Source organism: Choloepus didactylus, chromosome 27 (genome assembly GCF_015220235.1).
Source record: "Choloepus didactylus isolate mChoDid1 chromosome 27, mChoDid1.pri, whole genome shotgun sequence".
Taxonomy (NCBI): Eukaryota; Metazoa; Chordata; class Mammalia; order Pilosa; family Megalonychidae; genus Choloepus; species Choloepus didactylus.
This window is the reverse complement of record NC_051333.1, coordinates 4,880,953-5,002,848: the sequence shown is the minus strand read 5'-3', so window position 1 is coordinate 5,002,848 and position 121,896 is coordinate 4,880,953. Positions and strand designations below refer to the sequence as shown.

The window sequence follows — 121,896 nt, the reverse complement described above, 5'->3', positions numbered from 1 at the left end:
AGGATGTAGTGTGTGTATATGGGTATGTGTTGTTGTGTAGAGAGTTGTTTCAGAGCTCCCATTATGATTAATCTATAACGCCTGAAATTGAAAAATCAAAATCTTCAATAAAAGCATGTTACCTAGAATATAAAAACAAATCAGAGTGAAAACATTGCACGATTGATATCTAAACTGCTTGTATACGTTTTATAACATTGAGTATTAAAATTTTAGAAGAAAATAAGGACACCTAGCCAATTCACTAAGCGAACTGGAAAAAAAATCTACATGGAGATACTTCTTTCTCTCATAAAGTTGGCAGAAATGAAAGGATTTGATAACATTGAAGCCAGTTGTGTTGGCTAGCATGTTTGGGAAAATGTGAACTCATGAATTGTTGATGGGGAAGTAAAACCATGAGACTCAGTATGGAGAAAATCTAGCACTATCAGCTTTACAAATGCACTCATTTTTGACCCAGCCATTCCACTTGTGGCATATTTATACAATAGCAAACTAGTACTCAAAATAGTAACAAAATACTGATACATGGTACAATATGAATGAACTTCAAAATCATTACTATAAATTAAAGAAGTCAGATGCAAAAAGACCACACACTGTGTTATTAAGTTAACACTAAATGTTCAAAAAAGGCAACTTTATAGAGCCAAAAAGTATATCAGCAGTTGCTGGGGATTGGGATGGAGTGGAGATTGAGTACAAATCTTCTAAAGTTGGATTGTGGTGATTGCACAGCCCAACAAAGTTAATATCTTTGAACATCTTACAATTGGTAAAGTTTATGGTATTCAAATTAAACCTCAATTAAGATGTTTTTAAAAATGACTTGCTCTTCTACAGGACACACTGATAATTACAAAAAAAAAACAAAAGCATGTTTTCTAGAAATAAATTTAATCAGAAAGGTCTGGGACATAAAGGAAAAAACTAACAAATCTTGGAGAGGGGGTGGAAGAACTTCAGTAATCAGGGAATCAGAATATGTTATAGATATAGAAATAGAATTGAATATTTTATATATTTCAATTGTTCTAATCAATTCTCATCTAATACGACTCCATTCACCATTCCACTGGTTCAGCCACCTATTTTGTTACTACCAATAAAAATTTTTATAAACATTTTATAATATAGAAGTATTTGTGATGAGAAATTAAGTGATGAAATCAAATATTTACCCAAATTATCCCAACTGTAAAAAAAAATGAAGCACGAACAGATACAAAAATGAGATGCTGGGAATCAGAATTCTAGGGTAATAGAAATATTGTCTTCTTGCGTCAGAATGAATCTGAAAGGAACTACTCATGAGAAAGACAGGTTAAAGTTGGAGGTAGAGAGAAATACATCTCTAATAGTAAATTTATTACTACATTGTTCTGAAATTTGTGGACAATAACGAGAGTGATGATGTAGGAAGCCAAAAGTGTTTTAAATAGATTTCCTGAAGATGGACTTGAACGTGATGGAGTGAAATGCATTTGGATCTGCTGGTCGACTGTAGCTTTAATTACAATTTATCAACAGCCAGGAATCGAATCTATACACATATATTCCCCAGGGTCCTGGGCCTCCAAAGCTCCAGCCTCCTCATGCCTCTCCACCACAGACCCGTATGGGACTCTCCAGATACTGACTCTATATTAAATCTGCAACTTGAAGCATAACCCCATTTGACTAACCCTGCTCCCCAACCCAGGCTTCTCTATCACTGAGCCCCACACTAAATTGCAAACCTGGACGACAAACGGTGTTTACTGATAGACACTTTCCCACCATGAGCCACACAGACTCTCCTGACAGTAGGACTCTCGGTTGTTAACCTCTTCAGACCTTGCTCACTGGCTGCCGCAGGCCCTATCACTAAAGCCCGGATTCTCCAGTGACTGGACCAAAAGAGAACCCCGGGGCGCGCGCTCCACCTTCGCTAACCTCCACAGGTTCCTCATTTGGGTCCAGGCCCAGAACTCGACCCATATGATCCTCGGTCTCTCACATGGTAACCACCAAAGGCTAAACCGGCCACTTCTGATTTTTCCAGGTTCCCAGGCCGCAGCCCCGTCCTTGCCATACCTAGGGGCTCTGAAGGGTGGGGCCGGCTGGGCGTTTCCGGAAGTCCAGGCGCTGACCCTGGACCTCTGTGACGTCAGCGTGGCCACGCCCATTTCCGCGTTCCCCCCACGGGGCGTGTCTAAGGGCTTCTAGGGCTCAGCGCCCGCGAGGAGAAATCTTAATTTCAGGTCACCTCACTCTGCGCTTACTGCGGAAATTATAAGCAGTGCTGTAAAACAAATTTAAGCAGGATGAACAAAAGAATAAGATAACGGTGCGCCACTATCTGAGTCATTAGGAAGGAGCATTACGGACGCAGCCATCTTAGAGGAAATCCAGTTTTCATTCAGCTGAGAATAGAAGGTCTTGGGAGTTTAGAGCGGAACTGGAGCACATCTGGGGTGTCTCTGGCCGGGATGCCTTTGGAAGACCAGCAAGGTGAGCCGCAAGGCCAGATGGTACAGGCGGCGGCCACAGAGTGCACAAAAGCAGTGGACATTTCAAGTCATATTCAGGGGATGGAGAGGAGAATGGGTAAGGCCGACCTAGGTGAGAAAAATGGTCTGAGGCCATTTTATGAAGACCAATGCCCACGTACACCCTGGTTACCTCCTCTAAGGACGGTAAAAGGGATGAGGCATCCATCGTATACAAATGTTTCCCTGAAATACCTGAAGATTAAAATGGAACATGTGACACTGTTCAATAACTTTAAAATGCAGTTATAACTTAGCATAATTGCTAACTATGAAAATAAACAGCATATTTAATAAATGTTAGTTTTAGTTTTTAGGAAGCCAAGGGGAAGGTTAATAGTAAAGAATATAAATTGGCATTGCCTTTTAAGAGACAATCTGGAATTGTCTAACCAATTAAAAATTTTCATTTATCTGTGATGCCAACCTCTGAAGGCTGCGTTCAGCAGCTGTTCCTCAGGGCTCAGAGAAGACTGGACAGTCCATTCTGGGACCTTGACTGATGCCTTGAGAGAGTAAGACCCGTAACTGCTGCAGCAGGATGTACAGGTTCACAGGAGGGCACCTGAAGCCTGGCTTGGAGAAGAATCTATTTCATATTCTTTGCTGGAGAGCTTCTGTTTTGAATCCATCCAGTTACAGGCCATCACTTTGCATGTTTTATTCACCAGTGTATCCTCAGTGACTACAACAGTGCCTGGTGCAATAATAGTTACTTTGAAAAAATTTGATGCAATGAATTAGCCAGTAACCCAGGGTTTGTTCAATTCTGATACAGCCACTGGGTGGCAGTTTTCCACTCCCTGCCACCCCACTCCCCAAGCAGGACTCACTGTTTTGAAGTTGTATGTATCTTTATTATATCAAAGGAAAGAATTCTGGATAGAGAGAGGACAAAAATCTCACTCCCAGGAGAGAGAAAGGAATGATGAAGTTAAGTCACACATCTCAATTCAGCATGTAACAGAGGAGCAAGGATTTTTGAAATAGTGGCAACTCTCAGAGGTAATAGACCTATGGACAAATATAAGGGTTCTCTAAGACAGCCAAAGGTCTCTTACCTTCACCCATTTCCCATAATGTCCTCCATTTTTAGAGAGTGATGTCATTTTATTTTGGCTTATTTTGGGGATCCTCTCACTTCTCTGATCTCCTTTCACATTTTGACAGATACAAGTGTCTATTCAGGATTTTTATAAAATGTTTTTTGGGCAATGCTGATCCTTAGAATTTCTTTTCAATGGTTCCTCCCCTTAAGTGAAAAAAAAAAGTTTTCATTAGCCTTACTACATCATTCTTTCCCCTGCATTTATCTTCCAAATTCCATGTGTATTTTTTTCTTTTTTTGCTATCTGCTGAGAAACTAACAATTATATATAAACTAAGAAATTTATAATTATTTGGAGAGACAAGAACATGAACATTTTTTTAAATAAAATTTATACCCTGGATTAGAGGAACAACATTAAGAGAAGTCTTTTTCTCCTCCAATATGTCCCACGAACAAGAAATTATCGTAAGAAATGTTTAGGATTTTCCAACTCCACCCCTGTTCTAAACACAAATACATTGCTCCTTATACTGTATCCCTTTCAACTACTATGGGTGTATACATCCTCTGCCTACATCTGCTGGATGTAAAAATGCTATATAGCATATATGCCAACTAACAAAATGATAGCTCAAAGAGAGCAAGAGACTTTGGGTTTGTTCATCAGGGTCATCAGCTACAGTTCCTAGAACAATACCATGTAAAGGACATAGTTGATAATGTTTTCAGTGTAGTAGTACCAACGATGAAACAAAACACAGAGTTAGCACAGGAACTACCTTCTAGGGTAAGGATGCACCTGGCAGATTATTCACAAGTTTTGAACTTTGTTCCCCTGGGTGTTATTAATAAATTTAGTTTAAAAAAATCAAAACATTTTTACATGATCATATTAAATATATTCAGTTTCCTTTGGAAAAATTTCAGTAGTCTGAAATGACAATGAAATAAGCTTCAGAGCCAAAAAAAAATGCATGAGCTAACTGTATAACGATTCTGAGTGGGCAATGAAGACTGTTACATGCAAAAAAAGGGAGGGAAAGCATTTCATGTTGTAACTTTAACTAGTAATGCACAACACAGACTACCACCTTTGACTTATGCAATCACTGACAGAGCAATTAAGAGTTTAATTCCATGTATACTGGTCTACAATGCACATCATGTGTATTCCATGTATGATGAAATTAGACTTGTGGCAGTTATCTCTAAACCATTCATGATTTTCATAGGCCTTCATGAAGTCTCTGATACTTTGCTGATGTTCCAGAGTAAATGCATTTATAGAGTTTTATTTTTGTATGCTTTCCTCTGACAATTGATAAGGCAAAATAAATCACTGAAAACTCTGCCACACTCACTGCCTTCCAACAGATTCTCTCTTGTGTGAACATTCTGACACCAACTGAGGTCTTCTTTCTCGACAAGGGCTTTTCCATGGTTATTATATTTCTACCACTATGAGCTCACGGATGATCTACAATGATCACTCACTGATGATGGGGTATATCTTCCTACAAAAGGGTTTCCCAGTCTCTATATTCATACTAATTCTCTCAGTATACATTTCTCAGCTATATAATGAGCTAGGTTTTTCTCGAGGCTCTTCAACCTTCAGTGTATCACAGTTTATTCCAGTGTGTTTTTTGTGACATAGGATGTGATGTAATTGATCACTGAAGGCACTACCGCATTCACGGCACTCACAAGGTTTCTCTTCTGTGCAAACTGATTTATCAACTGAGGGTGCACATCTGGCAGCAGGCTGTTGTTTAACAGCTATGTTCCTGCCTACTAGAAGCCCCCTGATGTTTAATGAAGCCTGAATATCCACAGAAGGCATTTGCACAGTTGCTGTATTAACAGAGATTTTCTCCTGTGTGAAATCACTTGTATGTGATGAGCTGTGACTCTTTGAGAACGGAGTTTCCAACTTGGCTGAACCCACTTGTTTCTCTCTTGCATGCAACATTCCCTTATGATAAACAAGACATGACAAGTGGGAGAAAGCTTTCCCACAGTCAGAGCATCCATAGGGTCTCTCTCCTGTATGAGTTCTCCGATGTCTATTGAGACATGACTTATCTCTAAAAGCTTTCCCACAGTCACTGCATATATAGGGTTTCTCCCCTGTGTGAATTCTCTGATGATTAATAAGACCCGATTTATGTGAACAGGATTTTCCACATTCAGTACATACAAAGGGGGCTTTTCCTGTGTGAAATCTCTGATGGGATATGAGGCATGTCTTCTGGCTGAAGGCTTTCCCACATTCATTGCATACATAAGGTTTCTCTCCAGTATGAGTTCGTTGATGTATAAGGAGATTACCCTTCTGGATGAAGCCTTTTCCACATTCATCGCATATGTAAGGTTTCTCTCCAGTATGTGTTCGCTGATGTACAATGAGATTGCCCTTCTGGATGAAGCCTTTTCCACAATCATTACATATATAGGATTTCTCTCCTGTATGAGTTTTCTGATGTGCATTGAGCTGTGATTTCCAGCGGAATGCTTTGTCACACTCAGTGCATTCATAAGGTTTCTCTCCTGTATGAGTTCTCTGATGTTCAATGAGCCTGGACTTTCTTGAGAATGCTTTCTCACATATACTGCACCCATGAGGCTTCTCTCCAGTGTGAACTCTCTGATGATTAGTGAGCCGAGACTTCTTGACGAAGCCTTTTCCACATTCATCACATACATAGGGTTTCTCTCCTGTATGAATTTTCTGATGAATAATTAACCGTGATTTCTTGGGGAAGACTTTGTGACATTCAGTGCATTCATAACGTTTCTCTCCTACATGAGTTTTCTGATGTTCAGTAAGCCTAGACTTTCTGGAGAATGCTTTCCCACATATACTGCATCCATGAGGTTTCTCTCCTGTGTGAACTCTCTGATGATCAATCAGGCGAGACTTCTTGGTGAAGGCTTTCCCACACTGAATGCATACGTGGGGCTTATCTATTTTGAGAGGTTTTTGATGCTTAATGAATTGGGACTTTGTGTGCACAGGTTTTCCATGTTCAGGGAATTTAATTTTAGTATGAAATTGTTCATGCATGGCATGGAGAAAAGATTCCCCATCTCCATTAACCTCAGCATGGTTCTTTAATTCATAGCTTCTGTACTGGTCAACTAAACTTAAATTTGATTTCAGCACTTTCCCATAAAAGTTGAATATATCATGATTTTGTTGTGAAGAAAAATTCTTTTTGCTCCGATGAACATTTCTAAATGCATTATATTCAGGGCACTGTTCCATTCTCCTCAGACATTTTTGGTTTGGTGAGTGCCCCTGTTGATGATCGACAACTTTCTTGATTTCTAGGAAAGAAGAGAACAATGACTCCTTCCACGAGCATGGTACAGAATAAAACTACAACAGCTTTGTGTGGGCTGGCTCTTTAGTGATGACCCTATGACCTCAGTTTAAAGAAACTCCAAGTAGATAAATTGCTTAACAAGAGTAAAACACAACAATATAAATAAAACCAAAGGTAAAAACAGTATATTTGCAAGATATCCATTTGGATGCTTTCTAAATATGACTTTTTAAAACATGCTGAGACATGTATTTTACTTTATAAAACATGCCAAATAAAATCAAGTCACTGTTAGCACTGGACTACAGAAATTGGAGGGAAACTTGTTTCAAAATGATGAGGGACACATTCAAACATCCACAAATCCTTATGAAATTATGACTTTGTACCAAGCATTGTGCTGGTGATGGAGAAATATACACGTATTCCTTATTTTCACTTAACAGATATTCTAGTTAGGGAAAATCAAATACACAAGGAAGCAGTTAAACAAGGAAGGCAGATGTGGTGATGAATGCACAACTATATGATGATACTGTGAACAACTGATTGTACACTTTGGATGATTGTATGGTATATGACTACATCTCCATAAAATTGCAAGGAAAAAAAAATAAGGCAGGTGCAGATTGTGAAAAGTAGTTTGAGGGAGCAATGGAGAGAGAAGTGAGGAAATCAGGATATATTTTAGTGAAAGACAAGACAAGGCTCATTTATGATTTCAATGTGGGGGAATTAATAAAAGTGAGAAATCAAGGATGACTCAATTATTTGGCTTGAGCCACTGGATAGGTGGATACTGCCTTTTAATGAGATGTAAAATATTACTGAGGTTCAGAAGGAGGGAGAATTCAGGGGTGCATTTGAAACATATCCATGTTGAGATACTTAGATACTTAAGATATCTGAGTATAGACATGAAGAATCCAGTCAGATATATAAATACTGAGAAAGATAGATTGATAGAAGACATGGGCATGGGATCAAGTTTATAGTCACTGCAACATTTAGAGTTTGGGTTTGGAAAAGGCCAATGAGGAGCACCAAACATTGGCTATACTGACCAGGAAATAAGCAGACACAGGATTAAGAACTATTATCCTAAAGAGGTAAGTCAGAATGTTGTAAACTCAGCATTTGAGTTCGTATATAACTGATTTTTGGGTAGTCATGTTGTTCCTCTAATCTGTTGTCCTTCTTCATTTTGTATACCACATTCAAACCAAATATCCCAAAGCATCAATCTCTTATTTAGAGGAAAAAAACAGCAGTCAAAACGCCACCATTTTTATTGCTGTGACACAGTCTCCTATAACCACATAGAAAAGGAAAAGCAGAGATCCCTAGGGAGTATGGACCACATCGTCTTCTCCAGAAGCAGGTGGGCTGCTCTACTGGCTAGAGAACTGTCACCTTTCTCAGTCACATTCTATACTTGTACACATGTCATATTAAATTGTTCCCATTTTGACTTCTCTGATGTAATGATCCCCAAGCAACGTTTTGCCACTAGCAACAACGCCTTCCAAAATTCTACATAAATGCCTCAATTGCCATATGTTAAGGGGTCCTAAAGGACTACATTCGTCGCCCTGGACCATGACTCTTGGCAGTGTTGTCTCTCATTTTTCTTAGATGTACTGGATGTACTTGACTACTGCTACACTGCTGCCACCCAGGTGAACAGTAAGACTACATACAGCTAGAATAATATAAAACAAACTTCAACCCTACTATTCTACCTCAATCACTAGCACGTAACATCCACAATAGTTAGCCTGGAAATGAAAAGTAACATACCTGTGATTACCCCATTTACCTAAGTTCACACTCCACCAGGTCCCCCACAAATACCTCCTAACACTGGCTTTTACATGGCTGGCTTCAGGCCAGTCTTCTGACAGTTCCCCATACGGCCTTGCACATTTCCAATTTCACAGCTTCATCCTGTATTCTTCATCATCTTCTTTATTCAAATCCTAGCTATGCCTCTTTCATATCATGCTATCATTCTTTGTTCTCTCTATATCACTATCAACTGCTTCTCCTAAATTTCTAAAATAGTCTTTGTCTTTACTGCCTGTTTTGACAGATAACTTCACACAGCCTTAAATTGTAGCAAAAAAATGCCTCTTGTTCAAAATTTGATTACATGCAGATTTACCCTATATTTGCTACTAAAATTTTCACTCCTGAAAGGTATTCCTTTGTCATTAAATTCTATCTTCTAGCATATATCAGATATGTGTTCACCAACTACAGTCAAGGGCATAAATATGGCATTATATATAGAGTAGCCCAGGTCGCCAGCCCAAATCTAACAAAAACAGACTCTCAAAGGAGGTGGCCTTGGTATATGCCTTACAAAAGCATGCATTTAACAAATACTCATCATTCTGACCTCTACTTGTCCAACATACTTCTTTTCTTTTTCTTTACTTATGCTCTAGAAAATCTCCAGTCCACATTTTGATCTCCAGGCCTAAGCTCTCTCATCTCGTCTGTATCCAATCACAGCAGTGAGTGCCACTTGAATGCAAACAAGCACTTCTAAATTAAAATGTCCCAAACAGAACTCCAGATTTCCCAACCCACATCCCCTCTTCCACATATCTCAGTATCAGTGAACCCCAGTCCCCCCACCCCAGACCCATGCTGACTTTACCAGCATCATCTATTTGTATTTTTCACTCACAGCCTTCATTTACTTCAAAGCCAAATTCCCTCTACACTCCCTGACAAATATATTTTAAAAACTGACAAACATTCAACTCCTCTACTTGAGTTGAAGCCAATCATTCTGACTTGCAGGAAAGCAAGAGCCTCTGTTTGGATTTCCAGCTTGAAGACCTGCCTATTTCTTTCTGTGTTATACAAAGTAACCAAAGTGATCACTTGAAACACAAATTGTATCATGTCACTCTTTATTCAAAACTGCCTAATGTTTCTCATCTAAACAGAAAAAAATTTAGGTCCTTGAAATCCCTCGAAAGGTACCATGTGACCTGCCTACTCCAAACTCAAGCTACTACCATATTGACCTTATCTTCATTCACTTTCCCTCTTGCTCACTTTGCTCTATCCACACAGGCTTCCCTGAAGTCCCTCAAAACAATGTTCTTGCCTTTTTGAACCTGCTATTTTGTCTACTTGGAATACAACTCACCTACTCAAAGGCACTGTATCAAAGAGACATTCCCATTCCTAAAAGACCAGCCCCAGCCTCCTCACATGCTCTTTATTCTGTTGTTTTATTGTTCTTCCCAATACTTTTCACAAGACAGTGTTTATTATTACTTTTTATCATTTCATGCCTTCTCCTTTTAGAATGTAAACCCTAAGAAGAGGAGAGCTTGGTATTTATTGTTGTTCATTGCTGTCAGCCACCAGGATTTAATAGGTAATCAAGAGATATTTAAGGCAAGCCATGAATCAAAAGATTCACATTAATCACATCAGGGTGATTAATTTAAATGTAGTTGACCTTGAGTTTAGGAAAAGGAAAGGAAGCTCTGCATAAGCAAGATGATATTATAATGTGGAGGTCCTTGGCAAAAGAGGAAGTTCCACCTTACATGACAGGTAATGCAGTTAACTGGGACTTAATGTCATCAGACTATGAGAAGGAAAAGGGAAGCTTTAAGGGAATAAATCCAGCAGTACCATTTAAGACAAAGTAAAAGAATGATCAGAATTAACAATTATTCAAAGGAATTAAAGCAAAGCAGGCAATGAACTGGTTTGGGCTGGTTACCAAAGATGAGAAATTCTAGAAAATCAACAGCTAAAAAGACTTTAAATAAGAGAGCAGAGAAGGTACAGAAGTTTCAAGGTAACTCTGCCATGGCCAGGACATATGACGTACAAGACTAGAAGGGGACTTACTTTTTAAGAAAGACGGAGAACAGGAATTTTCTCAAAGGGAAGATGATTCTACTTATTCACACAAGAAACGGGCACTCATTGGGGAGTGGTTATGGGGATGAGTAAATTATATGCTAGGACTATGTTAGTTACATAGTATTAAAGGAGATGTCAACTTGAGAGTCTCCTCAGAGAACAAAAGCTTAACTTCATTAGAATGAAGGAAATGTTGAAGCAATATGAGGACAGAGCAAAAAAATGGGAAACAGAACCTTTAGATAAGCTCAGGGTGGGGAAAAAGAGAAGCTAAGGAAGCAGATAAATGCAGAGCAACAAACCAGGTTACTATTGGGGCACAACACTGAAGGTGGGGTTGAACCTTAGGAAGGGAAATTGCCATTACTCAGTGAGGCAGGAAAATGTTTGCAAACATCTCTCTTTGGAGGGAAGCCTGGAGGGTGGAATTTCATAGCAAGGAAGGTAGAAGAACAAGGTGTGATACCTGATGAGGGAAGCAGAATGGTAAGGTTTGAGAATCCTAGGAAGAAGAAACCTGGGGGAAAAAAATCAAGACATAGATGAAATAAACAAAGATCAAATCCAAGAAGAGGTAAAGGGGCATATTTTCCTCTGAAAAAAGAAAAAGAGCTCTGTTTATGCATTCTCAGATTCTCTCCCAGCTGCGAGACGTTTTATAATGACTAAAATATGACTTCCTTGGTCACCTACCTTGCTGCTTCTCACTTACTCACCTGGACATGCTTGACTGTGGATTTCTTCTGTTGTCCATGGTTCTCCTTGTTCCAACCTGGAGAAGGCATCTGGTTTGCTGGCTTGATACCCTGTTCATGGGAAATGACAAAAACTTAGGCTTATCAAAGTGGGCTGTGGTCTGTCAACATGGGAGAAAGTTATATTTTAGAAACTATGCAATTTGCAGGTCTGCAATGTAAAGGCCTTTCCTCTTAGGAGAGGGGACATTATACTCTCTTACCTGGGGCCAGAGCGGGAACAGAGAATCTAATGCAGAGCACCAAAGACATTCCAAAGCTTTCAGAAGTTGAGAAAGGAAAGGCCTCTGAGCACCCTCAGAGTGACACAGGAGAGCGGTCCTTACCCAGTGACAGCAGGTTGCTATAGTTCTCCAACATCACATCCCGGTACAGGTCTTTCTGAGCAGGGCCCAGCAGCTGCCACTCCTCCCAGGTGAACTGCACAGCCACATCCTCCAACGTCAGCAATTCCTGTAATAACAAAGGTCTGGTTAATGGGAAGTGTTTCTCTGTTACTGATAAGAAAGCAATGTGAAATTCTGCACATTTTCACTATATAGGCTATAGCTATATACCTAGGTGTTTGTTTTTTTTTTAATGCATTGTAATAGATGCAAAATCCCTCAAAAATATTCTGTAATTCTGTAGTTACCCATTCATTCAACAAATCAGAAGATTCAATAATAAGTAGTCATTAAATCCTCTTGTTAAGAAAGAAACACTTAACAATATACGTACATGCATATGTAAATCTATATATGTATTTTTATATTTTGAGCACCTATTTGCCAGGCACTGAACATATTAAGTGCTACAAGATGAATAAAACATATTCCTATATTCACCATGAATCTTCACGGCCAATATCAGAATAAACTGTGAAGATATTCCAGATAGTGTAATTACAAGATGTTGCATATTAAATAAGTATACTTTATATGTTAAGCAAATAAAGAATATTTCTAAACCATGCCTAGAAACAAGAGACTATTAAAGATTATTAGTCGGGCCAAGAAAAAACAGAATCTCTCAAATATATGCATGCATATCAATTTTATTATTTAGCTTTACATTGTAAAGCAGGTTAACAATATATCATACACACTGAAATGATAACTAGTGAATTATAAGATGGATCTGAAGAAATTATACAAAATGCAGCACAAGGACAAACATGGAATTTATAAAGAAGCAATTAATAAATATTGGAGCTAGAGTGAGGCCTAACATTTACATACTGTTTCTGACAGAGAAAAAAGGGTAATGGAATGGCACTATCCAAATATATAAGGGCTGAGACATATGCACTTGTAAATATATATATAATAGACAGAGACACAGATGCACACACAGGTACAGTGACAGGAAGTCCACACTAGCAACCATTTGTTAAAGCTGCTAGGGGTTAGAAAAGAAGTGTATGAAGGGTGAGTTCTGGGAAACATGGTGGAGCAGGGAGCTCCAGGACTCTGTCCTCCCAACAATACAACTATTAAACAGACAGGACTGTCTGAAACAACTGTTGTGAAACCCTAGAGATCAGGATAACATTGTATAGCATCCAGGGAAGAGCAGGAAGAACAGACAGGTAAAGAACTATAAATTGCTTTCTCTGCAGGGCAACCACTGGCACCCATCCTCCACCCTTGCAGCAGGCTGCCACAAGGTCTGGTCCCTGGCTGGTTGCTGGTGACAGAAAAGGGACATAGAACAGAGATGGTCACTGTTGATCACTGACTGTGGTTTTTTTTTTTGTTGTTGTTTTTTGTTTTCTCATTTTTATTGAGATTGTTCAGATACCATAAAATTATCCAAAGATCCAAAGAGTACAATCACTTGCCCCTGGGTACCCTCATACAGCTGTGCATCCATCACACTTAATTTTTGTTCAATTTTTAGAAACTTTTCATTACTCCAGACAAAAAATAAAGTGAAAGATGAAAAAAAAAAAAAAAGAAAAGGAAACTCTAATCCTCCCCTATCCTTAACCTACCCCCCTCAATTGTTGACTCGTAGTATTGATATAGTACATTTGTTACTGTTTATGAAAAAATGTTGAAATACTACTAACTGTAGTATATAGTTTGCAATAGGTATATAGTTCTTCCCTATATGCCCCTCTGTTATTAACTTCTAATTGTATTGTCATACATTTGTTCTGGTTCATGGAAGCGATTTCTAGTATTTGTACAGTTGATCATGGACATTGCCCACCATAGGATTCAGTTTTATACATTCCCGTCTTTTGACCTCCAACTTTCCTTCTGGTGACATATATGACTCTGAGCTTCCCCTTTCCACCTCATTCACACACCATTCGGCACTGTTAGCTATTCTCCCATCTTGCTACCAACACCCCTATTCATTTCCAAACATTTAAGTTCATCCTAATTGAACATTCTGCTCATACTAAGCAACCACTCCCCATTCTTAAGCCCCATCCTATATCTTGGTACCTTATATTTCATGTCTATGAGTTTACATATTATAATTAATTCCTATCAGTGAGACCCTGCAATAATTGTCCTTATGTGTCTGGCTTATTTCACTCAGTATATTGTCCTAGAGGTTTTGTCATCAACCCATTTTTTTTTTTAATATGGTTTTGTTCACTCACCATACATTCCATCCCAAGTAAATAATCAATGGTTCTCTGCATGGTCATACATTTATGTGTTCACCACCTTCACCACTATCTACATAAGGGCATCTACATTTCTTCCACAAGGCAGGAGGGAGAGTCAAAGAAGGCAGAGAGGCAAAAGAAAGAGGAAAAAAAAAAATGACAGCTAGGAAGCAGCAAAAGGAAAAATAACCTTAAATCAAAGTAGAATAAAGAATCAGACAATACCACCAATGTCAAGTGTCTAACATGCCTCCCCTATCCCCCCCTCTTATCTGCATTCACCTTGGTATATCACCTTTGTTACATTAAAGGAAGCATAATACAATGATTCTATTAGTTACAGTCTCTAGTTTATGCTGATTGCATCCCTCCCCCAATGCCTCCCCATTTTTAACACCTTGCAAGGTTGACATTTGCTTGCTCTCCCTCGTAAAAGAACATATTTGTACATTTTATCACAATTGTTGAACACTCTAGATTTCACCAAGTTACACAGTCCCAGTCTTTATCTTTCCTCCTTTCTTGTGGTGTCTCACATGCTCCCCACCTTCCTCTCTCAACCGTATTCATAGTTACCTTTGTTCAGTGTACTTACATTGTTGTGCTACCATCTCCTAAAATTGTGTTCCAAACCATGCACCCCTGTCTTCTATCACCCTGTAGTGCTCCCTTTAGTATTTCCTGTAGGGCAGGTGTCGTGTTCACAAAGTCTCTCATTGTCTGTTTGTCAGAAAATATTTTGAGCTCTCCCTCATATTTGAAGGACAGCTTTGCTGGATACAGGATTCTTGGTTGGTGGTTTTTCTCTTTCAGTATCTTAAATATATCACACCACTTCCTTCTTGCCTCCATGGTTTCTGCTGAGAGATCGGCACATAGTCTTATTAAGCTTCCTTTGTATGTAATGGATCGTGTTTCTCTTGCTGCTCTCAGGATTCTCTCTTTGTTTTGACATTTGATAATCTGATTATTAAGTGTCTTGGCGTAGGCCTATTCATATCTCTTCTGTTTGGAGTATGCTGCGTTTCTTGGATCTGTAATTTTATGTCTTTCATAAGAGATGAGAAATTTTCATTAATTATTTCCTCTATTATTGCTTCTGCCCCCTTTCCCTTCTCCTCTCCTTCTGGGACACCAATGATACGTACATTATTGTACTTTGTGCCATCCTTGAGTTCCCGGAGACGTTGCTCATATTTTTTCATTCTTTTCTCCATCTGCTCCTTTGCGTGTAGGCTTTCAGGTGTTTTGCTCTCCAGTTCCTGAGTGTTTTCTTCTGCCTCTTGAGATCTGCTGTTATATGTTTCCATTGTGTCTTTCATCTCTTGTGTTGTGCCTTTCATTTCCATAGATTCTACTAGTAGGTTTTTTGAACTTTTGATTTCTGCCGTATACATGTCCAGTGCTTCCTTTACAGCCTCTATCTCTTTTGCAATATCTTCTCTAAACTTTTTGATTTGATTTAGCATTAGTTGTTTAAATTCCTGTATCTCAGTTGAAGTGTACGTTTGTTCCTTTGACTGGGCCATAACTTTGTTTTTCTTAGTGTAGGTTGTAATTTTCTGTTGTCTAGGCATGGTTTCCTTGGTTATCCAAATCAGGTTTTCCCAGACCAGAACAGGCTCAGGTCCCAGAGGGAAGAAATATTCAGTATCTGGTTTCCCTGTGGGTGTGTCTTAGAAAATTGCTCCACCCTGTGATGCCTCAGGTCACTGTGCTTTTCTGCCCAGCAGGTGACGCCTGTTAGCCTATAATTCTTGACTGGTGTGAGGAGATATGGCCCTGTTCCCCCAGGCTCTGGGGTCTGGTTCTGAATGGAGAGGGCCCCACCCCTTTCCTCCTGGAGAAGACAGACCCCTCAGGTGGAGGTCATTAGCATTTCAATGGTCTCGCTCTCTGCTTGTGCTGTCTCCACCCTTCCCGGAGTCACAGCCCTGGAAACTGAATATGACTGGGGCTTTCTCCACTGAGCTGAAAAAGAAACAGATAGTCCCCTTCAGACTCAGTCCAAGGCGACCCTCCAGCTCTCCAAGGTCAGTCGTCACCCAAAGCCTCTCTGTTTTTTGGGGATGCGTACCTGTAGTGAGCAGTTCACACTCGCTGCTTAAAACCCCAGTTGGAGCTCAGCTGAGCTATATTCACTTGCTGGGAGAGAGCTTCTCTCTGGCACCACAAGGCTTTGCAGCTCGGGCTGTGGGGGAGGGGGTCTCACGACTTGGATCCGCAGGTTTTACTTACAGATTTTATGCTGTGTTCTCAGGCATTTCTCCCAATTAAGGTTGGTGTATGATGAGCGGATGGTCTCGTTTGTTCCCCCGCAGTTATTCTGGATTATTTACTAGTTGTTTCTGGTTTTTGTAGTTGTTCCAGGGGGACTACTTAGCTTCCACTCCTCTCTATGCCGCCATCTTGCCCCGCCCGACTGTGGTTTTTGATTAGCAAGTTTAGATCGTTGGGTCCTGGCTCTGAGGGCAGTAGTTTCAACCTGGCCCAGACAAAGGCAGCAGCCCCCACTGTTTCAACCCCGATGGAGCCGGTGGAGATTAAAGGCGCAGCACTTTCACAGGGCTGTGGGGAACAGTTAGTTGAAGGGTTGCATTTGCTGAGCAGGCCAGGAAAGCTCACCTTTGGGGAGCCACCAGAAAAGATTTTGGCAAATTTCCTGATCCATACTCCAGGGCACATCAGAGCCAGTTTGTGCCCCTTTCATGGAACCCTGGCTCTGAATTGGCTGGGAAAGACTGACTTGGGAAAGTGCTCTCCAGGGTGACCCTTCTTCCAGAATGTGCCCTCCAGGCAAAAGCATTCTGATACAACAAAAAGAATATAAAACACTATAGAAGCAAATACTCTGGGACAAAGGTCTGCTGGCTTCAAATACCTGGGGGAGGGAGGTCATCTCCAGGGAAGCAGAGGGGACAACCAAACTCCTGTAAACAGGGAAACTGCAAAACAACTAAAAAGCAAAATCCCAGGACATGACAGAAAGCCCAGAAAGATAGGGAAAACCCTGTACACAGTATTTGTCTTGGCAGATCATCTTTACCAGGGGTCTGGAGCTCAAGAAAATCTGTCTTAACACCAGATGGTTACAAAACCAAGAAACAGACATCCCAGGGAGTAATTCCCAGAATTAACTTTTTAAAATAGTAAAATGTACAGTGTGTAACAAAAGAGTTCAGGACAGAGAAAGATGAAATGATGGCCCATTCAATGGAAGAGGATAAGATACAGAAAACACCAACAAAGAAGATTAGAATGTGGACATACTGAACAAAGCCTTTCAAAAAATGATCTTAAAAATTCTCAAGGAGATGAAGGGAAGTACAGAGAAAGAACTAAAGGATATCAGGAAAACAATGAATGAACAATATGAGAAACTTACTACAGAGATAGAAATTTTAAAAAATAACCAAAGAGAAATACTGGAATAACCACAATAACCTAAATGAAAATTGCCCAGAGGTGTTCCAAGAGCAGACTGGAGCTAACAGAAGAAAGAATCAGTGATGTTGAAGACAAGACACCTGAAGTGAGTCAGGCTGAGTAGCAGAAAGTAAAACAAAATATTAAAAGTGAAAATAGCCTAAGACAACTACAAGACACCATCAAGCACACCAACATACACATTATGGGGGTCTCAGAAGGAGAAGAAAGAGAGAAAGGGGCAGAAGGAACAGTCAAAGAAATAATGAGAATTTCCCAAAGTTAGCAAAAGTTGTGAACAGGCATAGCCAAGAACCTCAGAGAACACCAAACAGGATAAACATAAAGAAAAATATGGATAAGAAGAGAGTTCTGGAAGCTGCAAGAGAAAAGCAACATGTTATATATAAGGGAGTGTCAATTAGATTAATTTCTGATTTTTCATTAAAAAACCATAGAAGCAAGAACACAAATGCTTAACGTGTTGAAGGAAAACAACTGCCAGCCAAGAATTTTATATCCAGTGGGACTCTCCTTCAAAAATGAGGGAGTCATGAAGACATTCTCAGATAAACAAAAACTGAAGGAGTTCATCTCCACTAGACCTGCCCTACAAGCAATGCTAAAGGAAGTTCTTCAGACTGAAAGGAAAGGACACTAGACAGTGGTTCGAAGCAGCATAAAGAAATAAAGGTAAAGGCAACTATTTGGGTAAATGCCAGTATTAACTGTATTCTATTGTTTGGTACATAACTCCACGTCCTACTTCACACAGGTGCTAAAATGCAAATGCACAGTAAGTAAGGATAAATCTATGTTTTAGGACATACAATGTACAAAGATATAAGTGGTAAAAGTACAAAAAAGAGGGGGGGACAGAGCATATAGAAAAAGTATATGTGCATGCTATTGAAGTTAAGTTGGTATCAAACCAAATATGATTGTTATTATATTTATGATGTTAAATTTTAACCCCAAGGTATCCACAAGGAAAAGAGATGAAAAATATATCCTGATAGAAAGGAGAAGGCACTTAATATGATACAATACAAAAAAGCAAATAAATATAAAAGTAGGCTTTTACTAAGGTGAGAGAGAGAAAAGATATAAGATTTACAAAGTCTAAACAGAAAAATGGCAGAAGAAAGCCTGGTATTATCAATAGTAACTTTAAATGTAATTGGATTAAACTCTCCAGTCAAATGGCAGAGATTGGCAGAATGGATTTTAAAAAGCAATGCCCAACTGTATGCTGTCTGTAACACTCACCTTAAAGTAAAAGGCACAAATATGTTAAGGGTGAAAGGATGGAATAAAATATACCATGAAAATAGTAACCAAAAGAGAGCTGGGGTGGCTATAATAGTAACAGGTAAAATAGACTTTAAGTCAAAAACAGTTACAAAGAACAAAGATTGTCATTATATACTGATAAAAGGGATGATTCAACAGGAAGAAGTAATAATTATAAATATATATGCACCTAACAGCAGAGTCCCAAAGTATATGAAGCAAATACTGATAGATTTGAAGGAAAGAATTCATGATTCTACAGTAATAGTAGGAGATTTTAACACATCACTTACAATAATGGATAGAATAGTCAGAAAATCAATAAGAACCACAGGATTTGAATGATACACTAAACCAAGTAGACTTAACAGACACAATGAAAATAGAATACATTCTTCTCAAGTGCGCATGAGTCATTCTCTAGCAGAGACCATATGTTGGGTCACCAAACAAGTCTCAATAAATTCAAAAGTACTGAAATCATACAATGTATGTTATCTGACCACAATGGAATGAATCTAGAAATCAATAATAGAGGGAGAAATAGAAAATAAACAACCAACGGGTTAAAGAGGAAATCAGGAAATATCTTGAGGCAAATGAAAATGCAACTTACCAAAACTTATAGGATGCAGTGAAGGCAGTGTTGAAAGGGAAACTTATAGCTCCAAACACTTACATTAAAAAAGAAGACAGACTTAGAATCAGTGACCTAACCTCAAAACTGGAAGAACTAGAAGAAGAGCAAATTAAACTCACAGTAAGCAGAAGGAGGAAAGAACAAAGATCAGAGCAGAGATAAATGAAATAGAAAACAAACAAACAAAAAAACAATAGAGAACCAGCAAAACCAAAAGTTGACTTATTGAAAAGATCAATAAAATTGACAAACTTTTAGCTATGCTAATAAAGAAAAAATGACAGAGTATACAAATAACAAAAATCAGCAATAAAAATGGGGACACTACCACTGACCCTGCTGGAATAAAAAGGACTATAAGAAGATATTATAAACAACTGTATGCCAATAAATTAGATAACCTAGATGAAATGGACAAATTCTTAGAAACACACAGACTATCTACATTGACTGAAACAGAAATGGAAGACTTCAACAAGCCAATTACTAGTAAAGAAAGTGAACTGGTAATCAAAAACCTCCCCAAAAAGAAAAGCCCAGGACCAGATGGCTTCATAGGGAATACTACCAAACATTCCAAGACTTAGCTTCAATTCTGAACAAACTCTTCCAAAAAATTGAAGAGCAAGGAACACTCCCTAACTCATTCTACAAGGCTGTTCCGGTTTGCTAATGCTGCCAGAATGCAAAACACCAGAAATGGATTGGCTTTTATAAAAGGGGGTTTATTTGGTTACACAGTTACAGTCTTAAGGACATAAAGTGTCCAAAATAAGTCATCAACAAATGGGTACCTTCACTGGAGGATGTCCAATGGTGTCGGGAAAACCTCTGTTAGTTGGGAAGGCACATGGCTGGTGTCTGCTCCAGAGTTCTGGTTTCAAAATGGCTTTCTCCCAGGACATTCCTCCCTAGGCTGCAGTTCCTCAAAAATGTCACTCTCAGTTGCTCTTTGGGCATTTTTCCTCTCTTAGCTTCTCTGGAGCAAAAATCTGTTTTCAACGGCCATCTTCAAACTGTCTCCCATCTGCAGCTCCTCTCTCAGCTCCTGTGCGTTCTTCAAAGTGTCCCTCTTGGCTGTAGCAAGCTCGCTTCTTCTGTCTGGGCTTATACAGTGCTCTAGTAAACTAATCAAGGCCCACGCTGAATGGGCGGGGCCACACCTCAATGGAAATTATCCAATCAGAGTTATCACTCACAGTTGGGTGGGGCAAATCTCCATGGAAACAACCTAATCTGAACGTTCCAACTTAATCAACACTAATATGTCTGCCCCCACAAGACTGCATCAAAGAGCATGGCTTCTTCTGAGGGACATAATATATACAAACCAGTAAAAAGGTCAACATCACCCTAATACCAAAGCCAGATAAAAATACCACAAGAAAACTACAGACCAATATCACTTATGAATATAGTTGCAAAAATCCTAAAAAACAAAACAAAACAAAACAAAACTAGGAAACCAAATCCAACAACATATTAAAAGAATTATACACCAAGATCAAGTGGGGTTTATCCCTGGTAAGCAAGGTTGACTCAACAGAAGAAAATCAATGAATGCAACACACCACATTAACAGAATGAAGGAAAAAAAAAAACAATACATGACAATCTCAGTTGAAGCAGAAAAGATGTTCGATAAAATACAGCACACCTTCTTGTGAAAAACAGAATACTAGGAACAGAAGGAAACTTCCTCAACATGATAAAGGGCACATATGAAAAGCCCACAGCTAATACCCTACTTAATGGTGAAAGACTGAAAGCTTTTCTTCTAAGATCAGGAATAAGACAAAGATGCCCACCATCACCATTGTTATTCAACATTGTACTCGAAGTTTTTGCCAGAGCAATTAAGCAAGAGAAAGAAATAAAAAGCATCCAAAATGGAAAGGAAGAAGTAAAACTTTCCCTATTTGCAGAAGATATGATACGACATATAAAAGCCTGAAAAATCCACAATAAAGCTCCTAGAGCTAATAAATTAATTCAGCAAAGTTGTGGGGTACAAGACCAACACCCAAAAAATGAGTAGTGTATATACACAGGCAATGAACAATCAGAAGAAATCAAGAAAAAATTCTACCAACAATAGCAACTAAAAGAATCAAATATCTAGGAATAAATCTAACCAAGGATGTAAAGGACTTCTACACATAAAACTACAAAACATTACTAAAAGTAATCAGAGAAGACCTAAATGAATGGAAGGACATTCTGTGTTCACGGACTGCATAACTAAGTATCATTAAGATGTCACTATTCACCCAGGGAAGTGAATCTCCCTGGCAACGTGGAATATGACTCCCGGCGAGGAATGTAGACCCGGCATCGTGGGATGGAGAACATCTTCTTGACCAAAAGGGGGATGTGAAAGGAAATGAAATAAGCTTCAGTGGCAGAGAGATTCCAAAACGAGCCGAGAGATCACTCTGGTGGGCACTCTTACGCACACTTTAGACAACCTTTTTTAGGTTCTAAAGAATTGGGGTAGCTGGTGGTGGATACCTGAAACTATTAAACTACAACCCAGAACCCATGAATCTCGAAGACAGTTGTATAAAAATGTAGCTTATAAGGGGTGACAGTGGGATTGGGAATGCCATAAGGACCAAACTCCACTTTGTCTAGTTTATGGATGGATGTGTAGAAAAGTAGGGGAAGCAAACAAACAGACAAAGGTACCTAGTGTTCTTTTTTACTTCAATTGCTCTTTTTCACTCTAATTATTATTCTTGTTATTTTTGTGTGTATGCTAATGAAGGTGTCAGGGATTGATTTAGGTGATGAATGTACAACTATGTAATGGTACGGTAAACAATCGAAAGTACAATTCGTTTTGTATGACTGCGTGGTATGTGAATATATCTCAATAAAATGATGATTTAAAAAAAAAAAAAAAAAAAAAAGAATAGGTAGAAGGAAAGAACTGAAATGGTGGCACTGTAACCCACAGCATCCTTTGGAATTTGCTCTATAGCTACTTGTTAAATTGTAATTTGAAAGTTATATCTTTGTGTATATATACGTTCTATTTCACAACAAGGAAATGATTGAAACTATGGTACTACAACTCATAACAACTTTGGAAATTTCCTATGTATCTACTTGTTAAGGCATACCTTGAAACTCTGAAAGATATCACCTTTTTGTACACTTGTTATATTTCCTAATAAGGAAATAACTGAAACTGTGGAATTGTAACCTATAATATTTTTTGAAATTTACTAACTACTTGTTAAATTTCACTCCGAAAGCTATTGCCTTTATGTATATATGCTGTATTCAACAATAAAACATGATTACAAAAAAAAAAAAAAAAAAAAAAAAAGATGTCACTATTACCCAAAGCAATTTATAGATCCATTGCAATCCCAATCAACCAACCTTCTTCGCAGAAATGGAAAAGCCAATCATCAAATTTATATGGAAGGGCAAAGGGCCCCAAATAGCTAAAGCCACCTTGAAAAAGAAGAATGAAGCTGGAGGATTCAGACTTCCCCAAGTTAAAACTTATACAAAGCCACAGTAATAAAAACAGCATGGTGTTGGCACAAGGACAGACCAATGGAATTGAATTGAGAGCTCAGTAATCAACCCTCACATTTATGGCCAGCTGATTTTTTGACAAGGTAACACAAGACCACTCAATTGGCAAAGAATAGTTTCTTCAACTAATGGTGCTGGGAAAACTGGACATTCATTTGAAAACAAAAAAGGGGCAGTCTCTTAGCCTCACACCATTTACAAAAATCAACTCAAAATGGATCAAAGACATTAATATAAGAACTACAAATATCAAACTCTAGAAGAAAACATAGGGAAGCATCTTCAGGATCTTGTGTTAGGCAATGTTTTCTTAGATTTTACACCCAAAGCACAAGCAACAAAAGAAAAAAATAGATGAATGGGACCTCATCAACATTAAAAACGTTTGTTTCTCAAAAGCCTCTATCATGAAAGTAACAAGATAACCAATACAATGGGAGAAAATATTCAAAAACCACATATTGAATAAAGGATTAATATCCAGAATACATAAAGAAATTCTTCAATTTAACAACAAAAAGACCAAGAGCCAATTAAAAAGTGGGCAAAAGACTTGGAGACATCTCTCCAAAGAAGATATATAAATGGCCAGAAAGCACATGAAAAAATGCTCCTCAACATCATTAGCCATCAGGCAAATGAAAATCAAAGCCAAGAGATACCATTTCAAACCAATTAGAATGGCTGCTATTTAAAAAATGGAAAATCAAAAGTGTTGGAGAGGATGTGGAGAAACAGGAACACTCATTCTTGCTGGGGACAATGTAAAATGGTGCAGCCGCTCTGGAAGATAGTCTGGCAGTTCCTAAGAAAGCTAAGTAGGGAACTACCATATGACCCAGCAATCCCACTACTAGTATATACCCAGAAGAACTGAAAGCAGGGACTTGAACAGATATTTGCATACAGATGTTCATAGAGGCATTATTCCCAATTGCCAAAAGATGGAAGCAATCCAAGTGTCCATCAACCGATTAATGGATAAATAAAATGTGGTATATACATACAATGGAATATTACTCAGCCATAAAAAGGAATGAAGTCCTGATATGTGACAACATGGATAAACCTTGGAGACATCATGTTGAGTGAAATAAACCTGACACAAAATGACAAATATTGTATGATCTCACTGATTTGAAACAATCAGAATGGACAAACTCAGAGTCAGAATGTAGAATACAGGTTACTAGGCGACTGGGTGGGGAGAGCAAATGGGGAGATAAGGCTTAAAATGTATAGGGTTGTTATTTGGAACAATGGAAATGTTTTGGTAATGGATGGTGGTGATGGTAGCACAACATTGTGAACACAATTAACAGTATTGAAATATATAACTGAATATGAGTAAAAGGGGAAATGTTAAATTGTATATAAATGTTATAAAAATCCATGGAACTATACTACACAAACAGTGAGGCCTAAGTTAAACCATGGACTTTAATAGTTCAGTTAAAAAAATGTTCTATCATCAATTGTAACAATGGTTCCACACCAATGCTGGGTTTTCGTAGTGGGATGGTGTACCAGTTTGTATGCATTGTGTCCCCCAGAAAAAGCCATTTCTTTAAAGCAATCTTGTGGGGGAGATGTATTAGCATTGATTAAGTTGGAAATTTTGGATTAGGTTTTTTCCATGGAGTTGTGATCTGCCCAACTGTAGATGATAGCTTTCATTAGATAATTTCCATGGAGGTATGGCCCCACCCATTCAGCATTGGCCTTGATTAGTTTACTAGAGCACTGTATAAGCTCAGACAGAATGAGCGAGCTTGCTACAGCCAAGAAGGACACTTTGAAGAACACACAGGAGCTGAGAAAGGAACATCCTGGGAGAAAGCCATTTTGAAACCAGAACTCTGGAACAGACACCAGCCACATGCCTTCCAGCTAACAAGGGTTTTCTGGACGCCATCGGCCATCCTCCAAAGAAGGTACCCTGTTGCCTTGGACACTTTATGGCCTTAAGACTGTAACTGTGCAACCAAATAAACCCCCTTTATGAAAGCCAGTCCATTTCTGGTATTTTGCAAAAGGCAGCATTAGCAAACCAGAACAGATGATATATGGAAATCCTGTATTTTACGCACAATTGTTCTGTAAACCCACAACTTCTTTAATTAAAAAAAAAAGTGAAGGATCTTACTTTTTTTGCTATGTGTCCTTTGCAATCATTGGGAAGTTTTCTTGTTTGTTTGTTTGTTTGTTTGTTTTTACCTTTAAAGTGTATCTACTTTGAGCCTAGAGAAGGAGTGCATATTATCTTAGAGGGGGGAATTCTAAAGCAAACTCTTTGGACCCAAACAACCCAAACCCTCGTCAGAAAACAGTACTTTCAACACCCTACTGCCAAGTCTGTATTCAAATGTCAGTTCAGCCACCAGTTGACAGAGAACCTTTGAAAGTCACGCAATCCTTCCATTTCCCCAGGCTATTTAGGTTTCATTTTATTCCTAGATTGACCTTGACCATTACAGGGCTGGGTCCATGGGTCACCTTGCTGTGGTCCCTTGAAGAACTGTTTGCTTGGTCTATTCTCACAGGGACTCAGAGAAACCCTAGAAGAAAGAGCTGTAGCAAATCTGCTTTTGCATTTATGAGAAGGCTGCAGTTAAGGACAGTGCTCACCATCAAAGAAATTCCTGAGACCTAAGTGTCATGAAATATTGACAACCCTGAGGAAATGGTCTGCTTTCTCCTCCCAGTCAGTGCACAGCATGTGACTTATCGTGTTTCGCTGACTGTCATGGCTGTCAGAGGGAGGAGATGCACGATGCCATCCAATGAACCCTCGGGATGCTCTAGTCACACATTATGTTCCAACACTGGTCATTTTGTGTGAATGCTATGAGGAATATATTCCTGATCCTATTTTGGCTGATTTTGAAGTTAAAGTCTAAGTTTACTTCTCCACAAATCTTGCTTCACCAATTTATACTTTTCCATTTGATTCCATTGACTTTTAAAGTCCTCCTCAATCACAAAATGAAAGAAAGAACAAAATAAGCCAAAGATTACCTGGTCCTTGATCATTTTCTTGTGTTATCAGGAAATGGCCAGTAGCTAGGATGCTGAATCGTTAGTCTCTTCTGGATACATCCTATATTTCTGGCTACATATCTCAGTCTCTGGTCAAGGTCACGTCTCCATCATTTCTCCCAGAAATGACGATATCGAGGTCCTGGAACCATCTCCTACTTCCCTTGAGTATCCAACTCCTGGAAACATAAGCTCCTGTGGGCTGAAGAATAAATTTGCTTTGAGTGATATATTCCCTCTGGGCCCAGAAGCTGTCTCTGCTACTGTGCACTCACCTCAAGCCAAGACTACCTCTAACGGTCCTGTTATTTGGGGCCCCAGAAGCTTTTACATCCTGGGACAATAAAACATAAGATTCTTGAGTGTGTGGGCAATCTGCCTTTCTTCTGTGAAATAGAAGTGGAATGACTGCAAAAGGGAGGCAGGAGAGGAGATCTATCCAGCACAGCACGAAATACCAGTACCCGGGGAATTCTCGGACAGATGAGTTTTTGGAACTCATACAGAAAGTGAAGATCTGGACATTTATTCCTTCAAAATCATGTATGCCCAGGTACCTGTTCAAAAATCTATGTTCACCTACTGTGTAGATGCACTTCAGTTGGAAATGTACAAAGCAAAGCAGAGGCATTATCTCATTTAATTTGTTATTATACTGTGTGTGCCAGTTTGCATATATTATGTCCCCCAGAAAAAGCCATATGCTTTAATGTAATCTTGTAGGGGCAGATGTATTAGTGTTGATTAAGTTGGAACCTTTGGATTAGGCTGTTTCTGTGAAGATGTGACCTACCCAACTGTAGGTGGTAACTCTGATTAGATAATTTCCATGGAGGTGTGGCCCTGCCCATTCAGCATGGCCCTTGATTAGTTTACTAGAGCCCTGTATAAGAGCTCAGACAGAAGGAGCTTGCTGCAGCTGAGAGACACATTTTGAAGAAGGCCGTTGGAAGCTGACACTGACATTTTGGAGAACGTCGTTTTGACGCAACCTGGGAGCAAGCAGACACCAGCCACGTGTCTTCCCGGCTAACAGAGGTTTCTGGACACCATCAGCCATCCTTCAGTGAAGGCACCCTGTTGTTAATGCCTTACCTTGGATGCTTTGTGGCCTTAAGATTGTAACTTTGTAACCAAATAAACCCCCTTTATAAAAGCCAATCCATTTCTGGTGATTTGCAAAACGGCAGCATTAGCAAACTGGAACACTGTGTGAGGTATAAATCATTATTTCCAGATCCAACATTAATCAAAGGCTGGGGATTAAGGATTTTGTCCAGGAAGAAACATGATCCAACACAGCTAGAATATGAACCCAGGTCTGCCTGTTTCCAAGAACACGACCTTAGCCACTGGTGTATTTCCTTGGCCACATGCCTGCATAATATGACTTCTCTCTCTTTGCTACTACCTTGAAGAATTTAATTCCCACAGCATCACATGGAGGATGGCCTGGTAGTCACACACATAATCTGAAAAGCTGGAGTAAGTAAGCTTGATTGGTGACTGCAACTACCTTCTCCTACAAAGATAAATGCAAAAGCTATCTGCTACAACCCTTGTTTCAAAACAGTGCTTCAGAGACCAGCAGGCCCAGAAGCTTTTTAGAGGCTGTTCCAGTTTGCTAATGCTGCCATTATGCAAAATACTAGAAATGGTTTGGCGTTTATAAAGGGGGTTTATTTGGCTACACATTTATAGTTCTAAGTGTCCAAACTAAGGCATCAACAGTGATACCTTCACTGAAGAATGGCCGATGGCATCTACAACACCTCTCTCGGTTGGGAAGGCACGTGGCTGGCAACTGCTGGTCCTCTGCTCCTGGATTGTGTTTCAAAATGGCTTTCCCCAAAATGTCTCTGGACTTTTGCCTGAGCTCCTCTTTCTCGGCTCCTATGCGTCATTGCTTCTTTGTCCCAGGGTGCTTCTCTCTGAGTGTCTGGGAGTTCTCTCTTAGCTTCTCCGGGGCAAACTCTGAACTTCATCTCTCAGCTTAGCATCTCCAAACATCCTTCTGTCCACATCTCCAAGTGTCAACAAGCGTCTCTCCAAAACGTCCCTCTCAGCTTCTCTGAGCTCCTTCTGTTTGTGAGCTCTTTTAAAAGACTCCAGTGATTAAATTAAGACCCACCTTGAATGGACGGAGTACCTATCTCCATGGAAATAATGTTAATCAAACGTTTTGCCCACAACTGATTGAGTCACATCTCCATGGAAACAATCAAAAGATTCCAACCTAATCAACACTAATATGTCTGCCCCAACAAGACTGCACTAAAGAATATAGTTTTTTCTGGGGGACATAATATATACAAACTGGCACAGAGGCAGATTCTGTAGCTCGGGTAAAAGACTCACGTCATGAGGGCATGAACTTGGTGTAGTAGTCTTGAGTTTTTCTTCCACCTTACAAGGGCACAGTCATTGTGACATGCTCCTTGTGGCTCTCCTGCATGCTCCAAACCCACAGGGTCCCACACTTACTCCACCTCTGACCCATGACTGCATATGCTTCCTCCCTCTTCAATCCCAGAAACACTTCTGTTGAGGCAGGAGACCCTTCAAACTTGTTTTCTTGAAATGCCACTGAGGGAAAGGTGCCCAGACCAAATACTGTAATAGCCATGGGCAGGAGGCAGTAAAGGCAAGGCCCCAGAGGCATTCCAAGTGTACCCCTTCAAATGTCAAGGCTTCATATCCCAGCCCCGTAGTCAGGAACAGCTGGAGTTTCTACCTCATTTTTTGCCCTTAGGAACTTTCAGGACATTTTAATCATTCTTGTTGCCTTTAGAGGCTGGATTCTTTCATTGGAGGGGGACTGCTCTTCCAAAAGATATATGTATGTATAGGAAGCCACAAGGAAAATTTCCATGAATTCTAAAATGCCATTACCAAACAGACCACGTTTGCTAATCACCATTATGTGCAAGAAACAACCAAGGGAAGTCCATGGAAAATTATGAAAACAGAAGTAAAAATCTATACTTCTGGAAATAAAAACCATTTATATAATTCATAACCAAAAAAGAAAACAAAAATGGAAGTTTCAAATCATTTAGATCTAGAAGGTATTAAAAGCACAATATTTCAAACCCCTGAGATGCAGCAAGGTAGAAATCAAATTTCTAATAAATAAGTATTTATTACGGAAAAAATAAGACTAAAAATAAATGTCATCATTCCCCTAAAAAGTATTGAAAAGCATTTGGCGTTGGCCCTGGTTACATGCTTTTAATTGGGTTTTTGGCCTTCCTATGAGTTGTACGAACTCCTTATTTCTGGATATAATTCCTTTACCTGGTACATACTTTGTCAATATTCTCTCTTGGTATATGGCTTATCTTTTCAATATCCCAGTGGTATCTTCTGAAGAGCAGACGCTAAATTTCGGTGAATCCAATATATCATTTTTTTTTTCATTTGAGGATCATGCTTTTTTTGTTGTGTCTATATAAAATCTTTGCTTAACCCAAGCTCAAAAATTTTTTTTTCCCCATGTTCTCTTCAAAGTTTTGTAATTTTAGGGGTTACATTTAGGGGTCTGAGTCAATTTTTCTATATGGTGGATAGTAAGTTCCTTTTTTTTTCACATTTGGATAGTCACTGTTCCAACATCATATGTTGAAAAGACAATCCTTTCTCCACTGAACTGCCTTTGTCAAAAATGAGCTTCTATAGCTGGTGGCTCCATTTCTGAGTCTCTATCTTCTCCCACTGATTTATGTATCTATCTTGCCACCAATTCCACCCCGTAATTACCATAACTTTAGATAAGCCTTAAAATGGTAGTGTCACCCCCCCAAATTTGTTGTTCTTTATCAAAGCTGTTTGGGCTATCTGAGGACCTTTGCTTCTCATACAGTTAACACTGTATTCAATGGTGAAAGACTAAAAGCTTCCCCCCTGGGGTCAAGAATAAGACAAGGATGCCTGCTTTCACCACTGCTATGCAACACTGTACCAGAAGTTCTAGCCAGAGCAATTAGGCACGAAAAAGAATAAAAGGCAACCAAATTGGAAAGGAAGAAGTAAAACTATCCCTATTTGTAGATTCAGCAGCCCTATATAAAGAAAAATCCCAAAGAATCCTCAAGAAAGCTACTAGAGCTAATAAATGGATTCAGCAAGTTGCAGGGTACAAGAGCAATACAAAAATACATCAGTTGTGTTTCTATACACTAGCAATGAATAATCTGAAGAGCAAACCAAGGAAATAATTCCATTTATAATAGCATCTAAAAGAATAAAATATCTAGGAATAAATTTAACCAAAGAAGTGAAGAACTTATACACGGAAAACTACAAGACACTGATGAAAGAAATTAAAAACCTAAATACATGAGTTCAAGGATTGAAAGATTTAAATCGCTAAGATGGCAGTATTACTCAAAGCAATCTACAGATTCAACACAATTCATATCAAAATTCCAGCAGTCTTTTGTATAAAAATAGGAAATCAAATCCTCAGATTCATATGGAATTTAAAGGGGTCCTGAATAGCCAAAACAATTTTGATAAAGACCAAAATTGGAGAATTCACATTCCCTGATAATCAAAACTTATTACAAATCAAAACAGATGGTACTGGCACAAGAACAGACATATATACCAACGGAATAGTATTGAGAATCCAGAAATAAACCCACATGTCTATGGCCAATTGATTTTTCACAAGGGAGTCAAGTAGTAAATGAAATGGGGAAAGACGGGGCTGGAAAAACTGATCTTCCATGTGCAAAAGATTAAATTGGATCTCTACTTCAAACCAAATACAAAAATTAACTCAGCATGGATCAACAACTTAAATATAAGAACAAAAACCATAAAACTTTTAGAAGATAACACAGGGGCAAATCTTCATGACTTTGGATTTGACAAGGAATTCTTAGATATAAGACAAAAAAAGAAGCCACAGAAGAAATACAGATAAAGGGGAGTTCAAAATTAAAAAACTTTTGTGCATCAAAGGACGTCATCAAGAAAGTGAAATGACAACCTACAGAAAGGGAGGAAATAGTTGCAAATCATATCTGAAGAGTTTAATATACACAATATATAATGAACTCCCACAACTCAACAACAGAATGGCAAACAACCCAATTAAAAAATAAGCAAAAGACTTGAATAGACATTTCTCCTAAGAAGACATACAAATGGCCAATAAGCACAAGAAGAGATGCTCAATGTCATTAGCCATCAGAGAAATGTAAATCAAAACCATGAGATACCACTTCACACCCACAAGGATGGCTATTATAAAGAAAACAGAAGATAAGTTTTAGAGAAGATGCAGAAAAATTGGAACCCTTGTGTATTGTTAGGGGAAATGTAAAATGGTACAGCTGCTGTGGAAAGAGGTTTGGAAGTTCCTCAAAAAGTTAAATACAGAATTACCAAATGTCCCAGAAATTCCGCTTTTAGATAATTTCAAGAGAAATGAAAACAGATGTCCATGCAAAAATTTGTATAGAAATGTTTATAGCAGCATTCATTATTCATAATAGCCAAAAGGTGGAGACAACCCAAATGTCCATCAATGGATGAATAAACATAAGGTGGTCTATCTATACAATGAACATTATTCAGCCATAACAAGGAAAGAAGTATTGTTATATGCTACAACACAGATGAACCTCAAGAACATATTAAGTAAAATAAGCCAGTCACCAAAAAAAAAAAATTTGTAGTAATTATCCATAGAGACAAAGTGGATTAAAGGCTGCTTAGGGCTGAAGGGATACAAACAACTTCTGTTACTTCCAACACCACTTACAATACAATTCTGATTCCGACTACCTGGAGTTAGGTCAGATTCCATAGATTAAGGGCATAATCCTTAATAAGACTGCCCTCAGACCCCAGCTCCAAGTTCAAGGATTCCCAGGCCACCAGCAAGTCTCACCAACTGGCTACAAATCTGGGGTTCCCATCATAACCTCAGGTTCAGTAATTCAGTGGAACAACTCAGAGAACTCAGGAAAAAGCTATACTTATGATTTTATTACAGTGAAAGGCACAAATAAGAAGATACCTACAGGGTTAAACTTCCGTTTCCTCTCCTGGAGTCAGAAAGCAACTAGTAACGCATAAATGTGCCAGGAGAGTGATGCAAATGAGTTTATTGATGTTTGTAACTTATCTTGAAATTAATTAAAAAAATTTTTAAATGGATTAATGATGGGTAGAGGAGTAATACGTGGATAGATATGTAATAAAGGAAATACAATGAAATATTAATGATAAGACTGAGGTGGTGGGTATACAGGTTTTCAACTGTAACATTCTTTAAACTTGACTACATTTGATAATTGGGGGTGGGAAAATCCCGATAACAAGAGTTCAGTGAGATAACCAGAAACAAAATAAATATTTTTAAAGTAATTGCTCTTTCTTGTAACTGTCAATTAGATGAACAGAACAAATATGTCAAAAGTAAAAAGATAACATTTATAATTGCAAAAAAATTAAAATCAAGGCGGGAATGAAGGATAGGGAATCAGATCCCTGGGTAAATGCATTATCATAACCTGTTCTTAAAAACAATAACTGAATTTTTTTAGTATTTAAATTCTAATTAAATGTATTATATATTTAATGTAATTCCAGTCATAATGCCACACATTTGCCTCTTGGTATATGTGGGGAACCAAGCTTTAGACCATGTCCGGGGCGGTGGCCTGGAACGCTGGGTCACAAGCCTGCATGGAACGCCATTGTAGGCACGCCCTTAAAGATGTGTGTCTTGTGACTATGACAGCAGCGTTAACCACTGACCCCAGATTGTTCCTTCTTATCCGCAGCAGGATGTAAAGATTAATATCTGAGAGACCCTGAATGCTTTTGATCACGTAGCATAGTTTAGCTTTGTGTAACAAATGAATAAATAAATGGAGCACAGGTGCATCAGCACCCACTTGGCACACGATGCAGTGGGTCCCCTGCTCCCTTAAATCTTAACTTTGTGTCTGTGTCTCATTTCAGCGTCGCCCTGTCAGCAACAACTGGCACCCAACGTTGGCCATCGCAAGAGGCACGAATTACTGTTGTGGGCCTAGGCTCCCCTCAAGGGCTTATGCAGAGTGTTCACATCTTACCTTGCCTTGGCCCTGAGGGACAGAAGGCCACCCTGCAACCTTATGTGGCTGCTCTTCCTCTTAGTCTTTGGGGCAGAGACCTACTTGAACAATGGGGTGCTACTGTGCATATCCCTCCTCCTAGTGAGGTGTACAGTATTCAGAGCCACAACATGATGGCAAATATGGGGTATGTCCCTGGCCATGGGCTTGGTGCATGTTTGCAAGGTGCCCTTTCACCCATACAAGTCTCACCAAAATGTGATAGATTTGGTTTAGGATATAAACCTTTTTAGTGGCAGCCACTGTTCATTTGCCTCCCCAACCTGTCCCATTAAGATGAACTACAACAAAACCAGTACCGGTAGAGCAGTGGCCGCTTACAAAAGAAAAATTAGAGGTTTTGCATGAGTTAGTTCAAGAACAATTGTTCTTGCAGCATATTGAAGAGTCTTTTAGTCCTTGGAATTCTCCTGTGTTCCCAATAAAGAAAAAATCTGGGAAACGGAGAATGTTAACTGACCTAAGAGGTGTTAATGCTGTTATTCAGCCTATGGGACCTTTACAACCTGGGCTCCCAAATCCTAGCATGATTCCTGAAAACTGGGCCTTAGTGGTCACTGATATTAAAGACTGTTTCTTTTCCATCCCCTTAGCCAACCAAGACAAAGAAAAGTTTGCATTTACTATTTTGTCACTTAACAACAAAGCTCCTTCAAAGTGATATCAGTGGAAAGACTTACCACAGGGGATGCTAAATAGCTCCACAATATGTCAGTACTATGTGGACCGTGCCTTACAGCTGGTCTATTCAAAATTTCCTAAAGCCTACATCATCCATTATATAGATGATATTTTGTGCTCTGCACCTCAGGAGACTGAAGTAGATGCTTTGTTTTATGCTGTTCAAAAAGCTTTATAGGATGTAGGATTGCATATTGCTGCTGACAAGATGCAACGCACTTTACCAGTACAGTATTTGGGCTCCACTATTGACAGACTTACAATTCGACCCCAAAAAGTACAACTCTGCAGAGATGCTGTTACCACCTTAAATGATTTACAAAAACTACTAGGGGATATAAATTGGCTTCGCCCCAAAGTAGGCATAGCTAACTATGAGCTCTCCAACCTATTTTCTCTCCTTTGTGGGGAGTCTAAATTAAACAGCCCTAGATCTTTAACTTCAGCTGCAGAGAAGGAATTACAATTAGTAGAAGCTAAAGGTCAAGAAGCTCAGATATCCCGTGTTGATCCCACTCAACCTTTGTCTCTCCTTATCTTTTCTACTCCAAAATCCCCCACAGGTTTGCTTTTGCAAAATGAAAAACTTATAGAATGGCTATTTTTGCCTAATTCTTCAGTAAAATCCATATCCCCTTATTTAGATCTTCCAGCCACCTTGGTTGCTCAAGCAAGGAAAAGAGCAAAGCAACTTAATGGTTTTGACCTCTGCCTCATTGTGCTCCCAGTAACAGCTAAAGAACTCTCAGTCATTTTGCAACAACATCCAGCTTGGCAAATTGCTCTAGCTGACTATGTTGGCCAGCTGGATAATCATTATCCAAAAAATGACCTTTTCCAATTTATTTGGCATACACAATGGATACTGCCAAAATATACTTCTTGTGAACCTTTGATTAATGCTCCCATTGTGTTCACAGATGGATCATCTAAAGGTCGAGCTGCCTATACTGGCCCTAAGTCCAAAGTTTTAAATCTTCCTCATTTCTCTGCCCAGCAAGGTGAACTGGCTGCAGTAATAGCTGTTTTAACAGATTTTCCTGAAGCCGTTAATATTTTGTCTAATTCTGCCTATGTTGTTCACGTAACTAGTAAAATCGAAACGGCAACTATTAAGCAACAGTTGCCTCCTTGTTTATTTAACCTTTTTCTTGAGCTACAATCAGTTGTGCGTGCTCGTATCACTCCCTTTTACATCACCCATATTCGTTCTCATACCAATCTTCCAGGCCCTCTAGCAGCTGGCAATGCTGCTGCAGATAAATTATTGCTACCTGTTATTTCAGAAGCTTCTCACTTTCACTCACTTACTCATCTTAATGTACAGGGACTACTGTCTCGATTTCCCCTTACTAAAGCACAAGCTAAAGATATTGTTTCTTCCTGTCCAAATTGTCAACTTCTCACTGCTCCTCCATTACAGAAGCCTGGTGTCAACCCTCGCGGTTTAGCCCCTAATGATTTATGGCAAATGGATGTCACTCATATTCCCTCCTTTGGCCACTTAGCCGCTGTTCACGTCAGCATTGATACATACTCTGGCTTTCTTTGGGCCACTGCACAAACAGGTGAAACATTTCGTCATGTTCGAGCTCACCTCTTTGCCTGTTTTGCCTCTATGAGCTTGCCCCGTGCTTTAAGAACTGATAATGGCCCAGCCTATCTATCTGCAAAGTTTGCTAGTTTTACTACAACTTGGGGCATCCGTCATACTACTGGTATTCCTTATAATCCTCAAGGACAGGCATTGTTGAAGGTGCCAATAGTACATTAAAAACTATGTTGCAAAAACAAAAAGGGGAAGATGATGGAACTCCCCATGAGAGATTATCAAAAGCCTTATTTACTTTAAATTTTTAAAATTTTTATGAAAAACTGGGCAGCACTGCTGCAGAACGGCATTTCCCGACTGAAAAAACTCCAAACCATCACTCTCAGAAAGCACCTCCCATATGGTGGAAGGATGTGTTAACCAATGAATGGACAATGGGAAAATTACTAACATGGGGACAAGGTTATGCTTGTGTTTCCCCAGGTGATGGACGAACTCCAATTTGGATACCAGCCCGACGACTGAAGCCGTACCATGGAGCCAACAAGAAAAAGAAAATTCCTGTGGGACGTCGAGCCACCGGTGATGCAGTTCCAGGGTCTGACACTGAAGACAACAGTGATCGGGCCGACACCCCGAACTAGGGAAGCCCGACACCCAACTTGGGGACAGATAAAAAAGCTGTGTCAGGATGCTGAAAAACAAGTTCAGCAAGCTCAGCTGCCTATGACAGGTCCTAACCTGACGGCGGCAATGTTGGCTTTAATTGCTATTGCTGTGAGTATATCTCCGGCATATGCTCATTCTGGAAATTATACCTATTGGGCTTACATTCCTAATCCTCCGTTGCTACAGCCTGTGGAATGGGATCATCCCTCTCCCACTGTATATTTTAGCAACGGTACTTGGCTGCCTCCTCCAATTGATGAAAGACTTCCTCAGTTTCCTGAGGAGGAAGGAAAAAACTATTCTCAATCATTAGCTTTTACACATTTACCTTTGTGTGTGGGACAGGGTGAAGGATGCCTGGCCCCGACTTGGCAAGCATGGTTATCAGTCATACCGAAGCGAGAGAATATCTCCAAAGCATCCCTGTTCCTACTATCTGGCTATAGTTTTGCCTACAATGAAAATATTACTATTCAGGAACATGCTCCCCAACACCCTATTTGTTACATACCAAAACACTGGTCACCAGAAATGCAAAGGGTACATTGGGATAATTGTAGAGCAGTTAGTGGAGTGTTAGTGCAGAATGGTTCCTATGGAATTGAAACTGACCGGTCCCCTAAGGGATATACAGTTCAGAATTGCACTAATGCAAAGTGCTCTGATTACAAGAGACTAAAATGGGAAGTTCATAATTATAATCATTCTTATAGTATTCAAACCCCGGCAAGATATCCTATTATTTGGCACGGCGTTGGCTGGTCCCCACCCAAACCTACTTTAAATAATTCCTATGTTCAAGATATACTTTGGAGGCTCCCCATTAGTTTGCATAACATTTCCAGATGGAATGGGAATTATACAATTAAGATTAATTATACTCTCAATTTTACAAAAATAGATACTTTTGGAATACAAGCCTGTGTTAGAGATCCTTATGTCTTTTGGGTAGGAAATCTCACTATTAATATTATTACTAAGGAAATCAATTGTATGGAGAATAGAAGTTGTTCACTTTATACTTGCTTGAATAACACCATAGACTCTAAAAATATTACTATTGTAATTCTCAGATGACGCAAAGGCCTGTGGCTCCCTGTTTCACAGCACAGACCTTGGGAATCGTCACCTGATATGCATGTTACTACAAATTTTAGAAAAAGTATATAAAAGAACAAAGAGATTTCTTGGACTGTTAATAGCGTTTCTAACTGGCATAATAGCTATTGCAACCACAGCCGCTGTTGCAGGAACAGCACTACATGAGTCTATTCAAACTACAGCATTTGTTCAAAAATGGCATAGAAATGAGAGTAAAGCATGGGGGAACAGTTACAAATTGACAAAGAAGTTAATGCTCATCTCGTGGATCTAGAGAATGCTGTTCTCCTTGTAGGGGAGGAAGTTGAGAACTTAAGATACCGGTTTAAGTTACAGTGTGATTGGAATACATCAACATTTTGTGTCAGTTCCCATAAATATAACGACACCCTTTTTACATGGGATAGAGTCAAGAGACATTTACTCGGACATCATGGTAATCTTACCATGGATATTTTAAAATTGCAAGAAACAGTAGATAATATCCAAAATGCTAATCTTAATGTTCTATCAGAATCAGAGACAATGCAAGGTATTGCCAATGGCTTTGAAAAATTAAATCCTATAGTGTGGGTTAAATCCCTTGGTGGTGGGTTCCTGGGCAGTATTCTCCTAATTTTGTTAATCATCTTATGTCTTTGTTTAGTCCTCAGATGCACAAGAAAAACCCTCTCAGATCTAAAGCAGAAAGAAGCTGCTTGGTCCATCCTGTCTGCATTGAAGAAACAAAAAGGGGGACATGTGGGGAACCAAGCTTTTCATGTCACTTAGACCATGTCTGGGGTGGTGACCTGGAACGCTGGGTCACAAGCCTACATGGAACGCCATTGTAGGCACGCCCTGTAAAGATGTGTGTCTTGTGACTATGACAGCAGCGTTAACCATTGACCCCAGATTGTTCCTTCTTATCCGCAGCAGGATGTAAAGATTAATATCTGAGAGACCCTGAATGCCTTTGATCACGTAGCGTAGTTTAGCTTTGTGTAACAAATGAATAAATAACTGGAGCACAGGTGCATCAGCACCCACTTGGCACACGATGCAGTGGGTCCCCTGCTCCCTTAAATTTTAACTTTGTGTCTGTGTCTCATTTCAGCATCGCCCTGTAAGCAACAGGTATACTACTGCAAAAGTTAAAAAAAACAATTTTTAGACAAAAACTTGTAACATAGAAATGTCTGAGATATGGAAATAAACAATTAGGTAAATTATACCAATGTTTCATAAGCTTATATGAATTATGAAATCCAGGCATAGAAAAACAAAGGCTAAAGTTGAAACATAGTAGTATCTTAAAATTATCACTGGGGAAGATAAATCAGGGTGACAGATATTATTTTACTTGTGTCAGAATGAACCTTTCAGTTCACACACATTTCAAGCTCTTAAAATGTGTGTGTTTCCTTACATCCATACTACAGGAAACTTGCAGGAAGAAGGACAAAATCCTCATCTTTAACAGAAAGTTTACTACTTTAGACGTGCATAATCCTTGATCTCTTCCCAACTTTCATATCTATCGGACAAGAAGGAAGAGTAGATACGAGAACTCAAAGGGAGATTTGCAAAGTAGTCCTTGAGGAGGGATTTGGACTTAAGAGAACTGAGGACTGTAACGTTCACCTGCAGGCAAAATTGAGCCTGAACCCACCCACCTACTACGGTCCTGGGCTTCCCCAAACACTGATCACACTTCTGCCAGAATTATTCCCGAAACCTGGCCCAGACCCTTGCTTACACTAACCATATTCCTGGTTCCTCTCCAATAGAGCAGCATAGGAAATCCTGAAACCCAACAAGACACAATTTTCATTTGACAAACATTACCCCCAAACCAGTTCTCAATTACTGAGCCCTACAGAAAGAGTGAGTGACCTTTAAAGTCCCCAACCCTGATCCTAGGATTCAGTCGTCGATCTCCACAGACCTTTAATCAATGACTACCAGAATCCCCCATGACAGACCCCACACAACAGACGCCTCCGTCACGGACTCCCACTTGCTCTTCCCACAAACCCCACGGCTCCACCCTATACGGACACACACAGACCGCCCCTTAGCCCATTCCACCGACAGACCCATAAACTGACCTGATTTTCTCGTGACCCCTCTGCGACCACCCTGAAACTACACTTCCGTGAATTCTGCCACTGCCAGCCCCCGCCCCCACCCCGCCCGGCTTCCGTACCGGCCTACGGCGGCCGGTGAGGGCCAGAGACGTATTTAAACAGCTGCGACAACTCCATTTCCGGCTCTCCCTTAGTAACATGTCCGCGCCCACCTCCCTTGGCTTCCCGGGGGCGGCCATCTTTCAATTCTTGACGTACGAAAGGGAAAGTGGCCAGGTCTGCCGTAATAGCCAAGGATGGCCCAGAACGGTGAAAATCCCCCGAAACCACCCCGTTTCTTGGCCCCTTAACCTATGCAAGGGTCGCTGACGACGTCGCGCAACTTGCATAGATTTTCAGACTCCATCGGCAACGTCCACCTCGGAGGGGTTCGAGAGGAGCAAGATGGTCGCGCCCTTTTCCCATTTTGTAGAAGGAAAGATTTGGAATCGCCTCGTGGGCGGGGTCGACTTAGAAGTTGGGGTGTCCTGGCACAAACAAATGCTTTTCCAGGGGACGGAAATGGCGACCCGTCAGGCCTATGAGCGAATACCCCGAGAACGCTTCTTGCAGAATATGCATGCAGGAGAAAGGTTTTGAGGGCAGAAAAGGTTTAGAGAAGGTGTGACAGTTGATAGCGGTGACGCCATTAAAGAGAAGACAAAAACAGTGAGAAGAGTCACGAGCCAATGGGAAGAGAAAATCCGTTAATTGAGGCAGGACTTTCTTGACGCCCGCGATGGGGCTTTGGCCTCTATCAGAAGTGGCACCGATATCAAGAGCTGGGCTTTCCGAGCACCAAGAGCCAGAAATTCTGGAACGAATCAATAGGAAAACTCCAGGGAGAATTAAAAGTTGTGCAAGAAAGAAAAAGTAATCATAAGTATGATACAAAGTGGCAAGAAAATCGTTTTGCAGCCTCTTTCACAATAAATCTATAGACAATGCCTAAAACTGAAAAATCCATTATTATCAATATATGCATGTTATTTAAATATAAAACAGTTAAAAAAAAAAACTTCGCAAAACTATTTGACTCCTAAGCTTAAGAGGATTGCAAAATAAAACCGAGAACGCTATGCCACAGCAATTCCAAACTAGATATTTCCTCGAGAGTAACGAAAACTTGAGTCCTCTCAAAGATTTGTACAAGAATGTTCATAGCACTTTTATTCATAACAGCTGAAACAAAGAATTCAGGTATCCATCACTCGATGAATGTATAAACAAACTGTGGTAGGCTCATACGATGGGACACTGCTCAGCAACAGAAAAAAAATTACAGATACATGCAACAACATAAGTAAATTTCAAAAACATTACCCTGAGGAAATGAAACCAGAGACAAGAGTACATAATATATGATTGCATTTATATGTAATTTTATAACGGACAAAACTAATGTACAGTGAAAAAATATTAGGACTGGCATAAGAGGGAGACATTTGGAGGCAGTGATTGTCATAATTGTATGCATAATATTTTGTTCTGTCATAAAGCAAGAGAAGTCTGAAGCAAATGTGGTATAATGTTAATGTTAGCTAAATCTGAGTCGTGATTCCTTTATGCCTGCTATATTTTTCCATATATTTGAAATACTTCTCAGTTAAAATATATTAACAAAAGCAAAAACAAATGTAACAAAGTCAAAAATAAGACTGGGACACAGATTATCATTGTTGCAGTTCAAATTGTTCTGAATGTTGTAGCAATTAACTTAGAAACAATTAACAGTAAAAATATCCACGATATGTAAAGAGATCCTAAAATGATTAAGAAAAAGATAATCAACCGAAAACAGAAAAAAAAAAAAAATGAAGAATTTAGGTACTTTATAATATAAGAAATAAAACTAAAGATTTTTTTCACTCTTAAAATGGTCAAAAATTAAAAGATAGATGAGTTTGTGAGGAAAGCAGCTTTCTAATAAACTTAGTCTAAGTCTTATTTTTTTTTTCATATGCCCACCACCATATGCTTTTGAGGTATTAAGTGAGATAATGCAAGTATCACGCTTGGCATAGTTCTCTGTTCAAGAAAAAAAATGCATCCACTTAATAAACATTACCTACTAGTTTTACTTTGGCATTCTTGGGGGTAAAGAGTAAAGTGTATTCATTAATAGAACATTTTTGTACAACAATTGGAAACTACCCAGTTTAAAGGTTTCATTCTTTTAAATTTACCATTCCAATTCTAAAAATGTATTTATTAGAAATTATTTTTGTGAAAACTTTTGATTTGAGATCAGCCTCCCCAGAAATTTCTACCAACGCTTTCCAACCGCATGCTACCCCTTACCCGCTCCTCTCCGCCCCTACCATTAGCTAGTTCCCCACTCTGGCCCAGTCCTTTCATCTTTCAATTGGTGTCATTCAACCTCCACCAATAATCCCCGCCGGTGTTCTTTTCCCTCACCTGGCTTTTCTGCCTCTCTCAGAAGCATTCCCACTCCCTAAAGGAGGCGTCTTTGCTGTACGGAAATGTTCACGTTCTTCAAGATGGCCCTGCTCACTGCATTGACTTACGGCTTCGTCCGTACAAGTACAGAGCGGAGGCGGCCATCTTGAACTCGGTGCTTCCTGCAAGGAGGAGAGTGCGCACGCCGTCGGCGGAGACGCGCAGCGCATGCGCATCGCCCTTTGCAACCCTTGGGGAGGCGGCTAAGCGACCCCTAGCTCTGGAAATGGGGCTGGGCGGTGATTCTGCAAGATGGCGGCTCCCTCATAAATCCGCTGAAAGGGACCGCTGTCATCTTTTCAGAGTCCCTTTGTCTGAAAGGCCAAAAACCGAATAGAATCTAGGTCTCTGAAAGGACGCCCGGGTGCTGGTCCGCAGCTTGAAGGCCAGATGTTAAGCTTGCCAAGTGAGATTGGGCAGCCCGGTGTGTGAATCTGGAGCGAAAGTGATGGACCAAGGTCCTTTCACCTCAACTGATGCGTTAAGACTCTTTAAACGGATCTCAGTTTCGCACTCCGGGAGTGGAATCAGGTTGAACTGGATTTGTGGAGGTTTATGGTTTGTGGTTGAAGAGGGTTGTGGAGTGTCCGTGAGAGGAGCAAGCTCTTGGGGGTGGGGTTGCGGTGGGGGTGCGGATTCCGTGATTGATGGAGAGGGACTGTCGGGAATAGAGGGGGCCTGGGGATGGTCAGGGATTGGGGTGCGCTGCAGAAAGAGGTTAGTGCTTAGGGCGCCCTTGGAGAGGAGGTCAGTGTCGATGTGGTCTTGAAATCATGGGATCAATGATTGACGTGATGTAGGATCAGTGATTGGGATATTCTTGAGGGAATAGTTCGGTGATTACGGTGCCCCTGGGGGAAGGTCACTGATAACGAAAGTGCATGGCAGGAGGTCGGTGATTGGGGTGCGCTTGAGGGAGACCAGAAATTAGGATGCCTTTGGATATATGTCAATTCCTGAGAAAATCTGGGAAAGATCTTCGCCGGATGGCCTTAGAGGGATGTCAGTGATTAGGGTAGCTTGGAAATGGTCAGTGATTGGACATCCTTGGAAAGAGGTCAGTGATTGGGGCATCTTTGGGGGTGAGGACAGTGATTGGGGCATCGTTTGGGAGATCAGTGATTGTGGTGTTTTGGGGGGGAGGTCAGTGATTCAGGTGTCCTTAGGAGAAAGTCAGTGATTGGAGTAACCTTGGGAAAAGGTCACAGATTAAGGCTTCCTGGGGGGAGGTAAGGGCGGGGTAAGTGATTAGAGGTAAGTCAGTGATTGGGACATCCTTGGGGGGGAGTCAGGGATGGAGTTGTCCTTGAGGTTGGTCAGTGATTGGGGTGTCCTTGAGGAAACATCAATGATTGGAGCTCCTTGGGGCTGGGACAGTGATTGAAAAGTCATTTGGGAGGTCAGAGATTTCTGCATACTTGGAGATGATCAGGGAATGGAGTAGGCATTGGTGGAAGGTCAGTTTTCCAACGAAGAGTAGCCCTAAGACCGAAGAACACACCAGGCACAGAAGTGGACATGGGTTGAACTGGGACTTAATGCAGGAGATGATGGTCTTATGTGCAGCTGACTGTGGAAAGTGAACTGTGCAGAAGGAGGGAGAGGAGTGCTAAGGTGGGGCTTATAAAGGTTTGTGACACTGGAGTTTCTCACAGATTTGGTTACTAACAGTGATTAGGGAAAGGAAGTTTTAATGCTTTCCCCTTGGCGGGGAGGGGCCTGCTGCCTGGTCATGTAGACGGCTGCGTGTGTCTCATTAACGGAGGAGGAGCGGGGCTCTGGGCCCTGGGTCCTCACAGTCAGTACTTGAAGCAGGCTTCATTGTTGTCTTTGAGGTTCTCCAGGGGTCACTGAGAGGCATGAGGTTCTGGATGTTTGGGTCTGAATAAGCCATTGATGGTTTACCTGTGCAACTCTATATTAGTTTGAACTGGGGTGGCCGTGTGTCCCACATTTTGGATATATGGGGGCAGGCATTGGTTCTCAAGAGGCATATGTGGGCTGGAGCTTGGGAGGTCTTTGGGTTGTTTACAGTATTGGGTTTTTAAGGACCATTCCTGGGTAAAGGGGACTGACTTCTTGTAGGTTACATTCTTGCCTCCTTCAAAACCTGTTTTATAACCTCCTCTGAGTCACTGCCTCCTCTCACTGACCCTACAAAAATGGAAGTATTCTGAAATGATCAAGGTTTAAATAAATCCAAAGTAAAAAGCCTATTATGAAAAACATAGTTTCTTACCCTCAGGTCCCCATATTTACAGCATTTTTCTCTTGGATCTTTCCTTTTAGTTCCTTAGATCCTGCTGACCAAAGATAAACATTGTTAGAATATTGGTATATTTCCTCTTTCTATGATTGATTTTATTACAAAGGTGTGATAACATGGCATAAGTAGTTGCATAATTTGCTTTCTTTTCATTTAACCTTATTTGTTGCAATTGGTCCAGTATAACCAACTTTGGTATAAAGCCTTGTTAGTGTCTACATATTATTCTATACTTGGACATCTTTGGGATGTTGACTGAATCACATTAAATCTTTACAATAATTTAGAAAGGTTTGTCATGTTAAAATATTCATATAGGCTGGGCATTGCTTGTTAAACTCATTGCTAGGTTGTATATATTTTTGTTGGTATTGCAAATGATTTCTCTTTCTGTATGAACTTTTTATTTTTTTATTTTCTGGTATGTACAAAAGCAGCTGTCTGAAACATTTTCTCTTTTGTTTCTTTACTGAATTCTTATCATTACTAAAGTGTTTTAGTTGATTTTCTTAGGTTTCTAGCCCTTGCAAGGTCTCTGGATTTGGGCAGAACTGTTTTACCTGGATTGTGCCAGATACTAATTGTGTAAAGTCGAGGAACTTTCTCGACCTCTCTGAAACTCTTTCCTCATTTGTTTAAAAAAAATCAGTCCATACAGTTAAAGTACTTGACACATAGTAGGTACCCAAGACATGCTATCAAGCAGTATTTCAGTATTCCTACTTAATTCTCTGTTTTTTTTGCTTTAAAATATTTTTCATTTGACTTTTTTTTTTCTTACCTTTCCCTTTGTAACTGTCTTTCTCTGAATGTAGCTTTAATTGTAGGTACAATTTTGGCAAAATCCCATGATGGGGATGGCTTTTTTGTTTGTATTTCTTTGTTATAAAATAATTATATGTTTATTGTAATAATATAATATATACTACTTTATTTCTTTAAACTGTCATATTAACCTACCACCAAATAAATTACTGTCAACTTTTAGACATTTATATGTACATATAGATTATGCACACACACAGAGCACCATACTGCTTTTTTTAAACTTAGTATTATGGACATCTTTTTTTTTTTCATAATCAGTTTTCCTGTTTTTCTGATTGTCTCAAAGCCGTATTGAGGGATGTAAACATATTTGAGAACTTTTGTCCTGGGATAAGTGTTATTTTGTTATTCTGGAGTATTTTTCTTCATCTTACTAACGCTTTGGCCCTGAGTTTTATTTTGTTTGTTATCTATATTATCACAATAGTTTTCTTATGTTAATAGTTGCTTGGTTTATACTTTGATACACTTTTTAATGTCTTTTTGTTTTTTATGTTTATCTTTTGAAAGCTACATATAGCTAGATTTTGGTTTTGGTTTTGAATTTGATACTCTGTCTTTAAATAGGCAAGCTATAAATCCTTTTATATTTATGGTTATTTTATGTAAATTTTGACTTGTTTCTGTCTCATCTTTTCTGATTTCCACAGTTTTTCTCTGCTTTTTTCCCCTCTTTCCTTGCCATCTGTTGAATTAGTAAAGTTTTTTGTGTTCCCGTTGATTTCCTTTTTTTTTTTACTATTTGTAATAACATTTTTGGTCATTCTACTATTCCATTATTTTTTTTTCTTTTTAATTTTTATTAGGCTTGTTCATATACCATACAATTATCCGAAGATCCAAAGTGTACAATCAGTTGCCCCTGGTACCCTCATACAGCTGTGCATCCATCACCACACTTAATTTTTGTTCAATTTTTAGAACCTTTTCATTACTCCAGACAAGAAATAAAGTGAGAAATGAAAAAGGAAAAAGAAAAAGAAAAGGAAACTCGAATCCTCCCATATCCCTAACCAACCCCCCTCAATTGTTGACTCGTAGTGTTGGTATAGTACATTTATTGCTGTTTATGAAAGAATGTTGAAATACTACTAACTGTAGTATATAGTTTGCAATAAGTATATATTTCTTCCCTATATGCCCCTCTATTATTAACTTCTAGTTGTATTGTCATACATTTGTTCTGGTTCATGAAAGAGTTTTCTAATATTTGTACAGTTCATCATGGACATTGCCCACCGTAGGATTCAGTTTTATACATTCCCATCTTTTGACCTCCAGCTTTCCTTCTGGTAACATATATGACTGAACTTCCCCTTTCCACCTCATTCATGCACCATTTGGCATTGTTAGTTATTCTCACATCTTGCTACCGACACCTCTGTTCATTTCCAAACATTTAAGTTCATCCTAGTTGAACATTCTTTTCATACTAAGCAACTGCTCCCCATTCTTAAGCCTTATCCTATATTTTGGTACCTTATATTTCATGACTATAAGTTTACATATTATAATTAGTTCTTATCAGTGAGACCCTGCAAAATTTGTCCTTATGTGTCTGGCTTATTTCACTCAGTATATTGCCCTTGAATTTTTGTCATCAACCCATTTTTTTTTTTTAAGATGGTTTTGTTCATACACCATACATTCCATCCTAAGTAAACAATCGATGGTTCTCTGTATGGTCACATATTTATGTGTTCACCACCTTCACCACTGTCTATATAAGGGCATCTACATTTCTTCCACAAGGCAGGAGGGAGAGTCAAAGAAGGTAGTGAGGCAAAAGAAAGAGGAAAAAAAATGGCAGTTAGGAAGTAGCAAAAGGAAAAGTAACCTTAAATCAAAGTAGAGTAAAGAGTCAGACAACACCACCAATGTCAAGTGTCTAACATGCCTCCCCTATCCCCCCTCTTATCTGCATTTACCTTGGTATATCACCTTTGTTATATTAAAGGAAACAAAATACAATGATTCTGTTATTTGCAGTCTCTAGTTACGTCGATTGCATCCCTCCCCCAATGCCTCCCCATTTTTAACACCTTGCAAGGTTGACATTTGCTTGTTCTCCCACGTAAAAGAACGTATTTGTACATTTTATAACAATTGTTGAACACTCTAGATTTCATCAAGTTACACAGTCCCATTCTTTATATTTCCTCCTTTCTTCTGGTGTCTCACATGCTCCCACCCTTCGTCTCTCAACCGTATTCATAGTTATCTTTGTTCAGTGTACTTACATTGTTGTGCTGCCATCTCCCAAAATTGTGTTCCAAACCATGCACTCCTGTCTTCTCCTATCACTCTTTGGTGCTCCCTTTAGTATTTCCTATAGGGCGGGTGTCTTGTTCACAAAGTCTCTCATTGTCTGTCGGAAAATATTTTGAGCTCTCCCTCATATTTGAAGGACAGCTTTGCTGGATATAGGATTCTTGGTTGGCGGTTTTTCTCTTTCAGTATCTTAAATGTATCACACCACTTCCTTCTTGCTCCATGGTTTCTGCTGAGATCCGCATATAGTCTTATTAAGCTTCCTTTGTATGTGATGGATTGCTTTTCTCTTGCTGCTTTCAGGAGTCTCTCTTTGTCTTTGATATTTGATAATCTGATTATTAAGTGTCTTGGCGTAGGCCTATTCAGATCTATTCTGTTTGGAGTACGCTGAGCTTCTTGGATCTGTAATTTTATGTCTTTCATAAGAGATGGGAAATTTTCTTTGATTATTTCCTCTATTATTGCTTCTGCCCCTTTTCCCTTCTCTTCTTCTGGGACACCAATGATAAGTACATTATTGTACTTTGTTTCATCCTTAAGACCCTAGAGACGTTGCTCATATTTTTTCATTATTTTCTCCATCTCCTCCTTTGTATATAGGCTTTCAGGTGTTTTGTTCTCCAGTTCTTGAGTGTTTTCTTCTGCCTCTTGAGATCTGCTGTTGTATGTTTCCATTGTGTCTTTCATCTCTTGTGTTGTACCTTTCATTTCCATAGATTCTACTAGTTGTTTTTTTGAACTTTCTATTTCTGCCTTATGTATGCCAGTGTTTTCTTTACAGCCTCTATCTCTTCTGCGAAATATTCTCTAAACTTTTTGAATTGATTTAGCATTAGTTGTTTAAATTCCTGTATCTCAGTTGAAGTGTACGTTTGTTCCTTTGACTGGGCCAGAGGTTTGTTTTTCTTAGTGTAGGTTGTAGTTTTCTGTTGTCTAGGTATCTGACCTCCTAAGCCACCCCAATCAGGTTTTCCCAGATGAGAACAGGCTCAGGTCACAGAAGGAGGAAATATTCAGTATCTGGTTTCCCTGATGGTTTTTCTTAGAGGATTGATACACCTGTGCTTTTCTGCCCGGCAAGTGCACTTGTCAGCCTGTCACCGGCTGGTGTAAGAGGGTGTGGCCTGTGGCTCTCTCCTCCCCCAGGCTTTGGGGTCTGGTTCCAGAAAGGCAGGCAGTAGAGCTGGGCCCCTCCCTCTCCTCTTGGGAAGCTATGCCCCCTCCAGAGAGGTCATCTGCACGTCAATAAGTTCTTTGTTTCTCTGACTCTGCTGATCAGAGTATTTTGATTTTAAAATGGCTGAGCTGTCTTTACTGCAAAGCGCTGCAGGCTGAAAACAGCTGAGGTTTTCTCCACAGAGAGAGAAAGGGACAAAAAAGCTCCCAGGTTCACCCATCAGCCAGAGATAACACCCGATCCTCTGGGCTCCCTGTCCTGAGTCAGATATGGCCCCCGACTCTCCTAAGGTCAGTTGTCACCAAAAGCCTGTGTCTGCTTGTTGAGGATTCGCTATCTGTATTGAGCAGCTAACATTAAAACCCCAGTTGGAGCTGGGCTGAGAGAGTGCTGCTCTCTAGCACCACGAGGCTTCCGTGAGGGAGGGACTCTCGGCTCTCGGCTCTCAGTGTGGGTCCACATTACAGATTTTATGCTGCGATCTCGGGCATTCCTCCCAATTCAGGTTCGTGGGTGATGAGTGGACAGTCATGTTTGTCTCCCCACAGTTATTCCAGGTTATTTACTAGTTTTTTGGTCATTTATGAATTGTTCTGGGGGGAACTAACAGTCTTCCACTCCTCTCTATACCGCCATCTTAGCTCCTCCCCATTGAATTCCTTTTGCATGTGTGGAAATTGTAGTTTGCATTTTAGTTATTTAAGTGGTTATTCTAATGTTTCTAACACATGTTAATGAAATTTTAAATAATTTAGATTTCCGACCTCCTCCAAAAGGCCTCTGAATTCTAACTTCTAAGCAATCTGCCCACCTCCAAAATTGCTATTGTAATCAAGAGTTTGTTTCATCTTCTTTAAATTTATATTATCTTTTAAAGAAGCAGTACAGTCAGCTTCTGTTTATACTTTTCTTCTTATTTCTCTTTCCTTCCTGTTGAAACACATCCTTTAACAATTTTTACAATCGTGGACTTCAGGAAGCATTTCTACAACAGCTTTCCTCTGCTTAATAATATATATATATGTATATCCCTTATAATCTGCCTTCTTTTCTTGTGTGGGTGTCTTGGGGACAGGGAATGGGGTTTGAGAGATGTGTTCTGAAAGCTACATAGAACTATGTTTTTTGCTATTAAATCTGATGGTCTGTCTTTAGTATATGAGTTTAATCCATTCAATTCATTTTATCTCAAAATATTTTTAATTTTCCCTCACCCTTTCATGGTAATTTGAATCTAAAATTCAGGTTGACAGATATTTTCTCTCCTTACTTTGCAATGATTGCTCTATTGTCTTTTAGAATCTGTTGTTACTAATGAGAAGTCCACTAATTCCAGTGATCTTTGTAAATGAATAATCTTTTCTCTTTGATAGCATTTAAATTATTCTCTCTCTCTTAGATATTTTATAATTTCCCCAAAATGTGTCTCAATGCAAGTTTATTTGTGTTTACCCTCTTCAGTTCTCAAAAAGTGGAATACCCAGCAGATTTCTTTGTATTTCCAGAGTTCTGGAAAATATTCAGACACTTTGCTCTTCAATTATTCTCTCCCTTTCCCTCTGATCTGTTCTTCAGGAAACTTTATTGGGTATATTAGAGCCTCTTGATCTATCCTACTTGTCTTAAAGCTCCTTGCTTCTCTTTATTTTATTACCTTTTCTTCCTCCTTTGCATATTTGGTGAAGTTAGCAATATGATCTTTCAGTCTTCTTACTCATTTTTCCAAACATGTTCAGTCTTGTGTTTAATCGTATTTGTAAGGTCTTTAATTTTACTGATTCTGTTTTTCATTTCCAAGATTGCTAATTGTTTATTTTTCTCATCTACCTGTTTTGTTTTTATTAGTGTCTGCCAGGGTGAATTTGCTTTGAATACTTAGGACCAGGCTTCCTGGGGATAAGATAGTACCTATGAGGGAAGGAAGAGGAGACCCTAGGATCAGCACTTCATCCTTCACCAGAAACCTCTTAGTAGAGCTTCAGAGAAGAGTAGAAAGAGTTAAGAATAGAAAAGATGTTAGACTTGCTGGCTGTGTCCACGGGCAGCAGAAAATGGCTAAGTCCCAGGTGAGTTTTTTGTTTGTCTATTTATTTCCAATTGGGTTCGTGGTGAATTTGAGGAGATTTAATAATACATAAAATTAAAAGAATAGCATTCAGCATTTATAAGGCAAACTCTATGTCAGATACAGCATGAATGGATAAGTATCAGTATCAGGAAAGAAGAAATATAACTCAGTTCCACTCCTTTTATAGATTTTTGAGCATTTGCTTCTACTGCATTTTGTACTGTCAGTACAGAATAAGTGTCTGTTCCTTTCAAGACCCACTTGTAGTCCCCCAGGGCTACTGGCATAAGTCCAACTTTCCAGCTATATGTGGGACCTTCCCCCCAGTGAGTCTGCCCCATACCCATCTACAGTCTCTGCCTCTTTCACTGGCACAGACAACAGTACTTGTTGGACACTTTGTGCCCCAGAGGATGCAAGAAGAAAATGTTGACATTCAGCCTATGGCTGCATTGCTGCACCTCCCCCATTTCCACTCATCCCATGGGCTCAGGTGGCCACCTCAAGCAAGCATACCAGGAAATCTCCCTACTGGTTCCAGTTACCTTCCAATCCTGGAGGGGTATTCTCTTGCTGGGCATCAACACTTCTAACCTTAATGCAGCCCTTAAATTCCCGTAGTGTTTGCCATGAGGTGTGCCCCATGTGGGTATCCTTCCAATAGTCTCGATTTCTAGGTCTCTAGAATGTCCTGACTGATAGGAGTGTCTTTGTTTGCCTCTGGGCCTTTGGCCACCAAATAGTGAATGAGATTTATGATGGGGGCTTTGGGCCACATGCCATCAACGTCTGGAGGAACTGGAGACTAAGTATTAGCCCAACCTCTGGGATGGCTAGTGACTAAAGGTCAGCCATATGGGCAATATGTGATCTATCCTCAATTAAACTGGACAACAAAGACTTGGGTGAGTGTTCTTGGATGGCACTACTTTGTGTGTTTTGTTAAACATTGTGACCAGAAGGACTTAATGCCATCTATGTCTGCATAGGGAGAGGATGACCAAAGTTCTGCAGTTGGAACCCTCCTGGATTCTGCCCATTGTTTCTCTTTCCTTTGGCTGATTTTAATCTGTGTCTTTTCCCTGTAATGTAGTGAACCATAACTATGAGTTTTATATCTTTCAGTGCATTTTGTGAGTCCTTCTAGTGAATTATTGAAACTGACAGTGAATTCGGGTCAGAAATGTGGGCTGTCTTGTGGGGACTGTTCTCTCTAACCTTTTGGTTGGCTCTGAAACTCACAGACACAATATCCATTCCAGTATGCATTCAGGCAAAGGAGACACAACCACTTCACAGACAGTCTGTTTGAACATCCCAGTTTCCATCCAAACATTCAAATTTCTCAACTGTTGCATCGCATTTCCTCCAATCTAACTGTAGACTCCATTAGGACTTCACCAACAGATTTTAGAATTACAGTGCATTGGGCTCCCCTGTCAAGGAAACCCAGAAAAGTCTCTTCTCTACCCCGTGGTCATTTTACTCACTCATGTACCTTGGGTCCCTACCAGGGTTCCAGGCCAAGGGACCATGGCCCCTTCTCCAATCTTCACCCCTATTAGTTTTCCAGACCTTCTCACAGGCTATTTGAGATCAGGTGTCTTATGCTCATCTTTGCCTTCCAGCTTTTTTAATCCCTCAAATTAGATTAAATAGAGCAGTAGGGTAAATAGAGCAGGTTTATTTAGGGCCCTTCAATGTCAGTGGTCCTGCAGGGGCTCCTGTTGGTGCACACAAGCTCCTGTTTTGTTGCATTAAGACCTTTGTTATGAACCCTTCAATGTCTGCTTTATTCATCCCATTTCTTAATAACTGCTTTAAGATTTCCCCCCGGCCAGGATGAGGCCTTGGACTCTTCCCCCTATTCTTTCCCCACTCCTTATTTTACAAATCACTGTAATTTTCTTTGCTATCTGGTGTTTTGGCATAATTTTTCCCAAGCTCCTCTAATTCAGACAGAAATCTGTACTTGCTACAGCATGAGGATATACCCCAATGCTCTCCTTTACTTTCATTTAGGCTATTGCAGAGTGCAGTAACTAAGGAGTTATACATTTAACTTGTTTCTTGTTTGTTTACATTTGCTGATGTATGTAGGTGTCCCATGAGCCAAGTCCTTAGGAGTTGGATCAACCATTTCCAATTCCATGGTAATTCTTACCCTCTTCCCTCCAGTAGTCGATTTCATTGCAGCTGCAGTGCCATACCATGGGTGACCTACTGGCTAGGAATCAAAAATTCTTCAGTCCCTGGCCTTCCGTTTTTCCTTTCCCAAACCATGCTTTTGCCATGTTTCAGGGAGTCAGGGCTATTCTAGCAAACCCCACTTCTGATGCCAACTGGGTTTGGGGGTTCTGAAGTCCATCTTAAGATTCAATGATTTATTAGAAGGACTCAGAGAATTCAGAAAAGTTGTTATATTAACAATTATGGTTTATTATATCACTTGGACACACGTTAAAATCAGCAATGGAAAAAAACTTACAGAACTCAGTCCAGGAGAGAACCCACACAAGCTTTCAGTTGTCCTCTCCCCATGGAGTCACATGGACAGCATGTAATTCTCTTAGCAGTGATATGTGACAACATGCATGGAGTATTGTCAGTCGGGGAGCTCTCATGAACCTTGATGTCCAGGGTTTTTATTGGGGGCTGGTCATATAGGAATGGCTTAACTTCCACATGGCCGACCTTAGTCTCTCCAGAGCGCAAGCTGATACCATTTGGCTCATGATCACCACCATAAATCACACTATTGGCATAGATTATCAGTTGTGGCCCAAGGTCCCAGGTAAACAAGGACACTCATATCAGGCAGGATATTACAGAGGCTTAAAAGTTATCCCCCAGGAGCTGGGCATGGGCCAAACCTTTATTTGAAAAATGCAGGCTTTGAACAATACAGACTTTCTGAGTGAAAGTTTAGTCACGGGATAGGAATGAGCTTAGTTTATAAAGCTGTAACTTTTGCAGTATCTGGCATATGGGTACTCACGTGAAAGGTGCAAATGAACTCTAGACTAAAAGCTTTAAGGATGTCTTATTCCATTTCTCTTTTGTAAATGAATGATTGAACATGCGAGTGACCGAATGGACCACTGTAATAGAATGTTTTAACTAAAAATTTTGTTTTTTCCTATGAACTATAATGCAAAATTAGGTACATATAAGGCAGCCCATGACTTACCTTAAACTTAAACCTACTTATAAGAAAAAGCATTATAACAAATTCCTGTTTATCTTCATATTTCTAACCAATGGTCATCCCTTTAGAATGAATGGGAATATTCTATCACAGGAGTCACTGTCATTCAAGGATGTGGCTGTGGTCTTCACCTGTGAGGAGTGGAAGCTCCTGGACCCTGTTCAGAAGAACCTCTACAAAGAAGTCATGTTGGAGAATTATAGCCACCTAGTATCAGTGGGTAAGCAGAGCTTCCCTTGGTTACGTAGTATACCCAGTCAGTCACCCTTCCTTTCTTAGTGCCAGAAAGGTGAGGCCTCACAAGTGCTTTATTTTTTTAGACTTGAGTTTCATGTGTTTATAGATTCTTAGTACCCTTCTGGCCCCTGACAGTGTTTGCTGTCAGCTTCCAAGTAAAAAGCCTCAGGAAAACATTTCTTCTTAAATTTAGCCTCATTTTACATCAGAAAACTCATACAGGAGAAAAACTGTATAGTTGCAGTGAATGTGGGAAAGCCTTCATCCAGAGGTCTGTGATGCAAATTACCTAGCCCTTTAAATGAAATCTTCCCCATTTTTCAGGAACCAAGTAGTTGGGTCCATGGGTCCTCTATAATTTCCCATGAATAGGGTACCAAGTTGCAAAAGAAGATGCAGTCTTACAGCTGGAGCAAGGAAAACGATGGATATTAGAGGAAGAAATCCAGAGTCAGATTTATCCAGGTAAGTGAATGAAAAACAGCCCAATGGCAGAAATGGAAATAACGTTCTCAGTTGGTCAGTAATGTGGTAGCAATATTGAGATATTCTTTGGAGAACACTTCTTGAGGTTCTCAAACCTTGAATGTTACTTAGAACAGCTGACATGAGGTCCTTACGACTTAAACTCACCATCTTAAAACTCTTGCTTTTTTTTTTTAATATATATATATTTTTTATTGAGATTGTTCATATACCATACAACTATCCAAAGATCCAAAGTGTACAATCAATTGCCCATGGTACCATCATACAACTGTGCATCCATCAACACAATTTTTTTTTCAATTTTTAGAACATTTTCATTACTCCAGAAAAGAAATAAAGACAAAAAAAGGAAACTCACATCCTCCCATGCCCCTAACCACACCCCCTCCATTAAAGATTCATAGTTTTCGTATAGTACATTTGTTACTGTTGATGAAAAAATGTTAAAATACTACTAACTGTAGTATATAGTTTGCAATAGGTATATATTTTTCCCCTATATGCCTCTCTATTATTAACTTCTAGTTATAGTGTCATACATTTGTTCTAGTTCGTGAGAGAGGTTTCTAATATTGTACAGTTAATGATGGACATTGTCCACCAAAAGATTCACTGTTTTATACACTCCCATCTTTTAACCTCCACCTTTCCTTCTGGTGACATGCGTGACTCTGAGCTTACTCATTCCACCACCTTCACACACCTTTCAGCACTGTTAGTTATTCTCACGATGTGCTACCATCACCCCTGTCCATTTCTAAACATTTAAGTTCACCCTAGTTGAACATTCTGCTCATAATAAGCAACCTCTCCCCATTCTTTAGCCTCATTCTATATCCTGGTAACTTATATTTCATGTCTATGAGTTTATATATTATAATTAGTTCATATCAGCGAGACCCTGCAATATTTTGCCCTTATGTCTCTTATTTCACTCAATATAGTGCCCTCAAGGTTTCCTCATCAACCCATTTCTTTTAAGATGGTTTTGTTCATACACCATACATTCCATCCTAAGTAAACAATCATTGGTTCCCTGTATAGTCATCTATTTATGTATTCAGCACCATCTCCACTATCTATATAAGGACATCTCCATTTCTTCCACAAAGATGAAGAGTCAAAGAAGGCAGAGAGGCAAAAGAAAAAGAAAAGAGAAAGAGAAAAACAAACAAACAGAAAACAAAACTTGATAGCTAGAAAGTGACAAAAGGAAAGATAGCATTAACCTAAAGTAGAATAAAGAGTCAGACAACATCACCAATGCCAGGAGTCCCATACTCTTCTCTTATTCCTCACCCCTCCATATGCATTTAGCTTTGGCAGATTGCCTTTGTTATATTAAAGGAAGCATAATACAATGTTTCTGTTAATTCTAGCCTCTAGTTTGCATTGACTGTATTTTCCTCCCAATCCCACCCTATTTTAACAACTTGCAATGTTGACATTCATTTGTTCTACCTCATGTAAAAATATATTTGTACCTTTTATTACAATCGTTGAGCACCCTAGGTTTCCCTGAGTTACACAGTCCCAGTCTTTATTGTTCGTCTTTTGTTCTGGTGTCCCACATGGTCCCAGCCTTCCTCTTTCAACCATATTCACACTCATCTTTGTTCAGTGTACTTACATTGCTGTGCTGCTATCACCCAGATTTCTCACTCCTGTCTTTTCCTTTCTGTCTGCAGTGCTTCCATTAGTGTTTCCTGTAGAGCACGTATCTTGTTAACAAACTCTGTCATTGTCTGTTTGTCAGAGAATATTTTAAACTCTCCCTCATATTTGAAGGATAGTTTTGCCTGATATAGGATTCTTGGTTGGTGGTTTTTCTCTTTCAGTATCTTAAATATATCACCCCACTTCCTTCTTGCCTCCGTGGTTTCTATTGAGAAATCCACACACAGTCTTGTCAAGCTTCTTTTGTGTGTGATGGATTGCTTTTCTCTTGCTGCTTTCAGGATTCTCTCTTTATCTTTGATGTTTGATAATCTGATTATTAAGTGTCTTGGTGTAGGCCTATTCAGATCTAGTCTGGGGTATACTGCATTTCTTGGGTCCGTAATTTTATGTCTTTTGTAAGAGATGGGAAATTTTCATTGATTATTTCCTCTATTATTGCTTCTTCCCCTTTTCCCTTCTCTTCTCCTTCTGGGACACCAATGACATACATTCTTGCTTTTTGTTTTGTCCTTAAGTTCCTGGAGACGTTGCTCATATTTTTCCATTCTTTTCTCTATCTGTTCTTTTGTGTGTAAGCTTTCATGTGCCTTGTTTTCCAGTTCCTGAGTGTTTTCTTCTGCCTCTTGAGATCTGCTGTTGTATGTTTCCATTGTGTCTTTCATCTCTTGTGTTGTGCCTTTCATTTCCATAGATTCTGCCAGTTGGTTTTTGAACTTACAATTTCTATCTTATGTACACCCAGTATTTTCATTATATGGTTCAGCTCTTTCACCATATCTTCCCTAAACTTTTTGAATTGACTTATTATTAGTTGTTTCAATTCCTGTATCTCAGTTGAAGTGTAAGTTTGTTCCTTTGACTGGGCCATAACTTCATTTTTCTTAGTGTAGGTTGTAGTTTTCTGTTGTCTAGGCATGGTTTCCTTGGTTACCCCAATCAGGTTTTCCCAGACCAGAATGGGCTCAGGTCCCAGAAGGAAGAAATATTCAGTATCTGGTTTCCCTGAGGGTGTGTCTTAGAAAATTGGTACACCCTGTGATGCCTCAGGTCACTGTGCTTTTCTGCCCAGAGGTGGCGCCTGTCAGCCTGTAATTCCAGACTGGTGTAAGGAGGTGTGGCCCATGGCTGTTTCTCCCAGGCTCTGGGGTCTGGTTCTGAATGGAAGGCAGGTAGTAGAGCTGGCCTCTTAGAGAAGATAGGCCCCCTTAGGGAGAGGTCATTAGCATTTTAATGGTCTCTCTCTGCCTGTGCTATCTCCATCCTTGTCTGGGTCATAGCATTGGGAACTGAAAATGGCTGAGGCTTTCTCCACTGAGCCAAAACAGGGACTGAAAATCCCCTTCAGGGCTAGTCTGTGGCAACCCTCTGGCTCTCCAAGGTCAGTCGTCACCCAAAGCCTCTGGCTGCTTGTTGGGGATTGTAGCTCATAGTGAGCAGTCCACACTCACTAATAAAAACCCCAGTTGGAGCTCAGCTGAGCTATATTCACTTGCTAGGAGAGAGCTTCTCTCTAGCACCATGAGGCTTTGCAGCTTGGGCTGTGGGGGGAGAGGTCTCCTGGTTTGGATCCACAGTTTTTACTTACAGATTTTATTCTGTGATCTTGGGCATTCCTCCCAATTCTGGTTGATGTATGATGAATGGACAGTCACATTTGTCCCCCCACAGTTATTTCAGATTATTTACTGGTTGTTCCTGGTTTTTTGTTAGTTGTTCCAGGGGGACTAACTAGCTTCCACTCCTCTCTATATGCCATCTTAGATCCTTCCTTTTGCTTGTTTTTTTAAATAACACATTTCTTTCTTTTATGTACCCTGATTAGATCCATCCCTTTCATACCTTGGAATGTGGTTTCCTGATATATCTTTCTCTCTCTCATCTTCTATTTACCTGCCTTTCCCATGTCTCAATCCCTTTAATCCATAGTATTAGCTCCTTTTCCTATACATTCAAGAATTCATGAATTTTCCTCTCTTCACCTTATTTTGTGTACTTCTCATACTTCTGTAGTTTCTTCCATTTTTCCCTCCTTCCACTATTAAATGTCTTAGACTTTTATTCTATACCCACAGTCTCACTTACTCTTCTCTCTTTGGCCTTTGCCATGAGATTCTACCCCATTTATTACATGATCATGGTGGATTCATTGACTTCCTTTCTAGAAGATGCCTGGAAAGTTGATGGTCATATAGACTGTCACCAAGAAAACCAAGGCAACATTGAAACAATGGAAAGTGACCACAACTGTAATGCCTTTGGAAAAACATCTCATCTGAGCTCAAACCTAGAGATTCCTTTAGTACAACGATCTCATACATTTGACGCACAAGGAAAACATTTGAAACCTAATCTAGAATACATTATTCAAAATAGAAACTATGCAGGAAATGAAGCTGGACTTAATGACCATGACAAATTATTTTTTCATACTAATCATGAGAAAATTCATACTGGAGAAAAACTCAGTGAATGTAACGAATGTGTAAAGCCTTTCATTCATAAATCACAGCTCATTAAACACTGGAAAACTCAATTAGGAGAGAAACAATATAACTGTAGTGAATGTGGGAAAGCTTTCTCCCAGAAGTCAGACCTCATTAAACATCAGAGAACACACACTGGAGAGAAACCCTATGGATGCAGTAAATGTCAGAAAGTATTCAGCCAGAATTCCCATCTCCTTCTACATCAGAGATCTCATACTGCAGAGAAGCCTTACGTGTGCAATAAATGTGGGAAAGCCTTTACCGGTAAGTCATGCCTTAATAAACATCAGCGGTCTCACACAGAAGAGAAACACTTTGAGTGCTGTATATGTCAGAAGGGCTTCAGTGATAAGTCACAACTGGATTTGCACCAAAGAATTCATACTGGAGAGAAACCCTATAGATGCAGTGAATGTCAGAAAAGCTTCAGCAATAAGTCACAACTCATTATCCATCAGAGAACTCACACAGGAGAGAAACCCTATGGTTGCAGTGAATGTGGGAAAACATTTCCCCTTAAATTTAGCCTCATTTTACATCAGAAAACTCATACAGGAGAAAAACCATATGGATGCAGTGAATGTGGGAAAGCCTTCATCCAGAGGTCTGAGCTTATTAGACATCAGAGAACTCACACAGGAGAAAAGCCTTATAATTGTAGTGAATGTGGAAAAGGCTTTAGTGTAAAGTCACTCCTCAATACCCACTGGAGAACACATACAGGAGAGAAACCTTATGGATGCAGTGAATGTGGCAAAACATTCTCCATCAAGTTCAGTCTCATTCTACACCAAAGAACTCATACAGGTGAAAAACCCTATGAGTGTAGTCTGTGTCAGAAAGCTTTCACCCAAAAGTCACACCTCACTATTCATCAGAGGTCTCATACTGGAGAGAAACCTTATGAATGCAGTGAATGTCAGAAAGCCTTCAGCCGAAAGTCATCTCTCCTCATTCATCAGAGAATTCACTCAGGAGAGAAACCTTATGAGTGCAACGAATGTGGAAAAACTCTCTCTCACAAGTTTAGCCTCATTATTCATCAGCGAATCCATACAGGAGAGAAACCGTATGGATGCAGCAAATGTGGGAAAACTTTCCCCATCAAGTTTAGCCTTGTTTTACATCAGAAAACTCATGCAGGAGAGAAACCTTATGAATGTAGTTAATGTCAGAAATCTTTTGCCGAGAAGTCATATCTTTTGATCCATCAAAGGACTCACACAGGGGAGAAACTTTATGGATGAAGTGAGTGTTGGAAAATTTTCTCCCACAAATCCAGCCTCATCTTACATCAGAAAACTCACAGAGGAGAGAAACCATGACTAAGGTGAATAGCCAAAAGGAAACACTGAGAGGGAATTGCCCATTAGACTGCAGAGTTTATATAAAAGTGAAACCCCAAGACTACAGTATATGTGACCAACCTTTCTTTTCAAACTCACACCTCATTACCCATCAGAGAGCTGAACTGGGCACAATGCCGGCCAGGAGGAAATCCCTTTTCCAACAGATGTCATCTGTGTGTGGCTCTGAGAATATGAACAGGAAGGAATGTCTATGTATGTACTGACTGTGGGGATGCTGTCAGCCTGAAATTCACCTAGACTGGTATCAGAAAATTGACATTGAGGAAAAAATTACATGCTTTAATGAATCCAGGGAATCGTGCTCTCATGGATATCATTTTATGAGGATATTTTTTTCCTTTTGTTATATGAGACTGCATTATAAATAATATTAACTCTATAATAAATTGATTTCTCAGAAAACAAAGCAAGAAGTATACCAGAACAATCTCAGAATATGTGAGGGATTTGTACCTACATTTGTTATGAAAATTGTTTCATATTTGGGAGTTGCATGTGTTAGCATATCAGTTGTGAATATGTAGTACGTATGCTGAAATGTATATAAAGTATCCTGTAAAATATCTTCATTGAATCCTTATATCATTATAATGCAACATAAATTTTTATGGAAGTACATGGTATGTGATTTTTGTAAGAAATCTCAATATATTACTATATATATATTTTCCCCCTACTGTTTGATGTTATTTGTAAATGGATCTGGAAATTGTTGAGCCTCTTGAGTAAAACTGTATTTCATAGATTTTAAGATGAAGCTTTTCCCCCCTTTAATTAAGAGGTGGTGTTCAACTGATGGCATGACATATTTAAGTAGAAAATTTTTCTTATTGGTGCATAAAATAATGATGTATCTTACAATCAGTGGCATTTTGGATTGGATGAAATACAGTAGAAGCCATCATCTTTATAACAGATTTTGTTCCTTTTAAGCCAGTCAGATATTTAGGGTATGAGAAAGATGACTACTCACAGTTATTTTCCATCTCTGAATTCTGAACTGTTTGAGAGAGAGTCCTTGATATCAGACAGATGGAGATTAAAGATTATATTATTCCTGATATTCCTTTATTGTATAATATGGCTTGATCCTGTGGTCAAATAAAACAACTTTCTGCTTCCCCCATACTGACCAAGATATGTAAATTATGCTTCTCATTGAAAGTGCAGAAACCCAACTTCAGGTATAGTTTTTTAAATCCCTCTACGATACAGTTGGAAAGTCTCATAATTGGTTTCCTTAAGTAGTGATTAAACTCTAAGATACATTGGGCATGATTTTAATTTCAAAAAATATATTTCCTCTTCAAGCACAATGTTTTACATTAAAATGGAGGATTAAAGCTGCCGCAATTACCCAGGGTGAGATCATTGAACAGACTCAGGAGAGTCCACAAATTACAGAAGATTCCAGTAAAGACAGAAGCTATACAATAGCATGAGAAAGATGGGGAGATAGGGGGGTGGGGGGATGGCAAAACAATAGAGGCAGAAATCAAGGACCTCTGAGGCATGCGGACAAGGATTCCAGGGACCTTCTCCAGTCACAAAGGATTCTGCATCTCTGCATCACAAGTCATCAACATACTCATGAAGCATCTCAGTCTTAGGGAAGCCAAAGCCCAAGTTTATTAAGTGTTTTTTATCCCCTGGTTACAGAGCCACAACCAGGCTTTGTAAACAGGGGTAGATCATCAATTGATATATTTTAATGTTTTCATATTTAATGTTTTTATGTTTTAGTAACTGTGTAGACAACCTTGTATACACACCTACAGGGGAATTTTAGAATTTAAACTGCACATTATAAATCACTAAGTAGTATATTTTATTCTTCTCTTGGTCTTTTTTTTTCCTTTTTTACTTTCAGCAAGCTTTATTTGGGAAAGCATATGCCCAAAATTCTAGAATTTTCCATTTGCTAAAGTATTGACATTTACAAAGTCACAAAATATATACTACCTACAAAGAAAGTATTTTCCTCAATTTCCAATTAGAACTTTTGGGTTCTAAACTCAGAGGCCATTGGATTTAAAATTAAACAAGAGATTTTATTCTATCATTAGGTATGTTTTACAATATAATGAAACAAGCTTAAATATAAAAATAAGACAAAACAACTACTTCAGCATGAATGTGACATAGAGGGATGGTTATACTTTGTTTCATTTAACATGCTGAAAGATATACCCAACCAATATGTGGCAATACAGCAAAACCATTCCGACTCCAAAGTGTAAAAACACCTAATTAGGGGAGGCGGGGCAAGATGGCAGACTGGTGAGCTGTATGTTTTAGTTACTCCTCCAGGAAAGTAGGTAGAAAGCCAGGAACTGCGTGGACTGGACACCACAGAGCAATCTGACTTTGGGCATACTTCATACAACACTCATGAAAACGTGGAACTGCTGAGATCAGCGAAATCTGTAAGTTTTTGCGGCCAGGGGACCGCGCCCCTCCCTGCCAGGCTCAGTCCCGTGGGAGGAGGGGCTGTCAGCTCCGGGAAGGAAAAGGGAGAACTGCAGTGGCAGCCCTTATCGGAAACTCATTCTACTGATCCAAACTCCAACCATAGATAGACTGAGACCAGACACCAGAGAATCTGAGAGCAGCCAGCCCAGCAGAGAGGAGACAGGCATAGAAAAAAAACAACACGAAAAACTCCAAAATAAAAGCGGAGGATTTTTGGAGTTCTGGTGAACATAGAAAGGGGAAGGGCCCTGAAGCGCATATGCAAATCCCGAAGAAAAGCTGATCTCTCTGCCCTGTGGACCTTTCCTTAATGGCCCTGGTTGCTTTCTCTCTTAGCATTTCAATAACCCATTAGATCTCTGAGGAGGGCCCGTTTTTTTTGTTTTTTTTTTTAATCCTTTTTTCTTTTTCTAAAACAATTACTCTAAGAAGCCAAATACAGAAAGCTTCAAAGACTTACTATTTGGGCAGGTCAAGTCAAGAGCAGAACTAGGAGAGCTCTGAGACAAAACGCAATAATCCAGTGGCTGAGAAAATTCACTAAACACCACAACTTCCCAAGAAAAGGGGGGTGTCCGCTCACAGCCATCATCCTGGTGGACAGGAAACACTCCTGCCCATTGCCAGCCCCATAGCCCAGAGCTGCCCCAGACAACCCAGTGTGACGGAAGTGCTTCAAATAACAGGCACACACCACAAAACTGGGCGTGGACATTAGCCTTCCCTGCAACCTCAGCTGATTGTCCCAGAGTTGGGAAGGTAGAGCAGTGTGAATTAACAAAGCCCCATTCAGCCATCATTTCAGCAGACTGGGAGCCTCCCTACACAGCCCACCAGCCCAGAACTGCCCTGGGGGGACGGCACTCACCTGTGACATAGCACAGTCATCCCTCAACAGAGGACCCGGGGTGCACGGCCTGGAAGAGGGGCCCACTTGCAAGTCTCAGGAGCCATATGCCAATACCAAGGACTTGTGGGTCAGTGACAGAGACAAACTGTGGCAGGACTGAACTGAAGGATTAGACTATTGCAGCAGCTGTAAAACTCTAGGATCACCAGGGAGATTTGATTGTTAGGGCCACCCCCCCTCCATGACTGCCCAGAAACACGCCCCATATACAGGGCAGGCAACACCAACTACACACGCAAGCTTGGTACACCAATTGGACCCCACAAGACTCACTCCCCCACTCACCAAAAAGGCTAAGCAGGGGAGAACTGGCTTGTGGAGAACAGGTGGCTCGTGGACGCCACCTGCTGGTTAGTTAGAGAAAGTGTACTCCACGAAGCTGTAGATCTGATAAATTAGAGATAAGGACTTCAATTGGTCTACAAATCCTAAAAGAACCCTATCAAGTTCAGCAAATGCCACGAGGCCAAAAACAACAGAAAATTATAAAGCATATGAAAAAACCAGACGATATGGATAACCCAAGCCCAAGCACCCAAATCAAAAGACCAGAAGAGACACAGCACCTAGAGCAGCTACTCAAAGAACTAAAGATGAACAATGAGACCATAGTACGGGAGACAAAGGAAATCAAGAAGACCCTAGAAGAGCATAAAGAAGACATTGCAAGACTAAATAAAAAAATGGATGATCTTATGGAAATTAAAGAAACTGTTGACCAAATTAAAAAGATTCTGGACACTCATAGTACAAGACTAGAGGAAGGTGAACAACGAATCAGTGACCTCGAAGATGACAGAATGGAAAATGAAAGCATAAAAGAAAGAATGGGGAAAAAAATTGAAAAAATCAAAATGGACCTCAGGGATATGATAGATAATATGAAACGTCTGAATATAAGACTCATTGGTGTCCCAGAAGGGGAAGAAAAGGGTAAAGGTCTAGGAAGAGTATTCAAAGAAATTGTTGGGGAAAACTTCCCAAATCTTCTAAACAACATAAATACACAAATCATAAATGCTCAGCGAACTCCAAATAGAATAAATCCAAATAAACCCACTCTGAGACATATACTGATCACACTATCAAACACAGAAGAGAAGGAGCAAGTTCTGAAAGCAGCAAGAGAAAAGCAATTCACCACATACAAAGGAAACAGCATAAGACTAAGTAGTGACTACTCAGCAGCCACCATGGAGGCGAGAAGGCAGTGGCACGATATATTTAAAATTCTGAGTGAGAAAAATTTCCAGCCAAGAATACTTTATCCAGCAAAGCTCTCCTTCAAATTTGAGGGAGAGCTTAAATTTTTCACAGACAAACAAATGCTGAGAGAATTTGCTAACAAGAGACCTGCCCTACTGGAGATACTCAAGGGAGCCCTACAGACAGAGAAACAAAGAAAGGACAGAGAGACTTGGAGAAAGGTTCAGTACTAAAGAGATTCGGTATGGGTACAATAAAGGATATTAATAGACAGAGGGGAAAAATATGACAAACATAAACCAAAGGATAAGATGGCTGATTCAAGAAATGCCTTCACGGTTATAACGTTCAATGTAAATGGATTAAACTCCCCAATTAAAAGATATAGATTCGCAGAATGGATCAAAAAAAAATGAACCATCAATATGTTGCATACAAGAGACTCATCTTAGACACAGGGACACAAAGAAACTGAAAGTGAAAGGATGGAAAAAAATATTTCATGCAAGCTACAGCCAAAAGAAAGCAGGTGTAGCAATATTAATCTCAGATAAAATAGACTTCAAATACAGGGATGTTTTGAAAGACAAAGAAGGCCACTACGTACTAATAAAAGGGGCAATTCAGCAAGAGAAATAACAATCGTAAATGTCTATGCACCCAACCAAGGTGCCACAAAATACATGAGAGAAACACTGGCAAAACTAAAGGAAGCAATTGATGTTTCCACAATAATTGTGGGAGACTTCAACACATCACTCTCTCCTATAGATAGATCAACCAGACAGAAGACCAATAAGGAAATTGAAAACCTAAACAATCTGATAAATGAATTCGATTTAACAGACATATACAGGACATTACATCCCAAATCACCAGGATACACATACTTTTCTAGTGCTCATGGAACTTTCTCCAGAATAGATCATATGCTGGGACATAAAACAAGCCTCAATAAATTTAAAAAGATTGAAATTATTCAAAGCACATTCTCTGACCACAGTGGAATACAATTAGAAGTCAATAACCATCAGAGACTTAGAAAATTCACAAATACCTGGAGGTTAAACAACACACTCCTAAACAATCAGTGGGTTAAAGAAGAAATAGCAAGAGAAATTGCTAAATATATAGAGATGAATGAAAATGAGAACACAACATACCAAAACCTATGGGATGCAGCAAAAGCAGTGCTGAGGGGGAAATTTATAGCACTAAACGCATATATTAAAAAGGAAGAAAGAGCCAAAATCAAAGAACTAATGGATCAACTGAAGAAGCTAGAAAATGAACAGCAAACCAATCCTAAACCAAATACAAGAAAAGAAATAACAAGGATTAAAGCAGAAATAAATGACATAGAGAACAAAAAAACAATAGAGAGGATAAATATCACCAAAAGTTGGTTCTTTGAGAAGATCAACAAGATTGACAAGCCACTAGCTAGACTGACAAAATCAAAAAGAGAGAAGACCCATATAAACAAAATAATGAATGAAAAAGGTGACATAACTGCAGATCCTGAAGAAATTAAAAAAATTATAAGAGGATACTATGAACAACTGTATGGCAACAAACTGGATAATGTAGAGGAAATGGACAATTTCCTGGAAACATATGAACAACCTAGACTGACCAGAGAAGAAATAGAAGACCTCAGCCAACCCATCACAAGCAAAGAGATCCAATCAGTCATCAGAAATCTTCCCACAAATAAATGCCCAGGGCCAGATGGCTTCACAGGGGAATTCTACCAAACTTTCCAGAAAGAACTGACACCAATCTTATTCAAACTCTTTCAAAACATTGAAGAAAATGGAACACTACCTAACTCATTTTATGAAGCTAACATCAATCTAATACCAAAACCAGGCAAAGATGTTACAAAAAAGGAAAACTACCGGCCAATCTCCCTAATGAATATAGATGCAAAAATCCTCAACAAAATACTTGCAAATCGAATCCAAAGACACATTAAAAAAATCATACACCATGACCAAGTGGGGTTCATTCCAGGCATGCAAGGATGGTTCAACATAAGAAAATCAATCAATGTATTACAACACATTAACAAGTCAAAAGGGAAAAATCAATTGATCATCTCAATAGATGCTGAAAAAGCATTTGACAAAATCCAACATCCCTTTTTGATAAAAACATTTCAAAAGGTAGGAATTGAAGGAAACTTCCTCAACATCATAAAGAGCATATATGAAAAACCCACAGCCAGCATAGTACTCAATGTTGAGAGACTGAAAGCCTTCCCCCTAAGATCAGGAACAAGACAAGGATGCCCGCTGTCACCACTGTTATTCAACATTGTGCAGGAAGTGCTAGCCAGGGCAATCTGGCAAGACAAAGAAATAAAAGGCATCCAAATTGGAAAAGAAGAAGTAAAACTGTCATTGTTTGCAGATGATATGATCTTATATCTAGAAAACCCTGAGAAATCGACGATACAGCTACTAGAGCTAATAAACAAATTTAGCAAAGTAGCGGGATACAAGGTTAATGCACATAAGTCAGTAATGTTTCTATATGCTAGAAATGAACAAACTGAAGAGACACTCAAGAAAAAGATACCATTTTCAATAGCAACTAAAAAAATCAAGTACCTAGGAATAAATTTAACCAAAGATGTAAAAGACCTATACAAAGAAAACTACATAACTCTACTAAAAGAAATAGAAGGGGACCTTAAAAGATGGAAAAATATTCCATGTTCATGGATAGGAAGACTAAATGTCATTAAGATGTCAATTCTACCCAAACTCATCTACAGATTCAATGCAATCCCAATCAAAATTCCAACAACCTACTTTGCAGACTTGGAAAAGCTAGTTATCAAATTTATTTGGAAAGGGAAGATGCCTCGAATTGCTAAAGACACTCTAAAAAAGAAAAACGAAGTGGGAGGACTTACACTCCCTGACTTTGAAGCTTATATAAAGCCACAGTTGCCAAAACAGCATGGTACTGGCACAAAGATAGACATATAGATCAATGGAATCGAATTGAGAATTCGGAGATAGACCCTCAGATCTATGGCCGACTGATCTTTGATAAGGCCCCCAAAGTCACTGAACTGAGTCATAATGGTCTTTTCAACAAATGGGGCTGGGAGAGTTGGATATCCATATCCAAAAGAATGAAAGAGGACCCCTACCTCACCCCCTACACAAAAATTAACTCAAAATGGACCAAAGATCTCAATATAAAAGAAAGTACCATAAAACTCCTAGAAGATAATGTAGGAAAACATCTTCAAGACCTTGTATTAGGCGGCCACTTCCTAGACTTTACACCCAAAGCACAAGCAACAAAAGAGAAAATAGATAAATGGGAACTCCTCAAGCTTAGAAGTTTCTGCACCTCAAAGGAATTTCTCAAGAAGGTAAAGAGGCAGCCAACTCAATGGGAAAAAATTTTTGGAAACCATGTATCTGACAAAAGACTGATATCTTGCATATATAAAGAAATCCTACAACTCAATGACAATAGTACAGTCGGCCCAATTATAAAATGGGCAAAAGATATGAAAAGACAGTTCTTTGAAGAGGAAATACAAATGGCCAAGAAACACATGAAAAAATGTTCAGCTTCACTAGCTATTAGAGAGATGCAAATTAAGACCACAATGAGATACCATCTAACACCGATTAGAATGGCTGCCATTAAACAAACAGGAAACTACAAATGCTGGAGGGGATGTGGAGAAATTGGAACTCTTATTCACTGTTGGTGGGACTGTATAATGGTTCAGCCACTCTGGAAGTCAGTCTGGCAGTTCCTTAGAAAACTAGATATAGAGTTACCATTCGATCCAGCGATTGCACTTCTCGGTATATACCCGGAAGATCGGAAAGCAGTGACACGAACAGATATCTGCACGCCAATGTTCATAGCAGCATTATTCACAATTGCCAAAAGATGGAAACAACCCAAATGTCCTTCAACAGATGAGTGGATAAATAAAATGTGGTATATACACACGATGGAATACTACGTGGCAGTAAGAAGGAACGATCTCGTCAAACATATGACAACATGGATGAACCTTGAAGACATAATGCTAAGCGAAATAAGCCAGGCACAAAAAGAGAAATATTATATGCTACCACTAATGTGAACTTTGAAAAATGTAAAACAAATAGCTTATAATGTAGAATGTAGGGGAACTAGCAATAGAGAGCAATTAAGGAAGGGGGAACAATAATCCAAGAAGAACAGATAAGCTATTTAACGTTCTGGGGATGCCCAGGAATGACTATGGTCTGTTAATTTCTGATGGATATAGTAGGAGCAAGCTCACAGAAATGTTGCTATATTAGGTAACTTTCTTGGGGTAAAGTAGGAACATGTTGGAAGTTAAGCAGTTATCTTAGGTTAGATGTCTTTTTCTTACTCCCTTGTTATGGTCTCTTTGAAATGTTCTTTTATTGTATGTTTGTTTTCTTTTTAACTTTTTTTTCATACAGTTGATTTAAAAAAGAAGGGAAAGTTAAAAAAAAAAAAAAAAAACAAGGAAAAAAAAAAGATGCAGTGCCCCCTTGAGGAGCCTGTGGAGAATGCAGGGGTATTCGCCTACCCCACCTCCATGGTTGCTAACATGACCACAGACATAGGGGACTGGTGGTTTGATGGGTTGAGCCCTCTACCACAGGTTTTACCCTTGGGAAGACGGTTGCTGCAAAGGAGAGGCTAGGCCTCCCTATGGTTGTGCCTAAGAGCCTCCTCCGGAATGCCTCTTTGTTGCTCAGATGTGGCCCTGTCTCTCTAGCTAAGCCAACTTGAAAGGTGAAATCACTGCCCTCCCCGCTACATGGGATCAGACACCCAGGGGAGTGAATCTCCCTGGCAACATGGAATATGACTCCCGGGGAGGAATGTAGACCTGGCATCGTGGGACGGAGAACATCTTCTTGACCAAAAGGGGGATGTGAAAGGAAATGAAATAAGCTTCAGTGGCAGAGAGAATCCAAAAGGAGCCGAGAGGTCACTCTGGTGGGCACTCTTACGCACACTTTAGACAACCCTTTTTAGGTTCTAAAGAATTGGGGTAGCTGGTGGTGGATACCTGAAACTATCAAACTACAACCCAGAACCCATGAATCTCAAAGACAGTTGTATAAAAATGTAGCTTATGAGGGGTGACAAGGGGATTGGGAAAGCCATAAGGACCACACTCCACTTTGTCTAGTTTATGGATGGATGAGTAGAAAAATAGGGGAAGGAAACAAACAGACAAAGGTACCCAGTGTTCTTTTCTACTTCAATTGCTCCTTTTCACTCCAATTATTATTCTTGTTATTCTTGTGTGTGTGCTAATGAAGGTGTCAGGGATTGATTTGGGTGATGAATGTACAGCTATGTAACGGTACTGTGAACAATCGAAAGTACGATTTGTTTTGTAGGACTGCGTGGTATATGAATATATTTCAATAAAATGAAGATAAAAAAAAAAAAAAAAAAAGACATAATGCTGAGCAAAATAAGCCAGGCACAAAAAGAGAGATATTGTATGTTACCACTAATGTGAATTCTGTGATAAATGTACAATGTTTTATACTGTAGAATGTAGGGGACCTAGAGATACCAATTGTTGGAGGGGGAATGATAATCTAATAAGAACAGATAAACTATGGAGGGTAATCTCAATGTTATGGGAATGCTCAGGAATGATTATGGTTTGTAAACTTTCTTGGATATAGTAAGATCATGTTGGAAGCAATAGAGTTATTTTAGGTTTTTTTTTCTCTTATTCCTTTGTTTTCTTAGGGGTTGTTAATTTTCTTGGGGTATGGTAGGAACATGTTGGAAGCAATGTAGTTATTTTAGATTATTTGTTTTTCTTACTCCTCTGTTTGGACATGGTTTATTAATTTTCTTGGGGTATGGGAGGAACATATTGGAAGCAAAGTAGTTATTTTAGGTTATTGGTTTTCCTTAATCCATTGCTTTGTTTGAAATGTTGTGGGGTTTTTTTGGTTGTTGTTTGCCTGTTTGTTTTTAATTTTTTGATAAACAAAGTTAAAAAATTGAAAAAAAATCAGTAGAAAAATGGGAGTAAAAACTAAATGACAAATAGGGTGGGATGGGGGGATGGTGTGGGTATTCTCTTTTCACTTTTATTTTTTATTCTTATTCTGATTCTTTCTGATGTAAGGAAAATGTTCAGAAATAGATTGTGGTGATGAATGCATAACTATATGATCATTCTGTGAACAGTTGATTGTATACCATGGATGACTGTATGGTTTGTGAATATATTTCAATAAAACTGAATTAAAAAAAAAAACAAAACACCTAATTAATCCAGTAACAGTTATGCTTGATTCTAAAGTACAATATCCCACAACTTGAAAGAACTGCTAAGCCACGGTTAACCAAATATCCTAATATTCTTTAATCAAAGTATCATTCCCTTCCTGAGAGAACACAAATAAGAAATAACATCTGCTGATCAAGGGCCAAGACCATGGTTCCAGGTCCTCCTGCAGCTCATGGAGCTACCACAGATGAGCTGCGAGTTTAAAAGGCAACAACATCTATGGAAAGAAAATGTTTTTCTTTAATTTACTGATTTTTTATTACTTGCATGAGAATGATTTCCTGAACCAGAAAAACACTAAATTCCAAATCAAAATCAATCAGTTCTTCAAAATTTGTCACATTAGGAGACTAAATCCTTTTTCCAGTTATGCAATCATATCACACATTCGTGGACCTCCTTTTGCAGATGCCTCCATCATCTGCTGAAGAAAATCATGTACATGTTATATAATCACAGCATTCAGTCCTTTGTTCACCTTTTACTTTCACTTTTTGCCACCCTCAGTGGTCTTTTACTGACATTACTTTTCAGGTCAGTGCAAAGGCCAAGTGGTCCACTGACTTGCTCCTGGGGAGCTTTTCTGAAATACACATTAGTAGACCATGCACCTTCTAATGCATAGGGTAGTGGTTCTCAACCTAGTCTGGACATTTGAATCACCAGGAAGGCTATAAAAAAACATTGACACCTGATTCCTACTCCCAGTGATTCTGATTTAATTGGTCTGGGATGCAGCCTGGGCTTCAGGACTTGTACAACAGCTCCCCCAGGTGTTTCTAATGGGAAGGCAGTTTGGGAACCTCTTGATTAACAGAGAAACATTCCCTTCCTGAGACAACACAAATAAGAAATAAGAAGGGCTAAACCCTATATGCAGGTAAGTAAGTGCTATCAGCTGACACTAGAGTCGGTAAAGCCCGCTCTCTCTGGGTTAAATTTGAATTCTAAACCTGAATTTTCAGTAACATTTTTAAAGGATCCACTTGATCATGTGAGATTGAGGTCAGTTAACTCTTGGTTGACAAGCTCATTTGGAGTCTATTATTTGTGACCTAATTGTCATTCACTATGATGTGAGATCAGTCATCTTGCTGACCCCAAAAGCTTTCTCCTTAACCAACCATGACCCTCTGCATTATGGAATCTTAATGTCTTTTCACCTTTTTCTGGGCACCATCAATATGGGAGCTAGTGGAGAAAATTCAAGGCCAATCAAGAAAGAATAACTATGCAAGAATTTTTCATAGATTTCTCACTACTTTGGACATGCTTCTCCAGATTTACCTCTCCATCTTATTATTCTAACGTGTTAACACCCCAGAATAAACAGGTTTTCAGGAAAGATGACATGTGGCAGATGTATATACCCCTGGAGGGCTCATCTGATGATAATGGCTTGTGGACCCTTATCAATGGGTAGATTCAATTCATCTGCTCTTGACATTTTGACACTCATTACAACTATCGCCAAGTCCTCATTCATCATCAGGTGACATAAGCTTCAAGGATCACCAGTTCACCTTACAATACCTCAATCATAAGAATAATCATGATGAAAGGAAGATGGAGTTTTGTGGCTGTGTGTTGGTTACATGGGGATTTATAAACCCATTCTCTATATTTTTTTGTTTTTTTTAATAATTCAATTTTATTGAGATATATTCACATACCATGCAGTCATACAAAGCACATAATCAGTTGTTCACAGTACTACCATATAGTTCTGTGTCCATCACCAAAATTAATTTTTGAACATTTTCATTACCACACAAACAAAAGTAATAAGACTAAAAAATTAAAGTGAAAAAGAACAATTAAAGTAAAAAAAATCACTGGATGGTTTTGTTTTGTTTTGTTTTTGCCCATTTTTCTACTCATCCATCCATACACTGGACAAAGGGGAGTGTGGTCCTTATGGCTTTCCCAATCACATTGTCACCCCTCATAAACTACATTTTTATACAATCGTCTTCAAGATTCAAGGGTTCTGGGTTGTAGTTTGATAGTTTTACTTATTTACTGCCAGCTATTCCAATTCATTACAACCTAAAAAGGGCTACCTATATTGTGTGTAAGAGTGCCCACCAGAGTGACCTCTCATCTTTTGGAATCTCTCAGCCACTGAAACTTATTTCATTTCCTTTCACATCCCCCTTTTGGTCAAGAAGATGTTCTCCATTCCATGATGCCAGGTCTAGATTCCTCCCCAGGAGTCATATTCCATGTTGCCAGGGGTATTTACACCCCTGGGTGTCAGATCCCACATAGGCGGGAGGGCAGTGATTTCATCTGCCAAGTTGCCTTAGCTAGAGAGAGAGGGCCACATCTGAGAAAAAGAGGAATTCAGGAGGAGACACTTAGGCAGTTATAAGCAGGCCTAGCCTCTCCTTTACAGTAATGGTTTTCCCAAGGACAAGTCCTGTGATTGAGGGCTCAGCCCCATCAAACCACCAGTCCCCAATGTCTGTGAGCACATCAGCATCCATCAAGGTGGGGAAGCCCAACACCCCATGGATTCTCCCCCAGCAATGTTCACATTAGTGGTAGCATATATTTCTCTTTTTGTGCCTGGCTTATTTTGCTCAGCATTATGTCTTCAAGGTTCATCCAAGTTGTCATATGTTTCACAACATCATTCTTTCTTACTGCTACATAGTATTCCATTGTGTGTATATGCCACATTTTATTTATCCATTCATCTGTTGAAGGACATTTGGGTTGTTTCCATTTCTTGGCAATTGTGAATAATGCTGCTGTGAACATTGGCATGCAGATATCTGTTCACGTCACTGCTTTCAGTTCTTCCAAGTATATACCAAGAAGTGCAATTGCTGGATTGAAGGGTAACTCTATACCTAGTTTTCTAAGGAACAGCCAGACTGTCTTCCAGAGTAGCTGAACCATTATACAGTCCCACCAACAATGAATAAGAGTTCCAATTTCTCTATATCCTCTCCAGCATTTGTAATTTCCTGTTTGTTTAATGGCAGTCATTCTAACTGGTGTGAGATGGTATCTCATTGTTGTATTAATTTGCATCTCTCTATTAGCTAGTGAAGCTGAACATTTTTTCATGTGTTTCTTGGCCATTTGTATTTCCTCTTCAGAGAACTGTTTCTTCATATCTTTTGCCCATTTTATAATTGGGCTGTCTGTACTATTGTCATTGAGTTGTAGGATTTCTTTATATGTGCAAGATATCAGTCTTTTGTCAGATACATGGTTTCCAAAAATTTTTTCCCATTGAATTGGCTGCCTTTTCACTTTTTTGACAAATTCCTTTGAGGTACAGAAAGTTCTAAGCTTGAGGAGTTCCCATTTATCTATTTTTTCCTTTGTTGCTTGTGCTTTGGGTGTAAGGTCTAGGAAGTGACCTCCTAATACAAGGTCTTGAAGATGTCTCCCTACATTATCTTCTAGTTTTATGGTACTGTCTTTTATATTGAGGTCTTTGATCCACTTTGAGTTAATTTTTGTGTAGGGTGTGAAGTAGGGGTCCTCTTTCATTCTTTTGGATATGGATATGCAACTCTCCCAGCCCCATTTGTTGAAAAGAGTGTTATGTCCCAGTTCAGTGACTTTAGGGCCTTATCAAAGATCAGTCGGCTGTCGATCTGGGGGTCTATTTGTGAATTCTCAATTCGATTCCATTGATCAATATATCTATCTTTGTGCAAGTACCAGGCTGTCTTGACTACTGTGGCTTTATAGTAAGCTTCATAGTCAGCGAGTGTAAGTCCTACCACTTTGTTTTTCTTTTTTAGAGTGTTTTAGCAATTCAAGGCATCTTCCCTTTCCAAGTAAACTTGATAACTAGCTTTTCCAAGTCTGCAAAATAGGTTGTTCGAATTTTGATTGGGATTGCATTGAATCTGTAGATGAGTTTGGGTAGAATTGACATCTTAATGACATTTAGCCTTCCTATCCATGAACATGGAATATTTTTCCATCTTTTAAGGTCCCCTTCTATTTCTTTTAGTAGAGTTATGTAGTTTTCTTTGTATAGGTCTTTTACATCTTTGGTTAAGTTTATTCCTATGTATTTGATTTTTTTAGTTGCTATTGAAAATGGTATCTTTTTCTTGAGTGTCTCTTCACTTCTTTCATTTCTGGCATACAGAAACATTACTGACTTATATGCATTAATCTGGTATACCACTACTTTGCTAAATTTGTTTATTAGCTCTAGTAGCTGTATCGTCGATTTCTCAGGGTTTTCTAGATATAAGATCATATCATCTGCAAACAATGACAGTTTTACTTCTTCTTTTCCAATTTGGATGCCTTTTATTTCTTTGTCTTGCCGGATTGCCCTGGCTAGCACTTCCAGCACAATGTTGAATAACAGTGGTGACAGTGGGCATCCTTGTCTTGTTCCTGATCTTAGAGGGAAGGCTTTCAGTCTCAGCATTGAGTATTATGCTGGCTGTGGGTTTTTCATATATGCTTTATCATATTGAGAAAGTTTCCTTCAATTCCTACCTTTTAAAGTGTTTTTATCAAAAAGCAATGTTGGATTTTGTCGAATGCTTTTTAAGCATCTATTGAGATGATCATTTGATTTTTCTCTTTTGATTTGTTAATATGTTGTAATACATGGATGGATTTTCTTATGTTGAACCATCGTTGCATGCCTGGAATGAACCCCACTTGGTCATGGTATATGACTTTTTTTATGTGTCTTTGGATTCGATATGCAAGTATTTTGTTGAGAATTTTTGCATCTATATTCATTAGGGAGATTGGCCTGTAGTTTTCCTTTTTTGTTGTAGCCATTTAATAAGGATGCATTGAATCAAAGAATATGTCCCTCACCATTTTGGATAGAGTATATCTACAGCCTCTGCAGTTTGATGCTAATAATGACTTGCTTATATATTACTGATTCTGCATATTTTTCAAGGCCATATTGAAAAAGTGGCAAAATCTATATTATTCATTGTGAATTATCTCTTTTTGCACTGATTACTGTTATCTTTTGGTTTGTTTGTTTTCTATTATTGTGTTTTTACCTATGTCTAAGAGATAAGATACATTTACCTTGGAATTTCTTTTATATTGTTATCACAGGGTTTCCTCTAAAGGGGCTTCCCACCCCAAAGAATTTTTTGAAGCAGTTTTATTCTTTACCACTCACATGGAGGATTCATTGTTTTCTTCTCTTCTGGAAATTGAGAAAGTTAAGAATTATCTGCCAGGGAATTCACAAAATCAAAGAATGCTGAAGAGAATGGAACAATGCTATGAACATAATGCATTTGGAAATATGGTACATCATACCAAAAGTCATTTTCGTTTAGGCCAAATTATGGTATGTTTGATATATATATGGAATAACATTGAAATCATATTTACATTTTGTCAATCAGAACAAAAGCTATGTAATAAAGGCTCCTGCTGATTGTAATGGAAATGGGAAATCCTTTCTCCATGATAATCATGAGCAAACTCATACTGAAAATAAATTCTGTGAAAGTAGAAAACCAATCAGCATTAAGGCACAACTCCTTAATCAGCAGAAAACTGAGAAAATAGAGAAAACCCATGAATGCATTGAATGTGGGGAAGCTTTCATCAAGAAACCTAAGCTCTCTCAACATAAGAGAATTCATACAAGAGAGAAACCGCATGGATGCAGTGAATGTGGGAAAGCCTTCCTCAAGAAATTTCAACTCAGGGAACATAAGAAAACTCATGTAGGACAGAAACCCCCATGTATGCAGTTTCTGTGGGAAAGCATTCTACAGAAAATTCACACTAACTGAACACCAGAGAACTCATACAGGAGAGAAGCCATATAAGTGTACTGTATGTGCCAGTGTTCCGCAGAAGACTGAGCTAATTATACATCAGGGAAACGAAAAAGGAGGAAAACCCTATGGATGCAGTGAATGTAGGAAACATTTCTCCAGCAAATCACAGCTCACTGTACATTAGAAAATTCACACAGGAGAGAGATCCCATATATGCACTGGCTGTGGGAAAGCCATCATCACAAAGCAACAGCTCATTATAAATCAGCGAACTGATACAGGAGAGAGACTGTATGAATGCATTCAGTGTGGGAAAGCTTTTGCCTACAAGTCTTGCCTTACTAAATATAAGAGAATACTCATGAGAGAATCATGTAGATTCAGTTAAGGTTGAAAAGCTTCCCACAGAGAATGACAGTTCATTACATACAAGTGAAACCCTGTTAACACAAGAAAATCCCTGTTATTGTGGTGCTTGTGCAGATGCCTTCTGTGACTCCTCAGACATCATTAAACATCAGTGGGCTCCTAGCAAATGGAAACATAGTCTTTTTGGAACAATCTCTTACCAGATGTGCACCCTCAGGGAGTAACAGAAGTTGCACAGGGAAGAAACCTTCTGAATGCAGTGAGTGTGGTAATGCCTTAATAATATGCAACAGACTCTTGGCAAATATACTCCCTCAGGAGCTCCAGGACAGTTTGCCCAGGAGAGAAATATTATGCATGTTATAGTGCTTTCAGTGATGAATTACACCTTATTTTATGTCACATAATAGGAAAGCCTTGGCAGATTGTCCTGGGGTGAACAGTCTCAGTTATTTGCTGCCTAGGCCTAGCCAGGATAGATAGGCAGCCCCTCCCAGGATGCCGAGTGGTTGGTCACCAGCCCTTGCTGCCAAAGCCATTTGAAATAGAAAACAACCCCACGAGAGTAAGGCAACCCACACCGAGCTGTCTTAAATAGACAAGACTGCATCCTGAAGGACACGTTACTCCTTTACCAAGGCCTGGGACAGAGGAGTGCTTGCTATCTGCCTCTCTGTGGTCACCCTGCCAGCATGAGGACCTGGAAGTAATAAACTCTTAAACTTTTTGTTGTGACTGTCCTTGAAGCCACACCTGCGCTCTGACCCTGTGGGGCTAGAGAAACTCCCCCCATGGAACCCCAATGGAGGCCTCATCCTTGCCACCAGCAAACCATTTGGTTACCAACTTCCCACAGAAAGAGCAAGACACACATTAAAGGTGGAAAAGCCTTGAGCAAAAAATTCTAGATAAGCAGTTGATCAGTATGAATGCTGAGAGTGGGAAAGCCTTTTGTGGGAAGATAAGATGCCATCATCAGCGAGCGTCATAGATCAGAGTGAACTCATAGTGGTTAGAAATGTAATGTCTGTGGAAAAACACGTGCCATCATAGGTGCCAGAGAGTTTACATGGGGGAGTAACTGATGGAAAGCAGTGACTGTGGCAGGGTTTCCAGTGAGTGATATGTTCTTCCTCATCAATTGTTGGATCAAATCATATAAAATAAAATGTTATGAATATACTAACTGTGAAGCACCTTTAGCAGAATAAGGTGAACATGAGAAATGTTTGGGAGCTTTCTGTTCCATATCCAATCTCATTTACCTCAGTCAATATACCTGATGTACATTTGTTGGACAGGTTACCTTGAATCATATTCCTAGTTGCTAGGTTAATGATTCCATAACTTGAATTGGTGTACACTCCACAGCACTAGTTTTAAAGTTATCACATTACATCAACTTGATCCATATCTTTCCCATTGTCTTCCTTGCCCACCTTGTATACTAAGATGATTGTTTCTTGCATTTCTTTGACTCTAAACGTATTTATTATTTCAGACAACGGAAGCCCTTCCAAAAGAAACAAATATATGCAGCTCATATATGTAACATAGTCTGTTTGTGTGTGTTTAACATAAATTTATTAAGTAGGACCAAGCATTATATAATGTCATCTTCAGTGTGATGTTAAATTTTCTAGACCTAAAAACATAGAGAAATATGGTCTGAAAATTGAACTGAAATCCCAAGGATAATTAGTTATTTACTCTTGTAAATTAAATATCAAAATACATGCAAATACAGCTGTCTTGGGAATTTTCTGAAACTTGAAAAATCAGCAACACAGTCAATTTGAACACAAATGAAAATGACTCCACTTGCTTCCATCCTAGCTTCCCTTCCCTTCCCTCATCATTCAAAGTATTATTTTCAGATCCTTGGGCTACCCAAGGATTCTAAACTCTTGAATAGCAAACCACCTGCACTCATCTCCATGGGGTAGCTTCCTGCCTAATGCCATCCTTGGCCTCCCTGATGGAGGCAACAAGCCATTCTTCCTGGTATCTCTTCTTTTAACTCTCAAACCAGAGGGACTCTGAGGGTGTCTTCCACATTCTGGCAGCATCTGAAGAAGAGAAGAGTAGATCTTCATAGGAGAGTCAACATTGGCCTGGTATCTCCTACTCTTTAAAGAGCTGGAGAGACCACACACTATTGGAATAGGCAAAGTGGCCTGGAATAGCATAGGCCTTTGTTCAACCTGGCAAACAGCTTCAGAGACTGCTCTGTAGAATTACTGAAGTATGGCCCAGGGGGCTGTTGATAGGGGCTGGCACAAAACTGAAGCCAGCATAAGGTTCAGGCTCAGGCCAAGCCTGCCGCTGGCAAACATATTTGAATTGGGGTACCAGGTAGGGATCTAAGGGAGAAGCCAGGGGTGGCAGGCTGATAACAGATCAGGAATCTTAGTGGAATTTTAATCAGAGTGATTGCATGGTGATGATGGTGTATTCCTATTTTCCTTTTTAAAAAATAACACATGATGCAAAATAATTTAGAAACACTTGGAGTGAACAGATCCACTGTTTTCTTAATGATTTTGAAAAGGGACATGAAATATATAGAAATTTCGAGTCATGTATAATCATTACTCCACATATCAGCTTCCATACAAAGCATATTAAGACAAATATCAAATTCCTGAACTTAAGTTCCTGAGTATACGGACCCGAGTGTAAGTTATAGACTGTAAGAATTATATTGTAAGCTTCAGGATGGCAGGAAACTTGTTGATCTTATTCACTTCCTATACTAGATGTCTAGAAAACTGGCACAGAGTAGGCTCTGAGTACACACCATTTACTTGGCTGAATCTCATCCAATGTGCGGTCTGGTCTTGTTTAAAACAAAGCAAGACGGAAAAAGATCAAACTGTTTCTAGGTAACTTAACTGTATCCCAGAACAAAGCTCAGGAATATAGGGATACAAATTATCCAGCTACTTACCCACATCGTATCAAACCCACCGAGCCCTCATGACATTCACAGTGTATACTGAGTTTGCCAAATTGCAGTGGCAGAAGGAACAGTCCCCACAAGACTGCCCTCACTTCAGTCGCCACCCACAAGTTCAGGGGTTCTCAGGATCACCTTCACTTCAGACCAGCTAGCCACAAAGACAGGGGTTTCCATGACCATTCTTAGGTTAAATAAATCACAGGAATGATAGAATTCAAGAAAGTGCTATACTTATGATTATAGTTTTATTAAGAGAATGGATACACACCGGAATCAGCCAAAGGAAGAGATGCAGAGGGTGATGACGGCTGCAAGGGATCCAAAGGCAAAGCTTCCATCATCCTCATTTCGGTATCAAGATTTTGATGGTGGTTGCACAAATGTACGCATGTGATAAAACTGCACACAGATATACACACGCTGAGGCATTCTGAGCCGGCTATTTAATTGCGGCAGCCGGTTTGGCCCGCCGCAATACTGAACAGAACCCACGTACCCTTCTCTGAGCTTAGGATTCTAGGTGTTTCCACCTCTGTGGACGAAAATCCTTGTCCAGCCAGTGACTTCGTGCGAGTGGAGGGGTAACCACACTGCCCTTTTACCTGCCTTTGAGCCACCGAGTCCCGCATCCTCCCACCAGCTCCCCCCAAATCAGCCATAACAAGAGGTTTTTCATCTCATTGTTTTCCCCACCCTGTGACCGACGCCTTCCCCGCACCATCTCGGCTTCTCCAAACCCCAAATTGGCCCGCAGCCGCTTCCTCCACAAAGCGTCTTCCTCTTCAAGACATCCTCAGGTCCCCTCTGTATGGACACTAGAGCTGCCTCTAAAATGACCGCTCCCCCTTTGCTTCTCTATCCTCCTCAACAGCAAAGTGCCTCTGAGTCCTTGACCACCTCTGCATAACCTGCAGAAAGATCATCGTAGGATTGAGTCTCTGAAAAACTGGGCAGCTTGAAAACGAGATGCAACAGGTCGTCTTTAGTGGCTTCCCGTCGTCCTGCCCCTTCCTGCGTATGTCGTAAAAAAGGCGACTGTTGTACGGCAGTAGGTTGGAAGATGGCTGCGCCCTGCAAGTGTCGGCGAACGAGGCGCGGATGTATTACGTCAGCGGACGGCTGTCGGAAACCGGAGCCCGGGTCTCGGTGGTTACGCCTTTTGGGTCTCGCCACCCGCCAATCCCCAAGCTTCTGAGGGGTGTCTCGGCCGCAGAGGTGGGGCGCCGCGCAGGAGGCACGGAAGGGAAAATGTTTCGAGGAGTGGGTTCCGTGATGTGACCCCACTGGTGGAGACGGAGGTCAGCCATGAGGTCAGTTTCCAGGCCAGGCAGAGCCAAGTTGACACATGAACCTAACCGTCACACCTCTGCACACTGGTCTGTTTATGTCCTTATATATTTCTGGTAGTGGAATTTCTCAGTTAATGTGCTTTCTCATAATGCATTTTAATACATATTTTTCTTCTAGGCAAGTTCTATCATTTACACACCCACCAGAAATGTATGAAAATGAAAATTTCCTGGCAACCATGGAAACCCTGGATTTGCTGCTGTTGACACACATGGTATTTTATTTGGTAAACATTTTGTAGTTCTTTGATTTCTTCTTCATTAGATCTTTTATTAAGTGGGAGTCATATGAAAGTTTGATTTTGAGAAATGAGGAATTATTCCATGAAGGACCTTTTGGCCTCTCCTGTTCCATTATAGGTGGGGATCACAACACCCTTGCTGTGAGGAAGAGAAGTCAGCGACTTCATCTGAAATCTCTCCAAGTAGAATGTAAAGCTCCGAGAAAGGGTATGGTTTGTCTGTGTTTACAGCTTATGTAGCTTCAACACGCAGATTAGTGCCTGACACCTAGAAGTCACTTTATAAACTTTTGTTGGATGAATGAATGAATGATCAACGCCTTTTGTTCAAAGGCTCTCGGTGAAGTGTTTTCTTAATTCTTTAAAGGAAGTGGTGTAAATCCTGAGCCGGCTGTTTAATTATGGCCGCCCGTTTGGCGTTGGTAAACGTCGGTTTAGTTAATCACTCGGGCCGCGATATTGTACAGAATCCATGTCCCCTTCTCTGAGCTTAGGATTCTAGGCACTTCTCACCTCTGTGGACGAAAATCCTTGTAGCTCCTGAGCCTCCGCGCGGGTGGGAGGGCAAGCCACGCCTCTCCGTTTATTCTGCCCTTTTTACCTGCCTCTGAGCCACCGACTCCCACATCTTCCCACCAGCTCCCACCCCAGTCAGTCATAACAAGAGCTTTTTCATCAGGTTGTTTTCCCCACCCTGTGACCGACGCCTTCCCCGCACTATCTCCGCTACTCCACACCCCAAACTGGCCTCAAATGCCGCTTCCTCCAGAAAGCGCCCTCCGGCTAGAAATGCTCCTTAGATCCTACCTGGTTCCTCTCCAAGAGATCCTCAAGTCTCCCCTCTACGGACACTAAAGCTGCCTCTAAAATGACCGCGCCCACTTTGCTTCTCTATCCTACTTAAAAGCAACGTGCCTCTGAGTCCGCGACCACCTCTGCCCAAGCTGCAGAAAGATCGGCGTAGGACTGAGCCTCTGAAACACTGAGCAGCTTGTGTCGCGCCCTTGGCTTGAAAACGGGATCAAACAGGTGGTTTTTAATTGCGTCTCTGCGTCCTGCCCCTTCCTGCGTGTGTCGTAAAAACGGCGGCTGTTGGCGGCAGTAGGTTGGAAGACGGCTGCCCCCTGCGTTTGTCGAAGACGGGGCGCGAATATATTACGTCATGGGGCGGCTGTCGGAAGCACGAGTCCGGGGCTCGGTGGTTACGCTGGTGAGTGTCGCCGGCGGCCATTCCTCAAGCTTTTAAGGGGCCTCTGGGCCGTAGAGGTGGCTGCGGGGCGGGAGGCACAGAAGGGAAAGTGTTTCGAGGAGTGGCTTCCGTGATGTGACCCCACTGGTGGAGACGGCGGTCAGCCATCAGGTCAGTTTCGGGTTCTGGGCGTGTTTCAAGGCCAGGGAGAGCTCGTTCAAGAGCGCGTAGGGATCCTTTTTGGGGAAAGCGAGTTGTGGGTCCCCGTTTGAGGAGATCCGTGTTGGGGGGGTCTCTGTGGAGGGGCAGCTCGTGGAGTTAGTTCCGTGTTGATACGACCACTTTGGAGGTCTGTTTTGGAGAGTAGGGTCTGCAGGGGTGGCTGTCTGTGTTGTGGTGTCCGTCGTTGGGGGAAATGAGTGGGGGTCAGTGTTTGGGACAGCGTTTGGAGAGTTCCGTATTTATTGGTTGTCATATATTTACTTTCAAAGATGGGGTTGCTGGACCTCCTGCCTCCAAATTTACTGTGTATTCGTATTGAAAATTTGCCTTCAGGTTCATTCTGACCCAGAAAATAAGTTGTTAAAATTTACTATATTTCAGTTTTAGTGTTGGGAAGTGTAGAGGCAGTGATATAATTTTATGTATTTTTAATTTAGCATCCTATCGTATCCATTTACATCTTACAAACTCTTTGAAAAAGTTTTCTCTTTTTTTTTTTTTTTATTGTTGCACTTATGTCCCATCAAGTCGTTGTTTTAATTTGGAATGGATTGATATTTATGAAAGATCCAGGTGCAACACTTTCAGGAACATGTGGAAGATTTCCATTAACCCAAGGTTTTTGTTTCTTTGACCCAGTGTGTGGTTTGTTTTTTTTTGTTTTGTTTTGTTTTTTCCCATGTGTGTCGGGCATTTCTGATTATGTTTATTCCTGCATAATGTATATTTTGGTGTCAATTGTGTCTTTTTTTTCATATGACCCCACACCTCCTTTTTTGTATCTTCCAATTTTATATAATGTTCAAGAGCAAAATTTTAAACATATATGTATTTATTTTGTTTCTTCACTTCACCTTGTCATTACTAATAGCTTTTAAATTGATTCCTCTGTGTTTTCTAGTTGAACATTTTTGTCATCTGCGAATAATTTTTGCCTGATATCAGGTGCATGTTCTGCAAAGTGCGGAGAACCTGTTTCTGCTTCTGACTTGGTGAGTTACTCAATCTCTGAGTCAGATTCTTCATTTGTGAAAAGAGATGTCATAATTCTTTCTTCATAGGGTTCTTATGAAGATTAAGGGAGCAAATGTTCTCTAAGTATGAAGTGTAATGGATGGCACATAGTATAGTCTGAATAAATAGTAACTGATTTTTAACAGGGGTCAGTGAACTTTTTCTGCAGAGCAGCAGAGTAAATATTTTAGGCTCTGTGGGACATATAGTCTCTGTCCTAATTACTGAACTCTGCTATTGTAGTGCAAAAGACACCTTAGAAAATACATTAAGAAATGGGTGTGGTCGTGTTCCAATAAAACTTTATTTACATAGGTCTGCAGCCTGCTGCAATGCTGATCTATGAAAAATTAGAATAGCATGATTAACAAACTTGACCAACATAAAATACTGCACCCAACAATTTTTATAAAAAGCACATAGAACATTTATAAAAATTTAACATACGGTGGGGCTATAAAGAAATTCTAAATAAATGTCATGGGATTGATATCATATAAGGTATTTTCTCTAAACACAGAGGAATTAAGCTATCAATTGATATCAAACCAATAACTAACAAATCCCCATATATTTGGCAATTTAGCCAGGTACTTCTAAATAATCCATGAGTCCAAGAAATCACAGTGGAAATATTGCGAATTGCATTTTAATAGTAATCCTACACGTCAACATTTGTGGAATTCACCTTAACCAGTTAGTGGAGGTAATTTATGGGCTTAAATGCATATCGTAGAAACAAAGGAAGGAATCATAAAAATGTGCTTTTATCAGTTGTAGCAAATGTTCCACACCAATGCAAGGAGTTTATAATAGGTTAGTATATGGGAATTGTGTATTTTATGTGTGATTGTTCTGTAAACCCAATAAAGAAAAAAAAAATAGAAAAGGAAGACTGAAAATTAATGAATAAGCATCTATCTCTGTAGTTCTCTTTCTTTTACTCTGTTGATTCTTAGTTGGAAATGTGTTGACTTCATACAATTAGTAGAGAAACTTTGCCTCTTTCTTTGATATGTGAGTGTTTAAATAATGTCAGGATCATCTGCACTGTAAAGGTTAGATATAACTCAGTTGGGAACCCATCGTTCCATGGTGACTGTTTTATTTTTAACTTTTCTTCATTGAAATTCTCAAACAGACACAAAAGTAGGGAGATAATAAAATAAGTGTCTATCACCCAGCTTCAGTAATTACGAACTCATGGTCAGACCTGTTCCTCTATTTCTCCTCCACTTTTGTTTTGTTTTTTAGAGAATTTCATAGCATATTCAAGGCATCATGTCATTTTACTTGTAAATATTCCAATATGTATCTCTAACTGGTGAGGTCATCTAAAAAATTTATAACTACTTAGCCATTTTCACATGCATAAAAATTAAGAATTCCTTTGTTTTATTGAATATCCCATCCATATTGTTTTTCTGATGGTCTCAGTGTTGTCTTTTAACATTGGATTGTTCAAATCATGATCCAAATAATGTTCATGCATTGCATTTGATTTTTTTATCTCTTAGGTTTCTTTTCTCTTGTAACTCCTATAACAGTACACTTACACTTTTATTTTTTTGTTGTTGTTGTTCTAATGCCCTTCAATGCATTGCAATAAGAAGTACATAGCACCATCTATGAACAATTCTTGCCTGTAAAAATTGAACTTGGAACAAATCAAACCTTTAAATTCAATAAAATTCAAAATTGGGAGTTGGGGAAGATGGGGAAGAACAAGTTAAGCTACACCCTGATGAAGCAATCAGCCAAATCCAGAAAGTAGGACATCCTGTGGGATAAATGGCCTGTTCTTTTGTCCCTCCCTCCTTCTCTCCCTCCTGGAATTCCCTCCAAAACATACAAGGCTATGGACTTAACGATGATTTAGCAACATTCTTAATTTTATTTCAAGTGGAGATCTCTTTTTTATTTATTCAAATTTTTTACTTAACATTTTAAGTTCAAGTTTTAATTTCAGAGAATCTTGTGCTTCATGAAAAAATGAAGATGTAAAATTCACTTTCCAATCTAGTGTACACCTGTAATAATTATGAACATTCTGTTAATATTTCCTTTTTGTGAGGGTGTGTGAGTATATGTATGGGTACATGCATTCACACATGCACAGATATAGATGTATTTCTTTTCTTTAGCAGAAATACAAGATCATATTTGACATAATAAGTAGTATCTTTGTTTGCCACAGTGCTATCGTTAATACCACACAATGAGGTGGCTTAAAAAATGAGAATTCGTTAGTTCACAGTTTGAGGCTAGAAGATGTCTAAAATCAAGATGTGATCAAAGCCTGCTTTTTGTTTGCAGACTAGTTTTCTGGTGCTGGCTGTTGGCAATCCTTGGGTTTCCTTGGCCTGTATTTCTGCCTCCTGTCCTGTGGCCATGTCTTCTTTCTGACATCTGTGACTTCTGGGCTCTCTTTATAAGGCCTCCAGTAATCCATCTTAAAACTCACTCGGGTTCACTTCACCACACCTTAATTAAAAATAACATCTTCAAAAGGTCCTAGTAGCAAAGGGTTCACACCCACAAGGATGCAAATTAAGATTAAGAACATGTTTGGGGTACACAGTGTGCTTTGTTCAATGAGATGTATATTATTGATGTTTTTTTTTATTTCAGTAAACTTGTATTAACGTATTAAATAATTGCATACTATTCTTTTAGATAGATTATATGTATTCATTCAATTAATCCTGTAATAGTTCACTTCAGAGTACCTTTACATATATTTTGACTCCCTTTGTCGTTATTTCCTTTGTATAAATTCGCAAAACCAGAATGTTGGATCAGAAGTGATATTATTTTGAAAATGTTCAATACATCATGTGACAATATTCCCCAGTAATGTTCTACCATGTGTTGCAGACCCATGATGTTTATGTTGTAAGGGAATGCTAGCACTTTTCATGTCAGTTTCAACCATTGACTAAACTCTTCTTTCTGATAATTGTCCATTTCAATTACTTGGGTTTTCTGAGTGAACAGTAATATCAGGCATATATTGATAAGTTGCCTCCTTTTCTCTAATATTGGTAATTGTTATTTGATTCTTTTCTCTAATTGCATTGGGAGGTGTGGTCAGTCCACTGATGAATGAGAATGGTGGTTGTCTGCCCCCTTTCCATGCCTCCTAGGAATGCTTCCATATACCACCAGCTTCTAGTTGGGAAGATAAAGTGGTTGTGCTTGTTTGGTCTTGACCTTTTTTGTTACTTTTTTCTTTTTAGTTTAGAAACAGAGTGTTACAGATACACCTAAAGTTGCAACTCCAAGTCCCAACTCCATTCCTTCCTCATTCTTCTCAGAAGTAACCACTACCTTGAAATTTTGCATTATACTCATGCTTATTTTTGGACTTTTAAATGTGTGTATGTTTACAAAACATTTGTAATATTTTTGTGTTTTAAAATTTTGTAAAACTGATGTTATACTTTGTGCGTCTTTGTACAAGGAATACATTGGATTCTGTGTTTTTACTGGTCTAAAGAAGTAGCCACTCCATCTGTAGCCTATCATGGGTTCGTAACAAAGCAGCACCAGATTTTATGAAATATTTTTCAATATCTATTTAGATGATCATTGTTGCTTTTCTCCTCTAACCTATTTTATTTTATTGGACACTATTGGTTGTCAACCTTGCATCCATTCCCCCTCTTATTGTTTTGAAAACCCTGATGCACAAGTGTTTTTGTGTGTGTTTTCATCCAACCTGTATATTTATTTACAAGGCATAAGCTGTGAGCAGGTAGGGGGCTGCCCAGTGGCCTCCTACTCCTCCTGGGCCTGCTGACCCCCATCCTCCAAGGGCCTCTTCTCTACCTGGGGTGCTGTGGTGGGCCTGGCTTGGCCCTCAGGCAAGCTCAGGGCAGTCTCCTGCATTCCTCAGTCTTCTCTCTTCCCCCTCTGCCAGGCCTGGGCTGGGTGCCCTCTCTCACACAGAGTTCCTATGTGTTGGGGGTCATAAGAAAGGTGGGCAGGGGCTGGACCCAGGCCAGATGGTGTGTGTTGGGCCTTATCTGTGAGGAATGGGGAGGCAAGCGGGGGCACAGGGGGTCTCTCTCACAAAGCTGCTCTGTCTCTCCTAGCACCTGGGCCTGAGGAATCAGTGGCTGCCTTCCTTCCCTCCAGGAGCCTCCCATCCACTACTACAAAAGCCCCACACTCTGGGACCCCCACTTATCCCACCCCCAGCTCGGGGAAGCCCAAGCCAGGGGCGCCCCAGCTGCAGCAACTCAGGGGTCACCAGGGTAGCAGTTCAAAGCGGAGGAGTTAGTGAGGGAACCGGGAGCAGCCTCTCAGGGACTCAGGCCTGTGGAGTTTGGGCTGTGTCTGAGGGCTAGAGCCCTGTCTGGGGAGGCATTAGCAGGATGAATCCAGGCCACCTCCGAGGCAGCTTGTGTCGGGCAAGTGGTCACCACATCGGGGGTGTTGGGAGCCCCAAGCCTCCCAGCCTGGTACAGCATTGTCCTGGCCAGCCTGCCCTGGGTGTCTGGCCACCTGCTCTGGCCTTCTGAGCTGTGGTGGTCCCAGCCCTGGCCACAGTGCACCTGTGCCCAGGCCTGAGGCACTCCCGGAGCTCAGACCCCAGAGCCATCAGCAACCCGGAGCTTCTGGTCTTCTTGAAGTGGTTGGCAGCGCCAATGGTGATAAAGTTTTTCTTCCAGTGTGTCTTCATGAGGTATCTCTTAAGCACGATCTGGAACTTGAGGCGTTGGTTTCAAAGCTTTGCTTTCTCTGCCAGGTTATTAAGCCAGGGGTAGGCAAGGCACGGGGGAGCACTGATCCTGGCCCCCTCGTCCTTGATGATGAGATTGGAGACAAAGTCTTTGTCCTCGTGTGACACGGTCTCAAAGGTCTCCTCATCAAAGTACCCTTTGGCAGATAGAACACTGTTTAGCCTCTCCGTGTCGTCATCTCCCCGGAAGAGGGAGAGCCCTCTCAGCAGCATGTAGGTGCTTTTAAGTCAGTTTTCAGAGCTATGACTTCTATGTGTTGTCTTCCCTAAAATTAATCTTTGTGAGAACTTGCTAGTGGACAAACCATGAGCTGGTTTTTGTTTCCCGTCTTCTCTTTCACATCCACTCTGTTCCAGCTTTGGCAGAAAAGGTGTTCCTCCCACCCATTCGGTATCCTTCTCTGGAGAACTTCTACACGATGTAAAAGATCCCAGGGAGTGAAACCACGAGGCAGGTGGAATACTGGGGCCTTACGTTAGGGCGAGTCCTCATGGCAAAGGAGACTGAATTGTGGCCCTAGGTGCATTTCCTCTCATAATGGAATTTGCTCTTCAATCCACAGGTCTAGTCTACGGGAACAAGACATTTTAACTGATAGAAGAAGCAGGAGGTCCCAGGCTTGAGTAATCACTGATTGTGATATCTGATCTGAGATATCTGTCCACAACTTCTGGGCAGAAGGAGGAGCACACCCTAGAGTTGCTAGCCTGTTCTTAAGAACAGAAGAAAATGACCAAGGCCCAGGTGAGGTTTGTTTTAATCCTTTTTTCCCCCAGTAGATTTGTGGAAGCTTATAAAAGGCAGTATGGTTAAATAATATAGCATATTTTGATAAAAATTAGGATATTGCAGAAAATAAGCTTAAATTTTAACCTTAAAATCAGGGCAAATTAGAAAAAGCAACAGTAGGTCATAGTTTTCACACCAAGTTCTTATGTAACGTAAATGAGTGACTATTTAAGACCTTGTGGATTTCCTTAGCTACAGACTTGCATCTGCTTTTCTGGGCAGCCATAATAACAAGAAAAACATGAAAAATTACATAATTTTCAATGTCTGTGAGGAGAAGGCAAACTATTCTGCAGAAGTAAACATTTCATTGCTCTTAGGCCTTAGGAAATTTCTTTTCCTAGCTCTTTAGAGAAGTTTTGAGGTAGAAGTGTCTTTAATAGCTGTCTTAGAATGAATACATAGCATGTTTCTTTTGGCTTTTTCTTATTTTATTCTTGAAGTAAGCCAAAGGGGTCATGCCGAAGCAGAACTTGATTGGACAAAATTCTTCAAAAACTGTGACTTGACAATAGAGCCTTCTGGTTGTTTGACTTTATCCAGCAATAAAGCCTGGATTATTCAGTAGAATGAATGGACTGCTTGACCCTCAAATGGTCATCCATGAAGAATTCTCTCACCCAGATTTTTGTTGCTGACATGGCAGGAGTAGCTGAAAGTTCCGTTCTTTAATAAAAGCTTGGAATGTACATTTTGCAGTGCCCCCTTCGTTCCATCGTAACCCCAGGTTTAGAAAATGAAGTCAAAGCCCATTATTCTTGTTTTGGTCCTCATATTTTTGATTGCTCAAATCATGTATATGCCCACATTTGCATGCAGGAGATTCACACAAATACAAGTATTTGTGGTGAAAGAGAATAACTCCTTTCATGGCGAAATCTCATGCCCAACCCCCAACCTAGAGGTAACCAATGTTAATAGTTGGGTCTCCATCTAATCCCTTTCTAAGAATATATGTAGTATATGTAGTATTTGGGTCCTTGAATTTTCATTTAAGAGAATGCTTTGAAGATCTTTCAATATCAGTATTCTAGATCCACCTTGGCAGTTTTAATGATTGCATGATTTCATAGCACTTCATAAAAGAGGTGCTGTAATTATTTAGATTATTGGTGGTTTTTCAGTATTATAAACAAATAAATAGGAACATTCTTACTGTACATTGTTTTACATGTATATAAATATTGTGTTGGCATTCCTTTGGGTTAGTAACAACTAAGCAGAATTCCATGGTCTTATGGTATGTGCAATAGTCACCGTATCCATAATTTATCAAGGGGAAGATGATCAGAATATTGTCCTATCTAGTCTGCATCATCTATTGATAGCCACCTCAGATTGCATTGGGATATGTTATTACAGGGATCATTGTCATTTGAGGATGTGGCTGTGGGCTTCACCTGGGAGGAGTGGCAGTTACTGGAGCCGGCTCAGAAGGACCTATACAAGGATGTGATGCTGGAGAACTACAACAACCTGGTATCAGTAGGTAAGGACAGCATTACTAGGTCATTTACTGTGGGCGCAGTCAATTGCCTTTCTTTCTCATTCTTTGAAGTCTATAGGGTCCCTTAAGTATTTAATAGTTGGGACTTAAGCATTATAGGGCATAGCCTGTTACTCCTTTTGGCCCTAAAGTGCATGCTCTCCCCTTCTGAGTAAAAGGCTTTTATTTTATCAAAATACAAAAAATGTGGTCCCTGAAATATAATTTTCTGTACTTTTCAGTGATTCCCAAGCATAATTATTGGTGCCAGATGGTCATTGATTTCCCGTTTTCAGGGTATCAAGTTACCAAACCAGGTTCATTTTTCAAGCTGGAACACGGGGAACCCCCATGGATGATAGCGTGTGCAATCCATAGTCAGACCTGTACAGGTGAGTGAAGAAAATCAAGAAAATGGGGACAAATGACAATAAAATCCCAATTGGTCAGTGAAGGCTGACACATTTAAAATGTTGTTTGGAGAACTCATTGTATATCAGTTGGTTACACAGAAACCTAAGGAACATCTTTATTCATCTCTTCTTTATTCATCTCTTCTTTATTCAGGCTGTACTTTGCCTGCTATTAAAGGATGTCTTCCCCTTTTTTTTGTATCTTCTGGATCTTCTCACAGTGTCTTATGTAGGACCTTGGTTTCTTGCCTGGTTTCTTTCTCCCAGAATCCTCATGTCTTCTCTTCTTCTGCAGCAGCAGTCTCACTTCCTGTTCTTCACCTTCTTTGCTATGAAATTCCCCATCTCTGTCCATACAGATAACTTTGCACTTAGCACTGTTTTCTCCTTGTGCATATTCCTGCCTGTATTGAAAGGGTTGATTTCCCCTCCTGACAGCCCACCTCACCTTAATTCAAATAAAAACCACATATGTCTCATTTCTCATGGCAACTCTTATCTACTATTTCATCCCTTGCTTCCCTGGCTCCCTGGTTCTGATAGTTTATCTTCTCTTTGATGCTCATATCTTTTAAAAATCTACTTCATTCCCAAAGCCTAAGCTCTCTATTGTCTAGTAGATGTTCCAAATTTAACATCTTTTCCTACTAATGTCTATTCTGAATTCTAATCCTCTGTATTTTGCTGGCCACCAGGGCAACTGCCCTATTATTTCCTACTCCCTATATGAGAAACTAGAATCCTCCTGTCTTCCAGATAATCTGTTGTCACCATGATGGAATATATTCATATATATTGAAGATTTAAACTCCATACTCTGATACTCCCAATTTGGATTCTGTCTTTTTGTAGTGTAACCTGCCCTCTAATTCCATGTTTTGCCTGCACCCAGGGCAATCATCTTGTGAAATCCTACCTTCTTCAGCTTCTATGTCAGAAAGCAGGATCATTTTTCCTCCCAGTAATCCTTTCCCTCATGCATTTTATTTAGGTTCTGCTGTACTGCCTGATCACCTTTGAATTGCCTTGTCTCTTCCCTGTTTTCTCTGCTCTTTTATTTTTGAAGATATCTGCTGTTCCTGTTAATTGTTGTCTTGCAAAGGCCTTTTCAAAATTTCAGTCAATTCCATCCTCAAACCAGGCCCATGAAAATTTGTGCTTGCATTGCTCCAATTCCTGCACAAATTGGCTAACTCCAGTTTTTCCATTAGTTCCTCTTGATGTTTTGGCTGCACTCATCTCTGGATAAGGAGTATTAAAGCAGTAGAACTTGATCATAAAACATGAGGATGAATGTTGGTCGTATAAGAAGATGTTCAGGTATATTTAGAGGTTGAGAAGGTGAGAACCCAGCCAAATAAAATGCGAAGGGTTGGGCTGAGTGAGGCAGAGAGTCAGAAAAAGAAGCAAAATTCTACCATGGAGGAAGAAGTAATATATTTTGTTGAATGCTGCGGGTATGTAAGATAACTGAGCCCTGGTATCTACACACTTGATTAGGTTGCCTTTTTTCCATCCAGATACTACCTTCTTTCAGTTTGAGCTTGTTTTTCTTTTATCTCCTTGAAGTAGTTTTTGACCACAGCTGTGTATATTTGGAGCTCCTTATTTTCTGACTTTTATACTTGCCTGCTATTAAATATGACTCTATCTCACTCATGGTTATGTATTATACTTTATTATTTTATTGATTGGTATGAGGCTTCTTTTTCCATTTTGATTCTTATTCTTCCTTCCACAAGTACAAACTGCATAATAATTCCTTGACGATATCACTTGCATCCATTCATCACATCTTACTTGAATGAAAGTTTTGCTTTGTTTTGTTTCCTTTTGTATTTCATTGAGGGATGTGCCTGGGCTGTGTTGGAGCATTTTCAAACTACAGGCGTTGTCTCTTCAGATTCTCCTTCTGATTTGTTAGGTTTGGTGGGGAACTGAGCATATGAAATTTGAATGGCTTGCCAAGCAATTCTGCTTCAATCCCTGTAGGTGAGTGTGCTCCAAGATGACAGAGAGGATTGAGTGCCCTGGTTGGAAAGGGTTGACATAGGTGTCTAAAATTTTAAAGTGACAGCATTTGATTATGAGGCATTTATGTTGCAGTGCAAGGCTGTGTAAAATGTCATAATGAGTGTGATACAGACAGGGATATTTTACAAAATTGGAGAAAATTGAGCTTCAATAAAGTGTGTCAGAGAGAACAGAGTGCTTTTTTCCCTGATAGCATGATAAAATATTTTGTGTAAGAACGATGCTTGTATTTTGAATGAAAATGATCATGGAAGACCTCATGCATCTGTAATAATATAAAAGATGACTTGGGAATTGGAAAAGAGGAGGGCGATGTGGGAGACTCTTAATAGATTTGCCTGTAGGAGACTGTGTGAAAGGAGATGGCTGATCATTCCGGAGTTTATGTTAATAATTGGGTTAGAAGGTGAGAGTTTGGTTTTGTTTTCTTTTTTGCTAGTTCTAGAGAGCTTTGCTTGATAGCTGGATGATAGCACTGTAACAGCAGGATTGTATAGCTTGGAATTCTAAGAAAAATGGAAGATAAAGCAGATGAGTGTTTTGTGTCTGGATGGGCAATATGATTTCTCAGAACCTCTTAATTGTTAAATATCAGTGATGGAATGGGAGCAGACACTAAGTAAGAACATGGTGTTAGTTTTAAGAAGAAAATTTGGGGGTCTCTGTATCTAACAGATTGTATTGACAAATATACGATATGATGCTTCGTTGAAAAGTACATTGGTCACGAGCTACATGTATTTAAGTTCAAATATAATTAAAATTACCTAAAGTTAAAAATTCAATTTTTCAATCACTCTGCCCACATTCAATTCCTCTGTAGCCACATGTGGACATTGGCTACCTTATTGGAAAACATATTCCATCATTGCAGGATGTTCTAAGTTCTATTGGACAGCGCTGGCACAGATACAATACCATTAAACTGATTGGAGAAGTTGTACTTCCACAAATCAGTACAATTGCATCTCTACCCTAGGCAGAGGCCAGGGGGCAATTTTAAAATTCCAGATGGACATATGTGTGTCTGGATTATATTGTACCTTGTGAGGTTGTATCACATCTCCATAGAAAATTGGAGTATTGACTTCTCTATTTAATATGTAATTGGTGTTTTAGCAAAGTTTAGTTTTGGTGTATAATTGGAATGGTGGGGGAAATTTGGTAAAAGGGTGGTTACTCCGTTTCTTACCATGGTAATCTAGTAATGAGATGCTGCAGATCCTACATTCTAATTTATTGATTCCAAACTATTTTTTCTAACTATGGTTTCTAACATCCATGTTGCTTTTTTTACTTGATCAGCATACATATGATTTAATGTGTCTACATGGGCTCTTCTTACTCTCTATGCATTTCCCTCTTCCCAAACTTTACAAGTTGGAGTACATAAAGCCCTCCTCTTTCTCTATCCTCACCTCCTAAATGATCTCATCTAGCCCCATATACTTACAAATGTTTACATAATCTTTATATACTGAGGACTTAAAATTGTTATCTTAAGTCCAGAACTTTCTCCAGCCTCATAGACCTAATTGGGTACTTAATAGTCCCTCTTGAGTATATATGACATCTGAAACTTGATATTCTTTAAAACAAAGTCCTTGCTTCCCCCCAAATACCAAGTGTATCCACCTAATCTTCCTCATCTTATTAAATGGTAGCAGTACTTAACATAGCTCTTTAAGCCACATACCTAACAGCTTGATTTTTCCCTTTTACTACCACCAGCATTCATTCTAACAGAGTCCTATCTTTTTCTTTTAAAGGCTATATCCTGTGGATGTTCACATTTCTCCATCCCCATGTTGAAGCTAATGTTTTTCCTTGCCTGAATTCTGTCATAGCCTCCTGTGTATTTTCTTCAATTTCATCTCTCAAATACATTTTCCACAAAACATTCATGTGACCTTTTGAAAATATCATTTCAGAACATGTTTTCCCACAAGAAAATAGTCAGTGGTTTACTGCCATCATTCTTATCTTAAAATCCAATTTCTCCCAAATAGTATTCTGTTTCCTGTTCCGAACTTACCTGTTCTCGCTTCATTCAACCTCAGGATGTGGGAAGTACAACAGCCTCTCTTATGTTCCTTGATCATGCCCACTTTTTTTCTGCACCCCCCCCCCCCCCGTTTTTGCAGTGGTGATTGCCTCTTTTTGGACTGTTCTTCACATGACTTTGCTCTTATCTGATGATGTCAGTTCAACTTTTCCTCTCTTGTGGATGTCTACTTTATCTAATGTTGACCTAACATCACTGTGTTACCTTCTTTATACCATTTTTTGCATTCTGTAAGTTTCTTATTTCTTTGCTCGGATATTCTCTTTTTTTTTTTCCTGGTAGAATGACACTTTAATGTCCCAAACACCAGCTCATCCAATAAATATTGGTAAGATGAACACATCCATCTCCTGCAGTCCTGAATCAGATATGCCTGCCTCTTCTTCTGTTTTTTCCAATAGTAATTTGTTTCTATTTCTGCTTCTGTTCCAATGTTGCAAGTTCCTATTTGAAAGGCAGCGTGAGTTTTATTTTTCATTGCAGACTATCCTTCATTGTTTCTACTATTTTCCTTTTTCTGTTTTATAATATTTTGTCCCCCCCCACCCTCCCCAAGCATAGGGTACACTTCCATAGGGTGCATTTCTCTTAGACTGGGATCTTACAAGAAGAGTCCTAACCATGGCACTTCTGTATCTTTTTTCTCCTTCTAAAATAATCATGAATGTTTTCTTTGTTCTTTTTCCTAGAAGAAATATGGGAGATGGACCATATGCAGTGGCACCCAGAAAACCAAAACAAGCTTAAAAGTTTGGAAAGATTTCAGCAGAATTACACACCTGGGAATAATTTCAATTTAAGCAAAAATCTTGTTCCATTACCACAAAGCCATAATAAGTTTGACTCGCATTGTAAAAGTTTGAAATCTCATTTAGATTTTGTTATCCAAAATAGGAGATATGCAAGAAAGGATTCTGATGAGTTTGGGGAATATGGGAAATCATTTCACCATATCAAGCATGATAAAACTCGTAATGGAATTAAATACCATGGATGTGTTAAATCCAGAATCACTAAGTCACAGCTCAGTGACCATCAAAAAACATATACAGAAAAGAAATCACATCAGTGCAATGAAAGTGGGAAAGCCTTCTCTAGGAAGACACACCTCACCAGACATCAGAGAAATGAAAGAGGAGAGAAACCCCACACAAGCAATGAATGTGGGAAAACATTCACAAGGAAGATTCAGCTCACTGAACATCAGAGAACTCATATAGAACAGAAGCCCCATGAATGTAATGAATGTGGGAAAGCTTTTTCCAGAAAGTCACAGCTTATGGTACATCAGAGAACTCATACAGGAGAGAAACCCCATGAATGTAATGAATGTGGGAGAACTTTTTCCAGAAAATCACAGCTTATGGTACATCAGACAACTCATACAGGAGAGAAACCTTATGAATGCAATGAATGTGGAAAAGCCTTCAGCCTGAAGTTCCGGCTCAGTAGACATCAGCAATCTCATACTGGAGAGAAACTCTATGGATGCAGTGACTGTGGGAAAGCCTTTTCCCAGAAGGCATATGTCATTGCACATCAGAGACTTCACACAGGAGAGAAGCCTTATGAATGCAGTGAATGTAAAAGAACCTTCTTTTTTAAGTCAGAGCTGACCAACCATCGGAGAATTCACACGGGAGAGAAGCCTTATGAATGTAGTGAGTGTGAAAAAGCCTTCAGAATGAAGTCAAAGCTCGTTCAACATCAGCGAACTCATACTGGAGAGAGACCATATTCGTGTAGTGAATGTGGTAAAGCCTTTGCCCGCAAATCAGTCCTTACTATGCATGAGAAAACTCATACAAGAGAGAAAGCTATAAATTCATTGAAGGTGGGAAAACCTTCCTCAGGGAGTCATAGCTCTTCATACATGAATGAACTTGTACAGAAACAAAGCACTATGAACACAGTGCCTGTGGAAATGCCTTCTTCAGGAACTCAGACTTTATTAAACATCAGTGAGATCTTAGGGAATAGAAATATAGTGATTATGGGACAGCCTTTTCCAGGAAGTCAAGCCTCAGTAGATAATCAAGAATTTACATGGGGAACACACCTCACAAATGTGTTGGATGTGTCACCACCTTCAGTAATAAATTATGTCTTTTATGTTACACATACCGTCTAAGAACAAAATGCAAAATCAAAATACTCTGATAACGAGAAATTTGGAAGAGCCATTAGCAAGAATTCCTTGCACATTATATGTCAGCACATTTAGGACAGAAACACTATGGATGCAGTGGCTGAGTAGAACACTTCTGTGGAAAGTCAGGCTTATTAATATCAGAAGGATCATATTAAGTACAAATGTAGCTATTGTGGGGAAGTCTTTGCCTGGAGGTACACACCTCAGTTGTTACCAGCGAATTCTCACAGGGCCAAAATCTTAGGAAAGAAGGTGATAGTGTTTTCAGTGATCAATTTACTGCATTATATTTCAGAGAAACAGAACGAAAACTACAGGAACTTAATTTGGGAAAGATTTTTGGTAAAATGTGTAAAAACTCTTGTAGAAGAGAAACCCCTGAAAGCACTGAATGATGGAAATTCTCTCACCAGTCTAACTCATGTATCACCTTTTTTATCTTTGGAATGTGGGAAAGGCTTCTCCAATAAATGAAATATTATGGCTTCTAGGAATTGCATTATGTTAAGGAAATCTATGAATATAATGAATGTTGACATACAACTCTGTTAGTTTCTTATTGCTGCTGTAACAAATCACCCTAAATTTCTTGGCTTTAAGCAACCCAAATTTACTATTTTAAATTTCTGGGAGCCCCAAATCTGAAATTTGTTTGCTGGGCTAACATCAAGATGTTGGCAGAACTGCATTTCTTTGTTGGAGGATTTAGGGGAAAATCCATTTGCTTGCCATCTACAGCTTCTAGAGGTTTCCTGCATTTGTTGACTCATGGCCCCCTTCATTTTCAAACCCAGCAGTGACCAGTCAAGTCTGTCATCAGTCTGACACTGACCCTTCTGCCTCCCTCTTCCACATTTAAGGATCCTTGTTCTTATATAGGGCCCACCCAGATAGTCCAGGATAATCTTCATAATTTAAGGGCAACTGATTAGCCACCTTAACTCTAGCTTCTTTATTCACAGGTTCTGGGGATCAGGGGGCAGACATCATTGGGAAGCCATTATTCTGCCTAGGACAGTCCACCCTCAGTGCAATGATTCATGTCTGTCTCACAAGCAAAATATATTTACCCCATCCCAATATGTACTTTTATGAATTTGTATTTTGGTGGGTCCATCATAGTACCTATGGTATAAATTCCTTGGTATTTGTATCTTAAAATTTTCCTCAGAACAGAGAAAAATGTCTGCCTTGGTATAGCTCACAGGATAGTGGAAGAGATAGGTAGTAAATAAATATGTATATGGAAGATTAATGTCAATTAGTGATAAGGGCAGTAAAGAAAAACAAGTATGAAAAGGATATAGATTTGGGAATGGTAAGGCTTAGTATTTTAGTGAGAGTTTCCGGGGAGGGCATCTTCCAGAAAGTGACATTTAAGTGGAACTCAATGACAACAGCCAGCCATAGTGATATCTGTGGAGTGAGAGGATATTACACAGCTCTGTTCTCAAAAGTATAGTCTGAGGACTATGAAAAATCTGTCAAAATCCAAATTTCTTGGCTATATTCCAGACACACCAAATTAGGATCTTAATGGAGTGTGTCTTGGACTTTGCATTTATAACAAGCACTGAATCTCACAGGAGACATGGTCTAGAATTTTTAATAGTGCCCACTACTCATCTCTGCATCTGCAACTTCAACACATGGAGTTAGGGCTGATGCACTTCACTGTAGAAATAAGATGATGCTTCAGCCCCTTTCCCCCATCCCCAGTCCAGCTGCCACCCAGCTCCCAGACTCCAGTCCTGTCCTGTCCATATAAAAAGCCCATTTCCTTTTATACCTTGAGAAGGGCCACATATCCCCTAGAGTAGTGGGTCAGGAAACCAGAATGGGCTGTCCAGTTCTGTTCCACAACACAAAGACACATGCTCTAATTGTCCATCAATTCTGGACAATAGTGAAGCAAATGCAGCACATATCTAAGACTGACTCACACGACCCATAATACCACCCCAGCTTCTTCATGGTCCCAGTAAGGATGACTCTTCACCAGCTCCTGTGCCCTCTCTTGTCTGGGCTTAGAGGCTGTAGAGCACAGCTGTTAAGAGCATGTGGATGGTATCCCCCTGTGTCACTCCTTACATGCTGTGTAGCCTTGGACAATTTGCTTACCCTATATGGGCCTCAATTTACTTATCCATAAAAGATAATGGTAGTACTCACTTCGTATGGTTATTACGAGGAGTGAACATTTTCGTATTTCTAACTGCTGAGAACAAAACCTGTCAAATATAAAGCAAGCAAATATTTTAAATTCATTTTTAGCTGTAAAGTGGGGGAGGTGGAGGTAGAGTACTGAATACGGGGATGTTGTTCTTAATCATAAATCCGAGGCCAGAAAATAAACAATGTCTCTCTTCTCAAGGCCTGCTTTGAGCAACCAGACACTGAATTTGGTATTTCTCATAAATCCCAACACAGCTCTGGTAATAAACCTCTGGTTTTTTAGATTGGAAAAATATGGTTCTTATCATGATACCCTTTTGTCTTAACCTTTTGTGTTTTCCCAGTTCTCTTAGGAGAAGGCAAAGCTTCCTGAAATGATGCCTCCCCCGTCTCCAGCTCCTTCTCTCCCTATGGTCCCTGGGTCTTAGAGCTCTGGTTCCTCTGGCCTCTTTTAATGCCCTGTATGTTGTGTGCTTGCTCTCATCTTCAGATTTTATTCATGCTGTTTTGTCTGTTGGGATTATTATTTTCTCCCATCTTCACGTGTTTCTCTCCTCAACCCTGAGATGTCATTTCAATCACCCCCTCTTTATGGAAGCTTTTACTGTCAGATCCTCCTTCTCTCTCTCTGCCTTCTCAGAGCCATGTCCCTTCCTCCACAGCACTGGTTGCAAAGGCAGTGTTCATTGTTTCCGTTCAGGTTGACTCCAATCAAACTGTAGGCTTCCTGAAGTCGGGACCAGTTCTACTATTCCTTGTCATTTCATCTCCAATGCTGCACTCTATTCCCAGCACATAATATGTGCTCACTTACTCACTTAGTATTGGCTGAAGTAGTGAACATTATTTAATAATTGGTCATTCAGTCCCTTTTTAGGTCATTGGTTGAATTAACTCAAGAGTTTAAGCTGTCTTGTTATGTCACAAATCTAGTAGGTGTTGAATCTCATATTGTTTGACTAGAAACACTATAATCTGATCTTCCAACTCTCTTCATTAATCATCCTGAACTGAGACCTCATTGTCAGAGCATAGGGGTCTTTTTGTCTACTGGATTCTATTTTAAATTTATTTTGAAGAGGTCATGGACTTATATTGTTCAGAAACCAAAATCATATACACAGGTATCCATTTAAATTTCTTGCTCTCACCCATCTCTCTTCTACTTTGTTCTTATTCCCTTGAATCGTTGGAGTTTTTCTTTATGTAAATTCATGCATATTGGAATTCTCTTTATCCCTTTCATATACAAAAGCAAAAATGCTATATATATTCTATATTCCTGTATTTTTTAGTGAAGAAGAAGAGGAGAAAGAAGGAAGATTAAGTTTTATGAGTCAAAGTCAGCCATTCACTCAGCATACTAGCATTCCAGGCTACAGGCTGAGACTGGAGTATCTAAGGATGAATAATACAAAGTTCCTTATGTTGAGTTTAGAGTCCACTCCACTCTGGAAGGCAGTCAAATAAGGATTACAGCCTTTGTTGACAATAAAAAGTTGGAAGTAGCTCCAAGGACAGTGGGAAAACAAAAGGAAACAATCTATCCTGGGAGTCAGGGACATCTATGTGAGCAGGTGATTTTTAAGCCAGATTACAAAACAACAACAACAACAACAAAGATAATAATCATGACCATACTATAACATTCATGGTGTACTTCCTAAATGCCTCAGAGTACATTTGCTATGTTACAAATTAACCCCAAATAGAACTGGTTAAAAGAAAAAAAGATTATAGCACAATTTCTTAGAGCTAGGTATCTGAGAAGAGCTTAGCTGTTTGGTTCTGGGACAGGGTTTCTCATAAAGTTGAAGTTAATCTGTTTTTTAGACTTACAGTCATCTGAAGACTTAACTAAGGCTGGAAGATCCACTTCCAAGCTCCCTCACAAGCCTGAATTCCTTGCCACTTCTGCCTCTCCATAAAGGATGTCAAGCCATGACAACTGGACTCCTCCAATGAAGTCATCCAAGAGAGAGACAGAGATAGAAGCCAGAGTGACTTTTATAACCCAGTGTTGGAAGTAACATTCCATCACTTCTGCTGCATCCTATTGGTCATACAGACTATTCCTATGCAGTGTGGGAAAGGATTACACAATAGCATGAATACAAGTGGAAAGGGATCATTGGGTAGCAGGCTGGTTACCACATATGGTCAACACTATGCACTTAAGTGGCATGAAAACAGATGTAGAATTTGGGAAACTGCGGTTAATTCACTATGAGTAGAGTAGTGTGACAATCCTAAAGGAAGGTGCTGGAGAACTATTAATTTTTTTTTTTAGAACTATTAATTTTAACTTTATAATTTAAAGTATTCTCATAAGTTCTAACACTGAGTATGTTAACTTTGCATGACTAAATCAGGATTTTAGGCATGGTACTGAATTGGCTCTTGATCTACAGGATACGCAAGGTGAGGTAGATTTGTAGACTGATGCAGGATCAGTGAGGATGCATTTGTCATTCAGATGGTATTCCAGTTTGCTAATGCTGCCATTTTGCAAAACACCGGAAATGGATTGGCCTTTATAAAGGGGGTTTATTCAGTTACAAAGTTAACAGTCTTAAGGCCATGAAGTATGCAAGGTTAGGCATCAGTGATAGGGTACCATCACTGGAGAAAGGCCATTGGCATCTGGGAAACCTCTGTTAGGTGGGAAGGCACGTGACTGGCATCTGCTTGCTCCCAGGTTGCATTTCAAAATGGTGTTCTCCAAAATGCCAGCATCAGCTTTCAACGGTCATCTTCAAACTGTCTCTCTAAGCTGCAGAACACTGAGCTCCTTGTCTGAGCTTTTACAGGGCTCTGGTAAACCAATCAAGACCCATGCTGAAAGGGTGGGGCCACACCTCCAGGGAAATAATCCAATCAAAGGCATTACCCACAGTTGGGTGGGTCATAGCTCCATGGAAACAACATAATCCAAAGATTCCAGTCTAATCAACACTAATACATTTGCCCCCACAAGATTGCATTAAAGAACATGGCATTTTAGGGGACATAATACATCCAAACCAGCCCAGATGGTATGACGTGAAGCAAGGAATTGTTTTTAAGGTAGTATCAACAGAACCTGTTTCTGTATTAGAGGGTTTCTGGATTGAGTCTATCCTCAGGACCTCACTAATCAGTAGCCACTGCACATATTCCCAAAAAGTTCCAAATTCCAGCCTTAATTCATCGATTAATAGCAATATTTTCTGAGGTGTAGAATAAAAGAGAAGTTTAGAGATAATAAAATTTCATTTGGGAATGACTGAATTTGAGGTCTGTGGGAAGGCAGAGGATGCTTTATTCCTTTGTTAGGAAATACAAACAATTATAATTTAGACTGAATGATACTGTGATTTCCTTGCTATTTTTTTAAGCAATGCACCATTTTCTTTGGGAAGTCAAAGCAGTTTTTAGTTTCCTTTTCCAGGAATTAAAAAAAAAAAAGAGTGAGAAATCATCATTCTTGAAGTGTTTGTTACTTTCCTCATATATTGCAGGATTGTGCCATTGTATATAGAAAAACTTTCATTTATTTATTCAGCAAATATTTATGTGTCATCTACTTTGTGCCACACGCCAAGATAGAGCAGTGAGCAAGAATGTCAAAATCCTTGCCTTCTACCTTCTATAGGAAAGTCTATAAACAATATGGCATAATGGCAGGAAACGAGAAATCCTCTGATGAGAACTAAAGCAGGGTTAGGCAGCGATAGGGGTGTGTGTGTGTGTGTGTGTGTGTGTGTGTGTGTGTGTGTGTGTGTCTGCTTTTGCGTTTAATAGCTGTTCAATGAAGGTTTCTTTGAGGACGTGTTATTTGGGTTGAGATTTAACTGAAATGAAAAAGTGAGAGGTAGGAATACCTGGGGAAATAACACGGAAACCAAGTCCAAGTTTGGAGATGTCCTAAAAAGAACAAGGAAACCATGAAGAATTGCGCAGGAGTCTGAAAGTAAAAGCAGATGAATCAGAAAGAGCCACATACGCCATCAGGTTGGACTTTATCGGGCATGGTAAAGATTAAGGATTTTATTCTAAGTGTCTGCTCTTCAATTTTCAAAGTAGGGAGTACACGGCATCTGTGGAAACTGGGAGATGAATTAGGATTGAGGTGACAATTCAGGCCCGAACTGAGTTTGTGCAGAGCATGAGCTGGTGCTGCTGTGAGATCGAAAAACGTGCCAGGGACAGAAGCAGACATAGATTTATTAGGATTTAGGAACAGGAGACATTCCCCAGTGTCGGAGGTCCAGAGAGAGAGCACAAAGGGACGGGGCATACCAGGGGCAATTTGTATAAGATTTTAGAACAAAGACATTCCATATAGTCTGAGGACATCAGGCCTCTAGTATAATCATTAAAGGGGCTTAAGACCTGATGTTTTATTAAGATTAATGTTTAAGACTAAGATACTATCAATGACGTTTTACAACCGTGATTACATTCTTCTCCCCCTGGGGAGATTGTTTACTTTCTAACCCTTTGGTCAAAGCAGTCTTATTAAGTCCTGGGGATATCATTCCCATTTAGGAGGGGGCCTGGCCCTGGGCTGCCACAGTGATCATATGTCCAGGTTTATACCCCCATTGACTCTCAAAAGTGTCTGATGTGGATGATAAATTATGTGGTCATGCTAATTCAGAAGATATTGTTGTCGTCCAGATGGAGATGACCATGGATTGGCACACAGATTGTCTCCTAAGGAGGGGAACGAGCCCTAGGGACTGGGGGGTGGTAGGGGTGGGGTGGGGACAGTAAGTAGTTGGATTCCGGATAAATTTCTCATTTGTTCCTTCCTTTTATCTTTGACCCCTATTCCACTCTCTTCCTTCTGCTCCAAATGTGCAGTCATTTTGTATTTAATGAGCCTCTTTTATCTGAACATGTTTTGCAAAATACCTTTTTGTTTGCATGTATTTTTAATTTACTTACAACGCGTCATATTGTTTATCTCCTATTCCCCTCTTTTCCCAATAAGCACTCTCGTTAAAAACAGGGTGCTTTGTATGTACCTTATCCGCTGATTCTCATTGTTGATATATTTACACGTGGCACTTACATCCCTCACTTTGATCCGGATTTACCAAGTTGCTTTTAGGGGATTCTAAACAAGGTGATTTACTATGGAGTGGCCTCCACGTCAGCAACAGGCAGTCAGCCCCGATCTAGGCGTTGGAACCAGTTTCCCAGGGAGGGGTCAGAAAGAGGCAATCGCCAGCAGTAGGTACTGGGTCTTCTTAGGACAACCAGGTCGGGCGGAACGTGGGGAGGAAAGTCAAGCTTAAGTTTGCTAAGTCCTCGCGTCGCCTCGGAACTTGGTTTGCCCAAGGGCGCCGACGGAGGTGCCGGCGCACAACTGCTGAGGGTTACGGCTGTTGGAGTAAAAGAGGCGGCTGACGCGCATGTGTGCGACCGCTGAGGTTTCTGGGAATTGTGGTTCGGCCGAGGGCGGTGATTTTTGAGGCTCCTGTGGAGGGAGGCTGAAGTTTGGGCCCCAGCCACTGTGTTCTCTCTTAGGTAGTGCTGCGTCCCGGCTGTTCCGCCGCCGCGGGGGGTTCTGGGACACGCCGTTCAAACCCTTCCGGCCATCTTTCCACGCGCGGGAGTCTGACCTGGGGCTGCGCGCAGGTGGAGCTGGGCTCCCGGGCATCACCGACCAAGGGCTGCTGGGAGTGCCGGGGGCCGTGCGTGAGGGAATGGGCTTTGGTGGATCGATTCCGACCCCTTCCAGAGGCTCGGGCCGGGTGGGATGGCGGCAGGTTCCTCTGGCTGCGCGTCTTGGGCGAGCAGCGGCCCCACGGATCCCGTCGGCGTCCGGGAGGCGTTTGCCCAAGTTTCTCCCGCCCTGGGGATCCGGATGGATTCTGTTTTGGGGGCTGGGAGGAGACGTTCGGTAAAGGTCCCACTGAACCCCGACTCTCACGAACCTCCCCTCCTGAGCCCCACAGAAAACTTCTGAGGTTTCTGTGAGATTTATGGCGTGTCCTGTTCGAGCTTCTTACCAACTGCGTCGCCATAAGCGGAAAACTTCTGAAACATTTTCCGTGCAGTGATTTGAGGACTAAGCAAGCAACTTCTAAATTTATATTATTATGTTTTATTATTTACAAATAATGGCTGTTATATTTTTCCTTCCCAGTGCCTATACTTTTTTGCTTCCTTTTCTTGACCTAGTGTACGGACTAAACTCTCCAGTATAATGTTGAAGGGAAGTGGTATTAGCAGACATTCTTTGCTCCTCCTAGTTGTGTGTGCGTGTGTGTGTGTGTGTGTGTGTGTACGCGCGCGCGCCTTTCCCCGCCCCCCCCCCCCTTTCCAGGTTCATTTAATTGGTTTCTGCAGATTGAGATTTTTCCACCCCACCCAGATAACGTTTATTTCCAGGTCACTGACATTTTTCTACAGCCCTTTGGAGCTGCATAGCAAAGTGTGTTGGTGAGGGCAGGGAGCTAGGTGATATTATTTAGCCTTTATCTCTGTGAAACTACCAAAAATACTGCTTAGACTCTTAACAAGCCTTTCTCTTAGAAAAGGGCATCGAATGCCAGGCTGATTCCGCTGCATTGTGCTGTGCTGGTTCTCCTTTGTTACCTCACCTTTCACATCCATGTTACCTTTATTTCACAGAAGAAAAGCATATCTCCCCCATATTCAAGATATTATATTTTATAATCCCAAGGTTAAAAGCCTCTGGGGCATCAAACAGCAGGACAGTTAGAAATATTGGAGGCCTTGACTTAAGGTGATTGCCCAGAAGGACTGACAAAATCTGGGCTCAGAGGGAATGTATCACTGAAAATAAATTTGCTCTTCGGTCTACAAGGTCCTGGCTGCACAGGATCAAGAGAGATCAAGTGAAAGAAGTAGGAGGAGGATGCAGGACTTGGATATCATCATTTCATGGGACACCCTTTACTGAACACAGAATTCTGAACAGAAATTTAGGGCAGATCCAGTAGAGACTAAAAAGAAAATATCCCAGTTACTGCTCATTTCCCAAGAACAGAAGAAAATGACCAAGACCCAGGTGAGTTTTGGTTTATTCTTAACTTCATTCTCTGATGGATTTGTGGAGATTTGAAAAAAATCACTTCACTTAAATGAAATGTATAAATTGGAAAAAGTCGACTCTCAGGAGAAATAGACTATACCTTTAAAATTAGGACAAAATGGGATTTGCAATATATTGCTCATAGGGTTTATAATATGTGACTAATGTTGGAATACAGTGTAGTGATTGTGCAGGATCTTATGGGTTACATTTTCTGTCAGTTTGCATCTAAAATCTGTGACAGTTGTCAAATCAGAGAATCATGATACGTCATGTGATATGCACTGATTCTGAGGAGAAAGCAGACCAGTTCTTTGGGGGGAGTGTCAATATTTTGTATTTCTTAAGTCTCAGGAAATTTCCTGGATAGTTCTTCTGAGATGTGGAGGACTGTGTCCTTGACAGCATCCTTCTAATGAAAGTACAAGCAGGTTTCATATGGCTGTTTCTTAGAGGATTACTCTGAGTCCCCTAGGGAAGCAGACCAAGGACAATTCAGTGGACATAGTTCAGGGGACCAAAGCCACGTGAACCACTGACCCAGCCTTTTAAACTTAAATAGCCTAGGAAAGTGCAAGGACAGCATGGTTTTTGAATAGTCGTCTATGAACAGATCACTGAACTGGTGTTGCAGTACAGATTTCGCAGTAAGGAATTGAAAGTACCATTGTTTGATAATGGCTCGGGCTGTGGAGATCTATGTGGTTTGTTTTATAACTTCATCTTATCAAAGAAAATGCTGTAGGTCCTCTGTTAATCATACCTTTTAATCTTTGGTGGCATTCAGGGCTGGACTTCATTGACACAGGATCAAGACTTTGATGAGACTTGAGGTTGATGTAGGAAAATTCTTAATTTATAAAAGATTTTGAGCTGATAAATGCATCAGATATTCCACTCTTCCCTGGCTGTCATTGTTTCTGTGGAGAGGCCAACTGTCAGTACATTTTTTCTCTGGATACTTTTATTATCTTTCCTTTGCATTTGGTGTAACTTTAGTATGCTGTTTCTAGATATGGATTTCCTGCTTGGGATTTGCTGGTTTTCCCAAGTCTGAGGTATGGGGTGTTTTAAACAGTTTTAGAAATTTTTCAATCCTTACATCTTTGGCTATTACTTCTCCATTACTCTGTTTTCTTTTCCAGAAACTATTACTACGTAAATCGTAGAACTATTCACTTAGTCCTCCATGTTAGTTAAACTCTCCTTTATGTCTTCTATCCCTTTCTCTCCTTGTGCACAGTTTGGGTAGTTTCTTCAGATCACTCTTCCTGTTCACTAATATTCTTTTCAGTATATCCATAATGTTAACCTGAGTGTGTGTGTCTTTATGTATGATTTTTTTTGAGGATTAATGTTTGTTTCCAAACCTGCTTAAGCATGTTTAATACTCTTATGCTTTAGACACATTTTGGATGTTTTCTTTTATTCCTTTCTACATATTAAACATACTTATTAGACATATAGTGTCACAGTGTCTTATAATTCTAACATCTGGTGTCTTTTCATGGTTGATTTTGATATTGGCTCTCACTCACTTGTTTAATATGTGGTATCTTGTGACTCAAGTACTTGGTGTTTCTTCATGTTTGAATCTGATATTCACTCTGAAATGAAAACTCATGTTGGAAGTGGGAATATGTTGGTTTTTATTGTTTTCATTCTGATGTCAGTACCAGGTAGTTCAGTGATTGGTAAATAGTTGCTGGAATGAAAATTTATATTTATATATATATCTGAACTCAGGTTACCAAGAGAATTTATTGACTGCATATTCCAGAAATTTGTAATTTGTTAAATGAATGGATGACTTCAGAATTATAGAATATTCTAATATGATTTTGCTTCTTTTAGAGTACAACCTAAGTGGTAAAAATGAGTTGATTGACTTCCTTTTCATTCCTTTCATATTGATAAAAACCCTCATATTGAGCAGGACCATGTTATTGTAGGAATCATTGACATTTGATGATGTGGCTGTGGAGTTCACCTGGGAGGAGTGGCAGCTACTGGGCCCTGCTCAGAAGGACCTGTACTGGGACGTGATGTTGGAGAACCATAGCAACCTGGTGTCACTGGGTGAGGCCAGGTCTCCTGCGTTACTCAGAGGGTGCAGTGCCCACTTGTGGCCTTTCCTTCCTCATTTGCTTAACTCCTAGGAGTCTCTATAATGGCCTGAAATGGGTAGATTCTCAGTCCCTTCTCTTGCCCCAGATGAGAGATAATCTCCCTCACAGTAGAAAAAAGTCTTTAATTTGCAGAAAGCAAATTGTCCAGTCCCTAAATTGTACCATTCTCATGTCTTCACAGAAGCTAGTGCAATATGATATGCATATGTCTTCTATCATTTCTCATGGACAGGGTATCAAGCTAGAAAATTGTATGTACTCCTCAGGTGGGAACAAGGAGAACAACCATGGATAGTAGTTGAAATCCATAGTCAAATCCATCCAGGTGAGTAAGAAAACCAGCAAGAGGAGAAGTCCATGGAAGTCACATTCTAGATGTTCATAGAAAGTGTCACAGCTTTGAAGGTGAGAGGAAGAAACATAAACAGAGCCTCCCCATCTCCCTATATGATAGCTCTCTTGGTGGGAGTTAAGAGGAAAATAAACCCCTTTACTTCCTTTTTTGATCTGATGTGTATCAATTTCTCTCTTGACATTGTCTAATCTACACACTGAAACATGTATTTAGCCCATCTCTAGGGCAACTCCCCTGAGTTCACACTTTCTGTGTGAGGCACTAGAATTATCTTCCCTCCTAGAAAACTGTTTCCCACCATCCTTTTTAAAAGTAAGGTTCTCTTGTACTTTCATACATCTTAAATCCCAGCCACCCTGGCATTACCTTGAATCTTCTCTACCCTCTGGGCTTCTCCTATATTTAAGGTCTTTGCAGTTCTTGTCATGTTTAACTAGGAAAGGCCTTTATAAATCTCTCATTCTCAGTTCCCAGCCCAAATGATACTGTAAAACTTCTTGCCTGTTTTATTGTAATTCCTTTATATATTTGTTAATTCTGGTTTTTTCTTAGCTCTTAGGTTTTGTTGCTGGATTCTTTTCCCTAAATCTTTCCATTTTCCCCTTAGTCTGATGACATTAAATTCCAGTTAACAGTATTAGCATGACATGGATATTTCTCATCTTTCAAAAGAAGAAAGTCTTTGAGAGGAGGAGGCGTAAAATTAACAAAAATAAATACAGAATTCCATATCTGGTGGAGAAAAGAGGTGTGAATACCAATACATTGGCATAATGGAAGCATGGATGATGGGGGCTGGGTGCTACTCTTTTAGGAATGGAAAAGCCTTTGTGATGAGGTGTCTTTACACAGAGAGGTGAGGGACATGAGGGGCTCTCTGGGAGAAGAGTGGAGAGAATATGAAGGTCAAAGACCAGGGGTAGGTTTGTGCTTAAGGAATATCAAGGAAACCTATGTGGATCAAGCAGAGTGAGCAAGAGAGAACATTTCTGAAGATAAGGCCAGGGGTTGCGAGTAGGTAGATCACATAGAACTTTATAATCCATTTCAAAGACTTGGTTTTATTCCTAATGTGATGAGAAAATATTGGAAAGTGTAGACTAGATCAGCAACATGATAAATTTTATGTTTTTGAAGTATCACTTTACCTATGGGTAAAAAGGAGACTGGAACATGGCAGGTTTTGAATTAGGAATGCCAGATGGGAGGCCTCATTGTTAGGGCTTCAACTAGGCTTGAGAGATAAGTATTGGACAGATTCCAGATATATTTATAAAGGAAGTCTGATGGGAATTAGGTAGATGTGGAGTTTGGGAGAAAGAAACAGATGAAGAGTGATGCTGAGAAATCTTAGCATGTGCTTCAAGAAGAATGGAGCACCAGTTCCTGTGATGGACAGATAGGTGGAGGAGGAGATTTGGATTGGGAAGTTAGGAGTTCTCTTCTGGAGATTGTAAGTCAGAGGTGCTTGTTTTTATCAAAGTGGGGCTCTCTTCTGCAGTTGGCTGTACCCAAGGAATTCAAGGACAGGTTAGTTCTGGAGATAAAAATTTGATGTGGATGAGATATTCTAGGGACTAAGTACAGGCAAAGAAAAGAAGAGCCTTATGCAATTACAGATCAGACGGATGAGTGTGTAACAAATTCAGTTTAGACAGAACAGGTGGTGAGGGGAGCTTCTAAGAGGAGGCTACTTTCTCCAATGACAGAGGCATAAACATTGCCTAGATTTGCTAATTCATCAAACAAGATAAGAACTGAGGGATAACTATATCATTTTGATGTGTTCTTCCCATTCAGATGGTATATGTTTTTTCAACTTGTAATTCCCTTTTCATGAAATGAGTTTTATGACACCAGAATTTAATTATCTTCCTTTTCTGAATTTCCGTTTGACTTTGTGTTCCAACCATACAAACAGCCTCTGAAGATACTGTATCATAATAAATTGGTGGTAGTTGTAACTCCTTTGCCACTCCAGAATTATGGGATGGTTTTGATTCTTCATTTTGAAGACTGAAACACATGTTGGTCATTCAGTCATTTCTTTATTTGAGTGACTAGCTGGACAAGAGAGAGGCTATGCTTTTTCCATGTATCAAGCATTTTGTAAATTCAAGGTTTTTTATTGAGGTGGTTTTCATAATATTTGTTCCTTGGCTGCCTCCTCTGAGAGTCCATCTTCTTTTTGAGAGCTGGGTGGGGGTCTGGCATGTCTTTATGTAAAGCTCTCTGGGGGCTGCTGTTAGGACCCTGGTTGACGAAGCACGGCTGCAACACATGCATGGTGAATGAGTCTGAATTTACTGAGAAACAGAGAAATGCCTTTCAGAAGCACAGATTTTATTAGTAAATTTTGAAGAAGTCTTCATGCAGTATTTAGAAAATAAGCTTTTAAATGTGAAATATTTTTGCCACATTTCAAGGCTGTACAAAGTTGAAGTAAATAGTAAATAAGAGAATGGTGAATGATGGTATCATAAAGTGTCTTACACAAAAGCTATATCTAGCTTTTAAAATAAGAATATAATGAAGAAAAAGGGAAGAGGGCATGAAATTGAAAATGTACAAGATCTTGTGGAGGGTCCAAAGATTGGCCTGAAACCACTCACACAAAAGCCAGTGTTAGAAAATATTTATTGGGGAACTGGTAGAGTGAAAACTTAGATAAACTGAGTAAATCATGGTCATGTAAACTTTTATTGCCAGGCTGACTGTTGTGAAATTTATCTATTAGTAATAGAGATAGCATGGTGGAGGGTAGGTTGTTTTATATTTTTCTAGCTCTAGGTAGACAACTTTAACCTGGCCGTCACAGTGTAACAATAATAAGGTATAGCCAGATGTTCTAAGAAAAGTTGAAAGTAAAGCTACCACAAGTCTTGATTTAGAAGGAGGGAGGTGATCTTCGGGGCCCCATCACTGATGCCAATTGAGGCATAAATGTAGAGTTCTGGAAGAAAGTGCTGTCAGTGGCACGGTGGATCAGTATGTCAGGGACATTGAAACGGGAAAATTCCAATATGACATCTGTATGGGTACAGCATGAACATGGTGACAGTTCCATATCTGGTGCAGCAGCATATGTGCTTCTGGAGAAGAATGCAGAGTTCACTGGAATGCAGTAAAACCCATAAGGATCATCATCTCCCTTTCCATAGGGACATATGAGAGTATTTCATAGCTAGAAACAAGATTGAAGTGTAGACTGCTGGAGCTTTCCTCTAAATGTGAAATTTGTTGCTTTGGAAAGTTAGTTTGATCTACAGACTGAAGAAGAAAGGAAAATTTTAGGAACAGTGTGTCCACCCAGGGGTCTGTCATAGTTTACTTGAAATCAAAGGCTGTGCATCCGGCATTCTGACTTGCCCCTTTGGGATATTTGTCTTAGCACCCTGTCTGTTTATTTTTCCATTCATTTTCATACTCAGTGTAGTTAACATTTGAGTCTCTTCAGTGGGCTCTAAGAATCCCAAAACTTTTATGTTGGACTGACTAAAGGGTTGGTCTTGTGTCTTCATCTTCTTTCATTATTCATTTTCTCTGAATGTGATCTCATTGAATACTTCAATCTTAAATAATATTGACATGCTGATGATTCCCACACTGCCATCTCTAGTCAAGACCTGTCTCAAATTTTATATATCTGACTTGGTTCTTCATGTCTGTACTTGGACATCTAATAATTATCACAAAGTTGATATGCCTTAAAGTGCATACTTGATTTCTCTCACATTCTGAATCTCATCTTGTAAAAGGTGCTACACCTACCCAATGGCTCAAGCCAAATACTTAGGGAGACTCTGATGCCCTCTTTGGTTACCTCCCCCCACATAGAAACCATCAGTGAGTCTTGTTTTTGCTTCCTTTAAAATCAATCCTGATGTCATTCACTTCTCTTCATTTCCTTTGTTCCCTGAAACCAGTTTTCACAATTTGCAACTGCCCTCTTTATCATTTTTTGTTTTTATTTATTCTGTTTCCCTTTCCACCCCTGGAACATAACTTCAGGAAACAATAAAAGATTTATTTTTTTTTTTCACTGTATTACACACTCCCATGTTTCATCCTCTAGCTTCTGGTAACATACATGACCGCAAATTTCCCCTTTCAAGCACAATCACACACACAGAATTCAGCACTGTTAGTTATACACACAATAATGTGCCAACATCACCTCTATGCATTTCCAAACACAATCAACCTTCTTAAAAATTCACCACAAATTCTGCATCATCTCCCCATTCTCTACCCTTATTCTATTTTCCTGTAACCTATATTCTAGGTATTAACTCCATTAATTTGTTCACTATATGTAGGTAATATTTGTGAGATCATACAGTGTTTATCCTTTTCTGTCTGGCTTATTTCACTCAACGTAATATCCTCAAGGTTCATCCATGTTGTCTCATGCATCAGGAATTCATTTCTTCTTAAAGCTGAATAATATTCCATTGTATGTATATACCATATTTTGTTTATAATAAAGGGTATTTTTATATATTTCCCAGCACCAAAACCAAATCTGATGCATGGGTGTAGCCATTTATTAAGGATACACTGAATCAGTGAATATGTCCCTCACCATTTTGGATAGAGTATTGTGTATTTACCTAGCTCCAAGAGATAAAGAACATTTGCCTTGGAGTTTCTTTTATATTGATATCACAGGGTTTCCTCCAAAGGGCCATCTCATCCCAAAGCATTTCAACCTGTTTTATTCCTTACCAGTCTCATGGGAGGATTCGTTGTTTTCTTCTTTCCTAGAAATTGAGAGAGTTGATGATCTGCCAGAGTATTCACAAAATCAAAGAATGCTAAAGAGAATGGAACAATGCTATGAACATAATGCATTTGGAAATACTGTTCAACAGAACAAAACTTATTGTCCTTTAAGACTAAATCATGATATGTTTGATTTATATGGAAAAATATTGAAATCATATTTAGGTTTAGTCAATCAGAACAGAAGGTCTTTAATAAAGGAGACTGCTGAGTTTAATGGAAATGGGAAACCCTTTCTCCATGATAACCATGAGCAAAGTCATACAAATGGAAATGGAAAACCCTTTCTCCATGATAACCATGAGCAAAGTCGTACTGAAAATAAATTCCTTGAAAGTAGAAAAACAACCAGCACTAAGTCACAACTCCTTAACCAGCAGAAAACTTACAAAATAGAGAAAACCCATGAATGTATTGAATGTGGGAAAGCTTTCACCAAGAAGTCTTGGCTCACTGAACATAAGAGAATTCATACAGGAGATAAACCCCATGGATGCAGTATATGTGGAAAAACCTTCTCCAAGAAGTTCAAGCTAACTGAACATCAGAGAATTCATACAGGAGAGAAACCCCATGGATGCAATGAATGTGGGAAAGCCTTCACCAGTAAATCTCAGCTTACTGAACATCAGAAAATTCATACAGGAAAGAAACCCCATGTATGCAGCATATGTGGGAAAACCTTCCTCAAGAAATGTCAGCTTACGAACCATCAGAGAATTCATGCAGGAGAGAAACCCGATGGATGCAATGAGTATATGAAAGCCTTCACCACTAAATCTCAGCTTACTGAACATCAGAAAACCCATACAGGAAAGAAACCCCATGTATGCAACATACATGGGAAAACCTTCCTCAAGAACTGTCAGCTTAATGAGCATCAGAACATGCATACAGGAAAGAAACCTCACAAATGCTGTATATGTGGGAAAGCATTCTCCAGCAAGTCCTGCATAGTGGAACATCAGAAAATTCACAAAGGAGAGAAGCCCCATGTATGCAGTCAATGTGGGAAAGGCTTCCTCACAAAATTCTAGCTTGCTGAACATCAGAACACTCACAGGAAAGAAACCTCATGTATGCAGTATTTGTGGGAAAGCCTTCATCATGAAATCTCAGCTTACTGAACATCAGAATGCTCATACAGGAAAGAAACCCCATGAATGCAGTCTATGTGGGAAAGCATTCTCCAGAAACTTCAACCTAACTGAACGCCAGAGAACTCATACAGGAGAGAAACCATATGAATGTACTGTATGTGGCAAAGCTTTCTACAGGAAGAGAGAACTCATTGTACATCAGAGAAAAGAAAGAGGAGAGAAACCCCATGGATGCAGTGAGTGTGGGAAAGATTTCACCAAAAAATCACAGCTCACTGTACATCAGAAGCTCACACAGGAGAAAAATCATTTATGATGCAGTGATTGCAGAAAAAACTTCATTCCAAAGGGCAGTCTTGACTGTACATCAACAAAACAACTATAGAGAGAAATGCTATGGATGCACTGAGTATGTGAAAGCCTTCAGCTAAAGGCTTGCCTCATAACATCTCACAGGTTTCAGACAGGAGGAACTCCTTTTGAGTGTGGTTAATGTGGAAAGTTCTCTTCACAGAATTCAGATCTCAAGACATCAGAGAATTCACAGAGGAGAGAAACCCTATGAGTGCAGTGACTGTATGAAACCTTTCACTAGAAAGATAGTACTCATTGTGCATCAAAGCACTCATACGGGACAGAGACCCTATGACTGCAAGGACTGTGGGAAACTTTCTTCCACCTTTCCTTGTTAACTATAAGAGAATACATGCAAGAGAAAAAATACATAGATTGAGTGCATTTGGAAGATCCTTCCACAGAGTCAGTTTATTGTCATCTAGTGATCTCATGCAGGGGAAAAGCCCTCTCAGTACAGTGACTTTGCAAGTGCCTTTGCTGGCAGCTCAGACTTCATTAAATATTAGCAGGCTCCCAGCAGAGAGGAATGTAGCCCAGGCATTTTGCAATGGTCTGTTGCCAGATTTGCTTGCAGGAGCTACCAGTTTGCCCAGGAGAGAAACCTTATGCAAGTGATAGTGCCTTCAGTGATCAGTTACATCTCATTTTATGTCACAAAAGCACAAAGGAAAGCTCACACACATTGTCCTTGGGGCAAACAGATTATCAGTTATTTGCTGCCTAGGCCTGGCCAGAAAATAGAGACAGCCCCTACCAGGAGGCTGGGTGGTGGGTCGACAGCCTTTGCTGCCAAAGCCATTAGGAAACAACCCCATGAAAGTAAGGCACCCCATTCTGAGCTGCCTTAAATAGAGAAGACTGCATCCCAAGCACATGTTACTCCTTTATCAAGGCCTGGGATAGGGGACACCTGTCTGCTGTTCCCTGGTTGCCCTGCCCAGCTTGAGGACCTATAAGTAATAAACTCTTAAACTTCTCATTGTGACTGTCATTGAAGACACACCTGTGATCAGACCTTATAGAGCTATGGAAACTTCCCTCAAGGAACCTCTTGGAGGCCTCACCCCTGCCACCAGCAAGCTGTTTGGCCACCAACTTCCCACAGAACGAGTGAGAGACATGATAAAATGGTAAAGCCTTGAGCAAGAATTTCTAGATGAGCAATTGTTCAGTATGAATGTTGAGATGGGAAAGCCTTCTGTGGGAAGATAGACATTGTCATCAGTACGCATCATAAATTAGTGAGCTCATGGTAGAAATATAATGACTGTGGAAAAACTCTAGCTCTCACTAGGTGCCAGAGAGTTCACATTGGGGAGAAACTCAGAAAGCAGTGACTGTGCAGGGTTTTCAGTGGTACATTATGCCACATGATTTGTCACATGAAATCATAGAAATAAAACTGTGAGCACACTGTGAAGCATGTAGCAGAAGAAAGAAGCCCAGTGAACATGGGCAATGTTAGGGAGCTTTTCTGTTCCATGTCCAACCTCATTTTACCTCAGTTAATATACTTGATGTACATTTGTTGGATGGGTTACCTTGAACCGTATTCCTAGTTGGCTGTGTTAATGATTCCATAACTTGAAATGACGTATACTCCACACCACTGGTTTTAAAGTTATCACAATATAATAACTTGACCCATTTTTTCCCATTGTCTTCCTTGTTCACCTGGTATCATAATATTAGTTCTTGCATTTTTTTGACTCTAAACTTATTTTAAGATTATTTCAGACAATTAAATTCCTTCCAAAAGAAGCAAATATATTAAGTTCATGAATGTAATTTAATGTGTTTGGGAGTGTTTAACTTAAATTTATAAATGGGACCAAGCATTATACAATATCACCTTCACTGTGATTTCAGTTTCTCTACCAAAAACAGTAGGGAAATATGGTCTGCAAAATGGAAAGCCCAAGAATAATTAGTCATTTAACCTCATAAATTAAATGTGAAAATACATCCTAACACAGCTTTCTTGGGAATTTTTTTAAAACATGACAAGAAAAATCAACATGATAGTCACTTTGAACACAAATTAAGATAACTCTACTTGGTTCCTTCCTAGCTCCCCCTTTCCCTCATTCAAATTATTATTTTTTGAGTCCTTGAGCTACCCAGTTATAGACTCCTGAATAACAAGCCACCTGCACGCTTCTCCATGGGGTAGTTTCCTGCCTAATACTATCCTTGGCCTCATTGATGGAACCACCTCACCATTCTTTCTGGTATCTGTTCCCATTATGTCTCAAACCAGTAGGACTCAGAGGTTGTCTTACATGTCCTGGTAGCATCTGAGGAAGAAAAGATTAGTTTTTCATAGACGAGTCAACATTGGCTGGTTTCTCCTCTATAGAGAGCTGAACAGACCACATAGGAACAGGAATAGGTGAAGGGGCTCTGGAAGAGTCAACTCACTCTAGTCTTAGAGCAGAATACTATAGGCCTTGGACCAAACTATTTTCAGAGACTAATCAGTGTAATTATTGAAGTGTGGTCTGGTGGACTGTCAGTAGGGCCTGGCACAAAACTGAGGCCAGCATAAGGTTCAGGGTCAGGCCAAGTCTGCTGCTGGAAAACTATGATTTGAATAAGGGCACCAATTGGGTCACAGAAGCCAGGGGTGGCAGGCTGACAACAGATTGGGTATCTTAGTGGAATTCTAAACAGAATGATTGCATGGTGGTGATGATGTATTTCTGTTTTCCTTTTTAAAAAGTTATACGTGATGCAAAATAATTTAGAGACACTTAGAACATTTCCACTGGTTTCTTGATGACTTTGACAATGAATATGGAATATATACGGATCTTGAGTCATGTACAATCATTATTCCACATTTCAGCTTTCAAACAAAGCATATTATGACAAATATCAAATCCCTCAACCAAAGCACCTGAGCATAAGGACTTGAGTGTAAGTTATAGAATGTAAGAATTATACTGTAAGCTTCGTGAGGACAAGGATCTTATTTGTCTTGTTCACCTATACTAGATGTCTAGAAAATTGACATAGAGTAAGCTCTGAGTACACACTATTCAGATGACCAAATCTCATCTAATATGCAGTCTGGTCTTGTTGAAAACAAAGCAAGAGTCGAAAAGATCAAACTGTTTCCAGGTAACTTAAATGTATTCCAGAACAAAGCTCAAGGATATAGGCATACAAAATATCCAGCTACCCTCACACATTGTATCACACCCACTCACCCCTCTGTAAAATTCATAGTGTATAGTGAGTTTGCCAAACTGCTATGTCAGAAGGAACAGTCCCCACAAGACTGCCCTCAGTTCAGTCACCAGCCACAAGTTCAGGGGTTCCTAGGATCACTTTCACTTCAGACCAGCTGGCCACAAAGATAGGGGTTCCCATGACCATTCTTAGGGTTAATAAATCACAGGAATGAAAGAATTCAATCATGAAAGTGCTATACTTATGATGATAGTTTATTTTAAGAGAAAGGGTACTTATTAAACCAGCCAAAGGAAGAGATGCAGAGGGTGAAGCCTACAAGGGTTCCAAATGCAAAGTTTCCATCATCCTCAGTTCTGTATCTTGATTTTGTTGGTGGTTACACAAATGTATGCATGTGATAAAAAATTGCATAGAGATATACACACACTTATGTGCACAAGTGCATGTGAAACTGGTGACATCTGAATATATTCTGTGGATTAAATCCATATCATTTTCCTGGTTTTTGTATTTTACTATTTTTCTGTAAAGGTGTTAACATTAGGCAAGCTGAGTAAAGACTCCATGGGACCTTTGTATTATTTTTGCAACTTTTTGTGAACCTGTAATTATTTCAAAAGAAAAAGTTTTTACAAAGTGTAAAAAAAAGGTGATTTCCAGTCTTAAGTTATTCTCAGTGACTTAAAAACTCTTATATTTGGTCAGTGGGCCTACCCTCATTGACATGTCTGTACACTAGTCTGTTAATTTTCTTTATATTTATTTCTGATAGTTGAGTTTTTTAGTTAATGTGCTTTCTCATAGTGCATTTTAATACACATTTTCTTCTAGATAGGTTCTGTTGTTTATACACCCACCAGAAGTGTATGGAAATGAAAATTTCCTGGCACATGGAAATTCTGGTTTTGCTACTGTTTTAAATTTGTCAATATTTACCAACATGGTATTTTATTCGGATATTTTGTATTTCTTTGATTTCTACTACTTTAGACCTTTTATTGAGTGGGCAGTCATTTATGAGTTGGATTTTGGGAAATAAAGAGGAATAGCACATGAAGGGCCCTTTTTGGCCTCTGCCATCCCATGGTAGGTGGGGATCACACCTTTGATGTGAGGAGTGTGAGAATCCAGGGCCCCACGCCTCCTCCGTTTTTTCAGTGCTCCCATGTACATGACCGGGACAGACGTCAAAGGTCAACAAACGCCCTCAGGGGGGTGTAAAATAATATATTGTCAAAGCATTAAAACCTTGTTTTTAATATAAAACATTAATACCCAAACTTCACGAGACCATACTGAAATGATTGTCACACCCTGTGGACCTGAGTCTTTAAGTCATCCCCTCTGGCACTCCTCTGCTTTTTTCATGCAGTTCACTTTCCATTATCAGCTGCAACTAACTGTGAGACCATCATTTCTTGTAATTCCAAATTATACCTATATCCACTTGCATCCTAGTGTGTTCTTTGGTCTTAGGGCTAAACTGGGTGGGAACAAATGGTGAGCCATCAAGGAGGCTGAAAAGTCACTGGCCATAGTGGACACGTGCCCTGGTAAGGGAGAATCTATGGGTGCAATCCCAAATTTTCTCATATTGTCCACATGGGGAGAGGTGGCTGCCCTCCTGGATGAATGTGGACCGCCACAAGAGTATGGGAATGCCCTAGAAACTCTGAATAGGCTGCTGTTTTTGCCATGGATATCAGGAAAGTTAAATTTGAGTAAGAAAAGGGATCACTAAATAGCAGCAGCCATAGCATCACCCCTTTTAGGAACTTTGTCTATAGCTACTGAGGCAGAACAAGTGGCAAAACTGTGCCATTTAGAAGAGAAAGTAAAACTGTAAAGAGATGCACCTTGCTCAGGCAGAAATGAAGGACTCTTATCTCCTGCTCTGAGTGGACAGAGACTCTGGCTTGCAGATATGCCTGAGACAAAGGCCACAAATTGCCTCAGGCTTGAGTCCAGAGGATTTCCAGAGGACCCCAAAGTGTAGAACCTGATAGACTCCTCCTCAAAAGAGGAAAGGGAGGAGGAATGGGAGGTGGAAGAAGATGAGCCCTGACACGTGCATCCCATAATACAACAAATGGAAGGCATCACAAGATCAGCCCACTGGGGATCTGCATTTCCTGCCACCTGAACAGAAATTACATGTTACTATGAGAGACTATGCTGTGGCAGAATTGGATAATTTGGGGCAGTGTTAGAGACAAAAAACTAGGGAGTCTCTACCCAATTGGCTTCTGCAGGTATGGGGCACTGAGGCAGAGGGAATAGTGCTTTCTGGGGTAGAGATGAGTAAATTGGTATCTATTACCACCCACCCTTTGCTAGAACAACCCTTTATGCTATCTCAGATAATGCCAGAACTGGTTCCTTATTGGTATGGCTGATTGATGGTTGTAAGTCTTCATGGCCTAATGAATGGGGATATACCACACAGTACCCGCATTGACAAACTAGATATTTTAAGGGGGTTGGGAATGAAACACCATTTATGCCACAGCTTTTGTAGGTCCTGATGCTGAGGCTTTTGCCACAGGAATGAAAAACATGGTATTGCATACTGCCCCCAACCATTACTATGGTCCTCTTGTGTCTATCCTAAGTCCGCTAGTAGGACAGCCTGTTTCCCTCACTGCCTGAGCCATAGCTGATCTTGGAGAGGCAGAGGCTGTGGAGAAGGGGGTTAGGAGTAAGGTCGATAGGAAAGGCTCCTTGTGGTGGTTTAGATATATTATGTCCTTCAGAAAAGTCATATTCTTTAATGCAGTCTTCTGGGGCAGACTGATTAGTGTGTTGATTAGGGTGGAAACTCTGATTGAATTATTTCCATGGAGGTGTGGCCCCTTCCATTCAGGGTGGGTCTTGATTGGTTCACTGGAGTACGTAAGAAGCTAAGAGCTGAAACAGACCCAGATGCTTGCTGATGCTTCGAGATGCTTGGACATGCAGACAGAAGGATGCTAAGAGATGCTAACTCCGCGTTTGCTCCAGAGAAGCTAAGAGAGGAGCAAAGTCAGAAGCCAGAGACATTTTGGAGAAAGACATTTCCAGCAGACTCCAGCCACATGCCTTCCCAGATGACAGGTGTTCCAGACACCATTGGCATTCCTT

The 121,896-nt window shown here is 39.8% G+C and overlaps 4 protein-coding genes and 2 pseudogenes across 14 annotated transcripts; 4 read left to right on the top strand and 2 right to left on the bottom strand.

Annotated features, from left to right (window-relative positions):
• Positions 1–5,344: 5,344 nt before the first annotated feature.
• On the bottom strand, positions 5,345–39,421 carry LOC119521301 (zinc finger protein 613-like). Its single transcript, XM_037819418.1, is given in 6 exon segments — positions 5,345–5,543; positions 5,546–6,915; positions 11,531–11,620; positions 11,896–12,022; positions 26,107–26,329; positions 39,357–39,421. Coding segments are annotated over 5 exon segments (1,674 nt in total). The 5' UTR covers positions 26,122–26,329; positions 39,357–39,421; the 3' UTR covers positions 5,345–5,471.
• A 2,609-nt stretch (positions 39,422–42,030) lies between these two features.
• LOC119521299 (zinc finger protein 84-like) lies at positions 42,031–61,577 on the top strand. Its single transcript, XM_037819415.1, has 5 exons — positions 42,031–42,365; positions 50,225–50,445; positions 53,749–53,875; positions 54,265–54,357; positions 58,224–61,577. The coding sequence occupies exons 2-5, from the start codon at positions 50,290–50,292 to the stop codon at positions 59,714–59,716; spliced, it is 1,869 nt and encodes a 622-aa protein (XP_037675343.1). The 5' UTR covers positions 42,031–42,365; positions 50,225–50,289; the 3' UTR covers positions 59,717–61,577.
• Positions 61,578–76,190: 14,613 nt separating this feature from the next.
• On the top strand, positions 76,191–77,047 carry LOC119521314 (annotated as a pseudogene).
• A 4,024-nt stretch (positions 77,048–81,071) lies between these two features.
• LOC119521087 (zinc finger protein 577-like) lies at positions 81,072–98,116 on the top strand. 11 transcript variants are annotated; one of them, XM_037819124.1, is made up of 9 exons: positions 81,072–81,233; positions 81,391–81,487; positions 81,633–81,722; positions 82,194–82,874; positions 83,827–83,917; positions 89,250–89,431; positions 90,839–90,965; positions 91,205–91,354; positions 96,164–98,116. In XM_037819124.1, the coding sequence occupies exons 6-9, from the start codon at positions 89,417–89,419 to the stop codon at positions 97,603–97,605; spliced, it is 1,734 nt and encodes a 577-aa protein (XP_037675052.1). In that variant the 5' UTR covers positions 81,072–81,233; positions 81,391–81,487; positions 81,633–81,722; positions 82,194–82,874; positions 83,827–83,917; positions 89,250–89,416; the 3' UTR covers positions 97,606–98,116. The 11 variants fall into 11 exon arrangements, with proteins under 11 accessions (XP_037675052.1, XP_037675050.1, XP_037675049.1 ...); XM_037819122.1 differs by having other exon boundaries at positions 81,391–81,499; positions 82,194–82,724; XM_037819121.1 differs by having other exon boundaries at positions 81,391–81,499.
• Positions 82,749–89,074, bottom strand: LOC119521870 (annotated as a pseudogene).
• Positions 98,117–105,240: 7,124 nt separating the features above from the next.
• LOC119521098 (zinc finger protein 613-like) lies at positions 105,241–119,733 on the top strand. Its single transcript, XM_037819147.1, is given in 5 exon segments — positions 105,241–106,828; positions 108,805–108,931; positions 109,214–109,306; positions 114,104–115,151; positions 115,153–119,733. Coding segments are annotated over 5 exon segments (1,668 nt in total). The 5' UTR covers positions 105,241–106,813; the 3' UTR covers positions 115,538–119,733.
• The last annotated feature ends 2,163 nt before the right edge of the window (positions 119,734–121,896 follow it).

Bases quoted from the DNA above. Each gene is read 5' to 3' on its own strand.
- LOC119521087 (XM_037819124.1), top strand. The intron at 90,966-91,204 runs GTAAGGACAGCA...TGTACTTTTCAG, and splicing joins CAACAACCTGGTATCAGTAG to TGATTCCCAAGCATAATTAT. The intron at 91,355-96,163 runs GTGAGTGAAGAA...TCTTTTTCCTAG, and splicing joins CCATAGTCAGACCTGTACAG to AAGAAATATGGGAGATGGAC.
- LOC119521299 (XM_037819415.1), top strand. From the start codon at position 50,290: ATGAGGGAAGGAAGAGGAGACCCTAGGATCAGCACTTCATCCTTCACC. The intron at 50,446-53,748 runs GTGAGTTTTTTG...ATTCTATCACAG, and splicing joins AGAAAATGGCTAAGTCCCAG to GAGTCACTGTCATTCAAGGA. The intron at 54,358-58,223 runs GTAAGTGAATGA...CTTCCTTTCTAG, and splicing joins CCAGAGTCAGATTTATCCAG to AAGATGCCTGGAAAGTTGAT.